This window comes from Maniola jurtina, chromosome 27 (assembly GCF_905333055.1).
Source record: "Maniola jurtina chromosome 27, ilManJurt1.1, whole genome shotgun sequence".
Lineage (NCBI taxonomy): Eukaryota > Metazoa > Arthropoda > Insecta > Lepidoptera > Nymphalidae > Maniola > Maniola jurtina.
The window spans coordinates 219,679-363,857 of NC_060055.1; the positions used below are offsets into that span (position 1 = coordinate 219,679).

Genomic DNA, 144,179 nt, shown 5'->3' on the forward strand with positions numbered 1-144,179 from the left:
TCGTTCCCTTCCCTCCCCTAACTCGCGTATTTCACAAGTTTGGTACGGAACTCGCAGATAACTGTCTGATAGACAGACCGCCCTCGGAATTGGGGTTGCCAGGTCTTAAAGCCGAATAGCCGGACAGGCCAGCTAGTTTATACTATACTAGATGATGCCCGCGACTTCGTCCGCGTGGATTTAGGTTTTTTGAAATCCCGTGGGAACTCTTTGATTTTCCGGGATAAAAAGTAGCCTATGTGCTAATCCTGGATATTCTCTATCTCCATTCCAAATTTCAGCCAAATCCGTCCAGTAGTTTTTGCGTGAAGGAGTAACAAACATACACACACACACACACACACACACACACACACAAACACACACACACACAAACACACACACACACACATACAAACTTTCGCCTTTACAATATTAGTGTGAAGTGTGATGTGATACATATGCACTAGCAATCCGCCCCGGCATCGTACGGGTGCAATATAACAAGAATGTGGTGACAGTGTGGTGGTTTATTTTTAACCCCCGACCCAAAAAGAGGGGTGTTATAAGTTTGACGTGTGTATCTATGTATATGTCTGTGGCATCGTAGCTCTTAACTGATGAATCGATTTTAATTTAGTTTTTTTTGTTTGAAAGGTGGCTTGATCGAGAGTGTTCTTAGCTATAATCCAAGAAAATCGGTTCAGCCGTTTGAGCTCTTTTCTAGTTACTATAACCTTCACTTGTCGGGAGTGTTATAAATTTTTAATTTACACTTGTAGTTAAAAGAATAAGACAGCATTTTCAACGAACACTCTCAGTCGGTTTGATTTCTTCTGACATTTTGAACAATTATCGTCATATTTCAACAAATCAACTTTGTAATGGGGAGTGCTCTGAAGAGCTGTTTGACCTCATTCCACCCTCCTTTTTCTACAACCGCACCGCACGCCACCGTAAGCAATTTTACCATCACCACCTGGGTGCCTGGTGCACTTCGACCACCCGTTGTGCCAAATCTTTTTTTCCTCGCACATGCAAACTAGAATCAACTCCAATCGGGGGTGTTCCCACTAGATTACAACATGGGGACAGTCCGGCAACGAACTGGCGGTTCTTCTGGTACTGCAAATGTTCATGGGCGGTGGTAATCACTTAACATCAGGTGACCAACCTGCTCGTTTGCGCGCTATTTCTATTTAAAAAAAAACCAGACGCCTGGCAACCCTACTTGGAACTGAAGATTTATAGCTATGCGTTGTAAATCGATTATTTTGTGAGCACTATCTATCGAGACAATTAAATTGCAATGACATATCGATGTTTTATTTATATCAAGATATTATTTTATTGGTGTTTTTTCTTTATCGAGAAATCTACCCCGGTCCTGATAAATTGCAGTTGTGTCAATTTTGTTTTACTGCAAAAATATTAAAAAAAAACTTTCTAGAAAACAGGTCAAATGCGAGTAATACTTGCACACGAAGGGTACCTTACGTAAGGTAAAGGGATGTTGCACGAAGCCATTTTGAATTTTCTATTACTTATCTGTTGTTCTAGCGGCACTAGAAATATACACTATTTGAAAATTTCGACTCTCTACCTATTGCGGTTCATGAGATATAACCCGCTGACAGACAGACAAACGGACGGACAGCGGAGGCTTGGTATAAGTGTTCCCTTATAAATAACTGGATGCCCGCGACTTTATCCGCATTTGTAACATCTCTGACCGTAACTAGTCTGTCAATGTCTTTATGATGGACTTTGCGTTAAATGCGACTGAGTGAGAGAGCGCGAACGCCAGCGACTTGGGACACAAATCAAAATAAAAAATCCTCCTTTCGAGTCACACCCAGAGTAGTTCAGTGTGACTCGTTGGGAATTGTAATGGCTAAAACGATTGCATCTAGTTACAGAGTGATTCGTAGGGAATTTTAATAGCTAAAAAATTGGTTGTCTGTAAAGTCGGTTTACTGACGATAGTTGAACGTGACAACAAAGGCCGATTGTGCTTCTTTGTCGCTCGTTCCGCGCTCTCGCTTGCACTTCAAGCCTTACATGGAACGCCTCAGAGCGAGGTAACGCCGCATGAGTCATGTTTTTTCGTGCGTGCAGCCGGCTCTATCGAATTATAAGACGTTGTCACGTCAAAAGGTTGCAACTACCTAGTAACGTTGTGCCTTGATGGGAACAAAAATCATGAGTTCACAACGTCGTTCTCATGACTCGTTGGGAACCCAGCCACTTTTTTTTTTCGGGAGCAAAAACAATACATATGCGATACTTTCATATAATCGCGTAATGTCGCGCGTCTTGGTCGCGTACTACAAAGTGCACCTTTAGAGTCAATATCTCTGAAGCCTGTAAGCTGTAAGCAAACACTCACCACTCAAGAGAACAAACGTTTATTGTTTGCTCGCATATTAGTCCTGTATACCTACGCACGTATAGTATTTGGTTACAGCTGGTTACCACGACAAAGGATTAACGGCTGAAATCTATACTAATATTATAAAGAGGAAACCTTTGTATTTTTGTATTTTTGTATGTTTGTATTGAATAGGCTCAAAAACTACTGGACCGATTTCAAAATTTCTTTTACCGTTACTTAGAGGGATTCTTCCGAATCCGTATAGGCTATATTTTATCCCGGAAAATAGAAAAAATAAATGTCCACCCGTGCGAAGCCGGGGCGGGTCGCTAGTCAATAATAAATCAAACAGATTGTAATCTACAAAAAACAATATAAGCTCAATTTGCCACAAACCCATGATACGTAGTCGAAATTCCACGGACACGTAGTACAAAGCAATTTGCGCCAAATAGGTACGCCTCTACCACTCTCTGCTCTATGCCACGCAATTCAGCGAGATTTATACTTGTTTATCTTTAAAGTCAGTTAAAGAAAAATAGATATTATATATCACAGCGAAATTGTATAAGCCGGCAGTTGTAGTTGTTGTTGTAGTTGTAGGCCAGTTCGCGGGAACTGGCTATATCCCTAAGGGATATAGCCAGTTCCCGCGAAATGTTAAAATGACAATCAATTAGGCCATTTCACTAAACAAATCTAATGGTCTATCTAGTATCTACAAAACTAAATCAAACACTAAAAAAGCCCAATAGGTAGGGCTCATGGATATTTATGTACTAACTAGCTGTGCCCGCGACTTCGTTCGCGTGGAATAGTGACTATTCGGGCAGCATATTTTGAACTAGCTGATGCCCGCAGCTTCGCCCGCGTGGATTTAGGGTCTGAAATCCCGTGGAAAAGTAGTCACAAAGTTCCTCTATCGATTAAAAAAAAAATTACGCAAATCGGTTCAGAAATCTCGGAGATTTCGGTGTACATAGGAAGAAAAACACAACTCCCTTTTTGAAAGTCGGTTAAAAAAGTAGCCTATGTTACTCCCTGATCAATCCTCTACTTGTCTGTGAAAACCCCGTCAAAATCGGTCCAGCCGTTCCGAAGATTAGCCTTTTCAAACAGACAGACAGACAGACAGACAGACAGACAAAAATTTTAAAAACGTGTGATTCAGTGTTGGTATCGTTCAAATAACCATATGAGCTTAATAGAGCTTAGGTAGATGCTTTTGACGATTCGAAAGAACTTGTAAAAGTCTAATTGAATAAAAACATTTTGAATTTGAATTTGAATTTGAATATGAGGTAGTTATTTCGAAATTACAAACAGACACTCCAATTTTATTTATTAGTATAGATTACATATGTATACCGTCGTTTGCGCGAGGCGTGTAGTAGGTACGTACTCTGTACGTTAAAAATGTTCGCCGTGATTCTTTTTTATTTATGAACCGATTGACATGAAATAAACACTAAATGTTAAGTGAAGCTTACTACAATATATTAGTGAAAACCGTATCTAAATCGAATAAGCCGTTTCTGATATTAGCGTGCACAAACACAGACAAACAGACAAAAAAAAATTAATTACAATTTCGGGTTCGGCATCGATATAATAACAACCCCTGCTACTTTTTTTTATATATTTCCATTGTACAGACACCACTTTTCTACAATTTTATTATATGTATAGATCTGACCCTGACCTAACCAAACTTTACATTTTGGCGCCCTTCTTCTTCCTCTCGGATTTTGCTATTACATCGAATGTGGTTCAGAAGGAAATCCCAAAATCAAAATCTAAAAAGAATCAGAAATAAAATCTAAAGGTTAGGTTTTAAAAAAAGGTTAGAACTTAAAATTCATGCACCCGGCCCATAATAGAGTAAGTAGTAAAAATAATCAGAATTAAAATCTAAAGGTTAGGTTAAAAAAAAAGGTTAGAACTTAAAAATTCATGCACCCGGCCCATATTTATAATAGAGTGGTAGTAGATACCCCCAGACCAAGAGTATTTTCGTGAAGAAGAAAGTCGGTCGTTGCTGTCATAAACAGAACTATGCTCAGTATTTTATGATATCACTAGATTTGTTTAGTGAAATGGTCTGCATGAGTTGTCATTTAAAATCTCGCGGGAGTTAGCCACATCGCCGAGGGATATGGCCAAATCCCGGTTTATGCCATTTCTTCTTCTTCTTCCAGCCCTTATCCCATGCTACGTGGGGTCGGCACATGTCTTTCTCTTCCACTCTCTTCTGTGCTCTCTTATACCATTTCGCTGCGATATAATACAACTAGCGACCCGCCCCGGCTTCGCACGGGTGTTCCGGGATAAAATATAGCCTATACGGATTCGGAAGAATCCCTCTAAGTAATGGTAAAAGAAATTTTGAAATTGGTCCAGTAGTTTTTGAGTCTACAATGTAGGTACAAAGCAGAGAGATGTCGTAAACAAGAACATAAGAGATATAAACTAGTGAGGGACGGGGAGTAGAGATTTGTTTCAATTCATTAAAGTGAGTCGTTTGGGGGAGCTCTGAGTTATGTCATGTTATGAATTATATTTTTATTGCCACGGCTTTGCTGGGGTGGTCGGATGTTCGCACTAATGTAGTGACTATTCTTTTTTTTTTTTTTTTTTATTAAAAAAGAATATTAGCCATGCTAATAATGACTAATACTCCCCTTTCCCCTCCAATTAAGCGTTAAGCTTGTGCCAGGAGTGGGTACGACAGTAGTGCAACGGGTGGGGTTTGAACCGCCGACCTTTCGGAATTCAGTCCGCTCCTCAACCGTTGAGCTATCGAGGCTATAATTTTGTATTTTGGAAATTCTGTGTTACAAGTTCGTGGCCGTGCACATACATAATATAACCGCACAGTCCCCGCGCTAACCCGGTGCGGGCTGGTGCGGGATAGCACGGGTGACGTGCGGGTGTGCGCGGCCTACCCCCGCCTTGTACCCGATTGCCATGTCTACCTGTCGCGTAGGTACTAATAGGTAGGTACGTAATACGTATGTAACAGAACGGACACACGTACATTTAACTTTTAGCAGTTATGTGCGTTCATAAGAAGTTTTTAATAACACTTGCTTAGTGGTGAAGGAAAACATCGTGAGGAAACCTGCATGCCCGAGAGTTCTCCATAGCTTATATGATAGTGTTTTTACCTAATTGTGAACCTAGTTTGAACAAGAAATGACACGTTGCTTTAAATCTAGGTAAGTATAGTTACTAGGTAATATTATAAAGAGGTAAAGTTTTTAAGTTGGTTTGTACCTTTGAACTGATTTACAAAAATCAGAGATCCCTACAAAAATTGTAATAAGCTACCCGTGCGAAGGCTGGGTGGGTGGCCAGGTACCTATTATGAATTTCTAAACAAATAAATTTTAAATAAGTACATATCAAAAATTGCGGAACCAGCAGGATTCGAACCTGGGTCTCCCTAGGGCCTAGTGGTCAAAGTTATTCCGGACGCGATACCCAGGGAGACGAAGGGTTCGAATCCTGCCGATTCAACAATTGTTGATATGTATTTAAAGGAATTTTATTAGGAAAGGCCTATGTCCAACAGTGGACCTCCATAGGCTGATGATGATGATGTTTTAAAAATTGCTTTCCATAATGTTCTCCAAGGTGTGAGAAGTCTGCCAATCCGCTCTTGACCAGCGTGGCGGACTCTGGCATAACCCTTCTCATTCTGAGAGGAGACCCGTGCTCAGTAGTGAGCCGGTGATGGGTTGATCAACATATGATGTGTCTAACACAAACATGCTTTAAATAAGAGTCGCTTCCATAATAATCTATATCCTCAAAATGCCAATAGGCGAAGTGTAACCACTTAGCAGATCAACTCGTTTGTCAATATTTGTGTGTTCTTGTTACGCAACCCTAATTTTGGAGGGTTCCGTCATCGATCGCAACAGTACCTATTACTTTACGCTACGATCTCTATACGTAGTACACTAGACGTGTTATGAATGACTCGGTATTTTTCGAAAAAAGTTGCTGAAAACTTATTCTTGTGGTTCATTTTTAGGGTTCCGTACCCAAAGAGTAAAAACGGAGCTCTATTAATGTCACTCTGCTGTCTGTCTGTGTGTCCGTCCGTCTGTCTGTCTGTCCGAAACATGTCACAGGTCTCTAGCTCGTAGACTACAAGTGTAAATTAAAAATTTTCAACACCCCCGACAAATCATTTTCAAATAAATAATTATGTATATCTAGGCAACGTCCATCTTGACAGCTAGACATTTGTCAATTGACACTTGAATATTATGAACCTAAGGGTTATCTAACCTTCTTTTCTACAAGAAAACTAGAAAAGAGCTGATAACTTTTAAACGGCTGAACCGATTTTCTTGGATTATAGCTAAGAACACTCTCGATCAAACCACCTTTCAAACAAAAAAAAGTAAATTAAAATCGGTTCATTCGTTTAGGCGCTACGATGCCATAGACAGATACACAGATACACAGATACACAGACACACAGATACACAGATACACACGTCAAACTTATAACACCCCTCTTTTTGGGTCGGGGGTTAAAAAGAGTTACAAACCTGAAATTTTAGTATTTGGTGTAGAGCTTTGCTCCAAAACCAACATCGAATTAAAAATTCAATTAAATTATTTTTGAGCGGGGCTCCCATACATGAAAAAGGCGTCGAAAAAAAAATTTTTTTCTTACATAGCATATGGAGTATCATTGTTTAGAACTCAATGAGTAGAGTGCGAATATATTTTTTTAACCCCCGACCCAAAAAGAGGGGTGTGGCATCGTAGCTCCTAAACGAATGAACCGATTTTAATTTAGTTTTTTTTTGTTTGAAAGGTGGGGCTTGATCGAGAGTGTTCTTAGCTATAATCCAAGAAAATCGGTTTTCTAGAACTCTTTTCTAGTTACTGTAACCTTCACTTGTCGGGGGTGTTATAAATTTTTAATTTACACTTGTTTAATCTTTAAAAATAAAGAAATGGGGGGCCGTCAGTTTTAGACCATTTTTGTGACGAGGGCTATCTTAAAAACTTAACTAGTTATGAATATGAAATTTCGGTATATTATCTACCATATACTGTATTTAGTATTTAGTTTGTAAGCTGTCACAAAATCAAACGAACATTTTTTGGGGTTTTCTTGCACAGTTTATTGCAATGTTCTAGCTCGGAAAAGAAATAATATTTCATACCTTCATACACCCAAAATATGATGTTCATGATTATGTACAGAACCCTATAAGAGCGAGGCCCGACTCGCACTTGGCCGGTTTTTAAATGGACGGTGCCAGAAGACATCTTCTAACCCATTATAAATCTCAAATAGTAGTCGCGTGAGTCGACTTCAAAATCCAAGCAGCGTAATAAGACACATTCGTAAATACAGCGAATTTCATCTCACAGTCCTTTGGTTTCGCTGTCAAAATACCAACGACCTTATCCTTATTGTATAAAGGTCCAAATTCGTGTACGAAACAATCTTCATAATCGGATAAATCTATACAAATCATACTAACATTAACTTGTATACCGTAACTCTCATAGCAATTGCTTGGTGAAGCAATTTTTACATCGAATTTATCAAAATCATTGATAAGGTAAATTTTTCTATCCATAGTCGACACTGTCTTCCAAATACTAACTTCTAATTGTTCAACTCGCTTATCATCAAACGTTGAGGGTTTGATCGTTAAAGGGTTACCAATGTTATCATCCATACTGAATTTGGCAACAGCAATATCATGTAAAGGGACGGTGTTGTTAATATTGAATTTTTCGTGGATCCTCCAGTATAGGATAGGAAGAGTTCTGCTTATGTTTCGTGCGAAATCATTCAAGAGTAGAACTCTGTGGGTTGCGTCTTTTCTTCTACAATGGGCGGAGGTTACCACCCATTTGACCAAAATGACGCTAGCGAAACAGGAAAATGACCAGGAGTTTGAGGAGTTCCTTGCTATTGCTGCCACGTAGGGAAATCTGGGGATAAAAGATTTTGTTTCGTTATCATCTTCATCACGGGTCTCCTCTCTGAATTCATTCTGGCCATAGCCCACCGTGCTGGCTATGTGACAGATTTAAAAAAAACCGGCCAAGAGCGAGTCAGACTCGCGCACCGAGGGTTCCGTACTCGGGTATTTTTTCCAATATTATGTACGATAAATCAAAAACTATTCATAAAAATAAATAAAAATCTGTTTTAGAATGTACAGGTAAAGTCCTTTCATATGATACCCCACTTGGTATAGTTATCTTACTTTGAAAATTGAAACACATTTTAATTTTTATTTAGGTAAATGATGTAACCACAAATTCGCGGTTTTAGATTTATTCCTGTACTTGTGCTATAAGACCTACCTACCTACCAAATTTTATGATTCTAGGTCAACGGGAAGTACCCTATAGGTTTCTTGACACGAGGGACAGACAGACAACAAAGTGATCCTATTAGGGTTCCGTTTTTCCTTTTGAGGTACGGAACCCTAAAAAATAGCAAGCAAACGAGCAGGTGTATCACCTGATGTTAAGTGATTACCGCCCCCCATGAACATTTGCAGGACCAGAGGAACCGCCAATGTGTTGCCGACCTTCCAGGAATTAGTTGGTTCGCCCCTTGAATAACCCCATGTTGTAATCTAATGGAAACACAGTTCTACAGGTGTGTGCGTGGAAAAAAGGATCTGGCACAACGGGCGGTCGAAGTGCACCAGGCACCCAGGTGGTGAGGGTGAAATTGCTTGCGGTATAACTGACTGACTAACCTCTCAGCGATGGGTAGGCTATAGTTGTCGCTCAAGGCAAGCACGGCAATGGACTTGGCGACCTGGTAGACACCCGCGCCGGGCATCAAGTCTCGCTTCCTCTCTTCCACAGTGATGTCCGTGGCAAACTTCACCATCACGCACACCGCCATGATGGCCACTAAGATTATAATCGTCAAGATTATACATGCTGCTTTCATTATGGGTTTTGGAGAGAAAATGTGGAGCATTGGTTTGACGTGTTTGCGTTGTTTTGACAGAACAGACAACATAAAATTATGCGGAAATGGCGGAAATTGACAGAGACAGCCATTGAAATGGATTTACTTTACAAGTTCACTGGAAGAGATGTGTGCCATAGTGTAAATTAAAAATTTTCAACACCCCCGACAAGTGAAGGTTAAAGTAACTAGAAAAGAGCTGATAACTTTCAAACGGCTGAACCGATTTTCTTGGATTATAGCTAAGAACACTCTCGATCAAACCACCTTTCAAACAAAAAACTATATTAAAATCGGTTCATTAGTTTAGGAGCTACGATGCCACAGACAGATACACAGATACACACGTCAAACTTATAACACCCCTCTTTTTGGGTTGGGAGTTAATAAAACCATACTTATTCTTTCGGGCCGAAACATAGGTCACTAATTGTAAGGATTTCCACGCGCTACGCCACACATTCTGTGACAATAATTTCAACTCTCTACCTATTATGGTTCACGAGATGTAGCCCACTGACAGACAGACGGACGGACGGACGGACGGACAGATGGACAGCGGAGGCTTACGAGTAGTGATAGGGTACCGTTGGCACCCTTCGGGTACCGAATATTCAGAGTATCGAATCTTTGAAAAAGAGCAACCGCCGAATTTCTTAATGGTTTTTCTCTGTAGGAAAAGTATTGCGGACCAGTGGTAGATGCATTTGACGATTCAGAAGTATTTATTAACCGACTTCCAAAAAAGGAGGAAGCTCTCAATTCGTCGGAATCTTTTTTTTATGTATGTTCCCCGATTACTCAAAGACCATTGGACCGATTTGGAACTATTTTTTTTTGTTTTATTATTTCTACAGTTTTTTTTACAAAATATAAGATTTTACAAAACTTCATCAATAGATGGCGCCATTTCTACTATTCTTTTTGTTATTTCTTGCTGTAAAAGCTTAGACATAGCACGGATTGGACATAGTAACCTGTAAAATATATTCGTATGATTCATGGGTATGATTATAAATCCTAAACTATGTCTTTATTATCCAAGAATTAGGTACCCGACTTACTTGACGACTAAAACCTAAAAGTTCTTATATTGGACAGATTGGACATTGCTATGAACATTTTATCCGGCGTTTAAAATGCCGAATTTCAAACTGTCGAGAACTTATAAAGTTCTCACGAAATAAATTATAGATCTTGATCATTTATTAAAATAGCCGTGGTGGCCCAGTGGTTGAGACGCTCGAATCCTATTCGGGAAGTCAGGGTGTTCAATTCCGGGCACGCACCTCTAACTTTTCGGAATGTTGGGCGTTTAAAGCAATTCAATATCACTTGATTTAACCCGTGAGGAAACTGCATGCCTGAGAGTTCCTCATAATGTTCTCAAAGTGTGAGAAGTCTGGCAATCCGCACTTGGCAAGCGTGGTAGTCTATGGCCTAACTTTTATCATTTTGAGAGGAGACCCGTACTCAGTAGTGAGCCGGCGATATTCAAGATGATATTTTAAGTCGTGTTTTAATCTCATTCAGTTTTCCGAGAACAAAAAAATTGTTTTACAGCTTCCAATACCTAAGTCGGAGATAAAAATGTGAACTCTACTAATATAGAGCCTAAATGATGTAATACTGCGGAACCCAACCTACGCTTCAAGACAATCTACATTTAGCCAAATCGGGTCATTTTACAAGAACACACGTCCATATACGGGCAGATACTATATTACGGAGGTTTATAGCTACAAGCTAACAGATAAACTGAACATAACACTGAAATTGTTTCAAAGTAAGCGTAAAAATAACCATGAGTCAACTCTACAGTCTTCTAACTAAAGCATGTTATAATTTTGCGCGAAATCGCATCTGTGTGAATCAGCTGCTTCTAAAAATCAATACTTGGCTTCCCGCATGCAGTTATAACCCTATTTCTTGAGTCCTACACATTGTGGAACCCTAAAATTGATATAGTAGGCACCTTATGGCGTAACATAGCCTTGTATTGTAGAATTTCGACCTAAATTAGTACCGAAAGCGCTAATTATGGAGGCAAAAATCAAATTATCATAGGTGTGAAGTTAGCTGCGAGTTTAAAACTGTTGTATTATCGTTACGTCAGGTGGCGCCAGTGTACTCGTGATGTTGTTACATACGACAAGGGCGTGTGTGTGCTTGTGTAAAAAATTAAGTGTTTCGTGACAATTCAAGCGCTAATGGACTACCAAATTGGTGAGTTAACATCCAGAACTATCCTAGAACTGATTCAGAATAATAGGGAACCCCAAAATTGTTATAGAATCCTGTAAGATCCAAGAATCCGTACATCTGTCTGATCAGACGTATTACCCGACCGAATCGAGGTCGCGTCGTTTGTGGAGCGCTTCCTCTTGCTCCCGTTCTACTTTATTTGGTCGGGCTATACTCCCGCCATCTTGTGACTTGAGCTTTCAGGATTTCGTATAAATATAATTATCGATCCAAAGCTGTAACCCAATTTTGATGTTATTCCTGTTCTTGCTGATTTATTGGCTTTAGGAAACAATTTGGATAAACTATTCATTCATTCAGTGTCAGCTGGCCTTCATACCTATGAGTCAGTGCTTTGTTGACATTAAAAACTTTTAATTTTGCCTTGGATTTTTTTGAGTTTCTCGACTTGAATTAGTTCTAATATCGATAAATGAAGGTCTCATAACGTTTACCTTCAAATAACAACTAAGATAGTTATGTTTTTAGTTAATTTTTTGCTTCATGGTTAAACTTAGCGCCTACATCTCACTGCATGAGTGACATCAGAAATTTTAAATAGATTCCACGAATAATGGGTTTTTATAATCAAGGTCTTTTTCTAAACGTAACTTGTTATTATTTTTCGTACATGCTGTTTTAGTTTATACAAGTGTGAGCCACAGTGGCTCAGTGCTAAAAGTGGGTTCTTCGTAGGGTCGCGGGTTCTATTTCCGTGAATTATTTGTCACAGTTATCAGTAATTGCCTTTTGGGCTAGTGTAGTTTATACATAGTTGTAACAGCACCAGCCTCTTATTTTGGCTAAGCAATGATGAGCCAAGTCAGTAACTGGATGGGTGACCGTCTTTTAGTGGTCTTGTCGCCTCTCCATCTGAGCATGTGAAACCATTTTGATCTAAGTTATTATCACTACAACATAACTATGATGATTAGGAATGACAGCTTAAAAATATGCTCTCTGAGTGATGGAGGTAATGTCCTTGACCTCTAAACTCAGTCACCCATCCAGTTATGACTGAGGTCAAGTTGCTTAACTATAATCAACAGAATATGCATATTATTTGACTACTATACTTGTGCCCATGACTTTGTCCGTGTGGACTACACAAATTTCAAGCCCCTATTTTCTCCACTTAGGGATTAAATTTTCAACAATCCTTTCTTTGCGGATCTCTTTGTTATAATAGCTATCTGCATGTCAAATTTCAGCCCGATCTATCCAGTAGTTTGAGCTGTGCATTGATAGATTAGTCAGTCAGTTATCCCTTTTATATATTTAGATATCATATGTAAAGTCTTGTGGTGACAGCCTTAATGGTTAAGATGTTGGTCTCCGTTCGGTAGGTCTGGGATTCAATTTCTGGCATGCATCTCTAACATTTCTAAGTATTTTTTCAAGCAATAAAATATCTCTTGCTATAAGTTATAACAAGAGGAAAATATTGTGTGGAAATCTAAGAGTTCTCCATGATATTCTCGGCGGCATAAGTTTGCCAATCCTCAGCTGGTCAGTGTGGTGAATAATGACCTAAACCATTTTCAATTTTCATTCTGGACTCAGTAGGAGGTCAGTGATGGGCTCACGTGATGATGATGATGATGATAGTAGATGATGGAGCTTAGTAATAGGTAAATAAAGAAAACTTTGTTATTTGATCACAATGAGCCTTAAAACTAATTACATTACATCCTTATATAAGTAACAAATAACAATATATTATACTAAAGAAAGAAAGAGTCATGTGTGACCAAATGTAGGTCTCCCTCCCACTCAGCATCATACTGCATCAAGCTGCAGCACAGGTTTTCAGTCATAAGTTAAACTGAATGCTAGTTGAGGTGGTACCATGATCCATAGAATATGAATAGAATAAATAGGTTTAGAAATGAAAAAAAAACTGGCCAAGTGCGAGTCAGACTCGTGCACTAAGGGTTCTGTACTCAGGTATTTTTTTCCAACATTTTGCACGATAAATCAAAAACTGTTATACATAAAAATAAATAAAAATCTGTTTTAGAATGTACAGGTAAAGCCCTTTCATATGATACCCCACTTAATATAGTTATCTTATTTTGAAAATTGAAACAGATTTTAATTTTTTTTTTAAATGATGTAACCACTAACCACAAATTCGCGGTTTTCAGGCACACGAAGGGTTCCTTATCATCATACACCAAACTTGATTTTAGGTCAACGGGCGGTACCCTATAGGTTTTTCTTGACATACAGACAGACAAGGGATATCCTATAAGGGTTCTTTTTTTCCTTTTGAGATATGGAACCCTAAAAAATATATTTATGTTTTATCCTTGGGATATCTTGTTATTTATAATCATAATAATATAATAATTGATTTTTGATGCATTAAAATTCAATTTAGATAACATTTTACATCTCAGGGACAGAAAAAACATATTTATTTTATCTTGTTTTAAAAGACTATAGCTTGGTGATAAAAAGGTGGATAAAAAACTGGTCAAGTGCGAGTCAGATTCGTGCACCGAGGGTTCCGCACTATTGTTGTATTTTATAATAAATCTGTTTAATCGCTTCGAAAGTTGAAAATACTAATATTTATTATAGAAGCAGGCGTTATTTTGCGGAAGTCCATGATATACAAATTAAGCTTTTGGTTCCTTGAATACTAATATATTCATTTTAAATTTTCATTTCATTTTTTTCCCTTCATGAACACATTTTAATTTTTTTTTGTGATGTAACCACAAATTCACGGTTTTCGGATTTTTCCCTTTACATGTGCTATAAAACCTACCTTCCTGCCCATGATTCTAGGTGAACGGGAAGTACCCTATAAGTTTTCTTGACCGACGGACAGACAGACAACGAAGTTATCCTATAAGGGTTTCCTTTTTTTCCTTTTGTGGTACGGACCCCTAAAAAGTATAAACCAATTAGCCAGCCATCCATTTACAAACTTGGTTTAATGTTGTTTAACAAGCAGATTAAATTATGATCTCTGTTACTGGGTTACTTGTTTAACTATGTTTTATTGCCTCATATTATGCACATTAAAGCATAGCTATTCATCAATGCAGTTGATTATGTACTAATAAGGCACTGATAGGAACTTACAATATGTTAAAACTATATTATGGGTATTACTAGAGGATGCCCGCGACTTCGTCCGCGTCGATTTAGGTTTTCAAAGATCCCGGTGGGAACTGTTTGATTTTCCGGGATAAAATGCCTGTGTCAATTATAGGGATGCAAGCTACCTCGGTACCACTTACAAATCGGTTAAGCGGATGGGTTATTAGAAATCCCGTGGGGACTCTTTGATTTTCCGGGATAAAAAGTAGCCTATGTCCTTCCCCGGGATATAAGCTAACCGTGTACCGAATTTCGTCAGAATCGGTTAAACTGTTGGGCCGTGAAAAGGTAGCAGACAGACAGACAGACACACTTTCACATTTATAATATTAGTATGGATTAGTATTTATTCCTCTCTATGAGTATAGGCCTCATCCATTGTTTTCCACAGTTTTCTGTGTACAGCTTTATTGACCCAACAATTCTCTCCTGCTATGTCATATGCCCAAAGTTCTAGCGGTCTGCCTCTGCGGTATTTATAATGTTAGTATGGATTAAATGGTCAAATACCCTATAGTTATTAAGGTTTAATGTGGTAAAGTTTCCGGTGTGTAGGCGGCAGCGCGCCAACGCTTTGCCGAAGGGCTGTGAGAAAGTTGCTCCGTCTTATGCAATGTAGGTTGACACCACACGTCTTTTGGAGGTCACTCATGACCTCTGCAGATTTGTACCCAAACAAGGGAGGTATCAATAAAATGATCCTATAAGGGTTCCGTTATTCCTTTTGAGGTACGGAACCCTAAAAAGAGGTGATGGCTTGGTAGTTAAGACTTTGCCTCCTAGTCGGGGGGTCCTGGGTTGGATTTCTCGCACCATGACTTATCTCGCATAACTTTTCCTTAGGAACCCTAAAAACGGGTCAAGCGCGAGTCGGACTCGCATACGAAGGGTTCCGTACAATCTTACAACTACCCTAATGGTTTTGATTCGAGTCTGGACAGACACGACAGGCAGATAGACAACTAAATGACCCTGCCAGGGTTCCGTTTTTCCTTTTGAGGTACGGAACCCTGAAAATTGGCCCGTATTACTTAACATGGCGCCTAGCTTTTGTCCAAGTTCCATGGCCGATGAGCACTTGATCAAATGTTTGGCTTGGCAGTCCGCCAGATGTCGAGGCAGCGGCTTACATCGCCACTACAAAGCGGATGCAAAACCATGTCATGTCTTCCTGTGTCTAGAAAATCGGTTAAGTACGAGTCGGACTCGCGCACCGATGGTTCCGTACTACAGAAGAAACGGTTAGAATCACTTTTGTTAACGAACCGCAAAACTAACTTTGTTTGTAGAGGTTCATTTTGATAATTCTAAAAAAATATGACAGTTAGAACGTTAGTTTTATTTTTTCTGTAAAATATAATATGTACATAAACTTCTATTGACCATAATTATTTCAGATTGGTAAGGGCGAGGAACTTTATTTTTTCCGACATTTTGCACGATAAATCAATAACAATTATGCATAAAAAAATAAAAATCTGTCATAAAATGGACAGGTAAAGCCCTTTCATATGATATCTAACTTGATAAATTCTTGATTCCATAATTCCAGGTCAACGGGAAGTACCCTAAAGGTTTTCTTGACAAACACGACAGACGGAGAGACAGCCAAAAAGTGATCATATAAGGGTTCCTTTTTTCCTTTTTAAGGTACGGAACCCTAAAAATAAAAAAAACCGGCCAAGTGCGACTGAGGGTTCCGACTGAGGGTTCCGTACTCGGGTATTTTTTCCAACATTTTGCTCGATAAATCAAAAACTATTATGAATAAAAATAAATAAAAATCTGTTTTAGAATGTAAAGGTAAAGCCCTTTCATATGATAGCCCCCCTTGGTATAGTTATCTTACTTTGAAAAAAACACGTTTTAATTTTTTTTAATGATGTAACTAAAAATTCAGTGTTTTCAGATTTATTCCTTTGCTTGTGCTATAAGACCTACCTTCCTGCCTTTCATGATTCTAGGTCAAAGGGAAGGACCCTATAGGTTTCTTGACAGACACGACGGACGGACGGGCAGACAGACAGACGACAAAGTGATCCTATAAGGGTTCCGTTTTTCCTTTTGAGATACGGAACCCTAAAAATACTTCAATTCAACTGTAATACGTATTTGTTTTTAAAGCAAGTCGCATTTGTTTAGGAGAACCGGTCGGCGGTCCACGCTGGAATGGTCATGACCTACATTATGTTACCAGCAATTCATTAGATCACCGCTTCGTAATAAACCTCAGTAATACCTAAATATCATTCATGACTCTTCGTCTTCTCAATATTTTATACTGAACTACTAGAATAAACGTAGTAGGAAAGTCATTTGTTGGAATGAGTATAATATTTAATTTATCCATACTAATATTATATACTAGCTGATGCCCGCGACTCCGCCCGCGTGGATTTAGGTTTTTCAAAATCCCGTGGGAACTCTTTGATTTTCCGGGATAAAAAGTAGCCTATGTGCTAATCTAGGGTATTATCTATCTCCATTCCAAGTAGCCAAATCCGTCTCGTAGTTTTTGCGTGAAGGAGTCACAAACATACACACACACACACACATACATACACACAAACTTTCGCCTTTATAGGTAATATCAGTGTGATGCGAAAGTGTGTCTGTCTGTCTGTTTAACAGTTTCAGTTTAACCGATTCTGACGTAATTTTGTACAGGGTTAGCTTAGGTAGTAAAAACTGCCACTTCCAGGTTAGCCCGCTTCCACCTTAGACTGCATCATCACTTACCACCAGGTGTGATTGCAGTCAAGGGCTAACTTCTATAAAATAAAAAATAATAATTTAAGAGTTCGATAAAGAATTCACGAAAAAATTATATTTGATGCACAGTTAGTTATAAATGAATGTTACAATCGCGTAGGAGGTTCCGTGAATTGGTGACGCCACTTTATGACACCACTCTTACGATACAATCAATAGCCGCTCTTCAGGGGAAATCTCAAGTGACTCTTGAGTATATCGATTAATACCACGGGCCATGGCGCTATGTGTGTAGTTAGTTTTAACCCGACTGCGGCAAAGCCAAAAGGGTTATGATTTCAGCAGTCTATGCACGTATGTATGTTTGTATCAGTTTCTGTGTGTTCCACCGTAGCGCCTAAATTACTGGGCCGATTTTGATGACTGGAGATGTCAATCAATTCGTTAGTATGGTCCGGGCGACATAGGCTACATTTTATACGAAAAAAATCGTCGGATTTTTTTATTCAGATACAAGTTAGCCCTTGATTGCCATCTCACCTGGTGGTAAGTGTAAAGTGATGATGCAGTCTAAGATAGAAGCGGGCTAACCTGGAAGGGGAACACCATGTCAATACGAAGACCATTTGACACAAAGTGTCAAGTTTAATTCCCGGTATATCGGTCAAGCGCTTTGAATCTGCACACAAAATAACAGTTATTTTGATTAACCCCCGACCCAAAAAGAGGGGTGTTATAAGTTTGACGTGTGTATCTGTGTGTCTGTGGCATCGTAACTCCTAAACTAATGAACCGATTTTAATTTAGTTTTTTTTTTGTTTGAAATGTGTCCTGATCGAGAGTGTTCTTAGCCATAATCCAAGAAAATCGGTTCAGCCGTTTAAAAGTTATCAGCTCTTTTCTAGTTTTCTTGTAACTTTGTAACAGACCGTTAGGTTCATAATATTATGTCAATTGACAAATGTCAAGCTGTCAAGATGGACGTTGCCTAGATACATAATTATTTATTTGAAAATGATGTTTTGGAAAACTCAGATACTTTGTCGGGGGAGTTATAAATTTTTAATTTACACTTGTGGCACACCTCTTCCAGCGTACATGTATGTTTATATCAGTGTACGCAACAGAGGCATGTCATAACACTATATTAACATACACTATATCATGTATACCGCGTTATCAGTCACGCGTAGACTGCACCGGAATGGTTCCTGCATCTACTTTGTTTATAATTACATATAATAAAATTGTAGAAAAGTGGTGTCTGTACAATGGAAATATATAAAAAAAAAGTAGCAGGGGTTGTTATTATATCGATGCCGAACCCGAAATTGTAATTAATTTATTTTTGTCTGTTTGTCTGTGTGTTTGTGCACGCTAATATCAGAAACGGCTTATTCGATTTAGATACGGTTTTCACTAATATATTGTAGTAAGCTTCACTTAACATTTAGTGTTTATTTCATGTCAATCAGTTCATAAATAAAAAAGTTATGTCAATTTAAAGAATCACGGCGAACATTTTTAACGTACATGCTGCCCGAAAAGTCACTATTTCACGCGAACGAAGTCGCGGGCACAGCTAGTAATTACATACATGCTTGGCTATAGCTGTGGCAGCCAGTTGACTCATGATTAACCTTCAACAAGTATAAGGTATAAGTATCCTTTAAAAATACCCTTAATAATTAGGGTTCCGTACCTCAAAAGGAAAAACGGAACCCTATTTAAGTGTTAAATACCCGAGTACGGAACTTATTCGGGTTTTTAATTTTTTCGACATTTTGCACGATAAATCAAAAACTATTAAGCATAAAAATAAAATAAAAATCTGTTTTAGAATGTACAGGTAAAGCCCTTTCATATGATACCCCACTTGGTATAGTTATCTTACTTTGAAAATTGAAACACATTTTAATTTATTTTAATGATGTAACCACAAATTCACGGTTTTCGGATTTATTCCTTTACCTGTGCTATAAGACCTTCCTAACTGCCCATGATTCTAGGTCAACGGGAAGTACCCTATAGGTTTTCTTGACAGACACGGCAGACGGACGGACGGACGGACAGACAGACAGACAGACAGACAACAAAGTGATCCTATAAGCGTTCCGTTTTTCCTTTTGAGGTACTGAACCCTAATTATTAAGACCTTGAAGTGTAGGTAAAAACACTATTTCAATTTTAAATTGAATCTCTAAGGGGGTAAAATAGAGGGACTTCGTCGGCTACGCGGAGGAAGTCGCGGGCATAGGCTAGTATAATATGGTAGCGATCTGCCGGGACCCGGGAGCGTGTTGCGTAAGGCAGCAAAGGCGCCGAGACGCCTGGCGCCTCTGTGGCGCTCAACCTGAGGGAGACCTTCACAACTTTCTTTTCATTTTTATTGAACCGTTTTTAGGGTTCCGTAAAACCCGGCCAAGTGCGAGTCAGACTCGCGCACCGAGGGTTCCGTACTTGGGTATTTTTCCCGGCATTGTGCACGATAAATCAAAAACTAAATGCATAAAAATAAATGAAAATCTGTTTTAGAATCTACAGGTAAAGCCTTTTCACATGATACCCCACTTGGTGTATTAATCTTACTTTGAAAGATGAAAATACTAATTTATTTATTTTATTTTAGTTTTTTTTTGTGATGTAACCACAAATTCACGGTTTTCGGATTTTTCCCTCTACACCCATAATAAATGCGAAAGTGTGTCTGTCTGTCTATCTGTCTGTCTCTCTGTCTGTCTGTCTGCTACGCTTTCACGGCTCAACCTCTGAACCGATTTTAATGAACTTTTGTACAGACCATAGACTTTTTATCCCGGAAAAACAAACAGTTCCCGCGGGATTCCTAAATACTCATCCGCTTGATCGATTTGTATGAAATTTGGTACCGAGGTAGCTTGCGGCCCTGTAATTGACATAGGCAACTTTATATCCCGGAAAATCAAAGAGTTCCTACGGGATCTTTAAAGACCTAAATCCACGCGGACGAAGTCGCGGGCATCCTCTAGTATGCTATAGGATCTACATAAAAAAGTAGTAGAGAAATCCCGAAACATAAGTATTTTGTATGAGGAAAAGTTGGTAGTATATCTTAGACATCGTCGGTCCCTCATCGGGCGCCAATATAATTCCCCGGGCCGTGGCGCCCGACGTCTGGGCGCCTCCGCTCTTACACAACGCGCTCCCGGGACGACTGTCAGCCTCCAACAAGATCTATGTAGAGCATAGATCTTGTTGATCTGCGATGTGGTTGTGGACATTTCCTTATTTTTAGGGGTCCGTACCTCAATACGAGAAACGGAAGCCTTATAGGATCACTTTGTTGTCTGTCTGTCCGTCGTGTCCGTCAAGAAAATCTATAGGGTACTTCCCGCTGACCTAGAGTCATGGAATTTGGCAGGTAGGTAGGTCTTATAGCATAAGTAAAGCAATCTGAAAACCGTGAATTTGTGGTCACATCATTAAAAAAAAATTAAAATGTGTTTCCATTTTCAAAGTAAGTAGCTATACCAAGTGGGGTATCATTTTATGAAAGGAATTTACCTGTACATTCTAAAACAGATTTTTATTTGTTTTTATGCATAATCGTTTTTGATTTTTCGTGCAAAATGTCGAAAAAACTACTCGAGTACGGAACCCTCGGTGCTCGAGTCCGACTCGCACTTGGTTGGTTATTTTCGAAGAGGGTTATCGAGTCAACTGGGGACCCGAGAGCTGGCAGCTACCTTGGGCCGGCCGGTTATTATCCTGGAATATCAATGAGATTTGTAAAACCTAGATCCACGCGGATGAAGTCGCAGACTTTAGATACTTTTTTTTTATTTACCAACTAGCGCTTGATTGCAATCAGACCTGCTAGCAAGTGATGATGCAGCCTAAGATGGAGCGCGCTTGCCTAGAAGATGCCTATTCATTCACTCTTGTCTTAAAGGTATCCCATATTAAAAGTACCTAGGTACCTACTTACCTTATAGCACGTCAAACAATCAGCCTGTTAGCGTCCACTGCTGGACATAGGCCTTCCCTAGAGCGCGCCACCACACACGATCCTTCGCCTTCCTCATCCACCCACTAGCCTCTGGGGCAGACGTGTTCTGGAGTGGAGACCGCGTATCAGCAAGCGCAGTGTGGGACGACCTCCGACCCGCTGGACTGACGACCTTAAGAAGATAGCGGGAATGACACATGTATTGATGAAGTATTTCTTTGCTTCCAGGTATAAGAGTGGAGATGTGAAGGAACATACATACGAACACGCCAGACAGTGCCTTAACTACACAGATACAGTTTGGATAGTGATAGAGTACAAACGAACGAAGAATTACGATTAACGAAAATTGTTGGGTGAGTACTCATTTTTTAACAGACTTTACGTATCTCAGTTCAAAATTAAAAAATTCAAAATTCAAAATATTTTTATTCAATTAGACTTCTACAAGTTCTTTTGAATCGTCAAAAGCATCTACCACCGATTCGGAATGCCTTTCCTACCGAGAAGAACCAGCAAGAAACTCGGCGGTTGCTCTTTTCAAAGATTTGATATACATTATTATGCCATGTACAAAAGCAATTGATGTTCGGCCTTTATGAGTTATTTGGATAACTAAGTAGTAAGAAGATTTTTTAAAACGCCCTAGAGAGAGGGCCAATGCGTGCCAGACCTTCGTTATTTTATAAAAGCCGAAAGTTTCTCTGCGTATTGTCCCCAACACAGGGAGGAACGATCAGCGACTATGAAGTTTGGATCCTGGTGGCTTTTTGAGATAGCAAGTAATAAAGGTGTAAAAAATCTTACGTCAAAGTCAATTTTTTTATATTTTCGTTTAAAAATTACACTTTATACTTTGACATGAATTTGTTTACACCTTTTTTACCTATTATCTCCCAAAGCCACTACGATCCAAACCTCATAGTAGCTGAGCATTCCTCTCTGTGTTTTGGGGACAATACGCAGAGAAACTTTCAGCTTTTATAAAATAACGTAGGTCTGGCACGCGCTGGCTCTTAGTCTAGTACGTCTATTATTCAACACTGCACTTGCGTAATATGTCACCCGGTCGTCGAAATCATGAAAAATATATACCAGTAGTTTTTTATCAACGACATATCGCACCCAGCACGCCCGACGTCCCGCTGCGACGCTGATGCGTTGAAACGCTACTGTATTGATACCTATAGTTCGCGACAAGTCGACATGGCAATCGGGGTGGGTCCCGCACCGGGATAGCGCGGCGGCTGTGCGTGGCGTCCCCCCGGCTAATGCTCCGATTGCCATCTAAACCTGTCGCGTACTATACATTTTATGTGCATTTTAACCCCCGACCCAAAAAGATTGACGTGTGTCTGTGTATCTGTCTGTAGGTATCTGTGTATCTGTCTGTGGCATCGTAGCTCCTAAACTAATGAACCGATTTTAATTTGGTTTTTGTCGAAAGGTGGCTTGATCGAGAGTGTTCTTAGCTATAATCCAAGAAAATCGGTTCAGCCGTTTGGAAGTTATCAGCTCTTTTCTAGTTGCTGTAACCTTCACTTATAATTTTTTTATAAATTTTTTATTTGCACTTGTAAGCAATTTTGGCTCTTGTGTATTTTCTGTAGGTATTAACCACGTATTAACCATTCAAACTCAATGAAATTTTACAGATATGTTTTGAGAGCTAATTATCTATTAGTCTGTGGTTTTCCAGATTTTAAAATTACACGCGCTCGAGGATTTACTTACAACTAACCCGTGTAATTTCAAAACTAGACGTTTTTTTGCGGAAATCGCAAACAAAAGACAGGCATTGGTTTTTTAAAACGTGTCTACAAAATTTCGTTGAGTTTGATTGGTAAAATATTCAAATGAGAATGAAACTACGTTTGTATGGAGCGATAGACGGAGAGACCGCAACGTTCTGTTCTGTAGCTATTGTAGAGCACTACTATACCTAATTGAAGAAAAAAATCTAAAAATTCATGCAATCAATGAAAATTGATCTAATGAAGAGCACTTAAAGCATACAAAATACGAAATTGCCTGCGATTCCAGACTAAAGTCCTCATGGGAAAATCTATCCTATTTCACCTAACCAATAAAGTCCATATTAGCTCGTAGCAATGCTGTAATTGTAACAAACACTTTGCTAAGTGGTGCAATATGCAAAATAAACTTGTGTTTCATTGGAGTACTCTTGGAGTGCTTGGCGAAACATTTGATGGCGAAATTTGAAATAATATCAGTATCAAAACCAACAAACAGTAAACATTTAATAAAAACTGGTCAAGTGCGAGTCAGACTCGCGCACTGAGGGTTCCGTACTCGGGTATTTTTCTGCATTTTGCACGATAAATCAAAAACTATTATGCATAAAATGAATACAAATCTGTTTTAAAATGTGTAGGTAAACTTGGTATAAGTTATCTTACTTTGAAAATTGAAAATACTAATTAATTATATTAATATATTATTTGTTCATGAACACAATATTTTAATTTTTTTTTTGTGATGGTACCACAACGGTTTTTTGGATTTTTTCCTTTACTTGTGCTATAAGAGCTATCCTACCTGTCAGACAGCCACGACTGACAGACAGACGGAACCCTCGGTGCGCGAGTCTGACTCACAATTGACCTATTTTTTCTGTTATCGTAGCATCTTTCCAATGTTTGCAATTTGCAATTTACGTTATTGTACGTCCTCTCCAAAGATACAAAACGCGGTACGATCGAGGGGCGCTTATCTGTGGCCCATCAAATTGCTTCAATCGAACTGTCAACTGCTGGCAAAACAACCCCCGCGCACCCCACCCCGTCTCTGCATGTTACTTCTGCACCATCGAACATTACTCCTCTTGAGGGCATATGCATAATTGATCTATATTTTTTTAATTGAAAATGTTCAAAATTTTTTTTTATTACCATACAAATCATGCCCGCTTGGAACGGTGTCGAGTACTGGCTGCATTTCCGCGCTGGACAGCCAGGCCGATCCTTTGCACAAAAAATGAGCCAGCTCTTCTGTCATCAGATGAGGCGACCGCGGTAAAATGTCTCGTTTTAGCCCGTGGCCCCAGGGTCTACACGGCAAACGGAACAAAAATGTAGGTAACTAATTTAACTCAGTGTAGTGTCTTCGTGTGTAGTGGATCTGTCTGTGGCATCGTAGCTCCTAAACTAATGAACCGATTTTACTTTAGTTTTTTTTTGTTTGAAAGGTGGCTTGATCGAGAGTGTTCTTAGCTATAATCCAAGAAATTCAACCGTTTGAAAGTTATCAGCTCTTTTCTAGTTATTAATGTAACTTTCACTTGTGGGGGTGATATACATTTTTAATTTACACTTGTGAGTTATGTCAGTAGTGTTTACAAGTATACACATCTAAGAGTGTTTACGCGAACCCCCCGTCCTCATACATTAGTTCTATACCATCGAACAGTTCACTCCGCTGAGTAAATATGCATAATTGTTCCATATTACGCCTATTCTAACCTTTACCCTTTGTCATTTTGGCTTTTGTCGCTTTTCCAGCGGTGAGTGGGGTCATGTCTAGTGTTTTCTTTATCAAGTGTTGGTTGAAAGTCTTTTATATCTCTCAAAAGTTATAATAAAGAATTTTTGAGAGTATTGAAATCTGTGATAAAGTGAAACGTTTGGTTTGTTATTTTTAATTTATTTATTTAAAAAAAAAACATTTTTTTCTGATTGGGTACATTGAAATTTGAAAATCATTCAGAGAAACCATCTGTAAGATCTCTCAAGTCTAAGTAAAGGCACACCCTTTGCCATTTTGGCTTTTGTCGCTCCTCTAGCAATTACTGGCATCATTTCTAGTCTATATTTCTTGTGTTTTCTTTATCAAGTGTTGGTTTAAGGTCTTTTATATCTCTAAAAGATTATAATAAAGAATTTTGGAGAGTATTGAAATCTGTGTGTGTGTGGGATGTGTTAGTAAGGTCTCCCTAAAGTGAAACATTGTTGTTTTTTATTTTCGTAAAGGGTAAAAAAATCATGTTTTCTGATTTGGGTGCATTGAAATTTGAAATCATTCAGAGAAACCATCTGTAAGATCTCACAAGCCAGGTTAAAGGCATTTTCAATACTCTGACGAAGATGAACATTAAAAATTCCATAGAATAATTCCTACCCATATTATAAATGCGAAAGTGTGTTTGTTTGTTGGGTTGTCCTTTAATCACGCCGCAAGGGAGCAACGGATCAACGTTATTTTTGCATGGGTATAAGTTAAAGACCTGAAGAGTGACATAGGCTACTTCTTATCCCGGAAATTAAAGAGTTCTCACGGGGTTTTAAAAAAAACTTAGGTAAATCCTCGTGGACGAAATCGTGAACACCATATAGTAAATATACGTAATATTAATCCGAATCGTAATCTCAAGAATGTATCCAAGATTATTGTTGTTAATGATAGTAAAAGTCTCACAGATAAGGAAAACTAATGAGAAAAACATGGAAATAAATTTGGCTGCCATGCCAAGCGATACACGGGATGACTAATGTATAATATTTGGATCCATTTCATCCATATAAACTTAATGACCGCTTTTTATTGGTCATTTGCCAAAGTTCATCGACACTAAATCTACTCCTGACATGATAAGAGGATTAATAACTCCCGCAGCAGCCCTAAAGAACGCGTCCTCCCGATACGAATCAATAAACAAAATCACGAACGGAAATCCGAGTGGAGTCCTAGATGCATTTCCATCTTTCACCGTCTCTTCACCCTTCGAATATCATCCCTAAATCGCTCCCTTAACCGCAAGTGCGAGGAAGAAAGAAGATGATCGAAACGCATGCGCGGACCGACCCCTCGCAAGCATTGGAGAAGCTTGATAGTGATGAACAAGAGATCCTGGCGTGTTGCCGGGGTCGAAGACATTCCTCCGTGGACCGTCCGCGGAGGCGGAGGTCCCGCTCTCTCAATCCCGGGATAGTCCTTCAAAAACTGCACCCGGATACATCATTTGTTGGTGCACCACAGGGCAGTACACTCGAACCTCATTTCTTCCTCATCTTTAACACTAGTCAATAGTCCATTAGCCTTCTGAATTTTGGGTAACCAGGGAGTGAGAGAGCGAGAGGGGATATATAGTATTATTTAAAGTGGGAACGAGGAAGCAACATGATTCAACGCTCCCGGTCGAGGTAAGTGCCACTTGTGCCACGTGCGCTTTTAGTTTATCATTTCAGGTGGTTGATTACCCCTTTCGTTTTCGATTGTTAGAGCGTTTCCGTGTTAACTATTGTTGGTTTTAGGGTAGGTTAGTTTCTATTGTTGTAGTAGATAGACGCGTACAGGTTTTCCGTTCTTTTGCCATTCGGGTTTAACATGGACAGTTCTTAAATTTTCATCTGAAATTTTTAATACATATTACAATATTGGAATAATAACAATTATTATTATGTTAGTCGTTAACAAATAAGACAATAATGATCACATTTCTGTAAGTAAATAAAATAAACTTAATGAATGAATTTATGTATTCATATTTTAAAGTTTATTTACTCACTTAGAACACTTTGAGAATTTCTAAGACTTTTAAAATAAGTTGCCTGAAATCGTTAAAATAATAATTCAACCAAGTTGTTTTGTTACTACTTTCTGCAATTAAATGTGCAACTCTTGTAAAAGTAATGTTTTATGGTATGGTTCAAGACGAAATATGGCTTGTAACAATTCAACTCTATGCGTTTTTAATTATTATAGTCTTCAACTATGGCATATTATAAAATTTTATTTTTAGAGGTTAAGAGCTCACATCCATCTTTTTTTTTCTAAAAATGTGGGCTGTGATATTAGTATTTCGTTAAGGAAAATCTACTGCTTTAATAGACGTTTCTGTTCATCCTTTTTAATCTGATTTAACAAGGTTATTCTTTCTTTTCTTTAACAAAATTATCTCGAAACGCAAACCCTTATGTATTTGAATGTGTTTTAATGAAATCAATCGTAAGTCCTTTATTAGTAGCTCCTCGCTGAATTAGTATAATCTGTTGATTCACAAACTGAGGCTGCATCCTGTGATTACGGTTCGTTAGGGCTCTTTTCGAGTTAACAGAATTATCGGGCGTGCATCCCGCAGGGTGGTATTGTTGGACCTAATTTTTTGAATTGCCAAAATAACACGGTTTAATGACCTATCGCGGTCAATTTTCAAAGCGGCCAAATGCAAGTCTGACTCGCACTTGGCCGTGGCTCGCATTTACTAAGTACTATAATTCACTGTACTATTGACATTTTCGTTTTTTTTTTTGCAAAAGTACCAAGTCATTCATTAAACTAGTATTTTCTCCGAGACCCAGGGGTCCATTTGTCCCCGCGTCTCCTGCGGCGATGATTGCCCTGATCTGCTGTTTGCTAACTTGATTGATTAGACCCCTCCCGCTCGCTTTGATGAAATTACTTACCTTGTTTGGGTTTCTTTTCACTTGTTTATTCAAATATCCCTAATTGATAGTCATTGTTAGGATTATCTTAGTAAAACATGTTTAATTTTGCGATTGATGATAAAATTATTAAACTTTTAGACATCACACTTTTTGACCGACTTTGAAAAGTCAAAAATGGAGGTTTCAAATTATTTATTTACTTATGTACTTTATTATACATATTATATATTATACTACATATATACTACAATTTTCACGCTTCTGATTTGACCGGTTTGCATGCAGTTTTTTAAGCTCTTTAGAATCGTCAAGTCTGTTCGTTGATAGTAACTCGACCAATAGTCAACAAGAGTCAAGAAGACATCCGTTTTCAATGAGCACACTTTTTGCCACATTCTAAAATATGCACATATTTGTTACTAGCTGATGCCCGCGACTTCGTCCGCGTGGATTTAGGTTTTCCGAGATCCCGTGGGAACTCTTTGATTTTCCGGGATAAAAAGTAGCTTATGTACTAATTCAGGATAATATTTACTCCATTCCAAATTTCAGCCAAATCCGTCCAGTAGTTTTTGCGTGGAGGAGTAACAAACATACACACACACATACACACAAACTTTCGCCTTACTTATTCTTACTTTAATTTTCTCCTCGTCTTTATCTGAATCCATTACTCTTAATATTATAAATGCAAAAGTGTGCCTGACTGTCTGTCTGTCTGCTAGCTTTTCACGGCCCAACAGTTTAACCGGTTTTGATGAAATTTGGTACAGAGTGAGCTTACATCCCAGAGACGGACATAGACTACTTTTATCCCGGAAAGAGTTCCCACGGGATTCTTCAAGGCCCATCTATTTATGAAATTAGGTATAGAGGTAACTTTCGTCCCTGAAATTGGCATAAGCAACTTTTAATTGCTGAAAATTAAGGAGTTTTTAAAAACCTATAAGCCTCCCGATCGGATTCTGGATTTCTCGTAATCCAACTATTTTGCTGATTTTATGTTTCGTGATTATTTTGCTGACGGTATTTTGTTCCGTTTCCCTGCATGCAATGCGTCAAAGCTTTTATCTGCTGTCAGTAAAATTTCCCCAAAATCGTCTCGAAAAGTCACCCCAATAACATAATCCCTGTTATTATGTTAAAATCACTAACATGTTACCACTCGGGCGGTTCGGGACTCTAGGGTTGCCACATGGCCCACATGAAGAAATAATTAAATAAAAACTGGTCAAGTGCGAGTCGGACTCGCACACGAAGGGTTCTGTACCATCGTACAAGTTATACCTAACACCTTTATGTAGATGTAGAATAGTAACTTGCAGAAGTTATAACGGTCTGCGCCATCTATATGTGATTTAGTGAATTAAATTTTTCGTGAACACATTTTTAACATTGTAATAAGTATATTTTTATTTATGAACTCAAAATTTTTCCTCTTTCATTTGATATCCCACTCGATACAATAGCAAAAAAAATTTTTGAAATCCACACTTTTTTGGATGTAACATCCGTCAGGTCGATTTTTTTCGTCCAAAATGTAGAGTTATGTCACCCGGATCATAGTAACGAATCGATTGACACTTCATTCATCAAAATCGGCTGTAGCTTAGGCGCTATGGTGGAACACTATACACACAACAAATACAAACCTACACACATACATATATAATAGACTGCTAAAATCATAACCCTTCCTTTTGATTAAAATCGTACAAATGGTGGCAACCCTAGGGTGTCACCCCCTGAGATCCCCTAATTCGCTAATAGAAAACAGACTATCCGATTTCCGCGTCGGACAGCGGGACAGCTTCCGGCGGACACCGGAAGCTGGATATGGATGGACCATTTTCATCTCATTTTATTTTCTGTATATTTGGTACTCTTACATATTTATTTTTGGACTCATCTGTCTATGTCCAAGATATCAATAAAGAATATAAAGAATAATGAAGATAAGATATGTCAAGAGATGATATAAATGCAAAAGTGTCTGTTCGTTGGTTTTGTTGGTTTGTTCTTCAATCAAGCACCTGCAATGGGGCAACGGATCGACGTGGTGTTTTGCATGGATGGATATTAGATATAGTTAAAGACCTGGACAGTGATTTTTGTACCGGAAAATCAAAATGCCCGCGACTTCGTCACATGGATTAGGTTTTTTAAAAATCCCATGGGAACTCTTTGCTTTTCCGGGATGAAAAGTTGCCACTGTCAATTTTTGGGACTCAAGCTCTTTACCAAACATATAAATCAGTTAAAAATCCTTTTCCCTTTAAAAATCCCGTGGGAACTCTTTGATTTTCCGGGATAAAAGCAGCCTAAGTCCTTCCCCGGAATGTAAGCTAACTCTACCTATACCAAATTTCATCAAAATCGGTTAAACTGTTAGGCCGTGAAAAGGTAACAGACAGACACACTTTCGCAATTATAATATTAAAAAGTATGGATAGTACTGTTTGTCTTTGCTCAGATTTTACTAAAGATTAAATCTAGAAAAAGCTTAGATAATCAGGATATATGTCAAAGCTTTTCCCACTCTACTAAATACATTCCCTCTTGGATGAATTATCATCCAACACTCCCTCCCCTCTCCTAAAAATGGGACGGCCATAATAATTCTATCCTGTCACTTTAGGCGCCAGACAAGTCGGCGCCGGCGTCTATCGATTCCTCCCCTCCACTAGTCAGAGTGGGGGGGAGGATATAATCGCGCATGCGTATAACTTGTTTGCGTAAATTTCTTCCCAGATAATGGATATTTATGTCTATAACTAATAGTTATAGTATAGTAATGCTTTTATGGGCTTTTAGATTTATTGGTTTAGTTTGAGTGGTTGGTGATTTTACGATAAGCATCTATTATTGTATTAATTATGATTGATTTTTATCACAATTAATATCTAAATACTATTACTAAATACAGGTAACTAAATATGTACTCTATCACTCATACTTATGTGATGTTTGGTCGGTCTCAAGGACAGAGACAATGCTCCATGAAACCGTTCTCTCTTTCTAAAATTCCATGTGCAATATTTTCTGCCGGGTACTGTACATGGTTTTAGTAATTTTTCCTTTTTTAGGGTTCCGTATCTCCAGAGATGAAAAGGAACCCTTATACCTTTATAGAATCACTTCGTTGTCTGTCGTATCTGTCAAGACCCATCAAGGGAATCAAAACCTCTATAGGGTACTTCCCGTTGACATGGAATCATGTTTGGCAGGTAGTTAGATCTTATAGTACACTAGCCGATGCCCGCGACTTCGCCCGCGTGGATTTAGGTTTTTCGAAATCCCGTGGGAACTCTTTGATTTTCCGGAATAAAAAGTAGCCTATGTGCTAATCCAGAATATTACCTATCTCCATTCCAAATTTCAGCCAAATACGTCTGGTAGTTTTTGCGTGAAGGAGTAACAAACAAACACACACACACACACACACACACACACACACACACACACACACACACACACACACACACACACACACACACACACACACACACACACACACACACATACAAACTTTCTCCTTTATAATATTATAGTGTGAAGTAAAGGAAAAAATCCGAAAACCATGAACGATAGTAGGTACGGAACATTCGCCGTATCTCGGATAGAGTGGCCAGTTGATTTGCCGAATGCCGAACTATCGTAGCCAGAACTCGAATCAATTGCCGAATCTCGATAGTGGAGCGGTACCATAAAAGCAAGTCATTATTGTAACTTAATTCCCAAATATACATACAAGGATGATATAAAAGCTTAATTTGCTATAATCCGCCAAACCAACGAAATCTGTGTGGTACGCAGCACCACACAAATTCCAACACCACTCGAGTTGGAGTGTGGAATGGAAGTTGGAGTGGTGTTGGAATTTGTGTGGTGCTGCGTACCACACAGATTTCCTTAGTTTGGCGGATTATAGCAAATTAAGCTTTTATATCATCCTTGTATATCATGTACTAGCTGATGCCCGCGACTTCGTTCGCGTGGATGAAGGTTTTTTAAAAATCCCGTGGGAACTCTTTGATTATCCGGGATAAAAAGTAGCCTATGTGCTAATCCAGAGTATAACCTATCTCCATTCTAAATTTCAGCCAAATCCGTCCAGTAGTTTTTGCGTGAAGGAGTAACAAACATATACACACACACACACATACATACACACACACATACAAACTTTCGCCTTTATAATATTAGCGTGATATAATGGACTTCCGCAAAATAACGCCTGCTTCTATAATACATTTAATTCCCAAAGTAACCAACCCTTTGATTGACAAATACGAACAAACGTAACCCAACACCATAATAGATTCCCTCATATCGGACAAAAGTTAGACACTCAGTTACTTGTGGTTACTATATTCTTCACACGTCCATTCTGTGTCACCTCACCCCTTTTGTTTGTGATACAAAACATGTCATGTCAATCAATGGATCCACTTTTCCTTTCAGAGATAAAATATGAGTGTGATATTTTAACCGTTGAAGCAAGTGATATTAATTACTTAGAACGCACATACTCGTAACTCTGAAAAATTAAAGGTGCGTGCCTGGAATCGAACCTCCGATTAAAAGATCCTAACTCCTAACCTAAGCACTGTGCTACCATAGCTTATCTAACTTTTTATCCCGGAAAACTCCGTATTGTTTCCAACATTTTGCACGATAAATTAAAAACTATTATGCAAATAAAATAAATAAAAATCTATTTAGAATGTACAGATAAAGCCATTTCATACAATACCCCACTTAGTATAGTTATTTTTGAAAATTGAAACGCATTTTTTTTTTCAATTTTCATGATTCTAGGTCAACGGGAAGTACCCTATAGATTTTCTTGACTGACACGACAGACAAAAAAGTGATCCTATAAGAGTTTCGTTTTACCTTTAGAGATACAGAACCCTAAAAATTAGAGATCCCTTCGAACATTGTAATAAGCTACCCGTGCGAAGCCGGGGCGAGTCGCTAGTAGTTTATGTAGCTGGTGCTGACTGCTGATGCGGTGGCAAGGCGCCGTGGCGTCGGACGCGTTGCTAGGCGACGGAAATGGGGCACGCGCGGATTAGCTCATAACCACTTTAGCGGCTACAGAGTCTCCACACTATCCGATCAGATGAATTTACACGTTTCCACACTATCCGATCCGATAAATTTACACGCGTCTAGTAGTAGTATTGTTAGTGAAGTTTACCAAGATAATCCCAGCCAATATTAAACGCTGCTCTGCTCTTGTGTATGTACGGTCGGCTTCAGAATTCGAGTAGTCATTCCGCGAAACTTGCATCTACGCGAAACATTGCTCCTGCCCGCTGGACCGATGACTAACACAACTCTATTCCACTTATTTTGTTTCTAAAATAAGTAAGAAAATAAAGAAAATAAAAATCTATGTACAGTCAATGGCCGTAAGTCGTTTAGCACCTTAATGATCATATTCGCGTGGTGGCACGGTTATGCATACGCGATAGGTATGTATAACCGTGTTTATAGAAAAATGTCATAAGTGTGACAGATATTTGATGCAATAGTTTCGCGGAATTGCTACTCGAATTCTGAGGCTGACCGTACCTAATTAATTAAGTTTTTTGTCGTCATTGTATGGAAGTTGTTTTTATATAAAAATAAATTCTTCTTCTTAACCACTAAGCTACCACCGCTTACAAGATAGTCTACACGAAATAGATATACGAGTATGTATTTTGGGAGCACACTCTGAATGAGTCATCCATTCAGTTTCGACAACGCACGGGAATAAATCACTATTTCACGGCACTTCACGGCTTGCCAAACATTCGCCGAATGTATCTAAGACCCTTCTCCCATGGAGCTATTCAAAAGCTACGCTATGCTACTCTATCGACTTGGTTTCCGGTGGTTTCCACACACGACGCTACCTTAATCGACTATATTCTTTCATTTTTAGGGTTCAATACCTCAAAAAGAAAAATTATAGGATCACTTTGTTGTCTGTCTGTGTCTCCGTCTTTCGTGTCTGTCTAGAAAACCTATAGGGTACTTCTCGTTGACCTAGAATCATGAAATTTGGAAGGTAGGTAGGTCTTATAGCACTAGTAAGGAAAACATCCCAAAACCGTGAATTTGTAGTTACATCGCAATAAAATTAAAATGTTTTCATGAATAAATAATAATTAGTATTTTCAATTTTCAAAGCAAGATAACTATACCAAGTGTGGTATCACATGAAAGGGCTTTAGCTGTGCATTTTAAAACAGATTTTTATTTATTTTTATGCATAATAGTTTTTGATTTATCGTGCAAAATGTCGGAAAAATACCCCAGTACGGAACCCTCGGTGCGCGAGTCTGACTCGCACTTATATAATTAAATTAATTATAATGATACAATTCACTCTGATTTCAAGCCTGCAAGTTCAATGCAAGAACCATATTAATTAGAATTAAAATTTCGAGTCTGGAACTTTTGAGTGAGAATTTTATAGTTAGGGGGCGGCAAACCCTAACTGCAAAATTCTCGCTCAAAACTAATGAAATTCAACAAATAAAATTTGAAGAACTTTTATTGAGCAATAATACGTCACTCAGTCATATTGGACTATTAACATTCCAGTGGACTGCATTCTGCCCTTTTATGCAAATTTTAGCTCTATAACAGGCGGCGTTATGACAGTGGGGTTTTTTAACCCCCAACCCAAAAAGAGGGGTGGTGTCTGTGGCATCGTAGCTCCTAAAGTAATGAACCGATATTAATTTAGTTTTTTTTTGTTTGAAAGGTGGCTTGATCGAGAGTGTTCTTAGCTATAATCTAAGAAAATCGGTTCAGCCGTTTGAAAGTTATCAGCTCTTTTCTAGTTACTGTAACCTTCACTTGTCGGGGTGTTACAAATTTTTAATTTACACTTGAGTAATAACTTGGTTTGGTCTGGTGGGAGGCTTTGGCCGTGGCTGGTTACCACACTACTGGCAAAGCCGTGCCGCCAAGCGATTTAGCGTTCGAGTGCAAACGTAATACGCCTATTTTCCCTACTAGTGAAGCCGTGCCGTAGGCGATTTAGTGTTCGGGGTAAAACGTAGGTATTACGCCTGTTATTCTATTCTTTTTTGTTCTAGATCTATACCTAAGCCATATATCGATTCATCTCTCCATTGTCTATTACGCCCATTTTTGGCATAATTCCAAACGTCGATTAGCAATTATCACTTTACCGCTTTGAACTAAAAAATCTTGCATTTCAAGCAAAATTCATTCACCTGGCGTCTCTCGTGGTGAGATGCAGTTAGAGACAAAGGGTGACACGTACAAATATCGTTGTTTCCGTCATCTGTGGAAACAGTACTATTTAAGGTTCCACCCGCCAATGTGTTATCGCTTCGATGAAGCGGGCTCTTAACATTCCAGGCTGCATAGTGCCCTTTTATGCAAATCTCTCTCTATAACAGACGGCGTTATGAGCCTGGGGTTTTTTAATGAGACAATAATGTTGGTAGAGACATTTAACGGAGAATGCTCTTAGGTCTGTTCATCTATATTTGTTACTAGATGATGCCCGCGTGGATTGGTCAGATCTCCTGCAGCATCAGGATTGAGGAGTTGGAATCCAAATTTTTTATGGAACAATGTAGCAAAGTTCGATAAAAAAAAATTACGCAAATCGGTTTAGAAATCTCGGAGATATCAGTGCATAGGTAGAAAAACACAACTCCTCCATTTTTTAAAGTCGGTTAAAAAAGTAGCGTGTGTTAATCCTCTCCCGAAAAAGATACAGCAAATGCAAAATATGCAAATCTTAGCTCTATAATAGGTGCAGCCATTGGACCACAACGTTTATCGGCTTTTCGAATTACTCAATTAATAAGAAGAACCAGTAAGAAACTGGGTAGAAACTTAACAGAAAGAAAATCGGTACCAGTAAGAAACTCTATAGAAATATAGCGATAGTTTTGATGCTTACGTCTAAACGGAACTGGTGGGTTTATTGTTTAAGCTCGAGTTCGTAGTTCGACGCACGTTTACTGTTTTAGTTATATAAATAGAACCCCCAAAATAAAAATACTCTACACAGGTGGTGTGCGGTAAGCGCCATAGTTCTGTCTACACGTAAAATATCCAAAATATCTTCTCATCTATGAATTTTGTAACACCTGTCCCATCATACTCTCATTTATTTACATATCTCATTCAAAACATATTTACAAAAAAAAACAACAACTCTTTGGACCTTGAAATGTTAGAGATGGTGCCCGGGGTTAAACCCCTTGATTAGGAGGCCGACGCGTTTACGCTAAACTAACTCTTGTTATCAGATAAAAAAATCATAAGCCAAAGCACAACGGCAAAGCTGTGCTGCCAACAATTGGTGTAAAATGTTCTTTTATAATTAAGTCTTTATTATTATTATTATTGTTAGCCCGAACTGTCCCAATGTTGGGCAAAGGCCTCCCCTTCTTCCTTCCACCTGTCTCTGTCTAGAGAAATTTGAGGCCAGGCCGACATGTAGGCATCGAGTTCGTCTGGCCAGCGACGCCTCGGCCTGCCTCGACTTCTTTAAAAATTTTGTGGCATCCACTGTGTTGTGGTCTTTGCCCACAGTTCATCGGACATGCGCATAACATGTCCTGCCCAGTTCCATTTTAGTTTGGCAGCTTTCTCTCCCACATCCGTTATCTGCGTCTTGGAGTCTTAGTGAAAATAAATAAATAAAAATAAAATTAAAAAAAAAACGTAGTAACGAAGTAATGCGTTGTTTCAGGAATCAGACGAGCGTGCACCGGAAGCACCGGCGGGCGCGTGACGCAGCTTGCGCGTGCGCATCGAGGACGCGCTACAGCACAGCTGGAGACGGCTGACTGCGCCGAGACCCGTGAGTGACGTCATACGATACTTAGGCCAGGCCAATGATGGCGTGGTTCGCCCTGAACTAGGGGATAATGCATACTAAAGAAAACCAGGTTAGCCTGCCTCTACTTTAGACTGTATCGTCACTTACCACCAGGTGAGATTGCACACTCAAGAGCTAACTTGTGTTATAAACCCTACATTCATACATACAGAGAACATTCTAGAAAGTCTAGGCCCTTGAGGCTCTTCAGGCGTTTTATGGGGCTTCTTTTCTTTCCAGGGCTCTTTCCAAAGCCGGCCGCGCAACCGCTCGTTCAGTCACGAGAGAAGAAAGCCTAGAGAGGAGAGGAGGAGCAGCGCACACTCTTTAGACCTAGAGCCATCGACCCTAGAACGCACACAAACTGCTACTATACATAAGTACGTTAGCTTACAAAATGAGATCTTACTCGCCATTTTAACTTTATGTGTCAACTGTCATGTCAAAAAGTTCTATTTTAGTCGAATTCCCCTTCTAGCCACTGGGAGAAGCTGATGGGTACACGGGTAGCTCCCTCTTATTTTAAAGGTGAACCGTGCTTTTGATATGACAGTTAAGTCAAAATCAAAGTCTAAGTCAAAATTGCGTACTATTGTACTGTACACTTTCTGCTTGTGAAACAATCATGTAATGGTGATAATAAATTATGTTAACTTAAAACTCAAGCTACGAGGGTTCCAAACGCGCCCAAGTCTGAGAAGAGCCCATGACAAACAAGTTGACACATAGAGTTAAAGCTGAGCTGGAACTTTTTTTCGAGGCCTGCCATTCATGACACGGTTTATTCCGGTGTCTCTTCTGCTTGAGAAGCACTGCGATAACCAACCTTTAACTTACCCTCATAACATGACGTGATGTGAATTTGTAGACTAGCGTTTGGCTGCAACCAGACCTGCTGGTAAGTGATAATGCAACCTAAGTTGGAGCCCGCTAAGATGCCTAGTTACTCTTGGTATAAAGGTGCCCATATTAAAATTGGAGGGGAACATTTATGTCATTCCCTCGAAGTTTAGTTCTCTGAACGTTTCTTCTTCCGCTTATGAACTGCGCCAATGTTTTTCAAATACCTAACAGGATTTTTCTGTTGCAAGGACACACTCTCTATCCAAGATGGCGACGCTGTCGCTTAAGATCTCCCTGGAGGGGGGTAAAGTGGTGAAGACTATCCAGTTCGACCCTTCCACCAGCGTGTACGACGCCTGCCGCATCATTCGGGAGAAGATCCTGGAGGCCAATGCTAACGATCGTAAGTATCATATCAATCTATAGACGTTAGGAGTTTCCCTGAGGGATGAGATCCGAAATGAGGAGATCCGCAGGAAAACCAAGGTCACTGACATAGCCCAAACTATTAGCAAGCTGAAGTGGCAGTGTGGCAGTGGGCCTGTCGTAGAGGCGATGGCCGTTAGAGCTGGAAAGTCCTTGAGTGGAGACCGCGTATAGCAAGCGTAGTGTGGGACGTCCTCCGGCACGATGGACCAACGATATAAAGCGGCTGGCGGGAAGTGGCCGAATGAGGAAGGCTGAGGACCGGGTGTGGTGGCGCTCTTTAGGGAAGGCCTATGTCTAACAGTGGACGTCCACAGGCTGATGATGATGACGATGAGACGTCCACTGCTGGACTTAGGTCTCTTGTAGGGACATCCACACGCCACGATCTTGCGCCGCCACCATCCAGTGACTTCCACAGACTTGTTTGATGAAGTCTGTCCACCAGTCAGGAGTCTACCAACGCTGCGTTATCCGCTGCGAAGGCGTCATTCCAGCATTTTGGAACTTCAACGTCTACCAGTTTTTCGAACTATGTGCCCTGCCCATTGCCACTTCAGCTTTGCAACCCGTTGAGCTACTAGTATACTTAATATATTTATCTCTCTCTTATACAGCAAAAGAGTATGGGCTATTTTTGGCGTCAGAAGAGGACAACAAGAAGGGTATCTGGTTAGAAGCGTCCAGAAGCTTGGATTACTACATGCTGCGGAATGGAGATCTGCTCGAGTATAACAAGAAGACCAGGAACTTGAGGGTGCGGATGTTGGATGGTGAGTGTATCTGTCTCTCTCACGCTCACGTCTTGTTAGAATCTTCCGAATTTCTTGCTATCTCTTTCTTACTTAGTAAACAAGTATGGGCTATTATGTATTACCGACCTGCCCCAGCTTCGCTCGAGTGGAGTTCTGAAAATCAGTTAGGAAATGGAATTTTCAATATCGTGAATTTCTTAATTTTTAGCCAAAAGTTCCAATAGCAATTTTCATGGATATAAATATAGATATGGAGAAATGACGTAGTTTCATACAATTTTCACCCCCTTAAAGGAGTTAATTACCCATTCAAAGGTGGAATTTCCAAAAATAGTTACTTATTAGGTGCTTAGTGCTTACGTCATAAAAGAAACCTATGTGCAAAATTTTGTCTAACCCTAGCGGCTTAGGCTGTGCGTTGATAGATCAGTCAGTAGACTTTTTATAGTGGCATGCGATGATGGCCTTCCCAAGAGCGCGCCACCAAACACGCTCTTGGAGAGGCCTATGTCCAGCAGTGGACGCATACCGGCTGATGGTATGGAATGGAATGAGATGATGATGATAATAATAAAAATGTGAGAATGTTGTGAACAGGCACAGTGAAAACTTTGCTGGTGGACGACAGTCAGATAGTGGCCAACCTGATGGTCGTCATCTGCACCAAGATCGGCATCACCAACTATGACGAGTATGGACTGGTGAGTTGAAAATACAAAGAATTCCATCATATTTATTTTGCAACGTGAACACTTAGCACAGTACTATTAATTTTATAAGTTACGCCGATGATCCTGTGCAGAAATCAAATTTAGAATGGCGTGAGTCGCGACAATAGCGTGCGTTGCCATGTTAAAATCTAGTAGGAACACCGCCGAAGGGAGTTGGCTCCACGGTTTGCATGTACGAATGAATGATTCCATCATGTTCTTTCATTATGTGGTTTGACACCAATTTTTGGCTACCAGGTCAGAGAAGAACAGAAAGAAGAAGCGGATCCTTGCGAGAAGCCAAACTACGGAACCCTCACTCTGAAGAGACGCCACCAGGAAAAGGAACGGGACTCTAAAATGGATCAGCTGAGGAAAAAGCTGAGGACTGATGATGAGGGTACGTGGAAGTTGTGTTTATTACCAAACGACCAAATATTCGAGAGATCGAAAAGCCTCAGCAATGCCAACAGTATGCATTTGAAAAAATTTGGCAATCTTGAATTTGAAAATGGATAAGTCTCATTCCGACTTGAGACTCAATGACTATTAAATACTTTACTGTAGGTCGCCATTTTGATTAAGTGGTTGCAATAGCAATTTCACTCATTGTGATTTATATCCTCGCGCAAGTCTAATATGAAAGGATATTTTAATAACTAGTCGAATTAGTTAAATTATACCTACCCTTCTGGCGTAAGCTTTTACAATAAACGAATCACATTTTCGCAATTATAAAAATAAAATTTCTGATTGCAGTGAACTGGGTGGAGCCATCAAAAACCCTTCGTGAGCAAGGAGTCGAGGCCACGGAAACCCTGCTCCTCAGGAGAAGATTGTTCTTCTCAGACCGGAACGTGGACTCCAGAGACCCGGTGCAACTGAACCTGTTGTATGTACAAGCGAGAGACGCCATTCTTGCGGGCACTCACCCCATCACACAGGACAAAGGTGAGTCATGATACACCCCTGACACTTTTAATCCATTGAAGATTTTCTACGAAAAATTGTTTTTTTATCACTCAGTGAAGCAGCAATGTAGAGCCAACCAAAGGCACTTTTTCAGATAATCAGATAAAAATTAAAAATACATGAATTTGTTGCAGCATGCGAGTTCGCGGGTATTCAGTGTCAAATCCAGTTCGGAGACCACAAGGAAGACAAACATACTACAGGATTTTTAGAGTAAGTATTTTGAGCGCTAGTTTCAGCCTGCGAAACCGTGATTCCAAGATGGCGACTGGTATAGGCCACTTATCTTCGAAGTTCGGACCCCTTTGCTAATCTGTTTGTAAGGTTCCGTACTCGGAAGGTGCCAACGGGACTCTGTTACTAAGCTTTCTGTGTCTGTCCGTCTGTCTGGCGAGGGCTGCATCTCGTGAACCGTACTTATTGGTAGAGAATCAAAATTTTCACAGAGTGTGTATTTCTATTGCTGTTATAATAACAAATATTAAAATTTTCAAAATGCCCGCCATGTAAATTAAAAATAAGTAAGTTATTTAATATTCTTGTGTGATGGTACAAAACCCTTCGCGTGAGAGTCTGACTCGAACTTGGCCGGTTTTTTTTTATAAAATTATGGCAACTAATAGATATTTTTAACCCCCGACCCAAAAAGAGGGGTGTTATAAGTTTGACGTGTGTATCTGTGTATCTGTGTATCTGTCTGTGGCATCGTAGCGCCTAAACGAATGAACCGATTTTAATTTAGTTTTTTTTGTTGGAAAGGTGGCTTGATCGAGAGTGTTCTTAGCTATAATCTAAAAAAATTGGTTCAGCCGTTTAAGAGTTATCAGCTCTTTTCTAGTTTTCTTGTAGAAAAGAAGGTTAGATAACCGTTAGTTTCATAATATTATGTCAATAGACAAATGTCAAGCTGTCAAGATGGACGTTGGCCTAAGTACATAATTATTTATTTTGAAAATGATGTTTTGGAAAACTCAAATATGTACTTTGGATCGTCGGGGGTGTTATAAATTTTTAATTTACACTTGTTCTATTACAGTCTGAAGGAATTCCTCCCAGCCTCATACGTCAAAGTGAAAGGCATAGAAAAGAAAGTATTCAAAGAGCACCGCAAGCATGCTGGTCTCAGCGAATTGGATGCCAAAGTATTATATACCAAGAGTGCCAGAGACCTGAAGACCTATGGTGTCGCGTTCTTCCTCGTTAAGGTAAGAAAGGAAGAATTATTTAGGAAATTGTTGACACCCGCACCTCTGCTATGTGGATATTCAGGTTTTTAAAATCCTGTGGGAACTCTTTGATTTTCCGGGAAGACAAGTAACCTATATTCCACTCTCCAACTGTTGTATATTTTATTTTTATTCAGATATAATTCAGATGCAATCTCACCTGGTGGTAAGTGATGATGCAGTCTAAGATGGAAGCTGGCTAACTTGGAAGCGGTATGGCAGTTTTTATTAAACCACGTGGATCCCCTGCTCCGTTGCGGCGTGATTGAAGAACAAACCAACAAACAAACACACTTTCACATACATAATATTGGCAGAAAGATCTGAAGACTAACGGTGTCGCGTGTTTGAAGACCAAAGACTTCAAACAGCTGGACAGTATTATCAACCCGTTTTTATTTCAGGAAAAAATGAAAGGCAAAAACAAGCTAGTGCCTCGTCTGCTGGGAGTCACCAAGGATTCCGTGCTGCGCCTGGACGAGAAGACCAAGGAGATCCTGCAGACCTGGCCCTTGACCACCGTGAGACGTTGGTGCGCCAGTCCCAACACTTTCACCCTGGACTTTGGGGATTACAGGTGAAACTCTCCATCTTTATTGCAATGCTTCTTCTGCTCGAGGTCTTTTGACGTTATTTCCGATTCACACCAATTGCGTATGCAGCACGTACACGTGACACGTGCGTAGTGACGCGCGTGAACCCATCATAGACGTAACTGCACGCATTAGTCTACGTGAACGTTCACGCCATGCGAGCGGTATGCCATGTTTCATCCAGTTCCAACATTACAACGCAATGGTACGCGCTACGTCTACGCTTACGCAGCCTGTGTGAACGAGCTCTTAATGTTCAAGTATTAGAGGCGCCGGGATAACCTAACCCGTAGTAGATATAACTGTTAAACTATGTTTCCGGATTGATTTTCTAATATTTTTAACACTTTAATACGATCTTAAGAAGGTAGTGGGAAGTGGGTGGATAAGGAAGGCGGAGGATCGTGTGTGGGGGCGCGCTCTTGGGAAGGCCTATGTCCAGCAGTAGACGCAAACAGGCTGACTGATTGATTGCGTTGACCACTGGACCTACGAGGCCGTCAAGTAGTGTATAGTTCGCGACAGGTCAACATGGCATTCGCACGACCCGCACGTCCCGCACACCCGCACAGCCCCCGCGCGTACCCGGTGCGGCATAGCGTGGGTGACGTGTGGGGCGTCCTCCTGCCTCATACCCCGATTGCCATCTTGACTTGTATTATACACGTACGCAATAATGGTAATACTTATAGTAAAATTGTTGTTTCAGCGATCAATACTACTCGGTGCAAACGACTGAAGCCGAGCAAATCCTGCAAGTGATCGCAGGTTATATCGACATCATTGTGCGCAAGCGCCGCGCGCGCGACCATCTCGGCATCGAGGGGGACGAGGGGTCCGCTATGTTGGAGGACTCTGTGTCACCTTCCAAGTAAGTAGGGGTTCATAAGTGGGAGTAGGGGTCAGTCAGTATTAGTAGTTTGTTAATATTTGTAGGGGTTGGTAATAATTAGTAGGGGGTTTGTTAATATTTGTAGGGGCTAGTTATTACTAGTAGGGGTTGGTTATTATTAGTAGGTGTTGGTTATTATGAGTAGGAATTAGTTAGTAACACTCGAGCCTAGCTAGTAAAAGCATACGTCACAGTTTAATAATGGAAAGGGTTAGTTAGCGTTAGTAGAGGTCGGTTAATATTTGTAGGGGTTGTTTAATAATACTCGGGGCAAGCTTGTGTAAGTGTATGCCATAGTTTAGAAACGATAGGGGTCAGTTAGTATTTGTAGGGGTTGGTTACGAATACTTGGGGTTAAATTGTAAAAGTACATATTACAGTTTAGTATCTATAGAGATTAGTTAATAGTGGTAGGGGTTAGTTAAGAATGCTCTCCTCGGTAGCTCCGTGCTTTGATCTGAGTTAACGGGTAGGACATATACAGGATTATTCATAAGCAAGAGTGAATAGGCATCTTCTAGGCAAGCGCGCTCCATCTTAGACTGCATTATCACTTGCCAGCAGGTGTGACAGCAGCCAAGCGCTAGTCTATAAATAAATAAAGCTGGTATTTGTTCCAGGGCCAACATAATCCAGCACGACACGCTGAAAGCCTCTGGTAAAGTCAACACTACCTCGGTCGCCAAACCGGCCGTCTTAAGACCGGGAGCTGAAGGTATTATAAAATTGTATTTGATTACTATTTTTTACTATTGATTTTATATTGTCTCTGATTTTTTTTGACTAAATTTTAGTTTTTTTTTTATATAATACACTTTTTACAGTTCAAAGTGACCACTTTGATGTAGTTTTCACTATTTTGCAAAATTAATTTGATTTGTTGTATAAAAGCAGGCGTTATTTTGCGGAAGTCCATGTTATACAAGGAACCAAAAGCATAATTTGCTATAATCCGCTAAACCAAACAAATCTGTATGGTGCAACATGCAGCATGCGATATGCACCGCCCCCCTACCACTGCAGGAAAAGGCAGCCACCAAGCAATATGCACCGCACAAATCCCAAAACCACTCGACGCACGTTTCGCCCAAACACCAGAGCATCCTCGGGAGATGTAGTAGACTTTACAATGCCCAAATACAAAGTTCGGTGTCGGGGCAAAACGTGCGTCGAGTTGTTTTAGGATCTGTGTGGTGCTGCGTATTGCTTGCTTGGTGGCTGGCTTTTCCTGCATGTTTAGCAGTGGGAGGGCGAGCGGTGCATATCGCATGCTGCATGTTGCACCATACAGATTTGTCTGGTTTAGTGGATTATAGCAAATTAAGCTTTTGGTTCCTTGTAATTGATTTAAAATATAGGCTCTTAACGATATAGCGTAGGAGCCAGTGACTAGAAAGCTTGTTCTGTTGCGCTAGGTGCAAAGCCGTTCGCGGTTGGCCACGTGACGGGCGCACAACAGACAACCGTGTCCGGGCAGGTGCTAACCGGACACACGCCACCCGCTGTTAGTGCCGAGTCTTTTTTTTTTTTTTTGGTTTGGTTTGGTTTGCATGACACTTACGGCCGTATTCACAAACGTTACTATGAGGTCTCACAGTGCGCTCGAACGCATAGTGTAGGTTCCACCAATCAGATCATTGTAAATTGACGTGATACAGTCATCTGATTGGTGGAACGGACACTGTGCGTTCGAGGGCACTATGAGACCTCATAGTAACGTTTGTGAATACGAGTGTTAGGCTGAAATCTGTAGAGCGAACTTGTACTTGACACTGTTAAAACGAGAGAGACTTGACGGCCTCCCTGGCGCAGTGGTAAGCGCTGTGGTCTTATTAGTGGGAGGTCCGGGTTCGATTCCTGGCAGAGGTCAGAGTTGTACCAGAAAATTGTAACAATAAAGATAAAAGAAAGAAAAAGTGGACAGGAAAGCACTTATCTCTATATATCTATCTATCTCTGTATAAGACATCTCTACTGTTTATTAGTATATTATTAAATATAGGTATATATATCCAACACTAGCACTTCTCCTTTCAGCAAAGGTTACCTGGTAGAGATTGCTCCAAGCAATAAGGCCGCCTTTGCACACAATTGTTTTTTTCTGTTTTCTTCTTTCTGTGTTGTGATCCTTTACATGTGTTTTTGTGTGCAATAAAGTGTTCTATCTATCTATCTCTACCAGTGACCCTTGGCATTTTCTAAATTTCTGGTCTGGTTTGGTGGGAGGCTTACGCCGTGGCTAGTTGCCAGCCTACCGGCAAAGCCGTGCCGCCAAGCGATTTGGCGTTCCGGTACGATGCCGTGTAGAAACCAAAGGGGGTATGGATTAAAAAAAACTGCCACATCCCTTCCAGGTTAGCCCGCTTTCATATTAGATTGCATCATCACTTACCACCAGGTAAGATTGCAGCCAAGGGCTAACTTGTATCTGAATTTAAAAAAAAGACAGCGTTATACCGCTCTGGCATAAATCTGTCTCGTTTTAACTGAAACTAAAGTCAAAGTTCGCTGTATAGATTTCATCCTTACTATACTAGAGCAGCCATGAAGTTGAAGTAATAAAGTTCCAATACCTACTTGAAGTAATACCTACTTATCGCTGTCCCACTTCAACTAACAAATTAGAGCGAGAGATCAAACCTCGCCGGGGTGTCCCTTTTTTTGTCCGCACTTGTTTGGCAATCGAAGTGAATAAGCGATGAGTAGGTTTTGTTCCAAGTAAATATTACGAGTAAGCAATCCATAGATTCATGGTTGCAGTTTTTTTTTAATATGATTTTCTGCTTGCCCAAACTGTTTTTGAATTCATGCACATATAATAAAGTATTTAAAAAAACATTAAAAGCGTAGTCAAGATCTGCGCTGAATCTTATTTTTTTGGTTTGGTTTGGTTTTGAGTGCAGCATGGTTGAATTTTTGCTTTTGCTTCAGCCTATACTTTTCTAATATCACTTATATACATTTATTTAATATATAAATTATACATTCATACATTGTTATTTATCAATAATTTAAAAAAAGTTAAAAAAAGGCATACTTCGTTTAAAATCATTCGAATTTTAATATACTAGCTCTTATACTAAGAATTATTTAAAAAAAAATTTGTTTTTACATTTTTCATTTATTTAAACTTATTATTGCATACAAGAAAAGCCAAAATTACATCTTCGCCTTGTATCTTGAAGTATTTTTAATTTTTTGAAAAAATAACTCTTAACTAAAATAAGTTTGTTTTGTTTCATGCTTGCTAACATGGATGTAACAGTCTTCGAGATTGGTTGTGTAGGTACCTAACATTACTAAAACTTAATAAAATAATTAGGTATTGGTACTGATTCTGAGCCCAACAAAATTTTAGAGTATTCGCATCCTCTTCTTACTAATGTAATATGAAAAGGACAGACACAGTTTGCTTGACTGACGTGACTATTGTTTAAAGGAGCGTACACTAAAATTTAGAGTCTTTTAAATGTAAAATTCATCTTCCGTCCTTTTTTAGTAATATGCAAAAGAAAAAGATGCAGATACTCTGAATTTAGTTTAGAGAAAGACAACAGAATCGGCGCCACTCTACAGAATAAGATAATGCTTCGTCAAAATGTGTCAAACTAATGTAAATGATCACCAAAAAGGCTATAATGCATACAATTTGAGATCTCACTCACCATTTTAGCATTTTTGGCAACTGTTACGTCAAAAGTATGATTGACGATCTCCCTGGTGGGTGGCAGAGGTTTGGAATTTCATAATTTCTAAATTTCTGGTCTGGTCTGGTGAGAGGCTTCGGCCGTGGCTAGTTACCACCCTACCGATAAAGCTGCCAAGCGATTTAGCGTTCCGGTATCTTAGGTTGAGACCTATAGAGCGCACTTTGATGTTGCTTACTTAAGACACTGTTAAATCGAGACAGCGTTATATCGCTGATATAAATCTATCTCGTTTCAACTGGAACTTAAGTCTTAGCAAATTCAAAGTATGTTCTTTAGATCTTAGGGTTAGACTGCATCATCACTTACCACCAGGTAAGATTGCAGTCAAGGGCTAACTTGTATCTGAACAAAAAGAAAAAGTCCTTATTTTAGAAGTGAACCATACTTTTGACATGGCAGTTGTCACAGAGTTAAAATGGTGAGTGAGATCTCAAAATGTATTCACTATACAATGGCACCCATTTTGAAGAAATGCTTTGAGTTTGATGCAGTGCATAGAGACTAAGGCTGAGATCTATAGACCGCACTTTGACTTTGCTCAGACTTAAGACACTGTTAAGTGGGCTCTACACTCGCGGCGCGAACGGCCGCGAAAGCCCGCGACAACTGCGAAACACAAGTGTCGATGTTGTTCACGCCTTCGCGTTCGTCGGTTTTTGGTCCGCGACAAAGGGTTTGCGGCGCGCGAACACGAACGCATCGTCAACGTCACGAACAAGACTGAAGATTTGCGAGTGTGGAGGGACACAGTTCACGCGTGGATCGCGGCTTACATTCACGGCGTAAAATAACCTCGCGACTTCACGTGCGAGTGTAGAGCCGGCTTTAAAACGAGACAGCGTTATACCGCTTTCATAACTCTGTCTCGTTTTAACTGAAACTTAAGTCTAAGCAAAGTCAAAGTGTGCTCGATAGATGTCAACCTAAGGGTCTCAAGTATGGTGTACGAATCTTCCAGGCCACTCAGGTGCAGCAGACGAAGGTGACCTCCATCTTGACGGAGCCCCAACGCGCACTCTTATCCACTATCACCAGTGGCAAGGAAATTATCAAGCAGACTGAAGAGGGGCTGACCAGGGTAAGTTTTTATGATTAAAGAGGCATCCTTAGGGCACTTTACTTTTACTAACCCCCGACCCAAAAAGAGGGGTGTTATAAGTTTGACGTGTGTATCTGTTATCTGCCTGTGACATCGTAGCTCCTAAACTGAGGAACCGATTTTAATTTAGTTTTTTTTTATTTGAAAGGTGGCTTGATCGAGAGTGTTCTTAGTTATAATCCAAGAAAATCGGTTCAGCCGTTTAAAAGTTATCAGCTCTTTTCTAGTTACTGTAACCTTCACTTGTCGGGGGTGTTATAAATTTTTTACTTACACTTGTATAATACAAGGAATAAACAAAACGCCAGCAAAAACGAAGACAGGTGATAGTACTCTGTACTGATTTTTACTGAAAAGGTACCACAAGAAAAACGCAAATAAAACAATCAAAAGATCCTGTATTTTAAGTTATTCATTGCAAATAAAACATCTGACTGACACTAGAAGTCAACAAACGTTACGTAAATAGGCCACTAGGGGTTAATGCCGCGTCGTAGGTGGGGCACTGACCCAAGTTTTACACGCTATACATTGCAGGTTTGAAAAAACTAAATCACTAAAACACCTTGTATATTTAGAAGTACTGAATTCTAACATGGCTTATATGTTTTTAATTCAATTGTTATATCAGCCATAACCTCAAAAGTTCTGGTTGAACCGCGGATTCTTCTTTCTTCTTCTTAATTCTTTATCTATTCTTAATTCTATTCTATTATTACGAGTATTCTTAATTCTTTATTCTGGCGTTTCACATGTACACGTACTTTAATTTTTATTTCTGTCACAGACCGCCCTGCCTGCTTTGGGCCAAGACGCTGGGTCCGTGAAATGGATGCGCGCCACAATGGACAGCAGCAAGCAGGTCGTGACGTCACACATCGCGGCCATGAACGCTGCCACCGCGCAGGTCGTCACTCTCACTGCTGGTAAGTGTTACATGACACAAACTCCCACATTACACACTAGATGGCGCTGTATAGAGATGACTCGCGCTGGACAAATTTTATATAACTTAAAAAGTGATTGATATGTACATATAATGTGATAATATGACTTATACACTACGCTTAATATTATAAGTAATCCATACTATAAATGCGAAATATATTATAAATGCGAAAGTGTGTACGTCTGTCTGCAAGCATTTTCTTTCTGTCTTATTTTGACGTCTACAGAGATCTATGGACAGATTTAGACTACTTTTGTCCTGAAAAATCAAAGAGTTCCCATGGGATTTTTAATAGCTATCTGTTTAACCGATTTTGACAAAAGCTATGCAAATAACTTTTAGCTAGCTAATAACTAGCTATTTTTATTCCAGAAATTCAAAGTTCCCACAGGAGTCCAAAATACCTAAATACTTAAACCCACATGGATGAAGCCGCGGGCGTCATCCAGTTTTATATCATCGTCAAGCCATGACCGGCCCACTACTGAGCACGGGTCTCCTCTCAGGACGAGAAGGGCTAGGCCATAGTCTGCCACGCTGGTCAAGTGGATTGGCAGACTAGTATTATATATTACCATTATTGCAGGTCCCACAGAGGAAGTGGACCACACGGCGGTAGGTGCAGCGATCACTACCATCACCACCAACCTGCCTGAGATGACCAAGGGTGAGTCGCTATTTATATGTGTTTATAATGCATTTGGTTAGTTGAAATGAAATCTGCTTGAGTACCGTTGTTATTAGAAACTTGATGATTTTGTCTGGGTCAATGAAAGAGGAGGAAAATTCATAAAAGTTCGAGTTCATAAAATATAAATATGCCAAGTGACAATTATTTCACTATATTTCAGGAGTAGTTGGGTTTTAGGTTTCAAAGTCGAATCATTTATTCAAATTGGGTTTTATTGTACTCTTTCTACTACTGGACTTGCTACACAATGATGTAGTGGTGATAATGAATTACGTAAACTTAAAACTAAAGCTACGAGCTTTTTTTATTCAGATACACTGCAATCTCACCTGATGTTGCAAGTTATGATGCAGTCTAAGTTGGAAGCGGGGTTTTCTTTTCTTTTGCACTTTATCTTGTTACTTATAAGGTTAATGCTTCAACATGTTTCGTGTATCAACAGGTGTCCAGATGATCGCGGCACTTATGGACGACACCCAAAACGGAGATCGTTTGCTCGACGCCACACGCAAGCTGTGTTCCGCATTCTCGGATCTGCTGAAGGCGGCCGAACCTGACACTAAGGAGGTAAAAACATAATATTCACACTAATATTATAAAGGCGAAAGTTTGTGTATATGTGTGTATGTGTGTGTGTGTATGTTTGTTACTCCTTCACGCAGAAACCACTGTACGGATTTGGCTGAAATTCGGATTGGAGATAGATAATATCCTGGATTAGCACATTGGCTGCTTTTTATCCCGGAAAATGAAAGAGTTCCCACCGGATTCCGAAAAACTTAAATCCACACGGATGAAGTCGGGGGCGTCAGCTAGTTTGTTAATAGGGACTAAAATTTGGAAAAGGGCTATTGTGTGCTCGGAAAATGAAATTAAGTAAAAGTACTGAACACCTATCAATGTGTTATAAATAACATTAACCAAAATATTGTCCATTTTCAGCCGCGCCAGAATCTCCTCAACGCAGCCTCAAGAGTCGGAGAAGCTTCCACCAGCGTCCTCCACACCATCGGAGAAGAGACAGAAGAAGACAAGGAAACCCAGGTAACCAACACTAGCGACACACGTAAAAAGTCTTTCGTATACAGAAAACTAAACTATTGCTATGACAATTTCTATAAGGTTTTCTTCGGGAAAAACAATCAAGAATACGGAGCAGATTTCGCTGAGCACACAGACAAATATGAAGACGACGGTATATATGAAGATATAGATACTAGTAATTATTTGGGTAAAATGCTTGATATAATTCATGAAGAAACTGATAGCGAGTACTATAGAAGTGTAGAATATAGTAATAAGGTATTCAAGCGTCAATTTAATAATACTGATGGGTTAAATAATGCTATAATGGAAACTGACTTAAACCAAACTAACCAGGTAAACAAAAATGCTTCTGAAACAGCAGATTCAAGTAATAATGACTATGAAGCGATATTATTTAATTGTGAAGGTTATTTGGAAAAAGATAAAAATTTAGTTGATAAAAGTATTGCAGAAAATAAAAATTTAGATAAAGATTTGGATGCAGGTGATGCAAATCCAAAATTGTACCCTAAAACTATTTCAGACAAGATTTTCAATTTCAAAAAAGATTTCTCAAATCACGATTATGTTAATGTCAATTTCAAAAAAGATTTCTCTAACCACGACTATGTTAACGTAAACTTTGATGGGCAAAATCTTGCAAATATTGACAAATCCAAAAATAATTCAAATTCAGATACAGATTTAAACCTAGACAGACGAACGAAAAACGAAATTTTGAGACAACAATTCTTCCAATCGGGTAGCAAAAATGACGTAAATGATAAATTCAATAGGTACGCCGACAAAAACGATCTATACGACAAATTTAATCGATTGAACGACAAAAAAATCGAATGCCACAGCATAAGAAACGATGTCACCAAAACTGGCCCAGACGTAAAAGTATCTGGTGCTTTAAACATGAAACTGTTTAATCTAGACAAATACAACCGTGTTTTGACGACAACAGAAACTTTTATGGAAAAATCCGAAGCAAGTTTCACTAAAAACGAACTGAATTTGAAAAGGGATGATTTCGAAACCTTCGTTAAAAGAAGCGAGAAATATTTTACTACAGAGCATAGAGAGAGGGAGACAACTGTACATTTAAACAATGCTTCCAAACCACCTAAAGGCAAAACTGAGGTCAGAATTGTTTATAACCCAACTTTTTTAGCAACACAAGAAAATATTAAAGGTTTTTGCCAATTTTGTAACAAAAGATGCCCGCGTACTGATCTAAAATGTTGCCCGAATTGTATTTGCCTAGAATTGCAGTTAAAAGACGTTTGGAAAGACAATTGGTTGAATATTTTGTTGATTTTGGCGTTAATTTTCGTTTTAATGGCCATATTGGTTCAGTGGTTGTTGAATAATTTAGGTTGTGGTGAGGGAAGCGAGGTGGTTAACGGAACATGCCTTAATACATTCTCTCAATAAGTTTAAACTTCTTAGACTGCTCCATCACTACAGTTCTACCACTTTTATGAATAAGCCAATGTACTTGCGCAGAAATCTTATTTCTAAATGGCGCGAAAAATCTCAGCCAATTACAGCGTTTGCAATCTATAAAAAAACATAGATTGTTTTAAAAAATAGTGATTCTTCTAACAATTTTTCGTTAAAATTAAAACATTTTCAAAATTCTTTGAAAAATATACTAAAACTTATCTACTAAATAAAGTAATAATATTTTAATAAAATTTTACCTACTTTAAACAATTATAATATGATTAATTAATACATAATCACCAATTAACTCAAATATAACAATGAACCATTGAATAATTAATGATTTACTCTATAATACTCGTAAAAGTTCAAAAGGAAAATGTTACAGTAAAACTTAAACTTATCCAATTACTGTACAAATCAAATCCGCGTGGGATGATGCCAAGAATACTGGCATTCCTGCGCTGGGCAGCCAGGCTGATCCTTTGCGCAAAAAATGACATTATGTTAATGATAAAACACAAATCTCTAAATAGTAGATCTGACACAACATAACTTAAAACAGTTTTTTTTACTGAGTTCTTGAACTTTTCAAAATTTCGCAATGTTGTTGGTCCTCAATATAGGCAGCATATTTTTAAGTATAACCTCATTAAAATAACTAAATCTAAGGTGTAGGGATATCTATATTTTTTTAGGTTGCGGGTTTTGCCATAATCACTATTTTTTCAGATTTTTCTGTAAAGTTATATTTTTCTATCTATACAAAATTATATACATATCATAGCTGTCCTTTTCCTTTCTTATCCATCTCAAAATTCAACTTTCGGTTCTTTTTTTTCAAATTCAAATCTTTGGGAAATCAAAGCATAAGGAAAAAGACTGCAGAATAACTTTGTTTTTGTTAAAAATTAGTTAATCGACTGTTGGAAGATTTTTACAAGATTACTAATCATATAAATATATTTTAATAATCTAATAACTTATAATGAACAAGATGATGCCCGCGACTTCGTCCGCTAGATTGAGGTTTTTAATAATCCCCATCGATTTCTTCGATTCGATCTTTTCGATTTTCCAGGATAAAAAGTAGCCTATGTCCGGCCCCAGGATACAAACTACCTCTGTACCAAATTCCTTAAAAGTGGGTTACGGATAGGATATGAAAAACTATCAGATATACAGACACACTTTCGAATTTATAATCAAAACTAGATGATGCCCGCGACTCCGTCCGCGTGGACTTAGGTTTATTTAAAAATTCCGTGGGAACTCTTTGCTTTTCCGGGATAAAAAGTTGTTAATTTCCGGGACGTAAGCTACCTCTTTAACAAATTTCATATAAATCGGTTTAACGGATAGATTCTTAAGAGTCCCGTAGGAACTCTTTGATTTTCCGGGATAAAAAGTAGCCTATTTACGTACCCGGGATGTAAGGTAACTGTCTACCAAACATTAAAATCGATTCAGCGGTTGAGCCGTGAAAACGTAGCAGACAGACAGACATACAGATGGACAGACAGACAAACACACTTTCGCATTTATAATATTAGTATGGATTATGAATAAGTGCCAAAATAAAAATTAATTACTTAAAAAAAAATTAAAGAATCTTTCAACTGTTGACTATGTAAGATTTTTTTTGTTGTTTTTTTAGATTTTAATGTTGTAACGTCCATAATATTAGGTCTTAGGTAGCTATTAATCTAGTCGTATTTTTTATATTTTTTAAGATTATTGGCATTTATTTTAAAGTCTGACCAGATGTATTTTTTTAATTTTAAGTTCCTAAATTTTTATTTTTAAGTTTCTTTTTTTAAAGTTTTTTTTTGTAATAATGAAGTAACACTCTGGTCATTTTAATAAGGAATACATCACAATTCCTTTTTTTGTAATTTTAGGTAACTATTAACTATTTTTAGTTAATCTTAGTTTTTTTGGTTGTGGGATTCCATAATATTACTATATATTTTCGTCACATTTTACGTATTAACAAAAATATTGTAAATATTTTACGATTTATCACAATTTTCTCTTTTTTTTTGTTTTTTTTTTTTTAAAGAATCAGAACTAATCTTGCTTATTTTATAAATTAATTAATTTTAAAGCACATTAATTAATTTTTACTGTGATGCCAATTTAGTTGAACACAAAACTAAAACTAAACTAAAAATAATTCACTTTATTCACACTAACTATATGACTCATTTTGAGACTTTTCTGAAAATGATTTCTTGCTCTCCATTTTAATTTCATTCTATTATTTCTATCTGTATTTAGTTTAGTTTTGTGTGTAATAGAATTGGGTATCTCCTAACATTATGTACAAACTTATAACTTGCCTAAACTAAATGAAACTATTAAACTTAAAACTTGTTATATGTCGTCGGTGTCATGTGAACTAAGACTAATGAACTAATTTTGAAAATATATTTCACTAACACGGGCGATTAAAAAAAAACTAATAAGGCTAACATATTGTCTAAAATTGAACTAAAAACTAAAACTAATTTTTGGTGCGACTAAAACTCATCTGTTGAATAAATACCAAAGATAAATCGTTATGTTTTGTTTGGTTCATGAAAATAGTAAGTCATCAATGAAATTATGATATAGGGTTTCTGCATCATTCAATTCAATAGGAAGAAATAAAAATCCGGTCAAGTGCGAGTCGGGTCTCGCTCTTTTGGGGTTCCGTACATATTTATGAACATTTACGTATATGGGTGTATGAAATATTTCTTTTCCGAGTGAAAGAAAAACCCAAAAAAAATTTTTTTTTTGTTTTGGTAACAGTTTGCAAACTATTTTATAGAGCGTTGTTTTTAGTATTTGTTGTTTAAATATAGTATATTATGGTTCATAATCTAGATTAGAGACAAGTTTTTCAATGATGACTAACTATTTTTAGCTATAACTATTTTGTTTTTATCTATTTCAGTTGTTATTTTCGGTCTGTTAGCCTTCTGTACATAAGAAGTTCCATATATTTTTTGTAAACTATTACGGTACAGTCAGCTCCAAAACTGCATAGTTATTACAATAATATTCGCGTAAATATTCATCCGAAGTGTCGATTCTGCAGAGTATGTAAGCTTTGACATAATTCTTTCCTTTTTTTTTTTGGAATTGAATTTTTTTAGCGCTATTGTGATTTGAAACTCTGTGAAGCAAAACGGGGCAATCAAAAAACACAAACACATACATCTATGGGATAGCCTGCAAAGTCAAAATCATTTATTCAAATTGGGTACTATTGTACCCTTTGATTGTATTGTCAAGCAATGATGTAGTGGTGATAATTAATTACGTTAACCTAAAACTAAAGTTACGAGGGTTCCCAACGCGTCCAAGTCTGAGAAGAGCCCACAACAAACTCAGCCGAGTATTCTTTTTTTGTATCACCACTTTCCAAAATCACTTCTTATTAGAACTGTCAAAGCTGTTTAGCAAATCATTCCTAAGCTTTCTTATCATTTAAATAATTCTAAACATTGTAATGCGATAAATTATTCCAAACTAGAGGGTACCCGCGGCTTTGCCCGTTTTTTTAATCCTGTAGGAACTCTTTGATTTTCCGGGATAAAAAGTAGCCTATGTCCTTCCCCGGGATGCACCCCAAGTCTATACCAAACATTAAAATCGGTTCAGCAGTTGGGTCGTGAAAACGTAGCAGACAGACAGACACACTTTCGCATTTATAATATTAGTATAGATGGATGTATTATAATTCCTTTAATAACCATATACCTCTCGTCTGATTTGTCGTAATAGAAAACTTGGAGCCTGTATAATATGTAATTTAAACTATTTAAACGTAATTTTTTTTAACTTGGTAACAATATTATAATAATGAAACCTTACAATTATCCTACTCCTAATGAGTGAATGAGATGAATTCATTCTCCCGAAGTTTAGTTTCCAGAATATTTCACTTCTGCCTCTTGATCTACACACATATTTTTCGTTCTGATTTCGCTTTTGCAGCTGACTGTACCGATCCATATGTGCCTGTAATATTGTGGGTGTTGCCATACTCAGCCGTGATAATATTATTTTTGTTAATACATTTGCTTTTTACCATCTGTCTGGGTTTTATTTCCGACTAACTGTCTAGAAAAGTGAATGTAGTGGCAAAAATAATTTTCGCTAAATTACTAATACTTCCCCCGCTTTTGACTATCAGCTAATGAAAAATAACCTATTTTCCAAGTTACCATATTTCGTAATCAGTATAACACTAAGGGCGTTTGTGCACCCATTCATACGTGATTTGACGGATCCGTCAAAATACAAATCGAATGAGTACGCATGGACGATTACGCACTACATCCGATCCGAATCTGTGAAAATACGTTCCGAAGTAGTCATAGAACTATTTGTATGGTAGCTTACGCACTAGCTCCGACTTCCGTCATCCGAGTTCTCTCCGACATCCGTGAGAATATCTCGGATGTGCCTCGGATTCAAATCGGACGTATGACGTAGATATGTCAAAGATGTCCACTGAATAGCTTCGATTTGGGTCAGAGATCGGATTAGTGCGTAAGTAATATCTGAGTTCGGCCCGAGTTTTCTTTTATCCGTATTATAACAGACTCGGGTCGGATGAGTGCGTAACCGCTCTATTTGTATGACGGCCACTTCCACGAATCACGGAAACGAACCGAATACGGATAAGTGCACAAACGCCCTAAGGTCCAATGTCCACCCAAGCGGAGATAGGCGGAGATGTGTTCATGCGATTCTAATATTCATTTTTGTATTGGGAAGTTTTGATTTTTTTATTAGCTGGTTGTTGAAAAATGTAAATAAAGAATAAAAGTACACGGTGCAAAACAAGTAGTTAATTCCGAACTCGAGGCATATGCCTGCGCTGCAATCTCACCTGGTGGTAAGTGATGATGGAGTCTAAGATGGAAGCGAAGAGATATGGCAGTTTTTATTAAATACATACGTATCCCTTTGGTTTCTTAGACAAGGCATGTAACGGAACGCTAAATTGCTTGCCGGCACGGCTTTACCGGTAGGGTGGTAACTAGCCACGGCCGAAGCCTCCCACCAGACCAGACCAGGGATTTAGAAATTATGAAATTCCGAACCCCTGTCGGGAATCGTACCCGAGACCTCCCACTAATAAGACCACAGCGCTTACCACTGCGTCAGGTTCGCTACTTAGGTCTTAGAATATTATGACCTGCGCAAACCGCCATGTTGCAATGTTATTTTCTGAGTGTGATTGGTGACTCGCCCAGCTCATTTGACATTTATTTATAATCCATTGAAGGTTCGATAGGAAACAATATTTTTATATCGCTCATGTTGCGGCTACATTAAGGTTAACGTCAATGCCCAACAACGCCATAAATATCGCGATGATCAACGCGTTAAACTGAGTGGCTACGATTGAAATTGTAATGCCAATTGAATAGGGGTCAAAATCGTCTAACACTAAACGGCATTGTGAATGCCGTTGTACGTTGATTGTAGCTACATCTACGGTTTAACGTGAAACGCCGTTGAACATCGCGTTGGCTGTTGTGGGCCGGGACGTGAGTGAAATGACGTGAGCCATAAACTCATTTGACATTCAAATGAGTTGGCTTTTATATAATGATGATCACTTAGTTAGCTTATAACTCCGCTGGTCTAAGACTTAGCCAACATCAAACATAACTGGGCATTATTTTGTTATCAATTGGAAACAAAAATACAGACTGACACTATGAAGAGTGAAGACCACGAATTTAGAAGTTACTTTCGCCTAACGCTTTATGGAGTTACAGAATAATTATAATATTATGTATACGGATGTCTCTCTGAGTTGGATTCTTCATTGCGGGACGCCTTCAAAAGGATTAAATACAGGGTGTAATATAATACGCGTTGACGCCCACTCCGCCTGGTGAAACACATACAGGTTATTTGACAGAGAAGTGAATGGCCATCTTGGATTTGTGATGACGTCATATACAGAGTGTAACCAGAACGCTAGCAAAAACTTAGCGTTATTTTTATACTACCTTAACACAATCCAATGCCAATAACCATTTGCCTTATCTTGTAGTTTTAGTGATTTTTCGAACCCGCATTGTATAGCGTGCAAAACTCACGCACAGCTCAGACTGCTGGACTGATCGGGCTGGGCATGCAGATAGTTATTATGACGTAGAAATCTGTTAAGAAAGGATTTTTGAAAATTCAATACTGAAAATTTCAGCTCTTTATCATATGTTTATATGTTCGGTCTGGATGACCTATCCAGACCGAAGCTATGACGGTTCGAAAATACGGCGAAACGCTTCCAGAAAAGGTACGTAGTGCCACTCCACTGTTTGGCTCGTCTTGGCGGGGGCACTGCCGTGCCCCTAATCCCTTGAGGGGTTATGAAAGTGTAGTCCACGGTGGACTAAGTCACGGGTTTAAGATAGTTTTCTATATAAAGGAATTTAGGCGTTATTCGTTGTTCTTTTCTTTCCGAACAGGACATCCTCCTCTCACTGGCCAAGGCTGTGGCCAACACCACCGCGGCGTTGGTGCTGAAGGCCAAGAACGTGGCGTCCCAATGCCGGGATGAGCAGCCTCTGCAGAACAACATCATCGCTGCGGCAACGCATTGCGCTCTGGCTACTAGCCAATTGGTCGCTTGCGCTAAGGTATGTAAATTGAATGTGTAGTGTAAATACGTAATAATGGAAATCATAATAATCGTTTTTTTTTTTTTTCAATCCAAAGATGTCAGAATCCAAAACAAGTAATTGCCATTAGGCATTGGGAATTTTGTGTATATGTACTTGGATCACTTAGGACTGGTATAGGTATAGCGCATAACTGAGTAGGCTCGTGCGGTAGTGGAGCAATGCGGGAGTGTGACGTCACAAGTTGACGCGTCACTGAGCTCTGACGTCACGTCATCACACCCCTCCCGCAACCCGCCACTGTCGCAGGAACCTATTCAGTTATACGTTATGCCTGTAGCATAGCTGATCTTCTAGGTAATATGTTATTTTTGAATGGAACAAAATAAACACAAGCAAAAACAACAAAAAAAACCGAAAACAAGCAAACTCTTCAATCATTAATAAAATGATTGATATAAGTGTTTGAAGTTGAGAGCGTAAGTAATTAATGAATTTCTAATTGCCAGATTATTACATTGTCATTGCCGATTTAATAAAGGATTTCACGTAGATAAACGTTTTTCTTCAGCAAAATTTTTGGTAATAGGTAAACAAGAATTTAGTAAATAAGTTTCCAGAACTAAAAGTTCTCCAAAATTGAAACTTGGGACATCACTTTCTCTTGTACCTCAAAAAATTGAATTTTATAAAAAGCTAAAGTATTTTGGTTGATAAAATCTTTTTGTTTATTTAGGTGGTAGCACCAACCCTCCACAACCCAGCTTGTCGAGAACAGCTAACGAGCGCGGCGCGACAAGTCGCTCAAGCTGTTGAGAAGTTGGTAGCAGCTTGCAACCAGGCGCCTGAATCTGCTGCCCAAGGTGTCGAACAGCTCACCATAGCTGCTCAAAGAGTGTCTGAAGAGCTGGAACGACTTTTAGCTCATTGTGACCTGGGTAAGTTGCATTAATTCGAAAGCTTGTTCAAGGCTTAGTGGAACTTCACAAATTTCAGAAATTTCACCCTCACCACCTGGGTGCCTGGTGCACTTCGACCGCCCGTTGGGCCAGGTCCTTTTTTCCACGCACACACCTGTAGAACTCCGGTGTTTCCATTAGATTACAACATGGGGTTATTCAAGGGGCGGACCAACAAATTCCTGAAAAACCGGCAACGCATCGGTGATTCCTCTGGTGCTGCGAATGTTCATGGGCGGCGGTAATTACTTAGATTAGATGACGGACCTGCTCAATAGTTCGTATTTTTATTATAAAAAAGCTTGTCATTAGTCGCCAGAATCAGCTGATCCATCTTCATCATCATCTGCTAACCTCATGTTTTTGTCTCCAGACCGTCGCGTCCAACCAACAGTTATGGAGCAATCGGTGGAAAGTGTGATGTGTGCATCAGAACGCGTGGCCGATGCGCCTGATGCTCCAGAGATGGTGCGAAGAGCGAGACTGCTGGGGCAGGCAACTGCTAGACTCATCGCTGACATTAAGGTAGGATACACCTGGAAGCCTAAGGTCTGTCCTCGATGGACTATTCGTATTAGGAGTGGAAAAACATTGGTTATCTAGGCAGTTGGTTAAAATTGCTGGGCTATTTGATTCTGAAAAGTTATTATTGAAAAAGTATTGAATAATCGATTAATTAATGGTAAGTGTGACGTATGCATCTGAATGCTGATGCACCCGATGCTCCAGAGATGGTGCTAGGTCAGGCAACTGCCAGATTCATCGCTGACATTAAGGTAGGATACACCTGTAATCTCAAGGTCTGTCCTCGATGGACTATTGGTAGGTGGTAAAAAATAGGATCGGTAATCTAGGCAGTTTGTTAAAATTGCTGGGCTATTTGATTCTGAAAGTTATTATTGAAAAAGTACTGAATAATCGATTAATTAATGGAAAGTGTAACGTATGCTTCTGAATGCTGATGCACCCGATGCTCCAGAGATGGTGCTAGGTCAGGCAACTGCCAGATTCATCGCTGACATTAAGGTTGGATACACCTGGAAGCCCAAGGTCTGTGCTCGATGGGCTATTGTTAGGTGGTTGAAAATAGGATTGTTAATCTGGGTAGTTCGTTTAATTTGCTGGGCTGTTTGATTTTGAAGAGTTATTGTCCAAAAATATATGATACCGATAGAAAAATCAGTAGAAAAGTGTGATGAGGCTGATGCGCTCGATGCTTCAGATGTGGTGCGAAGAGTGAGCCCTGCGCGTGACCTGTGCATGCGAGTGAAATGGTCAAAGCAAGTAGTTTCGATAACTGTAACTGATTGCTACTAGATGGAATTAACAGTCGTTTAGTACTGAATAAAACGAGCGCAATACCCAGGGAGAAGTAAGTTTGCTTGCCGGTTTCGCAATTTTCAAAATGTATTTAAAATTATTTAAAAAATCCTTTGAAGTGTGAAATTATAAGAAAATTCAATAAAATTCTTCTTGTCACAGACGGAAGCAGAAAAGCAGCCATCAGAAGCACAACGCAAGTTGTTGGCAGCGGCCAAGCTGTTAGCTGATGCCACCGCCAGGATGGTGGAGGCCGCGAGATTATGCGCTTCGCAACCACAGGTAAACATGAGCTGTGTGTCCCACTGCTGGGCAAGCATGCCCACTTTAAAAAAGAATACTAGCCTCGTTAATCGTGACTAACATTCCTCTTTCCCGTCCAACTCACCTGTCACCCAATTTCAGGTTCCCGGCTGGAAATCGGCGCTGTATGCCCTTGTGTATCAATGCATATAGCATAATTTCTAAATGGTTTCTGGTCTGGTCTGGTAAGAGGCTGCTGCCGTGGCTAGCTACCACCCTTACTGTAAAGTCGAGGCGTCAAGCGATTTTGCGTTCCGGTATGATGCCGTATAGAAAACAAATGTAGTATGGGTTTAATAAAAACTGCCAGACCTCTTCCATCACTTCCATTTTAGACTGCGTCATCACTTGCCATCAGGTGAGATCGCAGTCAAAGGCTAATTTGTAAAGGAGTTTAAAAAAAATCTCAAATTGTTCCTGCCAGGAATCGAACCTAAACGAATTATAAGACCACAGCGCCAGAGAGTCGTCTAAAAGCTAGTTATAATTTTTGAGTTGAGTTTTAACTCTACTACTATTGTACACCTTTTGATAGTCAGAATTGTTAGATTTGTAAGATGATATGATAATTGTGCATAGTGGCATGGTGGTAATAATTAATTACGTAAACTTAAAACTAAAGCTACGAGGGTTCCAAACGCGCCCAAGTCTGAGAGGCGCCCACAACAAACTCAGTCGGGTATTACATGTGTCTGTTTGTCCTAAGGATCGGGACAAGCAAGAGGCGTTGCGTCGCGCGGCCGAGGAGCTCCGTTTCATCACCGTGGATTACGCGCAAGGGCAGGACATTGTTGGATCACAACTTGCCAGACTATCCGTAAGTGCATCACAATTTCATTACACTCTTAGGGCTAAGATCTTTTTAGGGTTCCGTACCTTAAAAGGGAAAAATGGAACCTTATAAGATCATTTTGTTGTCTGTCTGTCTGTCGTGTCTGTCAAGAAACCTATAGGGTACTTCCCGTTGACCTAGAATCATGAAAGGTAGGTAGGTAGGTCTTATAGCACAAGTACAGGAATAAATCTGAAAACCGCGAATTTGTGGTTACATCATTTAAAAAAAAATTAAAATGTGTATCAATTTTCAAAGTAAGATAACTATACCAAGTGGGGTATCATATTAAAGGGTTTTACCTGTACATTCTAAAACAGATTTTTATTTATAAATGTTTTTTGATTTATCGTGCAAAATGTTGGGAAAAAATACCCGAGTACGGAACCCTCAGTGCGCGAGTCCGACTCGCACTTGGCCGGTTTTTTTATTAAACAGCTTAAAAACCCACAGGAAAGCGCGCGCCAAGCGGCGTCCAGTGCCACGCAGTTGATCACCTCAGCGCACAACGCGACACAGTACAACACAAACAAATATTCACAGGTTTGTTTGATTTTTGACCCATGTCAGTTTTCTCCAGGGAAAACTACTTTCCTTTGACCCTACTACGCCGAAACCAAAGGAAGGTTTTGAATTAAGATTTTAGGAATCTATATTGTGTATACATATAGACACATGTAAAACAAAAGATAGAATGTCTAAATAATTGTGTAATTTAAAAAAATCCTCAGGAAACGCTGTTATCAGAATGTGAAGTCCTGAATGAGCAGATTCCTCGGATGGCGCAAGCGGCCAGAACTGCTCAGGCCAGACCGACTGATCCAGCTGCTAACTTGGACCTCATCACTGCTTCCGAGACCTTCCTGCAGGTCAGTATTATATCAACAGACCAAAGAGACATACAGTAACTAACTAGTTAGAGACATACAGTTAGGCAAGACACAGGGAAGAAATAGAAGATACAGAAAAATCCTGTGGAATAGAATAGAATAGTTTTTTTTTTCAAATAAACTTTTTACAAGTGCTTGTGAATCGTCAAAATAATCTACCACTGGTTCGGAATGCCGTTCCTACCGAGGAGGACCAGCAAGGGACTCTGACCACAATGCCTCATCAAAATGTAAAGTCTTGAACGAGCAAAGTCCTCTAATGGCCCAAGTGGGCAGAACTACTCAGCAGCAATTTGGACGAGGGCAGGACAGTCGAAGTGGGATTGTGATAAGTATTTGCTTCAAGCAGGTATTAGGAGTGCTCTACACATCAGTACCTATATTATAAAAGCGAAAGTGTGTTCGTTTGTTGGTTTATTATTGGCTTGCCCTTCAACACGACGGAGTAACGAATCGAAGTTTTTCACGGATATAGTTAAAGACCTGGAGAGTGACATAGGCTACTTTTTATCCCAGAAAATCAAAGATTTATAAATCCAAATCCACGCGGACGAAGTCGTGGGCATCAGCTAGTATAATATATAGATTCATGAATGGATGAATATACTTGGGACTTCGTCTGTGTTGGTGTTAGCTGGCGGGCGTGCTCTGCCTTTTGGAGTGTTTTTTTTTGTTAAAACTGACTGGAAAGCGCTCTAAGGGGGTGCCGTGCGTGTGTCGGCGAGCGCCGGCACAGACGGGGTCCATACTTGTATAGTTTAACTAACTTGTTACAAATAACTACAAACTTGACATTGGTTAATCTTTGTAAAAGCCAGACGAGAGAGAGAAAAAAAATGAATATACTTTTTTGTACACCACAATATAGACAGGTACAATTTGGTGGCCTTATCGCTACCTAGCGATCTCTTCTAGGCAACCAAAATGGTGCAATGGTTCATGGTATTTATCTGTTCCTTTGCTTATAGCCAAGTGGTCACGTGGTGCAAGCGGCGCGCGGCGTGCTACCAACCGTCAACGACATCACAGCGGCCAAACAGCTGGCGGATACCACTCACCAGTTCACCACCAGCTGCGCGGATCTAAGGTAGGACTACGTTTTGTTGCTATGGTGCTGTGGCCGGGTGATACGTCCCGGGTTTGATTTCCGACTGGAACCTCATCATCATCATCATCATCATCAGCCTGTGGACATCCACTGCTGGACATGGGCCTTCCCTGTAGAGCGCCACCACACCCGGTCCTCAGCCTTCCTCATCCAGCCACTTCCCGCCAGGCGCTTTATATCGTCGGTACATCGTGCTGGAGGGTGTCCCACACTACGCTTGCTATACGCGGTCTCCACTCAAGGACTTTCCGGCTCCAACGGCCATCGCCTCTACGACAGGCATGGCCTGCCCACTGCCACTTCAGCTTACTAATAGTTTGGGTTATGTCAGTGATCTATATTTTCTAAATTGTCTCTGGTCTTGTATAATGAGAAGGCTTAATCAACGGTTTTCCGCAGGTCTGCAGTGAGCCGCGCCAGGGTATCCTGCAAGGGTGTGGAGTTGGACGCAGCAGCAGAAATCATCCGCAGCCTGCAAGCGGAGCTGGATGAGGTGGAACAGGCTGCCAGGGACCTGGAGCTACGGCCTCTGCCGGGACAAACGGTGAGCGAACAAAAGATCGGCCAAGTGCGAGTCGGGGCTCGCTCTCTTAGGGTTCCGCACATATACGGTGTAACCAGAACGCTAGCAAAAATGAATACAGGTGATAGTACTGATGATTACTGATAACATACCATAAAAAAATTAAAATCCTGTATTTTTTAAAAATTCACAATATATTGCAAATAAAACATCTGACTGACGCTAGAGGTCAACGAATATTCTATAAATAGATAACTCGAAGCCAATGACGCGTCGTAGGTGAACCGAGTTTTGCACGCTATACATTGCGGGTTTGAAAAATAATAAATCACTAAAACTACAAGATAAATCAAATGGTTATTGCCATTGGATTGTGTTAAGGTAGTAAAACAATTCCATGCCATCAGCCTATAAGCGTCCACTGCTGGATGTAGGCCTGTACACTAGTTACACTCTGTATATGACGTCATCACAAATCCAAGATGGCCACTCACTTCTCTATCAAATAACCTGTATGTATTTCACCAGGCGGAGTGGGCGTCAACGCGTCTGCAAAGCGCCCGCCGCAGCGCAGCATCAGCGACCGCCCAGCTGGTCAGCAGCGCGCGCCGTCGCGAGAGCCCCGGGTGCTCCCGGGCGGCCGTCGACCTGGCGTCCGCGCTGAGGGACTTCGCCCCGCCACTGCGAGCCACAGTGGCGACCGCGCCGCAGCAGTACCAGACACGGTGAGCTTCTTACAGCTTCTGCCTTCCTGGTACCTCTCTGCATCTTGATCTATTGCGCCTTATAAAAAAAAATCTGCAGTCCTGGTACTTCGAGCGTACGTATCTCCTAAGTTCTTTTGCGATTTTGATTTCCACTTTGATTTTTCCACTTAGCGTTTTTTTTTTCTACTTTGAATAAAACATTTGAATTTTGAATTTGAATTTTGAATTTGATTTTAAACCCCAGTATCCAGGTAAATGTAGATTTGTTAACATCTAGGTTAGCGTGGCAATAGCGGGAGCTTCCATAGTGTCTTAAAATAATGTTTATGTCTCCGATGAATCCGACAAAAAGCACTTGTAAAAGTTTAATTGAATAAAAATAATTTGAATTTTGAATTTTGAAAATTTTGTCTTCCTATCCTATGTTTACCTTAGAGTTATATTAGAGCGACTGCAAGGAGTGCGAAAGAAAACCACATTTCATTCAACCAATTTTATACATTTTTAATAGGTGAACATTCTGTATCCTGGGATCTTTAGTACCTCGCAAAAATCCTAAAAACAAATATTTTTCTATTCTCTCACCAAAAATAGTATCAGTAAACTCCTTGGTTCTGCTGTGATCCTAGTATCCCAAAGATACAACCTCTCCTACATTCAGACTCCTTAGTTGACTTTATCAATGTAACATACACTCTTTGTCAACAGTGTGATCAAGTCCGGTCGTCAAGTGTTGTACTCCTCTCTGACCCTGGTGGAGACGGTTAAGCATCAGCTCGCCAACTCGGAAGAACCAGATACATCCAGAATCATGAGCTTGGCCAAGAATATTAGCGAGGTAAGACAGATAGATAGATAAAAATGTGATTTGTTGGCGAACCTTTCATGCTTACCAAAAGTACCAGGCCTGAAAGAAATAAATTATTGGCCCAGTAGTATTGGAAAGCTGAGGCGAAGCCAAGGACATAAACTAAACAAAATCGGTATTCTGAGAGGATGCCCGTGCCCAGTAGTACGCCGGCGATGGTTTGAAAGATGATGACAAGTTCCTCTTTATTGCCAGGGTATGGAAGAAGCCATTGGTGCCGTGCCATCATACGCAGAGCTGGATGCAGCCATTGAGAACATCGGGCAAACCCTGGATATCCTGGATATGGGTGAATTCCCCCACACTGACAAGACCTATGGGTGAGAGACTAACACTGGAATTGATAGTCAAGATAGTGGCTTTTTAGAGGACCATTCAAATGATATGTGTCATATACAACCTTTATGCAATACATTATATTTGTGTATCACACTAATATTATACAGGCGAAAGTTTGTATGTATGTATGTTTGTATGTTTGTTACTCAATCACGTAAAAACGGCTGAACGGATTTGGCGAAATTTAGAATGGAGGTAGATTATACCATGGATTAACAAATAGGCTACTTTTAGCGTAGAAAATCATAGAGTTTCCACGGGATTTTCAAAAACCTATATCCACGCGAACGAACTCGCGGGCATCGGCTAGTGACACAATAGGTCGTCTGAATCGTCCTCTAAAGAAGCCCCTATTTTGACTATGAATTGCGGTGTCAACCTATCTTTCTTTAACAAAAACCGGTGTGATTAGGACTTGTACATGTAACACCCACAAAATCAAGGTTTTGCAGATTTTTCCCTTACTAGTGTTATAAGATTTTGCTACCCTATAGGTTTTCTTGATAGACACGACAGACAGACAGACAGACAACGAAGTGATCCTATTAAGGTTAAATTGTTCCTTTTGCGGTACAGAACTCTAAAAATTAATTAAAAGTTACGAGGATTTCAACCATATTCTCGAACTACAAGAGGAAGATAAACTATTATTTTTCCAGTGAACTGCAAACGGAACTAAACTCAGCAGCGGTGGTGCTGAGCAACGCATCGTCCCAAGTCGTGGACAGCGTAGACACGGACAAGCTGCCCTCGTCCGCCGCAGACTTCCAAGCTTCTTTCGAGAGACTCGTGGCCGTTTGCCTGGAGATGGCCGGACACGCTGAGGTAATGATGTCACAGCTTTCTTAGCATATGCAGGTTTATCCCACTTCTGATCTTCTACTATAGTGCGTGTCAGGTTGAGATGGCAACCGGGGTGTGGTCGCCCCGGACACCCGCACAGTCCCCACGTTAATCCGCTGCGGTTGAGAAGCGTGATTGACAGGTGTGTGCCCCCCCCCCTCATACCCCGATTGCCATCTCGACCTGTCGCGTACTATACTTATATTATATCTGAACTCGAGATGCTCAAGTTTTACTGTTATTCTGGTTTGTTTTATTACCACAATAACTATAAAATCTTACAAAAGTTATTGTTCTTCGTAATACAGTTTCATAATATGGATCTTTTGGCGTCCCCCCCGCCTCATACCCCGATCACCATCTCGCACCGTCGCGTACTATACGTATTGTGCAAAAGCCTTGTAAAACAAGTAATTGTTATTGGTAATTTTGTTGGCAGGAAAGTGAAAGTCGCATGCAGATGGTCAGCTCTCTGAAGACGGTCACAGTCAACTCTTCCAAGCTGCTGAGCACCGCCAAATCCGTAAGCCAGGTGAGACTTGAATTTGAAGCTGTTTAAAGCTCCGTACCTGAAGAGTGCCAACAGGTGTCTATTACTGTGCCTTTGCTTCCGTCTGTCTGTCAGCAGGCTGTATCTCATGAATCGTAATAGGTATTGTACTGTACTGTACCGGACCGGAGCAGCCCATTCCGTTTTGGTCCAGTCCAGTACGATCTCTGATTCGATAGTCATAATAACTTTCGCCAAAAACGTGTAGAATCTTCGTTTCTGTCGAACGAACCTTGACGCCTGATTTTGTGTTTTAAATATTATTAAACCCTAGTAATTTACCATGAGAAGAAAAATAATGCATTTGACACCATAAGTAATGATAATAAATAACCAATTAGCACCGCCCGTAAGATATTTCGCGTCACAATGCTGATCATAGCAACTTTTTGGTTAAGTTTCCTAATACTGATATTTTTTATAAAATTCTTTGTGATTTTTCATATAGGACCTGACTCGTCCAAATGCTAAGAACCAACTGGCGGCTGCAGCGCGCGCGGTCACCGAAAGCATCAATCATTTGGTAAGTCATCTAATGATCATTATTTTCATCTCAATCATTTATTTTACAGGCATAAGTTTCATGGCTCCCTCGCTTTCAAAAAATGAGCTGAAGTGCTTTGATGAACATTGGATCCTTCGTTTTCAATTACAAATTTAGCACAAATAATCTGCTTATTGTCCCCCGACCGATTGCAGATAATGGCAGGGGGGAAAAAATAAAAAAAAAATCGTTTCATAATAATTACACAATCTGATAACGAGATACAATGCAAACCGCCGTCGGGTTTTTGAAAAATTGTCTGTTTTTAGGTGGATGTTTGCACTGAAGCGGCTCCAGGACAAAAAGAATGTGCTGCAGCAATCCGCAACATGGAAAGCAGCAGACCTTTGCTGTCAGCACCCACTCAGCCAATTAGCGAGCTGGGATATTTCGCCTGCCTGGATGCTGTAGTCGACCAGAGCAAGTTGCTGAGTAAGTATAACTCGAGATAACGAACTCCATTGTTAACTCATATGTGAGGTATCGAATTGTGGTCCAATGTCATTAACAATGTGCATGGGGCAACCCTTTCTTATCATTTGATTAGTGTTCATTGAAAAATAGATTTAACATATATAATTTTGATTCAGTTAAAATACGCTTTCCGAACTAGTTATTTCACTACCACTATTGGCAGACAAATTTTTCACAAGTTTTCTAAAATCGTAGGCTTGGTTCTAACGAGTTCTTTAATGTGTTGCATGTTAAACTCAACTGGTACATAATTTTATTTTTGTTTTAGGCGAGGGAATGTCAGGCATGGCCAGTGCGGTCAAGAAGTCAGAAACGGATAAGTTCTCAAGAAGCGTGGCAACCGTAGCCACTGCTGTGCAAGGATTAGTGGAATGCACTGCACAGGCTGCATATTTGGTAAGATTTACATATTTACTTTATCCGGTTCGAAGGACCAATGACTTAAAAAAACTTTGCTTTTACGCGATAAAAAGTAGCCTAAGTGTTAATCCAGTGTATAATCTATCTCCATTCCGAATTTCAGCCAAATCCGTTCGGTAGTTTTAGCCTGAAAAATTAACAAACATACGCACATACAGACACAAATTTTCGCCTTTATAATATTAGTGTGATTTATGCAGGTGGCTGTATCAGATGAGACTAGCGTAGCAGGACGAGCTGGTTTGGTGGACCAGGCGCAGTTCGCCCGCGCCGCTGCGGCCATAGACCATGCCTGTCGTACCTTGTGTGACCCGAACACTGATCAACATCAAGTAAGTATCTTCTTGATACACGCGTCTAATCTGTCGTTCATTAGTCGGATCAGGGGGTTGCACTACTGTAGTTTGACGATAAGAATAATAATAATTTTATTTATTTTTTATTACTGATTACAAGAAAATATTGCCCACACATTTGTACCTTTATGCTAATGTTTCGAATAAACATTTTTTTTCTATTTCTATTAAGAAAATAACATACATTTTTAAATTCCAGAACTTTTTCATACTCAAACTCAAAATCATTTATTCAAAGTAGGTAACTATTGTACACCTTTTGATAGTCAGAATTGTTAGATTTGTAAGATGATTTATAGTGGTGATAATTAATTACGTAAACTTAAAACTAAAGCTACAAGGGTTCCAAACGCGCCGGAGTCTGAGAAGAGCCCACAACAAACTCAGCCGGGTATTATTATTTGAAAAACAATCCTTATTCCCAGGTACTGTCAGCAGCAACAGTAGTAGCGAAGCACACTAGCGCCCTCTGCAACGCTTGCCGCGCCGCGTCCGGCCGTTGTGCAGAACCACAGAGCAAACGTCACTTCGTACAAGCCGCCAAGGATGTTGCCAACTGTACAGCTGCACTCGTTAAAGATATCAAAGCTCTGGACGCCGATTACTGTGACGTGAGTTCTTAGCTTACTACTAAGGTTCTTTAATGGACATCGGCGCAAAGTTGCCAGTCTATCGGTATTCTACAGGATATATTTCGGACAGTGTGCACAAGAGCTCTTTGACTTGGTTCTTTCTTTACCTTTCTGCCATCGTACTGTAACAATCTGCGTCTGCATCGGTACGTAGTTGAAATTCCTCGGACAGGTACGAAGCGATTTGCTTCCTCGTTTCTAATCCGAACCGCTAGGATATGGAACGCCCTTCCGGCGTCAGTTATCCCTTCCAATGGGATATTGGCAATGGAAATAGGTGAATTCTGAACCTTGATCACTAACTATCCTCTTTGGGTACCCGAACCACAATAATTATTCTGCTCTCGAATTGTATACCGTTGTCACTATGTATTTACTTCGGAGTACTAAATTAATCTGCTGTTGAGATGTCAATAGGGTATCAATGTCAAGCAGGGCATTTGAAAGAAATCCTTGCCAGCTAAAGTAATTATTCAATAGGCAAACCGTAATTCAAAGCCGTCAGTACGTTACCGATCTATACAGTGTTAATATATTTATTTCATTGTAGGCAAATCGTGCGAAGTGCGCAGCAGCCACTGCTCCTTTACAAGAAGCGGTGCGAAGTTTGCGCCAATTTGCGGACAGTCCAGAATTTGCGGCCGTACCTGCCAAGATATCCCCTCAAGCAAGGGATAACCAAGAGGCTATTCTGCACTGTGGCAGGTAAATATACAAAATGTTTTATTCGGAACTAGATGATGCCCGCGACTTTGTCCGCGTGGATTTTGGTTTTTAAATTCCGTGGGAACTCTTTGATTTTCCGGGATAAAAGTTGCCTATGTCAATTTCCGGGACACAAACTACCTCTGTACCAAATTTCATATGAATCAGATAAATGGATGAGCCATTAAGAATCCCGTGGGAACTCTTTGATTTTCCGGGATAAAAAGTAGCCTATGTCCGTCCCCGGGATATAAGCTAACCCTGTACCAAATTTCGTCAGAATCAGGTAAACTGTTGGGCCTTGAAAAGCTTGCAGAGAGACAGATACACTTTCGCATTTATAATATTAGTATAGAGGTATTGATTGTTCGAGACGTAAAGCAAATTATGAGAACAGGGCGTGTTGTCAAATTGTCGTCTTTTTCAGGAACATAATAACGGAATCTTGCTCGATGGTGGAAGCGGCACGCGCCCTGGCACTGAGCGGCACGGAGCGCGCTCACTGGCACGCGCTGGCACATCACAGCAAGGCTGTGTCTGACACCATCAAGTCTCTGGTGGCCAATATACGGTACGTGCCATTATGGTGCCATAAGAACAAAATACAGGGTGTAACCTGAACGCTAGCAAAAACGAAAACAGATGATAGTACTGATGATTATGATAAGATACCATAACAAAACTACGAAATTTTTTTTTGTAATAATCCTAAATTTTTAAAAGTTTACAATATATTATTGTAAATAAATCATCTGACTGACGCTGTGGGGTATTGGCCCAAGTTTTGCACGCTATACAATGCGGGTTTGAAAAATACTAAATCACTTAAACTACAAGATAAGGCAAATGGTTATTGGCATTGGATTGTGTTAAAGTAGTATAATACTAACGCCAAGTTTTTTCTAACATTCTGGTTATACCCTGTTATGTGTTTTTTTTTTTGATATTTCGAAGCCATCTGCAATCAGTCATTGATGTGGACTGTAATCAGATCATTGTGAGCGTGTTAAGTGTGGAGAATAAAATAAATGTACTCGTAGTATAGAAGCAGGCGTTATTTGCGGAAGTCCAACCCATACGCACCACCACGTACGTACGTACGAAACGTGCGTCGAGTGGTTCTGGGATTTGTGTGGTGCTGCGTGGTGGCTCACTTGGAGGCTGACATTTCCTGTATGTTTATCAGTGGGTGGTGCACCATACAGATTTGTTTGGTTTAGTGGATTATAGCAAATTATGCTTTTGGTTCCTTGAATAAAATAAATACTTATTATTTTGTGATAACAGAGAGAAGGCTCCGGGTCAACGCGAATGCGCCGCGGCGCTGGAGACCCTCAACAAACAGCTGCGGGAGCTGGACCAGATCAGCTTGCAGGCGGTCGGGCAAGAGCTGCAGCCGCGGCAGGCCAACACACTGCAAGGTATGTACTAACTTGGAATATACAGGGTGTAACCGAACGCTAGCAAAAACTATAGTACTGATGATAGGCCACTCGGGGTCAATGCCGCGGCGTAGCTGGGGCACTGAGATCCGAGTTTCACTATATTTTTAATCCCCGACCCAAAAAGAGGGGTGTTATAAGTTTGACGTGTGTATCTGTCTGTGGCATCGTAGCTCCTATACTAATGAACCGATTTTAATATAGTTTTTTTGTTTGAAAGGTGGCTTGATCGAGAGTGTTCTTAGCTATAATCCAAGAAAATCGGTTCAGCCGTTTGAAAGTTATCAGCTCTTTTCTAATAACTGTAACCTTCACTTGTCGGGCACAAGAAAAACGCGAAAAAATTGTTCAAAAATCCTCAATATACTGCAAATAAAACATCTGACTGACGCTAGAGGTCAATGAACGTTACGTAAATAGGCCACTCGGGGTCAATGCCGCGTCTGAGCTGGGGCACTGATCCGAGTTTTACTATATTTTTATCATATCTACCTACTAGAAAAAAATTATCAATAATGTCCTTTTATTTAGGTTACTCGGAGCAGATGGAAAACAGCGCAGCGGAAATGGTGGAAAGATTGGAACCTTTACGCGTGGCCGCGAGGAGCGAGGCGGAGAACTTGGGGCACGCTGTGGTACATTTGGTGAGTTTATCTCTCTTTCTCTCTTTTTAGGGTTCCATACCTCAAAAGGCAAAATGAAACCCTTATAGGATCACTTCGCTGTCTGTCTGTAGTGTGTGCCAAGAAAACCTATAGAGTACTCCCCGCTAACCAAGAATCATGAAAGGCGGATAGGTAGCTCTTATAGCACAATTATTAAAGGAAAAAATCCGAAAACTATGAATTTGTGGTTATTAGTATTTTCAATTTTCTAAGTAAGATAACTATACTAAGTGGGCTATCATATGAAAGGGCTTTATCTGGAATTTCTAAAACAGATTTTTATTTTATTTTATGCGTAACAATTTTTGATTTATCGTGCAAAATGTCGGAAAAAATACCCGAGTCTATCAGTTCGCGAGTCTGATTCGCACTTGACCGGTTTTTACCCGACTGCGGCAAAGCAAAGGAAGGGTAATAATTTTAGCACAGTCTATGTATGTATGTATGTATGTAAGTCTGTATGTATGCACTCGTATGTATGTATGTATGTATGTTTGTATCCAGTTTCTGTGTCCAACTAAGCGTAAAGCTTGTGCTAGGAGTGGCTACGACAATAGAGCAACGGGTGGAATTTGAACCGCCGACCTTCGGATTTCAGTCCGCTCCCATAACCGTTGAGCTATTGAGGCTATATGTGTGTGCAAGCCCAGTTTTTACCCGACTACGGCAAAGCCGAAAGGAAGGGTTATGATTTTAGCAGTCTATGTATGTATGTATGTATGTATGTAAATATGTATGTATGTTTGTATCCAGATTCTGTGTGTTCCACCGTAGCGCCTAAACTACTGGGCTAATTTTGATGAATGAGGTGTCAATTGATTCGTTGTAAAGGTCCGGGTGACATAGGCTATATTTTATACGAAAAAATGACCTGATGGATGTTTTTTTTTGCTTTTGTATCGAGTGGGATGCCAAATTAAAGAGAAGAAAATTCTGAGTTCATAAATATAAATGTACTACAACATTAAAATATACCAAGCGGCAGAAAAACAATTTTACTATAATATTTCAGCGTTTATTAAGACGATCGCAGTCGGGTTTTAGTTTTCAACTTTATCTTGTTTACAATGGTACGTTGGCCACAGATATCGTACGCCGAGCCGCTGGTGACGGGCGCGGCGGGCGCGGCGTCCAACATGACGGACTCGCAAGCGCAAGCGGCGCTGTTGCAGCACACCAGGACCGTGCTCGAGACACTTACTCTGCTGCTGCACGCCGCCAAACAAGCCGCCGGCAACCCTAGAGTAAGTGTACGCCAGTTGAAAAACAAACTACAGTCGAAAAGTTCTATTGAATTTGAAGAATATCTGATACGGCCATCCTGGCAACAGATGGTTTTTCGAACAGCAATGCCACTGCCTCCGAAAATAGTCACCAAACAGATCAGCCGTTTTGAGACAGCCATCTTTTATTGAGGTGGTTGGTAGTTAGTGCCATAGATTAGCTCCTTGGTTGCCATGTTTCGGAGTAAACCCTAGAGTAAGTATCTCTCTCTCAGGTCGTACCTTCATTCCTGAAGATCGAGGTCCTGGTAAGATCCCATCCTCGAATTCCAAATTCCATTTTCTTCTGTCGGTGGCCATATGTCACTTCCACCCAAAATGGCCACCAAACAGATCTGTTGTTTTGAGACAGCCATCTTTTACCGAGGTGGTTGGTAGTTACTGCCATAGATTAAAAGCTTATATGACTTGCTACCTGATAATATCATAAAAACATTTTTCCTGACTCATTTTCAAAAATGTAATCTTATTCGCGTTTAGTTTTACTTCAACTGCCTTTAAAGATTCAGATTTTCAAAGATTTGTTTTTTCAGGCGACAACAGCTCACGGCGAGGTGGACGCTCAGACGTCGCTCGCCAGATCCGCGCTGAGCGAGCTGAGCGCTCATGTTCGCGAGCTGAGCACTCAGCGCGGAGCCGTCGGACCCATGCTGGAGAGCGTCGCTAGAGCCGTGGCGCGACTGACTGAGCATAGGTGAGTTTTTGCTCAAGTTTGCTTAGGTACTTCGGTCGCAGAAGATTTGAGAACTAACTTTGGGCTGAAGGGATTATTGAATTTGGACTTTTCCTTTATTGAGTAGTTTCGAGGAAATAAAGGGGGACTTACCTTTATTTATTATTACTATTTTATTCAGATACAAGTTAGCCCTTGACGTCAATCTCACCTGGTGGTAAGTGATGATGCAGTCTAAGATGGAAGCAGGCTAACCTGGAAGGAGCATGGCCGTTTTCATTAAACCCATATTCCTTTGGTTTCTGCACATGGCATGCACCTTAAGTTAGATTATAAAATGGTCCATAGAGTACACAAATAATACAGGATGTACAAATGTTTATGGTATAATATGTGTTGCATCAATAAATAAATCAATTCTATCTTATTTTATTAAAGTTTTGATCTGAGTATTACCTTGATCGATATTCAAAGGTTTCATATTAATGAAAGCGTTTGGTTAAACCATCATCATATCAATAATAAACTGCACTTAACTAACAGACGCGCTCGCGAATAGCGTCTGTCTAAATATAAACACCATCTGACTAACGCACCGTTAAGGACACGTCACACGTCCATTAATGCTGATCCAAAATTTTACTCTTTCCCCTTCACCGTTCTACCATACAAGTGTAAATTAACTTATAACACCCCCGACAAGTGAAGGTTACAGTAACTAGAAAAGAGCTGATAACTTTCAAACGGCTGGGCCGATTTTCTTGGATTATGGCTAAGAACACTCTCTATTAAGCTACCTTGCAAACAAACAAAACTAAATTAAAATTGGTTCATTAGTTTAAGAGTTACGATACCACAGACAGATAAACAGATACACACGTCAAACTTATAACACCCCTCTTTTTGGGTCGGGGGTTAAAAACAGCGAGAAACGTTGGGTCTTTTATCCGACCACGGCAAAGCCAAAGGAAGGGTTATGATTTTAACAGTCTTGTTTGTATGTATGTATGTAGGTTTGTATTTGTAATCCACCGTAGCGCATAAACTACTGAGCTGATTTTGATGAATAAGGTGTCAATCGGTCGAGCTGTCCAGCTTAAAGCGATGACCTAAGTTCAGTCCAATACCATCACACGAGAAATCTCAAGCGAGAAAAAATTGCAAGTTAATGACGAATAGCGCCATCTTGATGTGGTTTAGAAAACGAATTATTATTTGGTTGGGTAAACCACAAATTCATTGTTTTCGGATTTTTTCCTTGTGCTATAAGCCACCTACCTACCAAATTTCATGATTCTAGGCCAACGGGAAGTACCCGTTTCCTTCCTTTCCTTTCCAAACTTTTGGGTTTTGATTTCCTTTCCTTGACAAACAGACAAACTATGAATGATCCTATACGGAACCCTAATAAATGATTTGAGTTTGAGAATTGAACGCAAGACCTTCCATTTAGAAGACCACCAATGCGCTAGAGAGATCGTAAATAAACCGATTTGTTCATTGATCAGCCTAGCGGGTAGCTGTTGGCAGCTGTCCAGCTCCGCGCCGCTCAAAGCGATGACCTAAGTTCAGTCTAATATAGATTTATTGGTCGCCGGGGCATAGCTTCAATCCAATGTCAAATACACTGACATAGTGACACAGAATCTTTTTAACACAAAAAAAAAACCGGGCTTCCACACCGAGGATTCCGTACTCGGGTATTTTCTCCACATTTTGCACGGTAAATCAAAAACTAATAAGTATGCATAAAAATAAATAAAAATCTGTTTTAGAATGTACAAAATGTTTTGTATGTATGTGGTTTAATACACATTTTGAGCAGAATACATTTTAAAAAGATAGCCACCTAACTAACAATACAAGTGTAAATTAAAAATTTATAACACCCCTGACAAGTGAAGGTTACAGTAACTAGAAAAGAGCTGATAACTTTCAAACGGCTGAACCTATTTTCTTGGATTATAGCTAAGAACACTCTCAATCAAGCCACCTTTCAAACAAAAAAAAAACTAAATTAAAATTGGGTCATTAGTTTATGAGCTACAATGCCACAGACAGATACACAGATACACACTTCAAACTTGTAACACCCCTTTTTTTGGGTCGGGGGTTAAAAAATACTAAGCAAGAAGTTTGTGCTAATAAGGCCACAATTGGCAATTTCACTAAGAAAGTAGTTTTGACCTTTCGGGAATTAAGTTCGGCTCTTATAGCGTTGAAGTTTGTCTTATTCTTGAAACCGCCTATTTCGGTATATGATTTGATTATAGTTGCTAGCATGCGCACGAGTAAAAATAGCCCGTTGAGTAAGTGGATTAGTTTACAATTAGCACCGAGTAACTACATGTACTGACGCAATGCCGTGAATTATTACCGGAATGCATTTTCCGGTTGGGTTAGGTCATTTTGGGGATCACTAACCATATTATACATGCGAAAGTCTGTTTGTTTGCTGGTTTGTCCTTCAATCACGTCGCAACGGAGCAACGTATCGACGTGATTTTTTGCATGGGTATATTTTAAGACCTGGAGAGTGACTGAGGCTACTTTTTATCCCGGAATACGTTTTGTTGCGCACTATAAGTAGGTCTTGTAGCACAAGTAAAGGAAAAAATCTGAGAACCGTGAAGTTGTGGTTACATCACAAAAAACCGGCCAAGTGCGAGTCAGACTCACGCACTGAGGGTTCCGTACTCGGGTATTTTTTCCAACATTTTGCACGATAAATCACAAACTATTATGCATAAAAATAAATCAAAATCTGTTTTAGAATGTGCAGGTAAAGCCCTTTCAGATACCCCACTTGGTATAGTTACCTTACTTTGAAAATTGAAACACATTTTAATTTTTTTTTAAATGATGTAACTACAAATTCGCAGTTTTCAGATTTATTCCTGTATTTGTGCTATAAGACCTACCTACCTGCCAAATTTCATGATTCTAGGACAACGGGAAGTACCCTGTAGATTTCTTGACAGACAGGCAGATAGACAACAAAGTGATCCTATAAGGGTTCCGGTTTTCCTGTTGAGGTACGGAACCTTAAAAATGTTAAAATATCTTGTACGATGGTACGGAACCCACGTGTGCGAGTCCGATTCACACTTGACAGGTTTTTGCTTGCATTTCACCATTACTATTTTTCAGGATTTAGTCCGCATTTTATGCCGTTAAAGTGCCCAGGATCAAATCCCGGACTCCCCAAATAGGAAGTTAAAATCGTTGACTACCAGTCTCTCACCGCGAAGTTTAATATAACGTCTCCCAGATCCCAATTAGTTCAGTAACCTCATTATAATGTGTATTACGCGTACATACCTACATTGGATAGCGGCGCGTGCGCACTTCGCATCGCGCCCGCGAACCGTGTCAGTGTCAAGATGAACAAACTGTTTGTATTTTTGTTTATTATCCCCGTATTTTTGTTTATATCAAACGAATCGTCGCTTAGTTTCTAACTTAGTAAGTCAAAATATAGCAACTTTATCCAAAGCTTTGGGTTGTTTGGTGTTACTTTATATTCGTTTAAGAGTTCCTATTAGATGTTTTCTGGTATCTGAAACGTTGCGTTTCTGAATTCTGAAGCGAATGGCTTCGAAAAAATAGCCCTAAAATGACTTACGTTGGTGGTTAGATCTTAAGCGACGAAATATAAGTTTTGGAAGATTAATCTGAGAAAGGAATAGACAGTGGTGATTATATCATGGAAAAACTTCAGACTAAATTAGTTCAAACGTCAATCAATATACTGTGCGTGTGATTCAATTTTTGTGATGGTGGAATTTAAGTGTTTTCGCGATTATTCTGTCATCATATATCATTAATATCATTAAATACATGCTGACTGGCCGAGATTTAAAAACAAGATCATTTTCTATAGTTTTAGAGTGTTTCAATAGTTAGTGTTTAGAGAGTTGTGAGTGAATGAAAAAAGCTTGTTTCAGAACTTCAAGCTAAACATAAGCTACATTAGTTCTACCAGCGATCAATATATATTGTCCGTGTGATCGAAATTTTTTAACGCCCAACCCAAATAGAGGCGTGTTATAAGTTTGACGTGTGTATCTGTCTATCTGTCTGTGGCATCGTAGCTCCTAAACTAATGAACCGATTTTAATTTAGTTTTTTTTTTTGTTTGAAAGGTGACTTGATCGAGAGTGTTCTTAGCTATAATACAAGAAAGTCGGTTCAGCCGTTTGAAAGTTATCAGCTCTTTTCTAGTTACTGTAACCTTCACTTGTCAGGGGTGTTATAACTTTTTAATTTACACTTGTTGATGGTGGAATTGAGGAGTATTTTCACGATCTGACATTGCATGCATTCAGATTTCTGATGGTTCAAAAAATTACATAAACTTAAAACTAAAGCTACTAATGGATGCTCAATGACTTATTTTGGATCTTTCTGAAAAAGGCTTATGACCTTTTATAATGTAATTATGTCTGTTTGTCCAACAGAATGTCGCTGATCGGTTCATATGATGAAACGGATTCGTTCGTGGACTACCAGACAAGGATGGTGGGCGCTGCGAAGGAGATCGCTCGGCTTGCTACTGATATGGTGAGTTGTACTGGACCCTAAGGGAATAAAACTAGCGTCAAGCGACAAAGGGTTCCCCACTATCGTACAAGAAATAGCACTTTTTTTGTGATGTAACCAGAAATTCACGATTTTCGGATCTTTTGCTTTACTTGTGCCATAAGATGTACCTACCTGCCAAATTGTATAGGTCAGCGGGAAGTACCCTATAGGTTTCTTGACAGACACGACAGACAGACAACGAAAGTGGTCCCATTTTGTTTTTCCTTTTGAGGTACGGAACCCTAGTAACTGTAATTTTGTATGGTACACCTCTTCCAGCATACTTTATATGTTCGTTGCAGTGTATAGACATGTTCTGTTTACTTTCAGACGGCCAAAGCTGCGACAGAACCAACTCGCCTGGTGGAAGTTGGGAATGAGATGTGCGGCAAGTATGAACGATTAGCCGCCGATAGTGTTGGCGCTTCCGCCACCACGCCCAACGGTGACATCGCCAACAGGTAAGACATACAGGGTGTAATCAGAACGCTAGCAAAACTTAGCGTTATTATTGTACTATTAACGCAATCCAATGCCAATAAACACAAATTAAGCTTTTGGTTCCTTGTAGTGCAAGGAATGGTGACCAATTAATACTCAAAAATGTTTTAGTTTAAACTTCTTTATTGTAACGGGGCGAGCGCACGCGCATTAACACTGCGTACGATTATCAATGTGCGTACATGATATACGTTCGAACTTAGGACCCTTTACAACCCTCCTGTTGCATAATCTACCAGTAATAGTACTAGTAATAGTACCATTGGTAAATTATTTGACGCTACAAGAGCACTTGTAAAAGTTTATTTGAATAAAAGTCTATTCTATTCTAAATCTATTCTATTCTGTGTTCAGGATTCGCCTGGCGGCGGTGGAGCTGGGCGAGGCGGTGTCGGAGCTGGTGCGCGCGGGCGGACACTGCAGGGTCTCCGCCATTGCGCAGAACCAGAAGGCTGTTGCGGATTCCGCCAGGAAAGTTAACGAAAAGGTGGGTTTTGAAAATTGCCTTTAGCATATTTTTTTATCCATTATAGTTACACGCTTGACCACAATCACACCTGATGGAAAGTGACGATATGGCCCGTTTACCGTGGTTCTACAATTGGTAGGAAACACAGATCGCGGAAGATTATTCCAAACCTTAGCCATGCGTATGAGGAATAATGAGGCATAAGGTCGCATTTCGACCTTCACACTTCGTGCGTAAAGGTGGAATGTCAACGACGTAACTCGCCCAACGTCTCGCGGTTCGGTGGTAAAATGGAGTAAGGAGGGACAATATCAATATCTGAGCACACTTTCCGAAATATATCCTACCAGAGGATGCCCGCAACTTCGTCCGCGCGGATTTAGGTTTTTAAAGATCCCGTCGGAGCTGTTTGATTCTCCGGGATAAAAAATTGCCTATGTCAATTACAGCGACGCAAGCTACATTGGTACCAAATTTATCGGTTAAGCGGATGGATTTCAAGGAATCTCGCGGGATCTCTTTGATTTTCCGTAATGAAAAGTAGCGTGTGTCCGTCCCCGGGATATAAGCTAACTCTGTACCTCGTCAGAATCGGTTTAACTGTTAGGCCGTGAAAAACTGGCAGGCAGATAGATAGACAGATAGAAGGAAAGACACATTTTCGCATTTGTGATATTAGTATGGAGGATAAAACACCGATAAGTGAGACAGTTACTCTATAATAATACAATCTGTATGTTTGTCCGTAGGTGGTGAGCGTGCTGAGCGCGTTGCAGGCCGGCTCCCGCGGCACGCAGGCGTGTATCGACGCGGCGGCCACCATCGCCACCATTCTGGGAGATCTGGACACCACCATACTGTTCGCTAGCGCTGGTAAGTACCAGCTGTAAAAGTCAAAAGTCAAAAAATATATATTAAAAACTAATTTATGCCCGCGACTTCGTCCGCGTGGACAAACTACCCCCTATTTCATCCCCTTAGGCATGCATTTAGTTATTATGACATAGACATCCGCTAATTAAAAAAAAATCAACCCCTAAAAGGGGGTAAAATAGGGGTTTGAAACCTAAATAGCCCGCACGGACGAAGTCGCGTGAATAAGCTATATACTATTAATGACCATGCCATGTTACCGTTTATAATTGTTAATATATATTTATACGTTTATAATGCTGGGTCATGAATAAGACAAAAGATACAAAATACACGAGAGTATATGAGATAGCGCTCTATAAATGTAACAACAATTTTGTCTTCCCCCAGGTACATTGCAGTCCGATAAAGAAGGCGACACATTCTCAAATCATCGCGAGAACATCCTCAAAACTGCCAAAACCTTGGTGGAAGACACCAAGACCCTGGTCGGAGGAGCGGCTGGAAGCCAGGAGCAATTGGCCGCTGCGGCTCAAAGCGCTGTATCTACCATAGGTGAGTCATCATACCACATTTTCCAAACCTCGAGAAATATCCTGGAAACCGCCAAAACCCTGGAAAATATTAAAACTGATAAAAAAAAATCTTGATTTTTACGAAAATACGTAACCGTTTCCACCAATACTTAGCTATGTAGTTGTGCTAGGAGGATGCGCTATGAAGATGCGCCGCCGCAAAGTAGCTGCGCGAGAAAGATGCGAGCTCGAGCTATGCGATGTAGCGATAGTAGGGAAGCGGTAAAAGCGACGCGGTGAGGAGAGAGGCGCTCACGCGTCCTGCCGCGCCTGCACATAGCTACACCACTCGCGACGGCCCATAGCACGCATCCTTCCATATAAAAAACATATCTTAGTTGAATCCGTTTCCACCAGTGCTAAGCTATGTGCACCAATGAATATGATTGATGGATATCAAACGCATCCATAACAACGTAGCATCGCACATCTCTGGTGGAATGGATATCAAACGCATCCATAACAACGTAGCATCGCACATCTCTGGTGGAAATTCACCTTATGGCCCCAGGGTCTCCACGGCAAGTGATAACTGACATGTCCATTCGTTGTCCCCAGTGCAACTATGCGAAGTGGTCAAACAAGGTGCCACCTCGCTGAGCGGGGCAGAGCCGCAAGTGCTGGTGCTGCACGCGGCCAGGGACGCGGCGGCGGCGCTGCGCGACCTGGCGGCGGCCACCGCTGCGGCGAGCGGCAAGAGCGTGGCGCACCCGGATATGCATGCCCTCAAACATGCTGCCAAGGTAAGGGGGGAAAACTCCAGGAGATATCTGCTATCATGATTTTTGTCTGTTCAAGATTTTTTTTGGGGTAATTTTTGGAGCTTTTCGCGATCCTCTACCGATTTTCGGACACCTTCAGGATTTTTTAAGGTTTCTTCGGGACCGTTTGGGGGTGCTCCAGAATGTGGTGACAAAGAATCCTTCCAAAATAATTTTATTACTAGTCTATTACTAGTTCTAGTCTTTTAAGCCTGCATCATTTAGGCAAACACTTAAACTCGATACCAAGGTGAGAAGAAATGTATCCAGGTTTTTTCGGGACGCAATAAAGGGGTTTTGGTCGTTGACGTCCTTTAAAATGATTTGATAAGGCAGTTTTTTCGAGGCGTTTCTGGGTGAGGTGCTAAGGAAATCAGAATCATTAGGTGCAACCTCGCTGAACAAAGTCGAGTGACGCTGAGGACCTGTTTAGCTCAATACAAGAAACAGTCTTTGTGAGATTGAATTAATCATAGAATGAGCTCTATGGTAACTGTGTTAAGACTGAGACACTCAGAGAACGATCTTTTCTGAATTCTTGTACCTTTATTTTTATGTAAAATGTTTAAAATAAAAGATCCAACATAATATTGACTGAAGGTAAGTGGGGAATTTGGCTAAAAATCAAGTGTTTACTAAATTTTTGTTGGGTTGAATCGGTCTAAAAAAATTAACTTGAATAATTTTGAATTAAAACAAATTCTTGTGTATATTTTGCAGCAACTAAATTTTGTAAATATTTATCTTTTATTCGTCTTACACAAAATTAAAAAAAATTATTTACTTACGCTGTGTTCTTTTTTTTTTTTTTGGTAAATATTTTGTGTTAGTGTTTGTCTGTGTACATGTCAATATTGGACTTTTTGGTGTTTTGTAGCGCCTCTCAGACCCGAAGAGATGGAGCCTCCCCATCAAAACTAACACAGTTCCCCGGAGCAAGCGACGTTCCATAAACATCAGAGATTACAACTCTTGTGACTCTGAAACGGATATATTCCAATCCGATCAGGAAGATGAACTTATAAAGCTCTTAGACTATTCGAGTCATGACGATGATGTATCCCCGACGATATTCCACGACAGCTGCGAGGAACTAATCGCTTATATCGAAAGCAAAATGGTTAAACCACCAGCTAGATTCATTAACGATGACGTGAACACAAGGTACAATCTTGCATCAAGAAATAGTTTATTCGACATGGATTGGCGAGTAGTCAAATATGGTGAAAACATATTTTTATCCGAACTGAAGAAACTAGTTGATTTATTCATAAGCTGCACTGATAAAGATGAAAATAGAAAGCGGAGACACGCGCAAGAGAAAGTTAAAGCTAGCTCCGATCTTGATAGTGAAATGAAAAGGCTGTCACAAGTCATGGACGATTTGGATTGGCAAGACGTGGTGAATGAGAACATTAAAACTACTATAACTACTACGGTTATCGAAAAGACTCCTAAGACAACTAAATTTGAAAAGCCGAAGTTAAAAAGTCCTGTATTCAAAGTTAAAAAAGTTAAACCAATAAATTTAGTTGTCAATTTAGAAACGAAAAACTCAGATTCAAGCGAAGTTTTGAAATCGCCACCACAAGAACCTAAGAAAGAAGTTGTTCCACTAAAAAGAGATGTAACACCACTGAAAGATGATAAAATTGATACAATGAATGTAGAAATAAATAAAATGGAGTTTTGGAATATGTTCAAAGACGATACAGTATGGTGGAAGGCTTTGGCTAAGAGGAATTTGGAAAAAATGGAAGAAACCAGACGTGAATTGGAACGTTTCAGTGGCCATGAACTAGTTTTAGGAGAAATCAGGTCGGAAATGGATAAATACGAAAAAGAGAAACAGACTTTACAAAGTTTCATCGAAGAAGTAGATAAATCGAAAGATTTAGAATACGATAAAAAGTATGAAGATATGGTTCTAAAACTGATTGAATTTGCCAAAAAAGATTTCATTTACAAAGGTTTCGATCCATTGATTGAAAAATTGAAACTTCTCTCTAATATCCAAATAGAAGGTCGAAAGAAAAGAGTAGTTAACATCGAAGATATTGTAAACGTTTACACCCAAATCGACATATCCAAATATACATATGAAGAACTGTGTTTATTGGAAAAGTATTATCAAGAAATTATTAGGAAATATAAAACAGAATCGCGTGAAAAAGAAAATATGGCACCAGTCGAATATATTGATAGAGAAAAGGACAATAGATCCGCCCCACCATCATACCATAGAAACGTTATTCTAAACGTGAATTCGCAACACAATCTAACTAAAAACGTTAATCATTACAGCACTATGAATGTAAGTAACAGTCGCAGCTTGAAAAGAACTAAAAATATCCATCGCAAATCACAGAATAATCTAGAAATTTTTGATTTAACACGAACTTATCCTATGCAGTACTATGCGAACAATTGGTGGACAATTTACGAAGACATTCTAAAGACTAGAGAACAGCAATTTGGTACTATAGATAATTGGTGGAATTTCTATGAAAATATATTAAATAGGAAAGATATAAGCGACGAAGAGTTGAAAAGGATCAGAGCTGTCGTGGAACATAGAATGAAGAGATCAAGACCTAATAGTCGACTAGAGGAGCAATTAAAAATGTTAGACGAAGTCAAGAATGCAAGGTTCCAAGAGAGTGAGGATGTGGCAACAAGCGGCAATGAATCGGTCAGATTTCTTACATTGCAGTTCATTAACCGCTGTGAACGCACATTCGACATAATAACCAAAGAAGCACGCAATGGATGGCATGGTGTTGTATGCTGGAACCATCGTATCATGTCGTTTATAACTTGTGGTGTCTGATGTCCTAACTTTATTGGCTGTCGCTGTTTGAGTCCCAAACTGTTTTGTCTCTTTTATCCTCGTGATGTCGTGATTTTTTATCCCTTTCTCTATTTATAATATAGCTTCAAATATAGTTAACTTTAATCAAGCTTTAATAATAATTAACATTGTAAATAGTGTAGTTTTAACTTTTCAAAACATCTTTTACAAGAAAGAAAAGAACTTTTACAAATAAATTGTCCAAAAATCTGGATTTTTTGGATTAAATTCGCTTTCATTTTAGCTACGTCAATTCTAATATTCTTCTTATTTTGCTTTGTGGCTTTTTGTAGTGCCTCACATTTATTTAAATCTTGATTAATACTTTTAAGAGCTCTTTTGACCTGAAGGTAAATCTTGCCGTTCAGTTTTCAATCTTCTTCATTCCTGGTATTTAACCACTTTATGCTTTTATTGAGCGTCTAAACACGTTTGATTGACACGTTTTTAGCCAAAAATCATAAATTGAATTCAACTGTCTAATTTTGTAACGGCGACTAGTCAAAATTTTAACCATAAGTGTTGTATGATGCTTTTATTTCAAGAGAGAGACCACAGACAATAATGACACAGACAATAGACAATATATAACATTCTGCTTAAGTGACTTTACACGATAGTAATGGTGACTTTATACAACATCTCCCTTTTTAAATAAATAAATTATTACAATTTTTTAGTTGACATTTTAAGAAGTTGAACACTATGACATGACATGACATTATTGAGTAAATTGCTAATTAGTTAATTACAAAGAGACAATTTTTTACATAGGTACATAATATAATAGTTTAAGTTTTACATATAAAAGTATAAGTTTTAAATTACATTTAAAGTTACATTTAGTTAAAAAGTTACAAATCATATTTCATAGGTAATTTAATTTCTCTACCAGATCTAGTCACATACTTGTAAAATTCCTTAGGTTTATGAACTGAATCCATGAATGAATCTGTAAATGAATCATGGTCTGCTTCCACCTGTCTCTCGCTTGGTTCCTCTTCCCTTTGACTAATTTGGGTTTCAGAAGCATTGGATGGCACCTCGGAATCGAACTTGTGACAACTTTCATTGGACGTGAACCTTATCTGTACTCTATTTCTCCTGTACCTATTACCTTTACTGTCTTCTATTATGTATGACCTCTGACACTTTAACCTTTCTTTAACAATAGCAGGAAGCCAGTCTGAATTAGGATTCTTTTTAAAAGTGACATGATCACCAGGTTGTAAAAGTGGTAATGGTTTTTTATTTCTATTGTAATAACTTCTACTTTGTGCTCGGTCTTTATCAAAACTTTTTTTATAATCACTGAAGGTGACTACTTTAGGTTTAAGCTTTTTATTAGTGACTGGTATATGCATTCTTAGATTTCTGGACATTAATAACTGAGCTGGAGATGGAAAATTTGCTTTAGGTGTATTTCTATACTGTAATAAAGCCATGTATGGATCTTTATTAGACTCCAAACATTTTTTTAATAAATTTTTCATAATTTTGACAGAACTTTCAGCTTGACCGTTAGACTTTGGGTGGTATGGACTTGTAAGTTTATGTTCAATATCCCAATTATATAGAAATGATTTAAACTCTGCTGAATTATAAGGTGGACCACCATCGGAAACCAGGGAGACTGGTATCCCGTGGCGTGCAAAAATAGATTTTAACTGTATTATTATGTTAGAAGCTGTATATTTACTGTTCAGCATTGCTAATTCAATAAATTTTGAATAATAATCTGTGACAACTAAATAAGTTTTGTTATTAAAATGCATTAAATCAATACCTACTTGCTGCCATGGAAATTTGCTTATATTATAGCTTTGCAATGGCTCTGACTGATTATTAGGCTTAAATTTAGCACAAATAGAACATTGATCAACTAAATTTTTTATATCTGCACTCATGTTTGGCCAAAAAATAATATTTCTAGCAAGACTTAGACACTTATTGATGCCTTGATGACCTTCATGGACTTTCGTTAACATTTCATTTTGCATTGACTTTGGAATAATTAATCTATCATTTTTAAACAATAAATCATTAATGACATGAATTTCCGCCTGAATATTCCAGTATGACTTCAATAAAGGATCTACTTGATTTTTACTAGTAGGCCATCCATTCTGACAGTACTTTTTTAACATTTGCAATTGACCATCTAATTTAGTAGCTTGTAAAATTTTATTTTTGTATTCTTCACTTATAGCCAAGTTAGAATATACTGCATTTACATGACATGACAAATCTGACTCATAATTTGGAATATAGTTTTCTTTTAAAGCTGCCCTAGACAATGTATCTGATATGTACATTTCTTTACCAGGCACATGAATTACATTTAAATCATAAGCCTGTAAAGCAAGCATCATTCTTTGTAGACGTGCTGGTACATCGTGCAAAGGTTTTTTAAATAAATAGACTAAGGGTTTGTGATCTGTATGTACAGTGACCCTATTGCCATAGACATATTGGTGAAATTTTTCACAACCAAATTGAATAGCGAATAACTCTTTTTCTATTTGAGCGTATCTTTCTTGAGTTGTAGTTAGAGTTTTAGAACTGTAGGCTATAGGCTGTTTATTTTGCATGAGCACTGCTCCTAATGCTTTCTTTGATGAATCGACTGACAAGACTATAGGTATATTTGGGTTGTAATGAGCTAAGACAGGTGCATTTGTGATTGCATTTTTTAAAGATTGGAAACTTTTTTCACAATTTTCATCCCAGACCCAGACTGAGTCTTTTTTTAGAAGATTTCTTAAAACTTGAGTTTTTTCCGACATGTTTTGAATGAAAGGACCTAAATAATTTATCATACCTAAGACTCTTTGTAGTTCTTTGACATTAGTTGGGGTAGGCATGTTGACAATAGCCTTGACTTTTTCCTGATCGACCTTAGCACCTTCTTTAGTAAAGACATAGCCTAAAAAACATACTTCTTTGACTGAAAATTTGCATTTATCTTTATTTAATTTTAAATTGACTTCTCTTGCTCTCTGCATGACTTTATATAATCTTTTGTTATGAATTTCTTCTGTTTCCCCATATACTAGAATATCATCGACAAAAACTAAGACTCCTTCGAGATCAGCAAAAATTTCTGTCATTACTCGATGAAAAATTTCTGACGCAGCATTAATACCATAAGGTAATCTTAAATAACGATAACGACCAAAAGGTGTTTGAAATGTGCAAAGATCTGAGCTCGCACTATCTAGTTTAAGCATCCAAAAGCCAGAAAAAGCATCAAGATGTGAAAAATAAGAAGCACCTTTTAATATTGACCTAATTTCATCTATACTTTTAAGAGGATAATGTTCTCTGATAATGTATTTATTTAAATTCCTAGGATCAAGACAAATTCTTAACTGACCTGACTTTTTGACAGTGACTACAACAGAATTTACCCATTCAGTAGGATGTGTGACTTTTTCTATGACGTTCATTTCCGACATGCGATCCAATTCTTCTTTTAATTTGCTATATAATCCAAATGGAACTTTTCTAGGAGGATCAACGCATGGTACTGCATTGTCCTGAAGCTTCAAGCGACAAACAGGAGGTAGACATCCAAGACCCTGAAAAACATCATTAAATTCTGTTAATATTTGACATTGAGACATTTTTTTATTGTTGATCGCAAAGACTCTTTTTAAGACACCTATATCAACACATGTAGGTAGACCTAAGACTGTAGAACAACTAATGTTAGCTATATAAAATGATATTCTTTGTTGACAACCATTAAAATTGCAAATTAAATCACATTGACCTAAAACTTCTATTGACGACCCATCAAAACCTTTTACATTGGCTTGAGACTTTTTAATTATTGACTGTGACAATTTTAATGTTTTAAATGTATTATATGACATGATATTTATATCAGCACCAGAATCCAATATACATTTGACTTGTACATTGTTTATAAACATGCTAAGATACCAAGACTTATTAGAATTTGAAGAACCACTGCAATTTTTCACCATTCCTATAAAAAATTGTTCACTGTTAGACATCTGTTCTGTAGAATTGACTGTTGACTGTAAATTTCTAATGTTATTTTTGTTAAAGTAGCAAAATTTTGAAAAATGATTGAGACGATTACACGAATTGCACTTAACTCCTTGAGCTGGGCATTTGAAGCGATGAAATTGACCACACCGTCCACAGGTTTTGTTATTGGCACTGCGCTGACTAAATGGACTCTGACTGCGTTGCCTTGACTTGACTTGACTATGTGACATACTTTGTTTATTTGAAGAACCTCTGGACCTTGACCTTGGTCTTTGCCTTTGTATGTGCATGACTGTGTCTGGACATTGTGTACTCTCAATTTTTTGAGCATTTTCTTGCGCCATGATGACGGTTTTTGCTAGTGTAAGTGTTCTTTCAAGAGTAGGGTTGTTTTCTTGCAGTAATCTTTGCTTCACATTAATCAATTTGGAACTCATGTTCGCTATGAAGATGTCTCTGATTAATGAGTCTTTTAGCTCTCCAAACTCACATTTATTTGCTTTGTTCTGCAAGTCAGTGATGAAACAATCAATAGTTTCCTCATCTTTTTGGACCCTCGTGAAAAATGAATGACGTGTCATCGTTAGGCTTTTTTGTGGCTCAAAGTGATTGTCAAATTTGTTTTTTACTTCCGATAATGTTATCTTCTCTAAATCCAAGTTAAAAGAATTGTAAATCTCCACGCCTTTTTCACCGACAGTGTGTAGCAATATGGCTATTTTACGTTTTTCGGACGCAGCTTCCAGGTTCGTGGCGAGAAGGAACATTTGGAAACTCTGCCACCACTTCTTCCACTCCACTGCATTGCTCTGGCTATCAGCCTTCGAGACGACAAGTTTGGGAACATTATTAAAAATGTTTGATGTCGAACACGTGTCGTTTGCCGACATGACTTGAGGAGTTTTTTCTGTGTTCGGCATTTTGTGTAAATTGTTTTAAACTGTAAGTTATTTATTTAACTTTTACGACTGACTTACTAATTTTCCACAAAATCTTGGTACTTTTTAGCAGTTTGACTATTCATTTTAATTTTAATTTTTATAATTCTGACACCATGTTGTATGATGCTTTTATTTCAAGAGAGAGACCACAGACAATAATGACACAGACAATAGACAATATATAACATTCTGCTTAAGTGACTTTACACGATAGTAATGGTGACTTTATACAACAATAAGCAATTTTGTTTGGGACTTAAACAGTTTACAAAATCATTCAAAATCTAAGCTTAGAGACACTCTTTCTCCTTTCAGTCACATCCAGGTTCGATACATTAAGAATAGAGTTTATCGACATTTTTTTTTTCTTTTGGTTTTGTGTGGTATTCAGTATCCTCTTTCTGTCCCTTTTCCTCTTGTACATATTATATCCAATAATTTTATTTCACAGAAATTTTATAAGCATTTTTGTTAGCAAAAGGTAGAAATAACTCAGTCAATATTTCAAAATTATATATTTTTTTAATATTAAAAAAAAAAAGAATATTAGGCATTTTTAATCATGACTAACATTCCCCTTTCCCCTCCAACTAAGCGTTAAGCTTGTGCTAGGAGTGGGTACGACAATAGCAGAGACAATAGTGCAACAGGTGAGGTTTGAACCGCCGACCTTTCGGATTTCAGTCCGCTCCTATAACCGTTGAGCTATTGAGGCCCTTATTAAATATGGGAAATGGGTTTGCAAATATTAGGCCTATCGCATACAATCTCTAAACTAAACTAAATTAATAGGTCGAAATCTAATGCTATTCTTTTCTGTAGGGATCATTATGAAAGGGATAGCAATACATTTAGACTTTGGAAATTTTGCACAACAAAATGGGAATATATTGAAAATTAAAAAAAAAAACTATTTTTTTATCTCTAATATTTTATTGAAAAAAAAATGCTATCCCTCCTTTTATTAATATCCTGGACACATTTCATATCCATTATCCATCCATATCATTTCACTTTTGGATCATTGGATTGACAGTTGTCAGCCTCGGCAGCAAACTCCGAAACTTTGATGCAAGCTAATGAAACGACAATAAAGTTGCCTTAAACTACCGAAATATAATATAATATATAAATATCGCTCACCCTACTTTTAAATGTCACTGTTCACAGTTAGATGTAATATTAGTACAGTGTGAACAGTGACATTTAAAAGTAGGATGAGCGATATTCATATATTATATTATATTCCGTAGTTTGAAATCAACTTAAAGATAGTCACAATCCTAATTGGTTGATACTATTGGTTATTAAGTCTAAGCAAAATCAAAGTTCACTCTATAGATTTCACGGTTAGTTATGGGGTATACCTATAACTGTCGCATTGCATCAAAGTTTCACTTCAGGGTCATCGAGTGTTAACAGCAAAAGCCACAAGCTTTCATTTCACGCGGATATTGTCAGGGTTGTCACAGCAAAGGCTTGAAAAGTCCAATATTGACGTTATATTGTTTTTTTTACACATACGGCGTGCTTTTATAAGTATTATATTTATGTATTTGCGTATTTTTTGGGGTCATCCTTTAGTTTATGTCACACATGGGAAAAGAGGTGTCACTAATTTCAATAGTTTTGTCACAGTTAATGGCCTAATATGTATGTTTCTCTAAAATGGCTATATAAATTTAATTAAAAAAATCGCAATTAAATAAATTACCTTATACACAGCGTGACTTAAACAAGTAACTCTTATCCGTGACGTAAATAATAAATTTTTATACCGTAAAAAATGGACCATTTGTCACGGATAAACGTTACACGGTTTAAGGTCACCTGAGCTATTAAATAGTGACTTGAACAAGTCCAAGTCTATTATTGCACGGCGTGCAATAGTAGACTTTTTAAGTGACAACCTATTGAACTAGTATTATGAAAGTTATTGAGGACTAGAGGATGCCCGCGGCTTCGCCCGCCTGGATTTCGGTTTTTTAAATCCCGCAGGAACTCTTTGATTTTCCGGGATAAAAAGTAGCCTATGTCCTTCCCCGGGATGTAGCCCATGCCTGTACCAATTTTCATCAAAATCGGTTCAGCGGTTGGGCCGTGAAAACGTAGCAGACAGACAGACAGACACTTTCGCATTTATAATATTAGTATGGATTATGGTCATCAATGCGATGAATTGTGACAGAAAAGGGGAAAAGTAATTTGAAACATGCGTGACATAATTAATGGATGCTGCCTTTATGGTTGAAAGCTTATGGGTTTCCCGCCTAGGCATGCTTTTATCGCACTGGGTGTTTTTTAATTTTGTTTTTATTTTTTTATTTGTCGTCAGCCCTAACTTAGTTGGCAACCCAAAGCTTTTTTTGTTAATTAAAAAAAGTTCTAATTTTGATTAAATTAAATTTGTGTTTATTTCTAGATTCTATATGACAATAACAAATTTTAGTTAGATTGTAATTTAAAAAGTTTTAGATTATATAAAGGCAAAATATGTTATTTTCAAATGGCTCAATTCTCGATGCTACAAAAAAAAATGTTTATAGTTAATCTCAATTTTCGAAAATTTTGAAAAATTGTTCAATCCATCGTTTTTGATTTTACGGATTTTTGCATATCAGAAATTGAAATAAATATGTTATGATATGTCATTAACAAGTGCAAGTTTACTTTCAGTTTAATTAGAATACTCATACACACTATCCACGGAGAGGAGTCAATATAGGGCTCTCTCTATTACGCAACCCCATACAAATGACAGACAAAAACTCAGTGTGCGTTAATCTTTTTGAGCCACCAACCAATCACAAACGAATTGAATTTTGAAAGTTTTTTGAAAACATATTTGTGATTGGTTGGCCACTCAAAATTGTTAAAGCTCACTGAGTTTTTTTCTTTGTCCATTCGTATGTATTACGTAACAGAGAGAGTCCTACACTAAGGATGAAATCTGTAGACCGCACTTTGACTTTGCTAAGACTTAAGTTTCAGTTAAAACGAGACAGATTTATGCCAGCGGTATAACGCTGTCTCGTTTTGACAGTGTCTTAAGTCTGAGCAAAGTCAAAGTTCGGTTTATAATTCTCAGACTAACTTCTCTAGATAGAGTAGGTATAATTAGTTCAGAAATCCCCACAAGCATTCGCCATAAACTTGGTGCTAAGAGCAGATTGTAAGTGAGGTGATATAATTTGACAGGTGATGGTGACGAACGTGACGTCACTGCTGAAAACTGTCAAAGCTGTGGAGGACGAGCACACGCGCGGCACCAGGGCGCTGGAGTCCACCATCGAGGCCATCTCGCAGGAGATTGAGGTATTTTGCATACAGCATTTTGTTAAAATAGAAACATTTTAAGGGTTCAGTACCTCCAAAAGAAAAACTGAACCCTTGTAGGAGCACTTTGTTGTCTGTCTGTCCGTCGTGTCTGTCAAGAAAACCTATAGGGTACTTCCCGTTGACCTAGAATCATGAAATTTGGCAGGTAGGTAGGTCTTACAGCACAAGTAAAGGGAAAAATCCGAAAACCGTGAATTTGTGGTCACATCACAAAAAGAAATATTAAAATGTGTTTCAATTTTGTGGGATATCATATAAAAGGGCTTTATCTATAGATTCTAAAATAGATTTTTATTTATTTATATGCATAAAAGTTTTCTATTTATCGTGCAAATGTCGGAAAAAATACCCGAGACTCGCGCACCGAGGGTCCCGTAACCCTCGGTGCGCGAGTCTGACTCGCATTTGGCCGGGTTTTTTTTTGGATTATACTACGGGCTCTTAAATCCTTCCGCATACAGATTCTCCAAGGGTTTCTTGGAATTATAGAATTTCGAAGTACAGAAATGACTTTATACTCAATTTCCCACAGGTCCTGATGTCACCAGCGACACCAAAGTCCACGGCATCAGTGGAAGAACTCATGCGCTGCACCAGGCTCATGACTGCTGCGACTGCTCGAGCAGTGGCAGCCTCCGGGCAGGACCAGCTCACTGCTGCTGCCAACCTTGGCAGGAGGACTGTCCTGGATATGCTGGCTGCAGCCAAGGTAAGAAAGGTCACTTCATCACCACGACGACGACTTCCCTGGCGCAGTTGTAAGCGCTGTGGTTTTATTAGTGGGAGGTCCCGGGTTCGATTCCCGGCAGCGGTTTGGAATTTTATAATTTCTCTGGTCTGGTCTGGTGGGAGGCTTCGGCCGTGGCTAATTACCACCCTACCAGCAAAACCGTGCCGCCAAGCGATTTAGCGTTCCGATACGATGCTGGGTAGAAACCAAAGGGGTATGGGTTTAATAAAATCTGCCATACCCCTTCCAGGTTAGCCCGCTTCCATCTTAGACTGCATCATCACTTACCAGGTGAGATTGCAGTCAAGAGCTAACTTGTATTTGCATGCTCTTCAAGCGATGTCAGTAACCTCAATTCTCTTCTCTACTCACATTAAGGACCCTATCTAAGAGGCCCAACATTGCTTTTTCCATCGCCCTGTATGCAACTTGGGGTTGGGTGCATCCTATAATTTTGCTTCCAGGGTGCAGCCCATTCCGCAGAAACAGAAGAACTGAAGATCAGAACTCTGGAGACTACTAGAGCGGCAGCGGAGGCCTACCGGTCCCTGTTAGCAGCCCTACTCAACGCGCCGGCCTCTAGGAATCAACTTCCAGAGCTTTCTAGAAGAGTGGCGCAAGCTGTGGCTGATATGTTGGCGGTGGCTGAATTGCTTAAAGGTAAGATTTTGTGCTCGTTTCTCTCATGCCCCGATTGCCATCTCAACCTGTCGCGTACTATAGGTAGTTAGTTTAGTTTTTTCATCATGCTTATTCATTTTTAACCCCCAACCCAAAAAGAGGGGTGTTATAAGTTTGACGTGTGTATCTGTGTGTTTGTGTATCTGTCTTTCCGTGGCAGGGTAGCTCCTAAACGAATGAACCGATTTTTATTTAGGTTTTTTTGTTTTAAAAGTGGTATAATATTATGTACTTGTAGGTACGAGTATATCTTTCAAACTTCATTAAACTAGAATAAATGGTTGAGTTATAGATTATATTTTACGTTTGGCTATGTATATGTGAGTATAGATTGCATATTAGAGATGGATATACTACTTTTTATCCCGAAAAATCATAGACTTCCCATGTAATCTTTAAAAACCTATATCCACGGGGATGAAATCGCATACATCATCTGCTACTCGGACCGCGGTCCGGATTGGATCGCTGAATATTTTTAAGACCTCTCTATGAATAAATAAATTAAAAAGTTTAACTTTTGCACATTTGTCATGATAATAATATGCACTTTGGTAGGATTATAAATTTCGCATTTGAACGTGAACTAAACTATAATAAATTGGCTCAAGACCGTCGGTGTAATTTTTCGAATTTTTGTCTGGACCTCGAAAAAAAATTCAACAGTATTTGGATCCCACTTAAAATTACTTGCAGGCTATTTCACCGCTGGTTACTCAAACTAGCCTTAATTTGGTTTAAAATCCTCTAGTATCAACCAGTAACTTAATCCCATATCCCGTAGGTTCGGAGTGGGTGGATCCCGCGGATCCCACGGTGATCGCTGAGCAAGAGCTTCTAGGGGCTGCGGCCTCCATCGATGCCGCGGCACGGAAGCTGGACGCCCTGCGCCCACGCGTGGTCAAAACTCAGGTCAGTACCCAGTACCCTAAACGACACGTTGCCATAGGTACTTCTTTGGACAAAGGTTCAAAAAAAATTGACAGGCAGTGGAAAATAAAATCTTAAAACTGGTTTTTTTTGGATTTTAAAAACTATTCTATTTATTCTAGTTATAACATTATATAAAAATCAGTTTATTTTTTACATCATTATTAACATCAGCATGTCGGTGACGCAACCTTGAAGTTTTTATCCATCCCAAAATCGCCCAACGCGCCTACCAAATTTCATGATTCTTGGTCAACAAGAAGTATCCTATAGATTTCTTGACAGACACAACGGACAGACAGACAACAAAGTGATCCTACAAAGGTTCCGTTTTTACTTTTGAGGTATGGAACCCTAAAAAACGTTTATTTTTGAAAGCTGTGCCACACATTACCAGTTACACTTACAGGTTAGGTTATCCCGGCACCTCTAAAGCAGTTTTGACTTCAAAATTTGTTAATGCATGTAAAATATCAAACTTCTGTAATTACTGTAACCAAATGGGAACAAATAAAGTAGATGTTGGAGTGAAAAGTCGAAATTTAAAAAAATGCCACGTGTCGGTAAGATATGTTTGATATTCTTGGTTGTTTTTGTATCACCCGGGAATCAAACATATTACCTACCGACCGTGGCGGGCTCATCAAACGAAGAAAGAAGAAGCTGAAGAATTGACAGAAGAATTATTGTATAAAAGAAGATATTGATATAAAGAAGAATGAAGATGAAGAATCGACAAAAGAAAGAATTGTATAAAAAAAGATGTTGATGTAAGAAAAGCATATTGTTGAAAACCCCCATTGCACTATTGTCGTACATACTCCTAGCAGAAGCTTAACGCTTAGTTGGAGGGGAACGAATGTTATTCATGATTAAAATGAATATTCTTTTTTTAATTCTAGTGATAAGACATCCGCCTCCTATTCAAGAGGTCGGGGGTTCGATTTCGGGCACGCATTTTTAACTTTTCGGAGTTATAAGCGTTTTAAGCAATTAAATATCACTTGCTTTAACGGTGAAAGACAACATTGTGAGGAAACCTGCATGCCTGAGAGTTCTCTAAAATGTGCTCAAAGGTGTGGTCCTGGGAAGGTCATTCAGCTAGCGTGGTAGACTCTGGCCGAATCCTTCTCATTCTGTGAGGAGACCTGCGCCTAGTAGTGAGCCGGCGATGGTTTGATCATGATGATGTATCCTGTTAAATGGTTTCTGAAATTGAAAACTAGACACTGACTATTAATTAATATTTTTAATGGTATTTTTATCAATGCTTTAGGAGACGGATGAGAACATGAACTTCGACGAGATGATCTTGGAAGCTGCGAAGTCGATCATAGCGGCCACGTCCGCTCTCGTCCGGGCTGCCTCCGCGGCTCAGAGGGAGCTTATCGACCAGGTATGTACCGAGATACTTACATCCATTATCTGACTATATATATGGTGGTTATCCCCTCCGTGATATAAACGGATGAAAACATGAAATTCGACGAGAGGATCTTTAAAGCTGCGAAGTCCATAATTGTGGCCAAGGGGGTAAAATAAGGATACGAAATTTTGTGTAGTCCACACAGATAAAGTCGCGGGCATAAGCTAATCTAAATAATAAATATAATATGAAAGGAAAGGCTTCTTAAAATGTGTTAATATTGTTGTAATATATATATGATTTGTTTTTTTTTTTTTTTTGATTGTTATGTTTTATGTACGCACTATAATTGTTAATTGTAGAACCTATGGGGGTGACATAGTCTTCTTAGACTAAAACCCCACCAAAAAAAAAAGAAAAAGAAAAAAAAAAAAAGGAAAGGTGACTGACTGACTGATCTACGTGTAAAGCACAGCTCAAACGTGTAAAGTGAAGTGTTCAATTTCATTCGTTTCAGGGTAAAGTGGCCCGTCGTCCCACCTCATCATCAGATGATGGTCAATGGTCCGAGGGTCTAGTCTCGGCAGCCAGGCTGGTGGCTGCAGCAGCTCACGCATTGGTGGAGGCTGCTAATGCATTGGTCCAGGGTGCAGCATCTGAAGAGAGGCTGATCTCCAGCGCGAGACAAGTGGCTTCCAGTACCGCTCAGCTGCTGGTGGCTTGCAAGGTGAGATCTGGTGTTATTACTGTTAGGAGTACTTAGTTACTTTGGTTTGTGAGGATGTACGTTTCCAAGGTTCTGGTTTTCAAGGCTCCATTCCAATGAAGAGTGAAGGCACGCATGTTAGCATTAGGAGATTCCTCGCTAGGTGGATGGACTATCTTAAGCAGGTCCGTGGAAGCCACTGAACATAAGCAAAAAACGCTTGTCAGTTTGTAAGTTCCATTCATTATAAGCATGGAATGAGCCAAATCAAGTCAAGTTTTGCCTCATTCAGTGAGAATCTAATTTTTTGACTGTTCAGCTAGGAAATGCGGGTATTCTTACCACCATTTCATATTCCGTTCAGCAATTAAACTAATTTATTGTAAAAAAATACTTATAGTTTGTCTTCAATTTCTTAGTTGACACATTCATTCCAATTTCCAGGTGAAAGCAGACCCAAGTTCCGAGTCCACTAGACGACTCCAAGCGGCCGGGGCTGAAGTCATCAGATCCACGGACAACCTGGTCCGAGCAGCCCGCGATGCAATCCACTGTGATGACGAGCGAAGCCTGGTCCTCAATCGACGCATGGTGGGCGGAATTGCCCAAGAGATTGATGCTAGGTAAGATTGGACAGTTGTTCCAGGGTCTGGAGACCAGGCAACTGCCACATACCAAGAATCAGATATGGGCTTTTTGAGGTTTAGGAGTTAGGTAGTTTTGAGGAGATGGGTGCTAAAATTTTTAATACTGATAGTTTATCGGTAGATGTGCGTTGATATAAATGAGCGCGAAGTGACTGATGTATTTATTTAGGTAATTTGGTATAATATGCAAATCAATATAAGTTTTAGCAAAGAGATTACTGCTAGATAAGATGCTATATTTGCTTCATGGTCTGGGGACCAGGCAACTACCACATACCAAAAATCAGGTATGAGCTGTTCTTGGTTTAGGAGTTAGGAAGCTATGAACAGCTGGGTACTGAAATTTATTATGGTGATAGTTTAAAGGTATCCGAAGATAAATATGATAAAGCAGTTGTCAGGGTCCTATTATATCTTCAGTAATTATACAAAATGTTGAAAATGCTTCAATTTTCCATCATCAGATCTGAAGTCCTCCGCATAGAGAAGGAGCTAGAGGAAGCTCGCGGCAGACTGACGGCTATCCGGCAAGCGAAGTACAAGCTCCGGGACACGTCCGGCGCTTCCGGGGACGAGACGGACACTGACCATCCGGGATACTCCAGCGATGCCTCCCACACACCCACACCACATAGGTAAAGTCCCGCTTATTTGAAAGAGGGAGACTACTACTAATTAACTGAGTAGTTATTTGCTTCTTATCAGTAGCCAAAACATTAATATCCAGCATGATGAGTATGAAAGGGGAAAATTTAGAATTTTATAATTTCTAAATTTCCTCTGGTCTGGTCTGGTCTTGTGGAAGGTTTCTGCCGTGGCTAGTTACCATTAGCTATAGGAATTTTGAAAATTCTACTCCTACTCCTAAGGGAAGTAAAATAGGGCTGGTGTTGAAATTTGTCTAGTCCAAGCGGACGAAGTCAGGGACATGAGCTAGAGTTTATTTATGAAATGAAAATTTATTTGTAATCAAAAAATCTTTTACATGCGTTTTATGGAGATATATAAAAATATTTAATATGAAAAATTAATCCTAACACCACTAAATTAATCTTTCAGGTTCAAACCGCCCACAAGCAGTTTCGCCAACACAACCTACAGCCCGAACAGCACATTCAACACAACACAAAACACACACACAACACACAGCACGACACAAAACGTCTCGCACAACGTCTCGAATCTATCCCAATCCATCCACGGACCGCCAACATCACCGGGATACAATCAGAATGGATACAGCCGGGATGAAAAGATCCAGAGTCCATCCTTCTCGAGTTTTCGACCTTTGGATGAGACCCCCAAACAGAGTTATGAGGGGTTCACGACACGGTAAGTAACCACATCAATGGTTGGTTTAAAAAAAATTGGTTGGAGTTTCATTTTTTTTTTTGAAGTAAAAACTTTTTAGGCGCGTTGGGCGATTTTGGGATGGATTAAAACTTCAAGGTAGCATCAGTGATATATATTACAAATGCGAAAGTATGTCTGTCTGTTTATCTATGTCATCTCTTCACGTCCCATCTGCTTAACCGATTTTGACGAAAAGTATACAGGAAAATTAAAGAGTTTTTAAGGAATTATAAAAGAATTTAAATCCAAAGATAGAAAGTCGTGGTTACAGGTTAGGACTGGATGACATGTAACATCACCTTGCTTTCTTGTTTATCTGTTAGTTTTTCAAAACAAAAAAATCAAATTCCAACCAAAAATTCCATCATTTCTACCATTTCTCTAACAAATTGTCTCGCTTTCTCTTCCACGCTGCCGGACGACACGTAGATGATAATACTTCCAACCATCCTGTACAGTGCCTTCAGACATTACTTATGATACGTGCCTTAGATATAAGGATACCTTAATTAAGTTCATATTTAGTGTGTTTCCTACATTATTCGATGGAAAATTGGGATGTAGCTGTGGTTGACTCCAAATTAATTCCGGAAGAGTTTCCACCTCAATGTCAAAATCAAAATCATTTATTCAAAGTAGGTACAATTGTACTCCTTTTGATGGTCGAAATTGTTAAATTTGTACGATATAGTGGTGATAATTAATTACCTAACTTAAAAGTAAAGCTACGAGGGTTCCAAACGCGCCCAAGTCTGAGAAAAGCCCACCTGAGAAGAGTCATACCGGTGAGCGCTGTGGTCTTATTAGTGGGAGGTCCCGGGTTTGATTCCCAGAAGGGGGAATTTGGAATTTTATAATTTCTTTTTCTCTAGTCTGGTCTAGTGGGAGGCTTCGGCCGTGGCTAGTAACTGGCAAAGCCGTGCCGCCAAGCGATTTAGCGTTCTGGTGCGATGCCGTGTAGAAACCAAAGGGTATGGGTTTAATAAAAAATGTCATACCCCTTCCAGGTTAGCCCACTTCCATCTTAGACTGCATCATCACTTGCCACCAGGTGAGATTGCAGTCAAGGGCTAACCAGTATCTGAATAAAAATAAAAATAAACCTACGCATACGAAACGCTTTGCGTCACCATTCCTTATACACATGACTAGGGTTAGGCTCTTTTGAGATCAGTGTTTTCTACCAATTATAATTCGGGTATTTTCAAAACAAGAGTGAATAGGCCCCTTCTGCTAAACTCATCCCATCTCCGGCCACACCATCACTTCCCATCAGGTGTGATCATGGTCAAGCGTTAATAAAAATAAAACTGAAAGAGTTATGTCAATTTAATAGACCCCTAACGTATTTTGTCCCAATATTGGATCGAATAATGTGGCAAATTCTTCTAGACATAACGAATGTTCTAAAATTTTGAATATCTGCCTAGTAACCATGAATCTGACAAATAAACCTCGATTAGAGCCTCGATAGCTCAACGGTTGAGGAGCGGCCTGAATTCCGAAAGGTCGGCGGTTCAAACCCCACCCGCTGCACTATTGTCGTACCCACTCCTGGCACAAGCTTTACGCTTAATTGGAGGGGAAAGAGGAGTATCAGTCATGATTAGCATAGCTAATATTCTTTTTTTTTTTTAAAAACCAAGCAATAAATATCGCAAATTATTGAGCTATTGGTTACACTGAATAGATATTCAATATTTTATTATAATTTATTGGATCATTTCAAAATTATTTGTTATCTATATTATCATCGTTATGCTAACATAATTGGCTGATAAGTTAGCATATACTACTTGTTTGAAGAAAAAAATTATACTATTTTTTTTAAATCGCGCATGAGCTTCGCTTAAAATATTTGAAAAACTGTTCAGACCAGAAAAAAACGTTATCTTGAATTAGTTGTATCTATTTTCAAAATTAACTTTATTCTGTTGTAGTTCAGTAAACGAAAATAAATGGCTATTATTTTACGTTAACAGGGGTCCGAAGAAATTGAGAGGGGGAAGGGGGGGGTCTGACTATTGATGTATGAACAAAATTGAGCTTTAAAACAAGATCATTCAAGACCTAAGGTCATTTTCACTTTGACGTTAAAGCGTTACTACGCTTGTTGGCGAAATGTGAAATCCCCTGACCCCAATAATTTGACCTGATTTAGTTTTCCATGTCATTCGGATTTATACTTTTGTTTGCTGAGCTTACAAATTAGGGCGATTGCGCACTGCATCCGATCGGAATCCGTGAAAATACGTTCCGAAGTAGTCATAGAACTATTTGTATGGTAGCTTACGCACTAGCTCCGACTTCCGTCATCCGAGTTCTCTCCGTCATCCGTGAGAATATCTCGGATTCATATAGAATATGACGTAGATATGTCAAAGATGTCCACTGAATAGCTTGGATTAGTGCGTAAGCAATATCGGAGTTCGGTCCGAGTTTTTTATATCCGTATATTCACGGACTCGGATCGGATGAGTGCGTCGCCGCTCTTAGTATATGAACTTCGTCAAAATTTTAAAGTCTCGCTGAACGCTCTACTAAAAATCGTTGCTAAAATGTACGAGTAATATAATTATAATAATATCTGTTGAAATAATATTTCCGTTTCCAGAGGAAAAACCATGAATGACAGAACGATGAAAAATAAGTAAGTCGTGAACGTGCGCTTTCGACTGACCTCTCTATGTACGCAGGATAGGTTAAAACAATAATTTGATTGGGATATGCGAGTAGCGAAATGGCATAATATTGTATATCAAATCTTTGGAAAGAGCAACCGCCGAAATTCTTGCTTCTCAAGTGCGAGTGGGATTCACACACGAAGGGTCCCCACACAAAAAATAACACTTTAATTTTTTTGCTATGTAACCACAAATTCACGGTTTCCGGATTTTCCCCTTTACTTGTGCGATGACATTGCTACCTGTCAAATTACTTGATTCTAGGTCAACAGTAAGTAGCTTATTTTGATTCCCTTGACGGGTTTTGACAGACACGACAAATCATTTCATTTATTTGCTGATTGTAGGCGACAGACAGACAGATAACGAAATTATCCTATAAGGATTGCTTTTTATCTCCAGAACCGTAAAAAATCGAACGATTGAACAATCGATTCGACGAATACGTCGTCACAAAAAATAATCGAATAAAACCGACAATCTAAGTATGCGAGCCACCTAACAGTACACTGAATCATTGACATTTTTGTACGATATTTGAATGTTATCAGTCCAGCGTATATAATTGAGGTCAGTGGCACTCGATAAAGCTTTCGAAAATGTGTTTTTCCGTTTTGTCCAAACTCAAAATTGTGTCGCTTGCCGCCCGCGTTTTTTTTTCCAAAAAAGCATCGTTCTGTACATATTTCGCGAACGTTCTTCCAAAATTTTATGTGTATACGTAAATAATATGTATAGTCCGTACAAAATGGCTTCTCACGCGCCATTTTGACTATGGGTCACCTGTCATGACAAAAGTACTGATTCACCTTTAAAATAAGTACTAAAATCATACTTTGACATGAAATTTGACACATAAAGTTAAAATGGCGCGTGAGAAGTCATTTTTTACGCATTATATATTACGCAATATATGTAGCTAATCCAAATTTGACAGGTCTTGTATAAAAAGGTCAAATTGACGTCACAACAAAAAATAATAAATCAAAGATTTTTTTATTTCTAAGAATAATCTTAAATATTGATTTTAATCATTTCTTTGTCAAAAAATACGTATACGCGTAAAAAAAATTATGACTATTATCTATTACCACTGCCTACTTTACCCCTTTTGTAGCTATTATACCCAAATTCTAGCCCATAATATATTCGTATGCTATATTTTCTGACTATATAGTATGGAAAATTTCATCCAAATCTTATTAGTAAGACAACTGTGCCTATATGTATAACTGACTTTTAATTGTAGCTTTTTTGATAAATACCTACTTATATAATAATATAGATGCATGTATTTAGACAAGTCTAATGTGAACGTATTTAGTTTAACTATATTTATATGAACATTGATATAAAATAGACAAAGCATTCGACTGTGCTGCAATACGCGTACGTAACGTGTTGACCAATCAGATTACACAGAAATGACGTGATAATTGGAACACGTGATCTCTAAATAATTTGATTGGTCGAGGCATGCACGTCTCTCCGTGCCGCTTCAATCGACATGCATTACCTAAACTCATGTGATTTCAACTTATAGAGTGAATGGGAAGTATGGTCCTATTCTAGGAATCCTTTTTTTTAGAAATTTTAAGTTTACATAGAAGTTTCTTTGCAAAAAATCGAAAACAGGATAACAGAGACAGTAAGGGTCTTTTTGAACTTGGCCATTATTCATTCGTTTTAATTCACTTGTTTACAAACGTCTTTGACTGTCGAACGAACGGACACGTAATAATTTCAAACTGGCTTTTGAGATATTAAAAGTTTAAAAACCATTTTACTTGTATATTTTATATGAATGGTTCAGTATAACTTAAGGATGATACACCTATTTAAACTGGTAGCATTCCCATCTACTTTCGCTAGTGCGTATTATCCGTTACTCTTTCACTCGAGTAGTTAGTTAGTTAGTTAGTTAGTTACCCCTTGTCTAATTACATGCGTCCCCAATTAACGCTGAAGCACTAACAGCTAATCGTACGTTTTTCTCCCTCCCCCTAACCTGCATGCGGGTGTTAACACTAGGACTAGCACTAGCATGGAGGAAACGGTTGTCGTCAAGTCGTTGCAACTGCCGGCAGTGCGCACGGCTTACTTGGTAACGGAGGAGGGGGAACGGGAGAGGATATGGTACCGCCGCCAGCGCCCGCCGCCGCCGCCCCCGAGGAGGATATCGCTGCTTAAGCACGAGGACGACGCTAGCTCGTGAGACTCGATGCTATTGGGTTCGTTCTGAGAATCTTTCCACACCGGGGGTGTCCGTAGCACACATCATTTTCCTATCAAGTGGGGTGTAATGTGAAATGGGTAGCAAGACTGTCTAAAATATCCAGAAACTTCTTCCAATCGTTATTTTACGCACTGAGGGTAGATGCACATTTTCATAAAAGTTTCTGCTTAGCATTGGTTGTAGTGAGAATTGGGTAGCAAATTGTGAGACTCCCAAAATTTCCAAAAACCTTGTGATACCTTCCAATTCCCTGGTTATCACATTCCAACCCTTGCCATCTCATCACTGTAGTTCCATCGATAGTAATTGGCATCTATCATTGTACCAATTTTAGTATCGGTTGGGTAGAGGATAGCTAAGTTGCTAACACGATTCGTCCTTATCGGTTGAGAACATTATGAAAGGGATAGCACTATGCTGTGTGGAATAAAAAATTACGCTTTGGTTCATCATCATCATTATCAATCGATAGGCTCTCTGGTCTATTAAAAGGTGTCTTGTAGGAGCTTCCAAACGTTACGGTCTTGCGCCGCCGCCATTCAGCGGCTCTCGTAGGTTCGTTTGATGTCGGCAATCCACCTATTGGGAGGTCTTCCAACGTCGCGCATCAAGGTGCGAGGTTTTGCATTGGTTATGGAGTCAGAAATCACCATGTATACCAAGAACCATTGTGCCCTGTGGAATTATATTGGTTTCCATTCCATCAGCCTGTAAGCGTCCACTGCTGGGCATAGGCCTTTCCAAGAGCGCGCCATCACACACGGTCCTCCACCTTCCTCGTCCCCCGCTCCCCGCCACCTTCAGGTCATCGGTCCAGCGGGCTGGAGGTCGTCCCACACTGCGCTTGCCCGTACGCGGTCTCCACTCCAGAACACATCTGCCCCAACGGCCGTCAGTATTATATTGGTTATCAAAGCTCAAAAATAAAATCACCAAGTGTTATCATGGCGTATTTTGTGGAGTCAGAATTCACCAGTTATATCAACGGCTATTATGGGGTCACAAACTTGGGCGGGGAGCGGCAACGCACGCACAACAGACGGAAACGTTTAAGTGCGGAAACCAGCCCAGAGAGAAGAAAGGAAGAAGAAGATGGGGTCAAAAATTCATTTTCTTCGACGCTTTGTTATCTATTTCACATTGCATTATCCCAGTATAGAAAATAAGGATAGAATCCCATTTTTGGTTAGGACAGTATAAACATCCACAAAAATGTGTTGTTTTTTTTTTTTGCCAAAGTACTTAGTTCATAACGAGACGACAATCTAGGGCATCTGTAGTTTGTTAATAATAATAATCATTAAAACATTTTGTGGTTAACATTGGAACGCATGGCATGTTTAGTTGAGTGTGGCTTTTGAGTTAAAACTCGTCAGTAAAGTTGGTATTGATCTGTCAGTCTGTTTGGAAGACCAGGGGCTCAATTACGGTATAATGGCAGCTACAATGTCACGATCGCAATCACCTCTGATTGGTTGACGCTCGCTCGCTATTGGTTATAATGCATTGTTGCAATAAGAATACCATAAATTCAGCCAATCACGACAATTGAGATTGTAATAATGATTGGTGCAGTTTTTCCGCAATCGACCAGAGAGCCTAGAAGGTGCGTAACCATCACATTGCGATAATTGCAATTGTTGGGATTGGCTGAATTTATAATATTTTTACCACAATAGTGCATCTTAGCCAATAAGAGTGTTAACCAATCAGAAGTGATTGCGCTCATCATTGTGCAGTGTCAAACTATAGTGCTGGGCCTATATGGTTCATAAATTCTTTATTAGATGAGCTGTTCTTCTCTTCTTTAAAATTTTTTATAAACTTTTACAAAGTTATTTCAATGCCATTGCCATGGTATTGTCTCACTAACATCAGTGACGAATTCTAACTCAAAAATTACACTCTAGACTCCGGTGATGGTTATTTTTCCTGGTTACGGGTTAAACTATTAAGTCAACCTAACTTTATAATGGCAAAGTAATGAATTTTCAGCTATGAAACCCGGTTATACGATACTCCGAGACCCACCAACGAATTCTACACGCAATCCTCGAAGACGGATGAACAGCGTCATTTCGAATCATCCAACCAGTTCTATAAAGACCAGAAGTACGGTTACGACGCACCAAAAGTACCACCAATGAGTCCTAAATTCAATGCCCGCGACTTGAAATTCGATGACACCCCTGAACCAATTTATTCTACCCTTAAAAAACCTTTTGATGGCGTTGGGCAGACCTTTACCGAGCACCAAAAGTCAACTGAAGCGATCCCAGGTGGCACAAAACAGTCCGAATTCACAATCAAAAGCGAATCGTATCAATCGTATCCAAAAACGGAGTTTTTCAAAACGGAAACCAGACAAGAAACGAAATCCCCCTTTGCTACATCCACCCCAGCTAAAAGTCAAACTGTGGACTATTCTAAGACAGCCAAAACAGATTTTATGGATTACTCCAAAACAGCCAAAACCGATTTTATGGACTACTCCAAAACAGCCAAAACTGATTTTGTGGATTACTCCAAAAACGCCAAAACAGATTTTGCAGATTACTCCAAGACAGCCAAAACAGATTTTGTTGACTATTCCAAAAACATGGATATGGTGAAAGCGGTAACACCAGAATATGAAAGGATTTCGTCCCCATATGGAAAAGACGTCCATAGCTTCGGCGGACCGAACTTCTTCGAAGAAACCACTACAGAAGTAAAAGAAATACCGAACGGTACTCAAAAAATAACCAAAACAACCATCTATAGCTCTTCACCGGTTAATTTGACGACTACCAACACGAAATACGAACCGATTAAGCTCGAAGGGATCGATGAATTATCGAAATTCGATAACGATTCGCGTTACAGCACTTTGGACTCTCGGTTCAACACATTAGAGTCGAAATTGAGTTCGGATACAAGTCGATCGTTCATGCGGCCTTCCGATTTCCAAACATCCGATTACCAAGCGACCTCCAGTGTAACCAAAGTGAAGAAACCGTCGGATTTGGTGAAGGAAATCGATTCGATGGACAAAAGGTTCTCGAAAAAATCGGTCACATCCGAAATTATCGAGAAGAAATCGGTTATGACTAGTTCACACAAATCGGAAAGCAGTTCCACCGTGACTAAGAAGTTTGGGAACCTCTAAAGGTTTGATTTCTTTTATAGGTTATGTTTTGCTTGATGTTGTGTTTTTGAGTAGATTTTGGTAGACCATGATGGCCGGGCTTAGAGCGCATTTTGACTTTGCTCTGAATTAAAATACTGTTAAAAGGAGACGTGTGAGTGCACAAACGCCCTTAAGGCCGATTCACACCAGTTGCGTACTCGTGACACGTGCGTAGTGACGCGCGTAAACATCTAACACACCGGATTACGCATACGTCCACACTTTACGCAAGCGGTGTGCCATGTTTCATACAGTTCCATACATTACAACGCATTGGTACGCGCTACGTCTACGCTTACGCAGCCTGTATGAACGAGCTATTAATGTTCTGAAAGGTAAGTAAAGTCAAGGTACGCTCTATGTATTTTGGCCATGTTTTGTGCTTGCGTTTTTATTTATGAGTTTGCATTTGTGCATTAAAATCTGATTAAATGTAGATCTAGGATATAATCAAAGGTGCTCTTATTTTAGAAGTGTAATATTTAGTGCCTATACCCATCTATATACAGCAGTGAGAAAGATATTCTAAAATGTCTATAATATATACTAAGGGTGCTTGCCCACTAAAACGGAGCGGAGCGTTACTATGTAGCTGCGAAGAAAGTCAAAATAATGAGTTTGACGTGAGTTACTCACAAATTGGTCGATACTCTAATTTCTTAAAATGGACACATTCAAATAAAGATTTTTATATAAACCTGTGGAGAAGTTACTGCCATTGGCGCTATTAGAATGCCATAAGCCTACTTTTAACTAAAAAAAACCAAAATAAATTTGAATTTCGCGGGTAGACCCGTGTAAGTGCACCTTAATTGTTTGCTTAAAAATAAATAGTAATAGTTTGACGTTTTATTACGTCATCTCAGTATGCCCTGATTGGTCTTCTGAAAACGTTTCCGCTCCGTTCCGTTTTACTAGACAGGCACCTTAAAACCAAGGTTTTTGAACAATATGATATTTTTTTCATAAAATATTGTTCGGACTATATTTTGTCTTGGTCTTAAATTCACAAAGTGCTAATCCCTCGGGGAACCTTATTATAAATGCCTTTATAATTAAATATAACATTAAAAAATTCAAAAAGAATATACTTACCTATTGAATTTAAAAAAAAAAAAGCTTTTTCATAAGACTTTGGTAACGAAAGATTTTAAAGACCCCTACTGGTGCTTACTTTAAATTATTATATTTCAAAACTCAAAAAATTGTGCCTCAAAGCCGCGTGTGCCGCCAAAATTTGAAGAAAATATAAGTACATATACTGTTCACATAGAAAATTCCAAATATTTAAACGAATTAACTCGAGAGATAAACTAAAATGTGAATGTACTTTTTTTGCATTTTACAACATCGAAATCTGTTTTTATTACAATAGTATTTTCCAATATCCAATATTCCAAGCCAGGTCTATTAAATTCAATTATTTAATTATTAGACTATGGATATCCAGTATGGATGTAGGAACAAGTTCACAAACAAAAAATATTTATACTACAGAATTATGTCTAGATGGAAATTTCTAAGTGAACATACTTTATATATTATTGTTAGAGTGCCTTTACGAAATATTTATGGATGTGTTAAAAATTTAACTGAATATTATATAAAAGCTATCGGGTCTATGTATGTTCCACTACCTCATATACATTTTTTGACAGACGTTTTAGTCATACATACTGTCAAAAATAGTACAACAAAATATTATGCTGAAATCCGCTGAAATCTAACTGTATAGAAGTGGTACAATTTTTTATTTTTTTTTAATAATTTTATACTGCGTTTTTGTAACGTCAAATTACGATTTTTATAGCGTTTATATTTTTTATTTTATTTTTTAAATTTATACTTTATTAAAACCAGTTTCGATTTCATTACCTCATTCATTATACATATTATTTTATACTTACTTGCATATTTCGACAAAATTAATTTAAATTGATTCTAGTTTTAACCCAAAAACGAACTCATTTATGATTTCTTTCTTTGTATTTATTAGAATAATAATAAGATCACAATTTCTGAAATTCAGTTTTAAAAATAGTATATAAATAGAAAAGCATAGGTCCGAGGTGTAAAGTGCCATAAACAAGCCTTAGGTTTTGTATAAGTGTTTAAAAATTGTATAATGTATATAAAACAAAGATGAATGAAATTTTTATTTTTATTACTAGTTTGTAGTGATGTTTGGTGCAATTTTTATAATTATACTAACTCAAAATTTCGACTAACTGAGTTTTTTTCCGACTAATCGACTAAGAATAATCATGTAACTGAAAAGGTTTCATAAGTTTGAAAAAAAAAAGAATTAAATACTATGTATATGTATTCACAAAAAAAGTTCTTTTTTTGTGTTCTGATTAGAGATATTCGTGAATATTATATAAAGTTATAATTTAGCTTTAGGTTTTAGCAGCTAATGTTATTAATTAAGAACAATCTTAAGCAGTAGTTTTGCGTGAAAAAATTGCTTATGAAATCTTATAAAATTACTAAAAATGTGAAAGCATGTATTGAAAATTAATATTTATATACTGAGTATTCTAGTGTTGTTAGTGTTAAAAATATAGCTTCTATTGCATTAATATATAATTTGATACAGATAAAATATGTTTTGTATTTTTTTTTTGTAGCATAGTGACAACGACCGAAATCTCGTCACCGTCTCGACAGATTATAATATAAGAAGAGATATTTTTATTTGACTGTTTTAATCAGGGCTCTTTTTATTTTTTTGACATTTGCTAATTTTCATAATATTATTACATTTATTATTTAAAAGAGCCCTTTTTAAAACTAGTTTTAAATTATGAAGTACATTTATTTTTAAGACGAAAGGTGCCTTAAAATTGCAGTTTATTTTTACAAATATTTATTAAATTAAAATATATAATTTTTCAAAGTAGTTTTAGAATAGCGATGCCCGCGTAAGCGAAACGTCCACTGAAGGTAATGAAACACCAATTTATTAGATTATTACTATACAGTAGAGATTTAGATTATACATTATTAGAAAACTAAGAATGAAAACCGTAAAAATCCAAAAAGTATACAATAATTCTATCAACTCTTTAGAGAAAGCAGTGCAACTAACAGAAAAAAAAGATCTTTTTTTGTAAAAAAGATACAATTTTTTCTGTATTTTGAGCCTTATCTTGTGGAATATTTAATTTGTTTCAAGCAAGCTAGAATATAATTTATTTGACATAGTTTTTTCTATATTTATTTTAAGATATTTTATTAAATTAAATAACATTTTGGCAGTTTTTTACTCTAATATCTTAAATTGAATACTGTATTAAACATTTTCTTTTTATCTGTATCGTGAAATTTCGTTTTAAAGAAAATGTATAGTATTTGTATAATGTATACTATGTTGGTATAATTATATAACGCAGTATATTTGTATTTGCTTAAGAAATATATAATTGTGTATTGTAGTGTATAACTGGAAGAACATGTGTATCTTTTTAATATTTAATTAACTGTATTTTACCTGAATAGTAAATATGGCTCGATTTTAATATGTAAACTTGACATGTCAAATTCAATATGCATTTGACAACATATATTTTATTATTGACATTAGTGTATAAAGAATTCAATTGTTAGTTTTTTTAATTTTCTTCAATGACGAATTGTACCTAATGAATTTGATTTACGAACAAATATTCGCATATTTCTTGACTTATTAAACCTTACAATTATTTAAAATAATTATTTACATAACGTTTATTCTCAGTCTAAATGTAGAAGCCAAATGAATTTTTACTAATTTTTTTTGTAATAATGTAATCTGTTTGAATTATTTTTTGGACTAAAATTATTACCTATATTGAATTGTTAATATTATTTAGAGATTTTATTCTTGGGCCTTTGCTAATTAAAATTACACGGAATATACATGTACGGCTGAAGTAAAACTGATTAAGGTGTGTAAATTTTATTAGCAAAAGCCCTGGTGTATAATGTATAATTATACAATTTATGTATAACGCCGGCAGCTGGCTTGTATTAAGCTGGGGCAGTGTATAACTTACATCGATGTAATAAACTGTAACTAATTATTTATCTGGTTTTATTGTTACTTTATACCTTCCCTTCGACAGTTAGACTTTCCTATAAGATCTATTGGACTTTGACTTAGCTCAGACTTACGAGTAAGACACTGTTAAAACGAGACAGCGTTATACTGCTGGGATAAGGGCGCCTTTTCACCAGAGATGTGCCATGCAGCTATGTTGCGAAGATGTGAAATCTACGTACGCTACGAAAATATGTGACCGTTTCCACCAATACTAAGCTATGTAGCTGTGCGAGGAAGATGCGCCGCCGCAAAGTAGCTGCGCGAGAAAGATGTGCATACTGTAGGTATTCTGCTCTGCACCACTGTCGACGGCCCATAGCAGGCATCCATAGCACGCATCCTTCCATATAAAAACATATGTTAGTTGAATCCGTTTCCACCAGTGCTAAGCTATGTGCACCAATGAATATGATTGGTATATTAAACGTAGCATAGCACATCGCTCGTGGAAAAGCAGCCTAAATCTGTTTCGGTTTAACTAAGCAAAGTCAAAGTGCAGTCTATAGATTTCAATCTTAGCTAGAAATATATTTTGATTCAATATATGTTCAACTGAGCAACATCGTGAGTAAACCTACATACCCAATAGTTCTCCATAATGTTTTCGGCGGTGTGTGAAGTCTGCCAACGGCTGGCGTGGTGGACTATGGTCTGACCGTTCTCATTCTGAAGGGAGACCCATTCTCAGTAGTGAGCCGGCGATGGGTTGATGAATGGTACTGTATTGCTGAGTAATCTGAGCTTTTTAGAATTCCGTACTTAAAAGGAACCCTTATAGGATCACTTCGTTGTCTGTCTGTCCGTATCTGTCAAGAAAACCTATAACCTGCCTGCCTTTCATGATTTTAGGTTAGGTCAACGGGAAGTACCCTATAAGTTTTCTTGACAGACACGAGACAGACGGACAGACAACAAAATGACCCTATAAGGTTCCTTTTAAGGTACCTACCACATCCGTCAGTAAAATCACATACCGTAGGAAGTCGGTATTACTGGTTAAAAAATGGAAAAATTAAAACGCAAGTAATAATACTGCACTGTTTTTTATTGTCAGCAAAATTAGCTTTTTTTGAAATCCAAACTGCCATTTGTTTTGTAACTTTCTATAATTAATTAGTGTAGGTACATATATCACAAAATTAAGATAATTTAAATCAGTGTCAATATCTGGGGACTAACTACACTTTATATCACACTGCACCGTTTCGTCTGGTCTAGAACAAAAATTAGCAAGTGTCTAGACGGCCACAAGTGGTTGTTTGATAGTAAAAATTATAAAGCCACAAGTAAATTATAGCCTCGATAGCTCAACGGTTGAGGAGCGGACTGACTTCCGAAAGGTCGGCGGTTCAAACCCCACCCGTTGCACTATTGTCGTACCCACTCCTGGCACAAGCTGTACGCTTAATTGGAGCGGAAAGGGGAGTGTTAGTCATGATTAGCATGGCTAATATTCTTTATTCGAGTTTCTTGTTGATTCTTCTCGGTAGGAAAGGCATTCCGAACCAGTGGTAGATGCTTTGGACGATTCAATAGAACTTATAAAAGTCTAATTGAATAAAAATATTTAGAATTTTGAAAATATTTTGAATTAAAAAAAATTGTTCCCAGCACCGGTGCACTACACGGGTCTGCCCGCGAAATTCAAATTTAATTTGGTGTTTCGCAATTTGTAAACTAATACGACAACGTAGGCTTATGGCATTCTAATAGCGTCAATGGCAGTATCATCTCCACAGGTTTATATAAAAATCTTTACTTGAAAGTGTTCAGTTTAAGAAATTAGTCAAAATAATGAGTTTGACGTGAGTTACTCACAAATTAGTCGATACTCTGACTAATATCTTAACCTGGACACTTTTAAATAAAGATTTTTATATAAACCTGTAGAAATGGTACTGCCATTGGCGCTATTAGAATCCCATAAGACTACTTTGTCGTATTAGTTTACGAATTCCGAAAAACCAACTTGAATTTCGCGGGCAGACCCGTCTCATGCAACTTCATTAAGGTTCAATAATAAGTAAGTTTTTTAATAGAATAATTTCACTTGTGGTTGTACAATTTTTTAAATAAAACGACTGTTTGTGGCTGTTTAGACCCTTTCAAAAATTATACTTTTTCAAAAAAGTGTGTTTAGTCTAACAAAAATTAATAAATTAATACCTAACTAAGAAAGTACATATTATGTAAGAAATAATAAATTAAAAATGTTCGTGAACCATGATTTCAAAAATGGCAAGGTAATTTCGAAATATACTGTAGGTATGTAAAATATCTTGACAAAACCAACTAATGAATGTTTTTTTCGCTTTATACATAGTGATGTGACAACTTAAGTTATCGATAAATATTTCATATTTTTGAATTTTCGATTGAATAATAATATTTTTTTTTGTAATAAAAGTAAAAGAATAGCACATGTTTTCATATAAGTTATACAATTCAAAATATTTCAAATCAGATTAAAAATATTACAAAACTTTAACATTACAAACAAATAAATGTATTTGAAACAGACTAAAACAACAGCTACATAAATTATTATTAACCTAAAATTAAATAACAGTGATAAACAATAACCGTGACAAAAATAACGTTACTAAACACATTATAACGTAACAATCCATCCGTAATTCGTTATTTTTTAATTTCCTAGGGAAAAAATAGCTATAGTATCTTACTATTTACTAATAAAAAATTAACATTCTAATAAAACAATCACAGTCAAATCTGAACTTTTTAATACAATAATAATTCCGGGCATTTAATATATTAACATCGAACAAACAATATTTAATATTTAGTAGCCACATTTAAGCATTTTTAAATTTGTATCAAAACATCGAATGACAACACATAATCAAATCGTACTTAACAATAAAATTAATCAAATGAATGCCGGTCGCCATATTTCGATAAAATTTTAATATTTTATAAGTTTATCGATCGAAGTTTGTCGATCGGTCATTTAATTAATTTCACTGTAATTTGCGGCCCAAATATTCGAAATCGAATATAATATTTGATGAATTTCAAAATGCAAAAATATAAAAAGAAATAATATTATCTATGTCTATATTTTATAGTTTAAAAATTAATTAAAATTAAAATTTCCCGATGCTATGTAATCTCACGTATACATAGCACCACACATATACTTAGTACTTGAACTATCAGTCTGTACTAACGGCTTTCTGAGTATTTGGGACTGTCATGACATCGAACCATCGAATAACATGTGAAAACATAAACAGACAGGTCACAGTGTGTTTTGATAACTGAGCTTCGAAATTAACGATTTTTTATCAATCAAAATTATACTAAATAGCGTTTAGCTAAACATTAACAGGACTCTCTCCGTCACTTACTCCATACAATCGTAGTCCCAATTTCATTTGAATACCAAGCAACCAAATTCCATGTGCAGACATATTTTAGAAACAAATATCTGTGTCTGTGGTGTTTTAGTTTTTTCTAAAAATATGTAGTTTTAAAATTACAGGGGCTCAAAGATTTGTATGTGAATTTTTAAGACCGCGTAACTTTGAAACCGAATATTTTAACGGAAATCTGGAAAACCACAGGCTGAATATTAGCTCCCGGAACGTTTCTACAAAATTCCATTGAGTATGATTGGTTAGTGTATCAATGAGAGACGAACTACGTTTGTATGGAGAGAGTGTCGGAGAGACCCCTCTTAAGATTTTTTTAGTAATTCTTTTTCTCAAAACAGAGAATTCTAATCAAAAATATCGCTAATTCCGAATCTCCTGCTTATAGGCAACGTCGACTCAACTGGTGGTAACGAGTTATTTTCAAGCGGGTTATTTTAGCTTTTAACAGTGAAATAAGTGCAAGGTTAATAAAGTTTCATCAATTCAATAACGGTAACATGTCACTAAAATAACGATAACATATTAATGAACCCAGGTTGAATAATTAGGTATTAAATACCGTTATTAGTCAAATATAGCAACGTATATGTTTCATGACAAATTAACAAGATTTGTTAGTGTTATTGAATTGTTATTTGTAATGATAATTCGAAATAGATACATGCTTATAGTTTTCTAGATTCTTAATTTTAATTCATTCGCCTCGCAGCATTACCAGGCATACGCCTAATGCAAAGATATGTAAGAAACTTTCTAAGTACATAACCTATAAATTTCATAACAGCTAGGTTTTTTTCTATGCGTGATATGCAATCGTAAAGTGAAAGAGAAATGTTTAATTTGAAGAAAAATCGTATTTTTAAAATATATTTTGTCATAAGTAAGAAGTTAGTTGAAAATGTTAAATGTCAGTTTTGGTTTAATACCTACTAACCCGCGAACCTACATTGAAGTAACGTTATATTTCTTGCCTTGAAAGAGCATTTCAATATTTCAGTATTGGGAGACCTCCTGCCTTTGCCCAGCAGAGGGAGATTGATGGAGAAACTATTTTGAGTCTTAGTATCTACTTATTGATTTATATCGGAGGTTTCGCGCATTTCGCAAGCAGATCAAGATTGCTATTATGACAAAATATATTTCATGAATAATTACATAGCATTCTTACACTATTACAGTAGGTTAAAAATAAGCGGGAACGTTATTAGGTAATAGATTGACAGTTGTAATATTATAAAGTAAAGTTAAAAACACACCACGGCATTTTTATTAACTCCTTCAAAATAGAGATTTTGAAATCGATCGAATTTGGTTCATTGTAGTAAATTTATTATAATTTACAACAGTTTTTGCGTTATTGGTATGTTTTTTAACCCTACTGCGTAAAATATGATCTTTACGAGTATTCAATAATAAAATCTTTCTATGTTTGGAAACATAGAAAGATTAAATTATTCTTTTGTGTAATTTTGCGCAGTAAAGTTTAGTTTTAAATTAGTTACTTACTAAAATTTATTTTACAGTGATGACTATGTAAAAAAATTAGAAGTAATATTATCTTATATTTTTTTTAATAGGACTGCCAACTATCATTGGTATAAAAAAACTTATGGGGATAAATACAATTTTAATAAACTTTCTAGTGAGAAAAGTAACATTTTTTCAAAGTATATGTTATTTATTCCTTTGATGTTAGCAGTCCTTTAACAGCAGGTGCCGGGTGTAAGGCCAACTACGTACGGTGCAGCGATCATGCCAAAATCACCTTTATAACCATTCTGATAAAACTGAACATGCAATGAAAACGATATTTAATAAACTATTACGAATAACGTTATTTATTTCGGTAACGAGCTAGTAACGTATTACGTAACCCTATTTTTCGTTTAGGAAGATATAACGATTATCATAATATAATTATAACTTTCGTCGATATATTATTATATACACAACACTATATCTAGATAAAGTTTGTAAGTACTAAATAAAATGAGGGATGAAAAACATTTTTGCGTAAATAGCGCTGATTTTTTGTTGTATATTACAAAGCGTAGGGCATTCAAGTAGTCGATACAAATGTCGATAAATTTTGTAAAGTACGCGATACGTCAGCCTATTTTTTTTATATTTGATTAATAGTTTTTCATCGAACAAAAAATTCTTAGTCTATAATTTACGAAGGAGCAAGTTTTTTTTAATAATAAATATAGGTGGGTACCCTATAAGTATTTTTTACAATATATCTCATTCATATTCATATAATATAATATAAAAACAGAAAGAAAACTTAACAATTATTTTTATCTACAATATTATAATATTAACGATTAAATTTATTTGGTGTTTATGTTCCTAAATTAATGGTTTAATAGGGCTGCCAACTTTTAATAAAATCATTGTTTTAATTTTTTTATTGCTTTTTTTTTGGAATTGCTTTACTATCTACATACAATATACCTACTATTATATTTTGTATAAAACTTAAATCGTTTAAATTATTTTTACTCAAATTAATTTTTAGTATTTTCGTATATTATTTTATAGCAAAAGTAAAGCGTGTACTGACCCAAAGTACAATATGATTTTTTTAAACTAAACCTTATTGACAACCCTAGATTATTAGTAGCCGGACTAAAATCTAGCAATTTTATTTTACCTAATCCTATACCTCGTAAACCACACTTTTAAAATATTTTTTGAACATTATAAAAATCATGCTGGTTCTATTATTGTGTCTAGGAATCGAATGTTTTATAGTGAAAGAATCCTTTTGTGTACGTGTCCTCCTATTTCCATATTATTAGGTAAATATATAGATTTGTACTATTTTAGGTACAAAAATGCAGCGGAATTATTAATATTTTATTTAATAAATAAATTTTCTGCATCTCACTCAATTGGCTGTGTTAGAAAACTGGACTTTTTTTTGGCTTCCGCGATAAGTTTTCACTTGGTTGCGGTTTGATTTGATGATAAGTGACAGTACAGTCTGTGAGTACATCCTCAAAGAAAAAAAAAGAATTAGAATAATTCAAAAAAACATATAAGCAAATAAAATTATTTTTTGTGGACAGGATCAAATGTTAATAATCAAAAAATGGTTTTTTTTTCTATTAATCACACTGTGATAGGATTTTTAGGGTAATAATGAGTTGGGCTCGTATAAAGAAGAAACTTAGGTAACGTCTCAAAAAATCAGTTTTCTAACACATAGAAAATTAAAAACACAAATGTTCAAACCTCTCAACGAAAACAACAAACAGTCCTATTCGAACCACGCGATTTCTTATTTTGTAGAAATTCATAATTTCTACGATATCACTTTTAAAACGACTCCAAGCCCAAATTTTCTTTGCCATTGAAATTATAACACACTTGTAGTAATAATTTATAGCGTCAAACTTGATTCTGATGAAGAAATAGCATTGACTCATTCGCAGCACCAGAAGAACTACCAAGAATTTACTGGTTCTTAAAGATTTTTAGTCGCCCTTTGAATTGCCTCAAATCGTAGCGGGTGGAAGTTGCTTCTACAATTTCAAAGTGACAGAAAAAACCTTGATTAAAGGGAGATGGAGGAGTATCAGAGCTATCAGACATTCAAGTAGTTAGGATAAATTTTTCAACGTAATGTTCATTGCACCTCATCTCAATAACTGATATAGCTTAACAAGATACGAAGCTGAAGTGGCAATGGGCAAAATTCGAAAAACCGATAGACTTTGGGGTCCAAAGGTGACCTCCGCTACGACGGATGATCTCAAGCAAGTCACTGGGACCTGCTGAGCACAAACAGCACAAGACCGTGCTCTGTGGAGATCCTTGCATAGACCTGTATCTAGGACTTCCAGGAGTTGACGTCTATAGGTTGACAGTTGAGACAACGACGAAGGTGTGATCACGGGTAAATTATTATTCATAAAATTATTCAGAACACTCCCCATTGTAAGTCGTCAGAACTGTAAGAGACTCAAGGTGCATATCAATTGGGGATTATCTTCAAGTGGAACTGCTTGCTTTTGTATCGGCTTAGGAGTCAAATTTGACGTTTTTTTTTCGCGATAAAATTTCAATGCCACAAAAAATCGGAGCCGTGGTAACCCTATCAGTTTTTTAATCGTCTATTTTATACTTACATCCAACTACAGTATGCGGCAGTACACGCTAGTTCTGTCTCTTTTTAATTCATTTGTCTACCTAATATGTGCTCCACATCTATTCTTTATGTGCATCTATGAGCAAATTTACTTTGGTCTACAAATTGGACCAATTAGTTAGAAGCGTCGGCGAAGGTTGGCTTGGCTCAGGGACCAATCTAGAAGAAATCGCAGGCGGAAAAATGCGCACGGAATTCCGCTTAAATGTGTGGTGCGGAATTGTTAAGAAAGCACCGTATCTGCAGGAACAAAACGTTATACATAAACGTTTTTCCGCACGTCTGTGATTTAGTCTGGTAGACGCGGAATTTGGCAACTGACACTCCTGTACTAATATCGTAGAACGGAAGGGGAATTTATGCTCAGATACAGGGTTCAACCAGAACGCTAGCAAAAACTAAGCGTTATTATTTAACTACCTTAACACAATCCAATGCCACTAACCATTTGCCTTATCTTTTAGTTTTAGTGATTTAGTATTTTTCAAACCCTCATTTTATAGCGTGCAAAACTCGGGTCAATTCCCCGCCTACTACGCGGCATTGACTCCGAGTGGTCTATTTACGGAACGTTCGTTGAACTCTAGCGTCAGTCAGATGTTTTATTTGCAATACATTAAGAACCTTTAAAACATTTGTTTAAAGATTTTTTTGTGATTTATTATCAGTAAGCATCAGTCCTATTACCTGTTTTCGTTTTTGCTAGCGTTCCGGTTCTGTATAGGTACCACGCAATGGTTGAAGTGAAATTCCGAGCGTTAATTTTCGCGTGCCACAATTCCTCTAGCTTAGTTCCTGGCGCCGCTCCTAGCACCAAACTCAATGCGATAATCGTAATCCTTACAAATGTCTCTTTCGCTATTGGTTCAATTATAACTCGCACCAATATAGAAATAATTCTTAAAATATCAGCGCACTCATTACTCACACATTATATCTGTCTTTACGTCCAAAAACAGCTACAAGCTGAGAAACGCTTTGGGCTAAACAAACGCACAAATTATAATGTTAAAAATATTCTTAACGTTATAACTTTTGCGTTACGTTATAATGCATCACTATTTTTTTTGTTGTTTCGACAAGTGTTGCTGCTTCCCCTGACATGATGTCAGAGATGTTTTAAAATTATTATTTACATATTTTTTTATATTTTTTTTTGTTATAACGCTGTTTGTTATTATAACAAATAAGTCCTGTAAAATAAACTTGCAAGTGTTATTTATTATTTTGTCTATTTTTTGGTGCAGCTTATATGGAACTAGCAAGAGTAGGTACAGTGAATTCAGCCAATAGCAAAAGTTATAATGATTGCATTCTCATTATCCCGAGTTTGGTTCTAGAACGGCTGAATCCTTACGCGCTATGACGTTGAAATTACAACACACACATTACGTCAAATTTGACAGATTGTATGAAGAGGAATCAAATGTGACGTCACAAAATGTATAAGATACGATTTCCTACGATTTCAATGCCATAGAGAATCAGGATCCATATCGAGACGAATGTTATCGATATAATCAGTCCCATCACTATGTGACCGAGGCCCGAGCATTATTTACACGCTAGAAATTGTCATTTGAATATTGGAGAGCTAACTATTTATTTGTAACTTACTAATTTATCGTCGATTCCCTTAAAAATACTTTAGTATAGCGAAAATGTCTTTGTCGAAAAAAAATATAAGCGTTTAGTTTTCACACTAGTTGTTTTTTTATTCGTTAGATTTGAGAAAGACGCAAAGGTGTAAAATATAAAATCACGCGAAGACTTCGATACCTACAAAAGTATTGTAAATTTGAAAAAATCGTTAAAGAAAACGAAACTTCATAAAATTGGTCGCGCGCCTAGATTTATTAGTAGCCAATTCAATATAGCTAACTAGGTGGAAAATTATAATACTTATTTAAAAAAATGCAATTGAGTCATACTATCAAAATATCAGCTTATTTAATATACAATTTGAATTTATTTCATATTTTCTTTATGATAAGCGATGAAAAGGTTGTCATACAAAAATTAAGTAAGTAATTTAAGAAAATGGAATGTGAATGAAAAAATATTAGTAAGAGTATTTTTTTTGTCTATTTTTTCATATTATTTCAAAATGCTCTGTGAAAACTAAGCACCTTCGAAAACTATGTCTACAAACTACGATTGGACGAAAAATTTAATTAATACTAGGGCTGCGCTGAGTCCGTCGATCGACCGTATCGATATTTTGATTCGTGCCCGACACTGGCCATGCGTGCGTAACGTTATAAAAAACGGACGCAATTCAAAAATATATCGATACGATACCAAAGTTTTACAACTGAATTTATCGAATTCGTGCTGTGCGAGGTCTGTCGATTGGAAATTTTGTTAAAAGGAATATTTCGTAACATCGTTGTCGCTTGCGAATATTGAAAGGATGATATCGATTGCGAATTTCTATAAACATTGAATAATTTTTATCCAAATCATAGAAATACAAAACGATCACGAACCACCAAGTTATCAAAACGGATACAATTTTGGTAACTATACTAATTCTATCAATATCAACCAATACCAATCGCTAACTACAATCAAACCCACCCAATGGATATCATCCAATTAACGTTGACCGATTGACAGCACCGTTAGAACTACATTTTCAACTGTATCGATAATTTATCAATAGTTACTTCCAATACCATTCAACGATAAACGATTGATAAACCCGACTAATCGATAAAACTGATAGTCATCAAAATTTTATCAAAACTGAAACTATTTTGATAACCATTTCTAATCCTATCGACATCAACCGATACCAATCGCTAACTACAATCAAACCCACCCAATGGATATCTCATATCACCCATTTAACGGTAACTGATTGGCGACATTAGAACTTTTCAACGGTACCGATAATTTACCGATACTCCCAATATCATTTAATGATAACCGATTGACAAAACCGACCAATCGATAAAACCGATCGACGCTCAGCCGTCACTAGCGTCCTACTTCACCTGCAGCATGCACATGCGAGCAACGCTAGTGTTGTGATCGCCAGCGTGATGTCGACAGTCGATGCGCGGTTGCACATGTCCTCCTCACAGAAACACATGTGACCCGTGCCTGTACTTTCCATCATGCACACGTGGTCGACCATGAACAGGTTTATTTGGAGTTGCGAGGTGCAAGTTCGACGGACTACCTCGTACGCTGGAAAAGAGAATTTTCGGAAGTTAAATTATTGTCGTTTCAAGATTAAAAAACCGGTCAAGTGCGAGCTGGACTCGCACAAAAAGGGTTCCATACCATCGTACAAGATATATCTGACAGCTTTATGTAGAACTCTGCAAGTTAATAACCGTATAAATACCGAATAAATTTTTTTGTGAACTAAATATTATTTATTTTATTTTTATTTATTTGTACACTTACGACTTTTGGAGTAGCGCACCATCTTGACGCAGCAGCCGTTGCAGGTCTGCAGCGGCGGCTGGTCGCGCGGCAGGGCGGTGTAGTTGAAGGGGTCCTTGCAGCGCGCGTCCGTCCAGCTGTCACACTCGTAGCAGTATATCGTGCGCGCTGCGGACAGGATTATCAGTCTTATGACAAACGAGATAAAGTTCAAAATGCCAAATCCACCTAATGTGAAAAAATATCACCACGGATGAACGCCATATTTATACATGCAAGTTATTTTATATTTTGTCTGGAGGCTAGTTACCACCCTACAAGCAATGCCATCAAGCGATTACGCGTTCCGGTACGATGCCGTATAAAAATTGATAAGGGGTTTGAGTGCTACGAAAACTGACATACCCCTTCCAAGTTGGTCCGCGGCCATCTTAGATTACATTATCACTTACCACCAGATATGAGATCACAGTTAAGGGCTAACTTGTAATGGAATAAAAACATCGGAATCTTCACAAGGAGACCTTTTATTTCAAACTCGACAGATTTATTAGGACTTTATTTTTTCTCATTTGAAAGAAAGGAAGAAGGAAAAGATATATAGTTTATCAAAATCCAATGAGTATTTTGGCAATTATGATACCCTTTCGTGGGAGGACGAAAAATATCACATTTTCTAGGTAAAAATTCTGAATTACATTTAAATAAATTCAATATTTTTTCATCGACGTCAAATACAACTTCATGCAGCATGAACATCACTATTACTACGTAGAGAAAAATATACAGACTTCACAGTAACTTGTCCCTTGTCGTCATGTTGGCACCATTGCTTTGTCCGGTCCTTTTTTTCTCTCGTCTGGCTTTACAAAGATTAGCCAATGTCAAGTTTGTAGTTATTTGTAACAAGTTAGTTAAACTATACAAGTATGGACCCCGTCTGTGCCGGCGCTCGCCGACACACGCACGGCACCCCCTTAGAGCGCTTTCCAGTCAGTTTTAACAAAAAAAAAAAACACTCCAAAAAGGCAGAGCACGCCCGCCAGCTAACACCAACAGACGAAGTCCTTTTATTCCTTTTACATATTTTTTAATGATCTAGGGGGTATACTGTTAGAAGTGCAATGGTGCCAACATGACGGTAAGGGACAAGTTATAGTAAACGTAGTGTAGAATGACCTTTAGAAAATATTTTAATATTAGTGATGTGATATTATGGTTACTTACCGGTAGATACCTAATCATATTGATAAAAGATTTATTATATTACCGATATTTTATATCGAATATAATATTTAATGGTGTCTACTTATATTTTTACATTTTTATGTAGTTACCTAGAAGTTTCTTAATTTGTCGCAAATAAAAACACCTGTGTAATTTTATTATAAAAGCACAAAGACCAAATGTAAGCCAGACTAGCTAATGAAGAAAATATGACAGTATGCACATTTGCAGAGAAGTCGGTGGTCACTTACCATCAGCTGAACAAATGAAATAAGTACCTACTAACTTTATTAAAAATCAGCTGTTGTTTGCAAAAGCATTCTCAAGCAATGAATATACCTAGATTTATATTTTATGCATCTGCATGCAAAGCGGTGATTTAAAAAAAAACATGTGTGCAGTTTCACACGCGGTATAAGTGAAACCTTCAGAAAACTAAACTAGGTACGTATAAGTAGTAATTGTAGGGTTTAATATTGTTAACCTACCAAGTTTAAAAATTACTTTACCTACATATTATTTTGTCAGCTAGCAGAGAGAAGTATCAAGGAATATATCACAGAAATATAGCCATATTATTGTAAATTGAATATGTACTTGAAAAGAGCAACCGCCGAGTTTCTTGCTGGTTCTTCTCGGTAGGAACGGCATTCCAAACCAGTGGTAGATTTTTTTGACTAAAAGTTTAATTGAATAAAAACATTTTGAATTTTGAATTTTTTTTTGAAATATACTACCTACTCTCTGAAATCTACGGAACACAAGGTATTTGGTACTTACTACATACCTACCTAATTTGTCATGTTATAAGTATGATTTATCCAAAGAAATTTTAAGTACAAGTTACCTAAATGAAATAAGAATTATTACCTACACGCTTTGTTTTGTTCGCGACAGGTCGAGAAGGCAATTTTCTAGTGAGGTGACATAACATACCGAGTAATCGATATCGATAATTTTTCTGATACGAAACAAACTGAGAGGAACAATTACCACCTTTTTTTTTTAAATTGCCATTTTTGATTATAATAATTATTTAAACTTATAAATCGATTGTAGTACCATGAAAAAATCATTTCTCTTCGGGAAAACAACGATTAAAATTTCAGCGAGTATAATATGCAAATCAGGGTCGCATTTTCAGTGCTCGTGCTATAAATTCTAAAATGCTAACTGTTTCCAACAACGCGGGTCATTATATCACCACACGTAGTTCCGAACAGATGACCTAGACACGCTAGGCATATGAGAACTGCCTATTCAAGCGTTTTTCAGCCCACTTTTACTTATTAGCCTACCCTAGTTTTTCGATAGAAACTTTACTGAAACTTATATCTAGGTATCTCTGTAGTAGGACTAGGTAGGCAGGTTTTTTTTTTAAATTTTTTTATAATGTAATTATGTTTTATTAACCTATTATTTAAGTACTTGTATCTATTATATCTATTAAATCTATTATAATATCATGATTACCTGGCGCTTTACAAAAATGTTGTGGACACTAGTCATTGATATGCATATCAGTCTATGTAATAGTTTGTAAGTAAGTATATATATAATGATAATATGTATATTGTTAGTGTTCCTTAGTAAATAAAATAAAATAAAAAGTAAAGTAAGTATATGCCAAACTTTGTCAAGGTCAATAAAATTCTGCAACGGACAGACTTAGTATTTTCGCATTAGATACGTGTATAATTTATTAAGTATAGGTATAATGTATAGTACATACTGTACTATACATTATACACATACTGTATGTAGTATATTAATACTAGTAAAGAACAAAAAAAACTCAGTCATCTAGGAATCATTTTAGCCGCACCCCGATAAATCTGGAGAAAAATTAAAATGTGTTTAAATTTTCAAAGTAAGATAACTATACCAAGTGGGGTATCATATGAAAGGGCTTTACTTGTAAATTTTAAAACAGATTTTTATTTATTTTTATGCATAATAGTTTTTGATTTATCATGCAAAATGTTGGTAAAAATACCCGAGTACGGAACCCTCAGTGCGCGAGTCTGACTGGGCCGGTTTTTTAGAAAAAAAAAATATTCTTAAATTATCAGTACCTACCACTAAAATCCTTGATGTTTGTACTGTTTGATGATTTTAGTGTTTTTATCAGTTTTTATCAATAAAAAAGTTAGAAAGATAATAAGGAATATGAATTACTATTTATAAAAAAATGCCACAGCCCATCTAATACTATTATGACGATATAACTTATATATGTATCTGAAACACATAAGTATAAGTAGTTTAATAAAGTATGAAAATATGGATTTATTGCAGCTAAATCCAGTCTCCGTTTATTATATTATTACGTAGGTAGGCACGTTACATTAATATGCAGTCGATAATTGGCTTAGAAATGTATCGCGAGCAGCCCACAGTATTAGCGTCAAGTATGATCCTATTACTAACCGACGCGACGCGGCAACGTGCAAATTACTATTAAATCGATGGCAGCAAAGTAGATACGGACATCTACATTTTTGATAAAATACTTTTTTTTTTGCAAAACCAGCCAAGTGCGAGTTGGACTCGCGCACTGAGGGTTCCGTACTCGGGTATTTTTTTACATTTTGCTCGATAAATCAAAAACTATTATGCATAAAAATAAATAAAAATCTATTTTAGAATGCACAGCTAAAGCCCTTTCATATGATACCGCACTTGGTATAGTTATCTTATTTTGAAAATAAGATAACTATACCTTTTGAAAATTGAAACATATATTTTTTTTTTTAATGACGTAAGTTGTAACCAAAAATTCGCGGCTTTCAGATTTATTCCTGTACTTGTGCTATAAGACCTACCTACCTACTAAATTTTATGATTCAACGGTCAACGGGAAGTACCCTATAGGTTTCTTGAAGACACGACGGACAGATAGACAGACAGACAACAAAGTGATTCTATAAGGGTTCCGTTTTTCCTTTTAAGGTACGGAACCCTAAAAATGAGCTTATATCAACTCTATCTATTCAAACTATGCTCTTGAGAAAAGCATATTATACAATCGAAGATTATGTAAATGGTAAAAGAGTGTGGATTTGACCTGCAGCTCGCTCCAGCAATGCGCGGGACTTCAATTGCTTTTATACATGGCATAATATTGTATATCAAATCTTTGTAAAGAGCAACCGCCGAGTTTCTTGCTGGTTCTTGGTAGGAAAGGCATTCCGAACCAGTGGTAGGTCTTGAGTCTTTACGATTCAAAAGTACTTGTAAAAGTCTAATTGAATAAAAATATTTTGAATTTTGAATTTTATCTAAGTAGAAGTCTGTATTAAAATTGGTATTATTACAGTAAAGTTTCAATAGCTTCTACTCGGTTTTTGCTCCTCTTGTAAAATTTTGCTTCAAGCAATTACGTCGTTCTGTTCGCCAACTCCATAACTGAAACTTTGTATCAATTAAAAAACAAACTTTGTTTATGTTTTTTAAACTTTGTTTGCAAAATAAAATAATTTGTGTCACATTTTCCGATATTTGGTCGCATTTTACCGACGATTGGTACAGGTAGTAGGAAATTGAGGTCCGCTCTATATAATCAAAGCCAACGGCTTAAGAGGGGTCTCTGCGTCACTCGCTCCATACAAACGTAGTTCCTCTCTCATTGGAATACTAACCAATCATACTCAATGGAATTTTGTAAAACGTTCCGGGAACTAATATTTATGCCTGTGGTTTTCCAGATTTCCATTAAAATATTCGGTTTCAAAGTAACGCGATCTTAAAATTTCACACACAAATCTTTGAGCCCTTGTAATTTTAAAACTACATATTTTTAGAAAAATCTAAAACACCACAGGCACAGATATTATTTTCTAGAATATGTCTGCAAAATTTCATGGACTTTGGTTGCTTAATTCAAATGATATTGGGGCTACGAATGTATGGAGTAAGTGACGGAGAGAGCCCTGTTAACTTAATCCCGGAGAGCGGCGGCAAAATAAATTGTCAATTAACACCGCAGTTCTAGTTAACGATGTCAACTAATTTCGGTTATAACGTGTGGTTATAACTAAACCTGAGCTGGCCTCTTATGTGATAGCGGTTGTGATTATCATATAGCTACTGTTACAGTTAGCTGGTCTGGTCTGGTAGGCTCTGGTCTGGTAAACTAGACCAGACCCTACCAGACCAGACCACAGGTTACTAGAGGTTAAAATACGTCTTTTAAATGCAAGAAAACAGTCAAAACTATTTTTTACACTTTAGCGGTAGGACAGACAAGACTGTGTGGAGTCGGGATGCTCTCATTTTTCTGAGCCACATTCAACCTAATCTTTTATACCAAATAGTGATTTATCCCAGCGAAGTGTTTTTTTACCCGACTGCGGCAAAGCCAAAAGGAAGGGTTTTGATTTTAGCAGTCTATGTTACATACATGTGTGTATGTTTGTATCTAGATTCTGTGTGTTCCACCGTAGCGCCTAAGCTACTGGGCCGATTTTGATGAATAAGGTGTCAATCGATTTGTCGTAGAGGTCCGGGTGACATAGGCTAAATTTTATACGAAAAAAATTGACCTAATGGATATTACATGAAAAAAAGTGGGGGTCTCCAAAATTTTTTTTGCTATTGTATCGAGTAGGGTGTCAAATGAAAGAGGAAAAAATTCTAAATTCATAAATATAAATGTACTACAACATTAAAGTATACCAAGCGACAAAAAACAATTTTACTATAATATTTCAGCGTTTATTAAGACGATCGCAGTCGGGTTTTCAACTTTATCTTGTTAACTAATTCAGGCGCAAAATCTACGCACATGCAAAGCTTCAATCAAAAATATGTAAGATAATTACATATATTGCATAATGCAATAGCATTTAGTATTATGTATATGTATATTTATTAAGCTAAGAAGAATAAAGTCAGAAAATGCTACAAACTATGATAATGTTTGGTAACATAAGCGTATAAAAATATGATCATAAAAGAGAATGTATATACAAAAACATTAACAATTATATAAAATGAATGACAGTTATACCTATTACTTAAAGGACCCAGTCTACGGTATTATGTAACAAATAATTATATCAATAATTAAATATATAAAATATCTATTTATATTTTCATTTTGTTTTACAATATGAAATGTAACTTGCAAAGCCTATTTTTAGTATGATCTTTATGTATAGCTTAAAAATGTGTAGCTTAAAATGCTTTTTGAGCTCAGGCCGTTAAGTTAACGTTAATATAAAGTTAATACTTACTTTGGCATTCCGCCCGAACTAGCGGACTGAGGCTTAGAGCCCATAATGCTGAAAATCCATGCTTTAATTAGTAAATAAACTTGTCAAGTGCGTGACAAAACACGTATAAGATAGGGTTCCGTAGTAATTCTTATAAAAACGGTCTTATTGTACCCCATAAAAGAAGAAAAAATCAGAAAGAAAGTTAATTGTGTAGGGAATTTTTTCTCTCGCTTATATACTGTTTGTTCAAAATTTAAACCACATCGACTGCATTATCTTGATCGACTAGAGCTAATTAAAAATTAGTCTTACAACAGTAAAAATATTTTTTTTATAACTTCATACTGCGTAATATCCTAGAATTTTCAATTTTTTTCAAAATAGCGGTTTAGAAGCTAGGAACTGGGGTATTCAACTTGAAAATTGACACTTTGGGTCTCATTCTTTTGTAAATAAGTGAAACATTTACTTATTCAAAAATCTCATAATGATTTTTGTTCAACAGCTCGGAAGGATAGACATAGCAGAAAAAAAAAATTACTATTTTTTTTTATTTTCAGGAAAGAAACATGATGTTTTTCATGAAAAGTTTTTTTTTTCAAAATTTGAGTATAGGTTTTTCTATGTAGCAAACAGACTGACTGTACAAACTTTAAAGTTTCATTTTTGTACTATGGAACCCTAAAAGAAAAAATACAGAAAACCACAACTACACAAATATATCAACCGAAAACTTTTTTTAGGGAATGTTTATTCAATTAAACACCAAAATATCCTGTAAATAACTGAGTGGTTATTTTTTTTTAAATTAACCGTAGACTGGGTAGAGGTTTTTTGCTAAAAAATAACTAAGTTAATAACTAATAATATGTGAGTAGAATAGAATTTAGAAGAAATATTTCATAAAAACACACACAAATTAGTATTATGTAAAAAAATATAGCCAATTGTGTATAATTTAGAATTTCACCACATTTTCTTACCATTCCAATTTCTGCAGTCAAAAAATTCATAAAAAAAATTGTCTAAAAACTGTAAAAAAATCAGTTATTCACAGGAAATAAGTGTCACAATATACAACAGTATAACAGAAACAATTCGTGTTTTACTCTGTGTTTGGAAATTTGGAAGAAATACAAGGTCACATGCATTTGCACATTCCTTTTTATAAAAAAACATTTAAACACACATTCCTATAAACCTGAACACAAAGACAAACTGACACTGCTCCATCGATATCGAGAAACATCGCTAATTTAATTTAAAAAAAAAACTTAAATAAACAGCCAGATTTAAAAATAAAATAGTTTATTTTTTATCGATGTCGATGCAAGCGAGCGCCGCACAACACTTCTAAACACTTTGACAGCTAACGTCAAACGTCTGACAGTTGTCACAGACTAAACACAGCGTCAGAGTGCCACAGACTAAACACATCATATTACCAGTCCGGATGCACGAGTTCCCTTTTACTTGCTCCACTCCGAACCAGGACATGAGGAGAACTGGAAAAGGAAAATATTATATTACTATAATAAAGGGACTGCGAAAATTTAAAACTATGAAATAATACATCATAAACGCGAAACATCATAGTTACTTATAGCCATAGATATGTCTTATAGCTAAATATTTAAAAAGAGCAACCGCCAAGTTTCTTGCTGGTTCTTCTCGGTAGGAAAGTTATCCGAACCAGTGGTAGATGTGTTTGACGATTCAAAAGTACTTGTAAAAGTTTAATTGAATAAAACATAATTTGATTTGATATCTCTCTAGAATGTTTTTAAAATAAGTATAGGTAAGCATTTAGCATGTTGGTGACGCGATCTAAAAGTTTGAATTAATACTTCTTACTATTTTCCTCCTTCCATGGTTTTGACCGATCCCAAGTTTATACTTCAAAATAAAAATCTGTAGCTTTAGAATTTTTTGAAAAGTTACTACGTAGTACCTAAATCCATACTAATATTATAAATGTGAAAGTGTGTCTGTCTGTCTGTTTGCTACCTTTTCACGGCCCAACAGTATAACCGATTCTGACGAAATTTGGTACAGGGTTAGCTTATATCTCGGGGACGGACATAGGCAACTTTTTATCCCGGAAAATCAAACAGTTCCCACGAGATCTTTAAAAACCTAAATCCACGCGGACGAAGTCGCGGGCATTCTCTAATTAATTGATAAGAAAAAATAATGCCTGAATATACCGAATATACCTACATACTAATAACTACCTAGTGCGATAAAGGGCTCGCCTTTATTTGATAGTCCTCTCATGTTATACTAATTTACGCATACCTAGATAGAGAAGACATACCTTTATAATATCTGGTTATAACACAGAAGAATGGATGATCTTTGGTCATAGCCCATAGGTACCTTATTAATTAATATCTTCGAAACATAATTTCCAGCCGTTTGAAGTATTAACAAGAACCCACGTCTTGCCACCGCCATTAATAAATTGACGTTATTTTACAAATGGCGCCAAAGTAGGGCAGCTAGTGTTGCGCTCGCGGGCGTTGGCAGCGTCAGATATCGATAAATCTTTTCACTACTTTATGTCCACAAACTGACAGTTATTATACGTTTTATAGAAGCGTGTAGCATCGTATGGCCCGTATCACATGTGATATGTTAAGGATCCATTAAAATAGACATCCGGTACTTTTTTTACAATTTGGCAAACGTTTTGTAGCTGTAAAACGAGGTATACGACGTATATTTAGTTTTTAGGGTGCAGTATCACCGTTTTTAGGGTTCCGTAAAGTATGTACAGTAGTTCCTGAGATTAGCCCGAACAAACACGAACTCAGCGCGGTGAGACAGAAAGCGGTTTACGAGGTCATTAAACGCGAGCATTTAGAGTTTACGTGAAATACAAATAAATCCGTTTTATGACAGCTGTTCTATTTTCTTTCATTTGGTTGATAGACATTCAAAATTTTATGTTCTAAGTAACTGCCGAAATTAATAATGCTAAGGGCGGTTACGCACTTATCCGATCCGAAGGTTAAAGTAACTAGAAAAGAGCGGATAACTTTCAAACGCTGAACCGATTTTCATGGATTATAGCTAAGAACACTCTCGATCAAGCCAACTTTCAAACAAAAAAAACTAAATTAAAATCAGTTCATTAGTTTAGCTACGATGCCACAGACATCTGTCTGTGAGAGAGATACAGATACACACGTCAAACTTATAACACCCCTCTTTTTGGGTCGGGGGTTAAAAATAGGTACGAAGGAGTCATAGAACTATTTGTATGGTAGCTTACACACTAGCTCCGACTTCCGTCATCCGAGTTCTCTCCGTCATCCGTGAGAATATCTCGGATGTGCCTCGGATTTAAATCGGACGTATCACGTAGATATGTCAAAGATGTCCACTGAATAGCTTGGATTTGGATCAGAGATCGGATTAGTGCGTAAGCAATATCCGAGTTGGTCCGAGTTTTTCATAACCGTATTCACAGACTCGGATCAGATGAGTGCGCAAGCGCCCTTACGGCTGATATGAACAGTCAATCTTATATAGATCCTATATGTAATCTCTCGATAAGTTTCCAAGCAACATCGTAGCTTTTTAGGGTTCCGTACCTCAAAAGGAAAAACGTAACCCTTATAGGATCACTTTGTTGTCTGTCTGTCTGTCCGTCCGTCTGTCCGTCGTTTCTGTCAAGAAAACCTATAGGGTACTTCCCGTTGACCTAGAATCATGAAAGGCAGGTAGGTAGGTCTTATAGCACAAGAACAGGAATAAATCCGAAAACCGTGAATATTTGTGATTACATCATTCAAAAAAAATTCTTCTTAAATATTCAAAGTAAGGTAACTTTACCAAGTGGGGTATCATATGAAAGGGCTTTACCTGTACATTCTAAAACAGATTTTCACTTATTTTTAGGCATAATAGTGTTTGATTTACCGAGCAAAATGCCAAAAAATACCCGAGTACGGAACCCTCGGTGCGCGAGTCCAACTCGCACTTGGCCGGTTTTTCTAAAGTTGTATGGTAGACAAATAAGGTAAGTAAAGAAGATTTACGTCATGAAACAAACATACAAACTGGGGTTATCATGAAACTAGTAATCAGCTTAGTTTAGGCAAATACATTCTGAGATAACCCCTAGGTATCTACTTAGAATGTACCTAGGGGTTATCACAGATTGTACCTATCTATGACTTTACTAGTTTATGCCCGCGACTTCGTCCGCGTGGTCTACACAAATCCCAAACCCAAACAAAATTGAATTGGCTACAAATTGTAGCCTCAATAGCTCAACGGTTATAGGAGCGGACTGAAATCCGAAAGGTCGGCGGTTCAAACCCTACCCGAAAATTTGCACTATTGTCGGACCCACTCCTAGCACAAGCTTTACGCTTAGTTGGAGGGGAAGTGGGAATGTTAGTCATGATTAAAAAATGACTAATATTCTTTTTAAAAAAAAACCCCCCTTATCTTACCCTTTTAGGGAAGGCATTTTTCAAAATCCTTTTCTTCGGATATCTATGTCATAATACTGCCGTCCTAACGAAGAGAGCAATAACTAGGTTTCGACTACTTTCGAGATATTCGCGGTTATGATTAGCTACTTACAAATCGTAATATTACATATTGCAGTTTTGATAACCAACAGAACCGAAACTACTGAAGATACAAAAAAGACGTCTAAGGCGAAAATTTAGAGCTCATTTTCCTGATTACGGATATGGTCTTAAGTCAATTTGCCCAAAAACTCGACTTATTGCACTCTTTGTTAGGACGGCAGAATAGCTATCTGTACGCCAAACAGCTCGACCCGTCCAATAGTTTGAGCTGTGCATTGATAGATCAGTCAGTCAGTCAGTCAGTCAGTCACCTTTTCCTTTTATTTATGTGCAAGGTAGATGGTTGGAGTCGTAATTTACAATTGTTTAGACGTTTCGCGATCAAAGCTGTAGGTAATAATTGGCATTTCTGACGCATCTCGCATCTAACTTTTATGACAACTTTATGATTAAACTAGCTGATACCCGCGACTTCGCTCGCGTGCATGTAGTTTTTTAAAAATCCCGTGGGAACTCTTTGATTTTCCGGGATTAAAAGTAGCATATGTGCTAATCCAGGATATTATCTATCTTCATTCCAAATTTCAGCCAAATCCGTCCAGTGGTTTTTGCGTGAAGGAGTAACAAACATACACACACACACACACACACATACAAACTTTCGCCTTTATAATATTAGTGTGATATTAGTGTGAAAAACGAAGTTCCCACGAAGACGAAATCGCGGGCATCATCTAGTATCTAAGGTATAGTTTGACCCAGTGGTCCAATAATTTAGGGAAGTGAAACATTGCGCATAGCGTATCCCCACAGTGTAGAGGGGGTGTTGCTTGTCTGTACTTGGCACGAGTCCAAGCATCTGACATCTGTGACGTATTTCTACTCCATACGATAAGAAAGGGGTGGGTGATGTAAGCAGAGTATGAATTAGTTTGAGTACCTAGCTACTTACCTACTCGAGTTTAAAGATTTGTTACCTGTAGGGTTGTCTCTTGTTATTTAATGTCGATAATTAATTAATCGACGTTTTTACATATGAAAATTGTCGATAAGTAGTGGTGCTCCGTATCTGCACGTTTTAAGGTGCCCACGCACTTGAACTGAACTGCAGCTGAATTGCGCGTCGCGGCAGCGCCCCGCACGATATATATATATATTATATCGAATCGAGAATATCGTGCGGGGCGCTGCCGCGACGCGCAGTTCAGTTGCAGTTCAGTTCAAGTGCGTGGGCACCTTTAAGCCTTCAATCCCGGTTATTATCACTAACATCACACTATCACACACTGAGTCTGTTATCGTAAAAAAAATTACCAAACTTTACGGGTAGGGGAGATAGGATTGAACATGTTCTTTTCAAGCTTTCTAGCAAGTTACAGATTTCCAGTAAATACCTACTTAATAAACTCTGAGCTAAGCCACGGACGGACGGACAGACTGATGAGCACGGTGAAACTACATATATCTAAAGGTTCTTTGTTTACTATGGAAATCTAAAAATGTAGGTGTCAGATTGCAATACAGATATTGTTACATTATATGGAAACTGGGAAGGATGTAATAATATAGTTCCTCTCAACTCAATGACCCAATTGAAAACTTAACTGGAAAATATTCAATTAGGTACAAGTTGCACTCAACATGTCTGCCAATTGGCACACTTGTGAATTTATATCATTTGTAGATAAATCATCAAACAGGAGTAGGCAATTATACGTTAAGAGTGAAGAGTTATTTTCAGAAAAGAAAGAAAATATTTATTTACATAATTATACTTGTTGATGCCGGTGGCTTTCCTTATTTAGATTCTTAAAATTTCATGGGAAATCTTTGAATATCTTTCTATAAAAGACATTCCTGACTTCCATGATTCCTGGTCAACGGGAAGTACCATGTAGGTTTACATTCCCTTGACGGGTCTTGACTGACAGACAGACAACGAAGTGATCCTTGGATTCTTTTGTTACCCGACTGCGGCAAAGCAAAAAGGAAGTATGTATGTTTGTATCCAGATTCTGTGTGTTCCACCGTAACGCCTAAACTACTGAACCGATTTTGATCAATGAGGTGTCAATTGATTTGTTGTAAAGGCCCGGGTGAGATAGGCTATATTTTATACAAAAAAATTTGACCTAACGGATGTTATATAAAGAAAAGTGGGGGTCTCCAAAATTTTTTTTTGCTATTGTATCGAGTGGGATGTCAAATGAAAGAGGAGAAAAATTCTGAGTTCATGAATATAAATGTACTACAACATTAAAATATACCAAGCGACAAGAAAACAATTTTACTATAATATTTCAGCGTTTATTTACTTAGGACGTTCGCAGTCGGGTTTTAGTTTTCAACTTTATCTGTTTCGCTAGATATCTCCAATCCCCTAAAAAGAACCCTAAAATGAGAAAATGAATCAAAAAAATTACCTGGAACGGGAAAAATCCAGCGCATTTTGGGTCTCTTCCGGTCGTCCGTGATGTGAACTGCGCCCCGGCTTCAGCTGGACTGGTCCATCGCTTCACGAGTTGACGTATATATTTACTGTTAGATACACATGGTTTACGACCTTAGCGCCTGTAGGTTAACTCAGACTTAACCTGAGATCTATAGAGCGTACTTCAAGCTGTTATCAAAAAACTCAGCTCCATTCCGTCTGTATACACTGACCCTTAGAGTGAAAATCAGACAGATTTATTTCAGAGACAAATCTGTCTCATTTCCGCTCGCCGAGTTTCTTGTTGGTTCTTCTCGGTAGGAAAGGCATTCTGAACCAGTGGTTGATGCTTTTGACGATTCAAAAGAACTTTTAAAAGTCTAATTGAATAAAAATAATTTGAATTTGAATTTTTGACTCTAGAGTCTAATAGAGTCTAGAGACGCTCTATGGATTCCAGTCTTAGTAATTAGTAGTTATTGCCCCCCTACTAACTAGGTTAGGTAATCTAATTTTCTTAGCGTACTTAAGAGGTTAACAAATCACAAATCACTTTTTGCAAAAACACGTAAGCGACGTGATATACATGGCGCTTAAGACATTCTTACTGATATTTTATGGAATACTTACAATGTATTCGTTCATTTGTTCTTAGCGCGAACCACTGCTATTATTATACATATAAAAGGGAAAGTTCGAAAAACTATAATCTAAAAAGCTAAGACAAATTATACGCTCATTGTGTGACATATAGTAGGCGTAGCAACACAAACTTTAGTATACTATACAGGCGCGAGGTTTACGCATCTCTTGACACCTACGAGTTTCAAAAAAATGGAGGCCCCTTACCAGTTACGTTAAAAATGAAACTAAGTTAGGTACAAGTGAAAGTTGAAACATCAAACTCTAGATTCAGGAACCCCACGGATGTCGCTTACGCATTTCTGCGAAAAAATTACTTGCGATTTGCTAATAATTGCTTACATTTTAAGCAAGCTATCGTAAAATAGATTATCAGTATAGGCATGAGAGAGGATATGTAGCAAGAGATGTAGGTGTATGAATATCACGAATAGGATATTCATATTCATATAAAGTATGAATTCATACAAAATAATTATTTTATTTATTTATTCATATAAAGCTATGAAAATTCATTCAAATAAAATGAAAGCTCATCTAAAAATCAAAATTTATTTCGTGGAAGACAACTATAGTGTCTCTTTGGTACCTCTTTGAATTCTGGTACTCTACCACCGGTTCGGAAAACAGATACAACTGAGAAGAGCCAGCAAGGAATTCAGCTCTTTTCATATCATAAAAGTTACACAATGTAACAATTTACTTTAGTATCTACATTATCTTGTGGGCAGCTTAAAGCTCAGCCGATTGCTTCCATACAACTTTGTCATGAAGAAATTCTACAATAAAAATAATCATTTAAGTGTGTGATGAAAATAAGCACAGCCAATTGCTTCCATACAACTTTGTCTTATAGGAATTCATCAATTATAATAATTGTATAAAGGTGTAATGAAAATATGTAAAGGGATCTTATTGGTCGATATGCTCGCTACGTATCCTCACACATACATACCTGATGAAATATAAAAACTTTTTTAATGGAGTAAAAAAAGATTTCTACATAAAATATTTCTTAGGTTAGTAGTTAGTACCTAGTCAAAGACTAATACAAGGTTTTCAAAACTACGGTAAGTATTTACTAGGATTTTACTAGGTATCTATTTAATTTATTTTTGTAAATAAATAAAGTTTTGTGTAATTTTGTTAAATGGAACGAGAAAATACAATAAAATAAAAACGCTAGGTTATATATTTTACCGACTCTATTTTTACGGTTAAAATGCAACTATTCACTAATGACTAAGCTATTAAAATTAAATTTGATTCTAATATGTAATTATTTTATTTTAACATGTCACTGCAACGTACTTTACGTAGGTAAGTACCTATTAATATAATCACTACTTAATATTTTCCTATAAAAATACAGGCAATTGGACAAATTAAAATTGTACAAACTATCTAGGACTATGTAGTTAGCTATCAGTTGTGTTATGTAACACAAAGCATACTTTGAAACTAATTTTCTGATTTGAATGTCAATGTAAAGTAGGTATTTAACTTATTTAAAAAAGCAATTTTTTTAATTTTTGTCACTGATTATATCACTATTTTGTTATTGACCTGTTAATAAAATGTAAAATCTTAGTTTAATTCAATGAACATAGCATGCATTTATTTTGATAAAATTAAATAAAAGAGTGTTTAATATAAAAATGTATCGATAAAAAAGCGCACATCCCTAATGTTTTTATTTAGCGCATGGTAAAAAATTATCACACGTTCTTGACAGGCGAATTGGCGGGAACCGACATCGTATTTCAAAATACGCGCGTTCGAATTTAATTTTAGTTACAAAATCTATTTTAGTTTCTAGAATTAACAAACTTTAGTGTAATTTTAGTCACCAATAGTTCGAAATATTATATTAGTTTTTCATGATCGCTAAATGCAATAATTCTTATATAGTTTTACTTTTTTTTTTAAATTAGGTTCTTTAATATGTACACTTTATAATAAAACGTTATTTTTTTTTAATTAAGAGGTTATTAAAAAGCAAGGTTTACCTAGGTTTCGTGACTTCATAACGTAGGTACGGCAATGCTATGCGCAGACATTTATTGATTTTAAGCAGAACCTGTCCGAAACAAGCATTGTTTACTACAATTTAACAAAAAAGAGGACATTTTTTTTTATTAAACACTACCTGTATTGCTTTACGTAATTTTAATTACTTTACTGTTTTATAACCGCTTATATTTAAACACGATTTTTAAACTGTAACACAAAATGTTCGCGCACTTTAAAAGACCTTTTCTATTTAAAAAAATTTAAATTACAGAGTAAAATAAAAAATAATTTTAGGGTTTTTTTTTAAATATCGCTAAACACGAGCAAAAGTCTTACCAACACATACATTTTAGTTACGACGAAACAAGGACCACTAGCTAAAAACTAAAACTACGTACGCACCGACCGTTATAACGCCACTAACATAGTTTTTTAGTTTGGAACTAATAGTTAACGTTTCATAATGATTTTCGGTGGATATTTTGGTAGGGTCCCATTTTCTGGGACGATTTCACCCGATCCGTACGCCGCGGTGGAGACGTACTGAGCCAGTATTGCTACACGCGAACTAAAATTGTCCCATTTCAAATTACCCGAGATTTCCTTTCCTTTGATTCGGTACCTCAAAAGGAAAAACGGACCCCTTATAGAATCGCTTTGTTGTCTGTTTGTCTGTCTGTCCATCTGTCGTGTCTGTCAAGAAGACCTATAGTGTGCTTTCCGTTGACTTAACTACTTGGTTGTCTTGTAGCACAAGTACCTAAAGGAAAAAATCCGAAACCGTAAATTTGTGGATACATCACAAAAAAAATTAAAATGTGTTATAAATTTCAAAGTAATATAACTATATCAAGTGGGGTATCGTATGAAAGGGTTTTACCTGTACTTTCTAAAACAGGTTTTTATTTATTTTTATGCATAATTTTTGATTTATCGTGCAAAATGTCGAAAAAAAATAGTACATACATACATAGACTGCTAAAATCATAACCCTTCCTTTTGGCTTTACCACAGTCGGGTAGTAATAAACTGGCCCATTAAATATTGATACCATGTTAGAACGTGAAAATAAATTTCCCTAAAAGCAGGCAGTATTTGTGCGCTGGCAACACATCCAATCCAGCAATACTGCGCCATGCGCCCGTGCCGCTATGCGGAAAACTGCTCAATTCATAAATGCCCTTTTTTAATCCATTGTCTTTTAGTTATTAGTTATTATTAGCTTAATTTGACCCCCGGTTTTGTTCGGGTGGAAATTCTCAGAATTCTTATTGAAGATACACCACAATTTTTTAGGGTTCCGTAATCCGTACCCGAAGGTTGCCAAGGGGTCCTAATTACTAAGCCACGATTGTTCGTCCGTCTGTCTGTATTATTTGTTGCTATAATAGCGGCAATAGTAATACACACTTTTTTTAAATTCAGATACAAGTTAACCCTTGACTGCAATCTCACCTGGTGGTAAGTGATTAATGATGATGCACTGTATGATGGAAGTGGGCTAACCTGGTAGGGGTATAGCAGTTTTTATTAAACCTATATCCCTTTGGTATTTAGTTATTCTACACGGTGTCGTACCGGAATGCTAAATCGCTTGACGGCACGGCTTTGCCAGTTGCCTACCGAGAATCGAACCCGGGACCTTCCACTAATAAGACCACAGCGCTCACTACTCCAGGAAGGTCGTCGTACGTCGTACTTTGTGAAAATTTTAACTTACTACCTATTACGGTCATGAAATACGTGTTACGGTTCATGAAATACAGCTCGCTTAGTAACTGGGTCTCGTCGGCACTCTTCGGGCACGGATCCCTAAAAACCGCGATGGCAAATTTCAAGATGGCCACCATGCAAATAAAAAAATTTAAAGAATAGGTTCATATTTCTGCCTCCTGAAACACAGTTTTCACTTCATCAGGAGGCAGGGCCTCACTATAGTTTGTAAACACTGTTTTGTCAAGATAATAAAGATTCATTTATTTATTTATTTATATTTACATCTTGTGAGATGGTACGGAATCCTTCGTATGCTACTCCGACTCGGACTTGACTGATTTTTCTATTCTTTATTTAGAACTGATTGATTTTCCTCGACAAAAGTTTCTCGGGATGCAAGATATCTTTGTACCAAATCGTCAAAATTGGTGGTGGAAGATAAGCAGACAGACACACTTTCGCATTTATAATATTAGTATACAGTTTATAATATGTGCTTTCAAAGCGTCTCTATACATACTAGTGGAGTAAACGAAACATTTTCGTCGGAAGTCCTCAGGAACAGCTCAGACTTTGATGTTTTTTTTTTTAAATTTTTGTTTTTTATATATTACTAGCTGATACCCGCGACTTCGTTCGCGTGGATGTAGGTTTTTTAAAAACCCCGTGGGAACTCTTTGATTTTCCGGGATAAAAGTAGCCTATGTGCTAATCCAGGGTGTAATCTATCTCCATTCTAAATTTTAGCCCAATCCGTCTAGTAGTTTTTGCGTGAAGGAGTAACAAACATACACACACACACACATACAAACTTTCTCCTTTATAATATTAGTGTGATGTGATTTAAAATCAGAAACGTTTTGAAGCAGGGAAATATTTTTTATATTTTTTAATCCATAGGTATGTAATTTATACATGAAGTCGTATAAAATTCCGAATGAAAAAACCGGACGTTTGCGCTAGTCTCATGGAATTCCGAATCTAAATTTCTGATCTTGAAACCAAATTCGGAAACCGAACGTTTGAGGCCAGGCTAAAGATATTACGAGTACCTACTAATAAATAAAACGACTTCGTAAATTAATATTTAGTCATAATAATTATATTAAAATGATGTGAGTAATTATAATTATAGTACAATAGTTAAAATATTCATCAATCCATGTGAATGCAATTATTTAAGCTCTGCAATTTCTCTTGTAAAGTACCTGGAACAAAAATAAAAACAATTAGGTTTAAACTAAGGTTGAAGGAAAAGTAAAGACAAAGTTGAGAGAAAATAAAATAAAAGTGATTTTTAGGGTTCCATACCTCAAAAGGAAAAGCAGAATCCTTTTAGGATCACTTTGTTGTCTGTCTGTCTGTCCGTTCCGTCCATCCGTCCGTCGTGTCTGTCAAGAAAACCTACAGGGTACTTCCCGTTGACCTAGAATCATGAAAGGCAGGTAGGTAGGTCGGTTTTGTGATGTAACCACAAATTCACGATTTTTGGATTTTTCCTATACTGGGCTATAAGACCTACCTACCTGCCTTTAATGATTCTAGGCCAACGGGAAGTACTCTATAGGTTTTTTTGACAGACACAACAGATGGACAGACAGGCAGATGGACAGTCGGACAGACAGACAGGCAGACGTGTATGTGACTGTAGATGTACTGATGATAATATAGTAGTGACAGTTGGGACAGTCTTTGAAATGCTGTGTGATGAAGCGTTATTGAGCCAGTCTTCGGTTCATCTTACGTAGGTTTATGTTTGATCAGTAGTTATGATGTAATGATGATATAGTGATGATATTGCGATGAAATAGTGATAATAGTGACAATATTGTGATGATATAGTGAATAGTGATGACGTAGTGATGATGTATTTATGATAGTTATAGTGATGGGGCAGTTGTGATGCAGTGATAGTGATGTACTTACGACTGAGATGTGGTCCATTGGGGCAGTCCTTGAGATGCTGTGTGATAAAGCGTTGCAGCACCACCTTCTCATGAGCCAGTCTTCGGTTCAGTATTTATGATTAAGTGATGGTATAGTGATGAAATAGTAATGATGTAGTGATCATATAGTGAATAGTGATGACATAGTGATGATGTATTTATGATAGTGATGGGTTAGTTGTGATGCAGTGATAGTGATGTACTCACGACTGAGATGTGGTCCATTGGGGCAGTCCTTGAGATGCTGTGTGATAAAGCGTTGCAGCACCACCTTCTCATGAGCCAGTCTTCGGTTCAGTATTTATGATTAAGTGATGGTATAGTGATGAAATAGTAATGATGTAGTGATCATATAGTGAATAGTGATGACATAGTGATGATGTATTTATGATAGTGATGGGGTAGTTGTGATGCAGTGATAGTGATGTACTCACGACTGAGATGTGGTCCATTGGGGCAGTCCTTGAGATGCTGTGTGATGAAGCGTTGTAGTACCGCCTTCTCATGAGCCAGTATTCGGTTCATCTTGCGTAGATTTATGTTTTCTTCTATCTGTTTTTGCATTGTTTGTTTTAATCTTTCCCTTAAAAAATATTATATTGTTAGTATCAGTCAGTCAGTTTTTTGTTTTTACCCGACTACAGCAAAGTCAAAAGGAAGGGATATGATTAATTATATATTATACTAGCTGATGCCCGCAGCTTCGCCCGCGTGGATTTAGGTTTTTAGAAATCCCGTGGGAACTTTTGAGTTCCCAGGACAAAAGTAGTCTATCCATACCCCGCGACAAAGTCTTTACTTGGTAAATATACCTTCAATATCAATTTATAACCGACGACAGTTTCTAAATCCCATCCACTTTGGTGATCAGATCCCCAGCAGCATCAGGATTGAGGAG

At 37.9% G+C, this 144,179-nt stretch overlaps 5 protein-coding genes and 1 long non-coding RNA gene across 22 annotated transcripts in view; 1 reads left to right on the plus strand and 5 right to left on the minus strand.

Moving 5' to 3' along the window:
• Positions 1 to 7,590: 7,590 nt before the first annotated feature.
• On the minus strand, positions 7,591 to 9,357 carry LOC123879177 (kallikrein-11-like). Its single transcript, XM_045926765.1, has 2 exons — positions 9,112 to 9,357; positions 7,591 to 8,329 (listed from the first exon to the last, which is right to left on the minus strand). Exons 1-2 carry the CDS (start codon positions 9,339 to 9,341, stop codon positions 7,672 to 7,674), a joined length of 888 nt encoding a protein of 295 aa, XP_045782721.1. The 5' UTR covers positions 9,342 to 9,357; the 3' UTR covers positions 7,591 to 7,671.
• A 1,865-nt stretch (positions 9,358 to 11,222) lies between these two features.
• LOC123879150 (talin-1) lies at positions 11,223 to 112,567 on the plus strand. Of its 11 annotated transcripts, XM_045926705.1 has the most exons (65): positions 11,226 to 11,558; positions 21,619 to 21,746; positions 36,538 to 36,648; positions 36,907 to 37,046; positions 37,758 to 37,912; positions 38,553 to 38,708; positions 39,288 to 39,391; positions 39,659 to 39,800; positions 40,160 to 40,351; positions 40,507 to 40,585; positions 41,409 to 41,577; positions 42,003 to 42,175; positions 42,901 to 43,062; positions 43,704 to 43,798; positions 44,499 to 44,587; positions 47,752 to 47,871; positions 48,680 to 48,818; positions 49,428 to 49,508; positions 49,975 to 50,099; positions 50,475 to 50,576; positions 58,499 to 58,669; positions 59,388 to 59,589; positions 59,984 to 60,135; positions 61,093 to 61,212; positions 61,940 to 62,050; positions 62,519 to 62,608; positions 62,797 to 62,934; positions 63,924 to 64,042; positions 64,463 to 64,607; positions 65,115 to 65,311; positions 66,002 to 66,131; positions 66,357 to 66,481; positions 67,160 to 67,325; positions 67,783 to 67,875; positions 68,342 to 68,416; positions 68,707 to 68,869; positions 69,180 to 69,307; positions 69,532 to 69,663; positions 70,113 to 70,298; positions 70,870 to 71,024; positions 71,452 to 71,595; positions 72,312 to 72,445; positions 72,998 to 73,110; positions 74,217 to 74,375; positions 74,948 to 75,108; positions 79,548 to 79,650; positions 80,002 to 80,132; positions 80,527 to 80,659; positions 81,391 to 81,514; positions 81,905 to 82,069; positions 82,648 to 82,832; positions 83,728 to 85,542; positions 93,861 to 93,977; positions 94,534 to 94,710; positions 95,196 to 95,391; positions 96,197 to 96,324; positions 97,619 to 97,738; positions 98,226 to 98,435; positions 98,859 to 99,037; positions 99,526 to 99,696; positions 100,121 to 100,393; positions 103,029 to 103,064; positions 107,330 to 107,877; positions 107,911 to 108,484; positions 111,134 to 112,567. In XM_045926705.1, exons 5-64 carry the CDS (start codon positions 37,777 to 37,779, stop codon positions 108,480 to 108,482), a joined length of 10,956 nt encoding a protein of 3,651 aa, XP_045782661.1. In that variant the 5' UTR covers positions 11,226 to 11,558; positions 21,619 to 21,746; positions 36,538 to 36,648; positions 36,907 to 37,046; positions 37,758 to 37,776; the 3' UTR covers positions 108,483 to 108,484; positions 111,134 to 112,567. The 11 variants fall into 11 exon arrangements, 10 of the variants coding, with proteins under 10 accessions (XP_045782663.1, XP_045782664.1, XP_045782666.1 ...); XM_045926707.1 differs by lacking the exons at positions 107,911 to 108,484; positions 111,134 to 112,567 and adding an exon at positions 105,130 to 105,329 and having other exon boundaries at positions 11,223 to 11,558; positions 107,330 to 107,468; XM_045926704.1 differs by having other exon boundaries at positions 107,330 to 108,484.
• Positions 30,766 to 32,895, minus strand: LOC123879188. Its single transcript, XR_006798960.1, has 3 exons — positions 32,884 to 32,895; positions 31,591 to 31,595; positions 30,766 to 30,846 (listed from the first exon to the last, which is right to left on the minus strand). It is a non-coding gene; the product is annotated as an uncharacterized LOC123879188 (long non-coding RNA).
• LOC123879157 (uncharacterized protein K02A2.6-like) lies at positions 86,245 to 90,633 on the minus strand. Its single transcript, XM_045926730.1, has 2 exons — positions 89,829 to 90,633; positions 86,245 to 89,282 (listed from the first exon to the last, which is right to left on the minus strand). Exons 1-2 carry the CDS (start codon positions 90,609 to 90,611, stop codon positions 86,556 to 86,558), a joined length of 3,510 nt encoding a protein of 1,169 aa, XP_045782686.1. The 5' UTR covers positions 90,612 to 90,633; the 3' UTR covers positions 86,245 to 86,555.
• An 8,804-nt stretch (positions 112,568 to 121,371) lies between the features above and the next one.
• Positions 121,372 to 140,158, minus strand: LOC123879181 (protein quiver). Of its 5 annotated transcripts, none has more exons than XM_045926778.1 (6): positions 140,022 to 140,158; positions 136,957 to 137,071; positions 131,429 to 131,488; positions 130,002 to 130,049; positions 123,559 to 123,705; positions 121,372 to 123,336 (listed from the first exon to the last, which is right to left on the minus strand). In XM_045926778.1, exons 2-6 carry the CDS (start codon positions 136,979 to 136,981, stop codon positions 123,137 to 123,139), a joined length of 480 nt encoding a protein of 159 aa, XP_045782734.1. In that variant the 5' UTR covers positions 136,982 to 137,071; positions 140,022 to 140,158; the 3' UTR covers positions 121,372 to 123,136. The 5 variants fall into 5 exon arrangements, with proteins under 5 accessions (XP_045782734.1, XP_045782733.1, XP_045782732.1 ...); XM_045926777.1 differs by having other exon boundaries at positions 136,957 to 137,104; XM_045926776.1 differs by having other exon boundaries at positions 139,956 to 140,158.
• Positions 140,159 to 142,411: 2,253 nt separating this feature from the next.
• Positions 142,412 to 144,179, minus strand: part of LOC123879163 — a 6,443-nt gene continuing 4,675 nt past the window's right edge. For all 3 annotated transcript variants that reach the window (XM_045926744.1, XM_045926743.1, XM_045926742.1), the window contains 2 exons: positions 143,716 to 143,864; positions 142,412 to 142,543 (listed from right to left, as the gene is read on the minus strand). In XM_045926744.1, the coding sequence (XP_045782700.1) occupies positions 142,491 to 142,543; positions 143,716 to 143,864 (202 nt within the window). In that variant the 3' untranslated portion in view covers positions 142,412 to 142,490. The remainder of the gene's footprint in view (positions 142,544 to 143,715; positions 143,865 to 144,179) is intronic.

Coding starts and splice junctions, on each gene's coding strand:
- LOC123879177 (XM_045926765.1), bottom strand. CDS start 9,341: ATGCTCCACATTTTCTCTCCAAAACCCATAATGAAAGCAGCATGTATA. Junction 8,330..9,111: donor AGCCTACCCATCGCTGAGAG/GTTAGTCAGTCA, acceptor TTTTATCCCCAG/ATTTCCCTACGTGGCAGCAA.
- LOC123879150 (XM_045926713.1), top strand. CDS start 37,777: ATGGCGACGCTGTCGCTTAAGATCTCCCTGGAGGGGGGTAAAGTGGTG. Junction 40,586..41,408: donor CATACTACAGGATTTTTAGA/GTAAGTATTTTG, acceptor GTTCTATTACAG/TCTGAAGGAATTCCTCCCAG. Junction 66,132..66,356: donor TGGCCAAGAATATTAGCGAG/GTAAGACAGATA, acceptor CTTTATTGCCAG/GGTATGGAAGAAGCCATTGG.
- LOC123879181 (XM_045926778.1), bottom strand. CDS start 136,981: ATGCGCTGGATTTTTCCCGTTCCAG. Junction 130,050..131,428: donor GAACTCGTGCATCCGGACTG/GTAATATGATGT, acceptor ATGGATTTTCAG/CATTATGGGCTCTAAGCCTC. Junction 123,337..123,558: donor GGTGCGCTACTCCAAAAGTC/GTAAGTGTACAA, acceptor TCTCTTTTCCAG/CGTACGAGGTAGTCCGTCGA.
- LOC123879157 (XM_045926730.1), bottom strand. CDS start 90,611: ATGTCGGCAAACGACACGTGTTCGACATCAAACATTTTTAATAATGTT. Junction 89,283..89,828: donor TCAAATGCCCAGCTCAAGGA/GTTAAGTGCAAT, acceptor GATGTTTTTCAG/GGTCTTGGATGTCTACCTCC.